Raw genomic sequence first — 140401 nt, 5'->3', positions numbered from 1 at the left:
ACAAGTAATAAATGCCAGAGAGGGCGTGGAGAAAAGGGAACCCTTGTGTACCATTGGTGGGAATGTAAATTGGTGCAGTCACTGTGGAAAACAGTATGGAGGTTCCTTAAAAAACTAAAAATAGAGTTACCATATGATCCAGCAATCTCACTCTGGGCATATATCCACAGAAATCTCTAATTTGAAAAGATACATGCACCCCAGTGTTCATAGCAGCACTATTTACAATAGCCAAGACATGGAAGCAACCTAAATGTCCAATGACAGATGAATGGATAAACAAGGTGTGGTACATATATATATGTGCGTATGTATATGTATATATATATATATACACACACACACACACACACACACAATGAAATATTAGCCATAAAAAAGAATGAAATAATGCCATTTGCAGCAACATGGATGGACATAAAGATTATCATACAAGTAAGTCAGAGAGAGACAAATATCATATGATACCACTTATACGTGGAATCTAAAATATGACACAAGTGAACTTACCTATGAAACAGAAACAGACAGACATAGAAAACAAAGTTATGGTTGCCAAAGGGGAAGGGCAGGAGGAGGGATAAATTAGGAGTTTGGGATTAGCAGACCCAAACTACTATATAAAAAACAGATAAACAACAAGGACCTACTGTATAGCACAGGGAAATATATTCAATATCCTGAAAAAAAGAAAAAAAAATCTTTGGGAAGGGAAGAATAGCCAACGTCATGTGAAAAATGAAGTGTCAGCCATTTAAAAATCTCAAACAAGTGCCGTTTTACAAGAAAAATAATAAATGTAGTATGTTAGGGTTCTCCACAGAAGCATAACCAATAATCAGTAGGGTAACAGGATGTGTGTGTGTGTGTGTGTCTGTGTATCTATATATCTATTGTATATTGAGAGAGAGGGAAATATTTATTTTAAGGAATTATTTTACACAATTATGGGGGCTGGTAAATCCAAAATCTGTAGGGCGGGCAGACTGGGGACTCAGGGAAGAGTTGCAGTTTGAGCCCAAAGTCCGTTTTTGGCAGAATTCCTTCTTCTTTGGGGGACGTCGGTCTGTTTTGTCTTCAGCTGATTGGATGAGACCACCCCCCCCAATACAGAGGGCAACCTGTTTTAGTCAAAGTCTACCGATTCAAAATTAATCTCACCTAAAAAGTTTCCTTCACAGAAACATCTAAAATCATGTTTGACCAAAATCTGGGTACTGCAGCCTAGCCAAGTTGACACATAAAATTAACCATCACATATGACTAATCTAGTTTTTAATTTAGTTTTATTTTTGAAAATGAGTTAAGTTTTTGTAAACATCCCAGTTAAAATGAACAATGCGAGAATGAGAATAGAGAAGCCTCACCACTGAAGAGAATGACACGTGGGTTTCTCAGACCTTGGACGCGATGTCTGTGCAGGACGGATGCGCGGCCGTAACTGTGCGTCATCAACAGACACTCCGGCTTCATTCCCTCCTATGTACAAATGATCAGGCATATATGCCACTCATGCCCTCTTCACTTACCTTTGCGTTTTCCGTTATTGCTTTTTTCCCTGATGAGGCTGAAAACACAATGGAATTAATGATAGTTAAGGATAACATGGCAATTCATAAGCATCGCAATGGCCTAGAGTACCACAAGTGTCAATGATGGGCCGGCACACTGGACACATCTGTCACAGGCTGGATGGATGCCTGACGGATGTGAATCAGGAAGTGCTGGGGGCCGTGGAATCATTCCTGGGCGCGGGAGACATCCTGTGAATTGTGAAAGGTTGAGCAGCGTCCCTGGCCCCGCACCCATGAGATGTCAGTAGCAACCCTCTTAGTTTTGACAACCGAAAGCATCTCCAGAATTTGCCCAATGTCCTCCAGCTGGAAGGGGCCCCAGAGCATCAGGCGTGGGCAGCAGGAGCCAGGCTGTGGTGGGGGGGGGGGAGAAGCCTGGGAGGTGGGTCACTGCAAGCTGAAGCTAAGAGGCCCCACAGACTGTGCACACGGAGGACAGTGACCTGGGCAGGAGCCCAGGAGCTCCAGGGCTTGACACTTTCATGCAGTGCTGGGCATGTGTCAATGCGTGGGACCCAGCTTGGGGATGGGGAGGCAGAGGACACAGAGACCCGTTGCCTGGCAACCACACCCCGCCCTTCCCCAACCCAGCCAGACCTGGTGGTACCTACTGTGACATAACTTTCCTCCGACCACCTGCAGGGTGGCTGCACTTTGTCATCGTAAGCCGTCCTGTGTGTGATGCTGGTGTGGAGGCTTCACCCTGCCCTATCCCTGGAGCCCCTTCCCTGCGATGGCTGATGACCCTGGAGGGACTTCTCCATCCCTGGAGGAACCAGCTCCCAATCCCAGGGTGCTAGAGCCTGACTCCTGCCTGCTTATCCCCAGGGCCCTAAATCCATCTGCCTGGTTGCCAGCCCGCTCTGCTGCACCCCTTTTGCAGGCCCTGGCTTGGTTCTCTGGTCCTCCGACTGCATCTTTCCTCAAACGCAAGTGGGTGCATCCACTGACATTGTCAGGTGAAGGCCTGTATCTACCATGCGAGGAAATCTACCTTGATTTCCCAGCATGCACACGACTTCATGCAGTCGCTCTCCACTTTAAAAAGTCACATTTCCCATGAGTTGCTGATTCGTGCGTTCAGAGTGCATCTCCTGGACTTCTGTGTGCTCTGGGAAGCTGCCCACCCAGACCATGGCCTTGCTCGTGCCTCCAGAATGGGTTTCAAAAGCACCATCAACAGATGACTAACCCCTTCTTAGCATATGTGTATGCGGCTCCAGAGGTCTGGGGCAGTCCATTCTGGGTCCAGCCATGCCCTTCCCGGCTAGAGCCTTAAGGTGGCCTTGCTACAGGGCTCCTGTGGCCTTCACTGCCAGAAGAACTTGGTTCAGACCAGCTGAAATCGGCCACCCCTGAGGGCCCAGCACCAGGCAGGCTTCAGGTTCAGGGGATTCTAAATGCAACAGCTGCATGGTCCACACTTTCTTTCCCACTCAGGAGAGCATGTGAACACAGAATTGGAGAGACACTTTACTGAACCATCCCTACAGCGTCCATGAGAGGACTTCATGTACTCACAAGTGATCCACGTGCCCAGGCACTGGGATCTTTACCCCGAGGAGCCTTCCCAGAGTGGCTGCATGTGTCCTACAGAACCTCAAGGATGCTCAGGGCATCCTAAAGGTGACCTGAAGGAAAATGATTAGAACTGACAGGTTGAGATGCCTCCCACCCCACCACTCATTAGCAGCCAGAATAAGAAAATGCAGCTTCCATTTCTAAAAATGGGCTGAGCAGACTCCAGTCAAGAGATACAGACCCCAAATGAACACGTGAAGAGGTGCTCAACATCATTAGGCATTAGGGAAACGAACATTAACATCATAATGAGACACCCTACACACCTATTGGAATGGGTAATATTTTTTTAATGAGAAAGAAGTAATTTATTATTCAAAGAAGCAATTTAAATCAAAACAGCAATGAGAGGCCATTTCAGATGTAAAATTGGCAAATATTTTTTAAAGTGAAAATGCCCAGTATGCTCAAACCTGTATTTACAGTAGGATAATCAACTGGTACAAACTTGTTTGTTGTGTGAGAATAGTGGGATTGTGCATATTTTAGATTTTCTTCTTTTTGATAATACCTGTTTTCTAAAATAAATATGTACTACTTTTATTACTCAGCCATAAAAAGGAACAAAATTGAGCTATTTGTAATGAGGTGGATAGACCTAGAGTCTGTCATACAGAGTGAAGTAAGTCAGAAAGAGAAAGACAAATACCATATGCTAACACATATATATGGGATTTAAGAAAAAAAATGTCATGAAGAACCTAGGGGTAAAACAGGAATAAAGACACAGACCTACTTGAGAATGGACTTGAGGATATGGGGAGGGGAAAGGGTAAGCTGTGACAAAGCGAGAGAGTGGCATGGACATATATACACTACCAAACGTAAAACAGATAGCTAGTGGGAAGCAGCCGCATAGCACAGGGAGATCAGCTCGGTGCTTTGTGACCGCCTGGAGGGGTGGGATAGGGAAGGTGGGAGGGAGGGAGACGTAAGAGGGAAGGGATATGGGAACAGATGTATATGTATAACTGATTCACTTTGTTATAAAGCAGAAACTAACACACCATTGTAAAGCAATTAGACTCCAATAAAGTTAAAAAAAATCTGATTTCAGAATGAAAATAGGAAAGATGAAAGAAGTTGGAGCTGGAGAGCATGGAGAAGAGAAGAATAAGAGAGAACTTTAAAATAGCAATATTTCAATTAAAAGGGAATGGGTAACATTTTAAAGGATGACAATATCAGGTGTCAGCAAGGCTGTGGGGGGACTGGGACTCCCACACAGAGGGTGGGAATGTGCAATGTTACAGCCCCTTTGGAAGACAGTTTGGCAGTTTCTTCTGCAGTTAAACATATGCTGTCCTCAGTGAGCCATCAGTGTCACTCCCAGGTGTTTACCCACTAGAGGAGAAAACATCTAGCAACTTTATCACCCAAACGGGAAACAACCCACATGGCCATCAGCTGGCACTTGGGTAAAGAAGTAGTGTCACATCCATACAATGGAACACTCCTCAGCAGTAAACAGTTACCAAGACAGGAACACGACGACCTCAAAAGCATTAGGCTACATGAAAGAAGCCAGACACTAAAAGCTACGTACTGTATGGTTCTCTTTATGTGACATTCTGGAAAAGGCAAAAACATAGGAACGTAAATCAGGAGTGCTGAGGCGGGGAGGTGATTGACAGGGACGGGACAGGAGGGAACTTCTTGGGGTGATGGGAAATCTCTATATCTTGACAGATAAGAGCTGTACCCCTGAAAATGATGAACGCTTTTATTGACATATAATTGATATATAACATCGTATTAGTTTCAGGTGTACCACATAATGATTTGATATAGGTATATATCACTAAATGAGTAAATTTTATCATATGTACATTTTACCTCGATAAATCCATCTTAAAGAGAAAAACATAAAGAATGCAAAACAAGCTCTCCTTCCAAAAGTGTGAAGACTCAAGTTCACAGGGTCCTGAAGTCTTTTGAAATCGTGCCGTTGAGGGGGGGCAGGATTTGCCACCCCAAAATATGCCACTTTCTCGTGATTATTTTGGGCTAAATGCAATCAAACCCCCAGCAGATTCAGGAAAATTTCTATACCTCCCCCTCTGCCTGCTTACATTGCAGAGGGGGAATGCACCAGGAAGAGAGCTCTCACCAGGGATGCCTTTTTACCTGAGAAACTTACCTGCATAACAGGGCAGGCTTTGTTTTCCAAACATCTCCTCTGCCTTCCTGTGAATGGCCCTCCTCCCCTTGGTGTCCCCAGACCCCACCCCTTTCCTTAGCTCAAGATGTTATACAAGCTTCAGTTACCTGGCTGCCTTTTGAGTCTTCATATCTTTCTGGGGCTCCCATACGTAAGTCATTTTCTTTGTTTGTTTCCCCTGTGAATCTCTCTTATATGGATTTAATGATCAGACCAGCCAAAGAACCTAGAAGGGCAGGAGGGAAAACTTTCTTGCCCTGGACTATACTCCCCTGAGAAGCCCAGAGGAAGACAGAGTTTCAGAGCAATCCCTCCTAGCTCTTTTCATTTCTGGGTTTTAGGTTTGGGGCATGAGCCCCCTGATCTGTTTAAACATAAGACGTAGGAAGGTTTTCTGGGACTGTGCTGGCGTCCGTCACGCAAGGATTCTTCCTCCGACTCTTTGCTGAACCTTCAGCACAGACACTTAATTTTTCCATAAACAAGGATGTTAGGAATGGATATTTTTGGCAAGCATTGCTTCGGGAGACTTGTGCTCTTTGGACATTTCTATACAAAGAAATGTGAATGGGGAGATCACTCGTTTGGGCGAATATTTTTGAACCGAAGAGTCAAAACCAATGCTATAGTGTTTATATACCTTGAAGGGAAACATGAGCTGGAAAACTGCATCTGTTGGGAGCCCACGTTCAACCCTGAACCTGAGAATGGGGAAAGCGAGATGGTGGTGATTGTGATGGGCGGGCCTCTGCCTTCCTCCGCCCAGCCCTTGTCCACTCGCTTCTGTCTGCCCCAGGCTGGCCGCACACGGGAAGAGCTGCCCATCCCTTGGTTCCCCAGCACGGCTTACGAGCGGGCCAAGCAGCGGGCCCTGAAGGTCAGCCTGGGAGCCTCGGGCCTGTTCTTGGTGGAGCTCAGGTTGTGGGCCTGCCCCCCTGTACTGGCCCAGACCCCGCTCCTGCCACCTTTGGGATTTTTCCTTGGGAGGTGCAGCCAGGCTGTCCTCCTGGGTCAGGTCAGGAGATGCTGTCCTGGGGCTGGTCGTCCCCTTCTCTCTGAGGGCTTGAGCAAGCCGAGTCCGGGCAGAAGTGGCAGGTCTCAGCCCGGCCTCCAGACCTCAGCTGTGGCCTCTGGACCAGCTTTCTCCAGACGCCTGCACGTGGGGACCCAAGCCAGTGGTGCCTTTCCTGGATGCGGATACAGTGATACGTGGCATCTGGCCACTGTTCCTTGTGCACAGTTCCCGCCTCTGTGGGCGTTCCTGGGTTCCTGTGCACACAGCCCCTCCATAGCCCACGGCCTCGCCCCGAGGGCCCCATGCTGGGGGAGGCCTGAGATGGAGAGTTTGTAGGGGAGACCTGGGCCTCTGAGAAGCTGATCTGCTGCTGCGGGTCCTTGAGAGCACACGGTCCTGGGCCACGGTCCATCCGGGGTTGCATGAAGGTGGGCTCTCCAGTTGTCAACTGGGTGTCCTACGGGTTCAGCTGCTGCTACTTTAAAAAAAATTTTTTTAAGACATTTGGGGAATTCCCTGGTGATCCAGTGGTTAGGGCTCCGTGCTTTCATTGATGAGGGCTCGGGTTCAATCCCTGGTTAGGGAACTGAGGTCCCACGAGCCACGTGGCATGGCCAAAAATAAATAAATAAATAAATAAATAAGAGATTTTTCTGGAATGGTGTTAAGCTCATAGCGATATTGAGAGATTTCCCGTATACCCCCTTTCCCCACACAGGCACTGCCTCCTCCATTACTGCCACCCTCCACCAGATAGTACATTTGTCACCACTGATGAGCCTGTATTGACACATCATTATCATCCGAAGTCCATGGTTTACGTTAGGGGTCCCTCAGCGTTGTACATTCTGTGGGGGAGGACACATGTGGGATGACATGTATCCACCCTCACAGCGTCGTACTGAGTAGTTTCACCACCCTGCACATCCTCTGAGCTCCCGCTGCTCATCCCTCTCTCCTCCCCAGCCCCTGGCAACTTCTGATCTCTTTCTTTTTTTTCTTTTTTTGCGGTACACCAGCCTCTCACTGCTGTGGCCTCTCCCGTTGCGGAGCACAGGCTCCGGACGCGCAGGCTCAGCGGCCATGACCCACGGGCACAGCCGCTCCACGGCATGTGGGATCTTCCCGGACCAGGGCACGAACCCGTGTCCCCTGCATCGGCAGGCGGACTCTCAACCACTGCGTCACTAGGGAAGCCCTCTGATCTCTTTTTAAAAGAGCACTTTAGCTGGAAATCACTTGAAATTTACAGAAAATTGCAAGTATGGGAAGAGTACAAAGAATGTCCATCTACCTTTGACCCCGTTTGCTTGAGCCTTTGCTCTCCCCCTTTACATACATACACAGATATGGAGCCAAGTCATGTGAGAGTAAGTTACATGCATCATGAGCCTTACTCCAGAATAGTCAGAATATGCCCTCATGTAAGCACCGGGTCAGATTCTCAGTGAGAGTTCGCTGGGAAGCTCTTATCCCACTGGAAGACATGCCCTCTCCTTCTCCATCCTGCCTTTCTTCCAGAAACCTTGTCCTACCCCCACCTACCTTTTCTGGCATCTGCTCGAGTGCCCTGTTCTGTGCCTCTGACATCTTACTCTCAGATGGCCCATCCTCAGCCTGTAGTCTTGCAGAACTGCCCTGTACAGTTGTGCAGTCTGTGTACTGCATAAAGGCTCCAGGTGAAGGGGGCCACCTTCACTCTGCTGATGGGCTGGATGCCCATGGAGTTGCATCTGCCCTGAGCAGTGGCTTTTTAAAATCCACACAAAGGCATCATATAGGCCAGGAGAGGTAGGTAAACAGAAGCGTTCTAGAAGGTGGGAGTGATCCAGTGTCCAATGCTGCTTGTAGAGTCAAGAAAGAGGCCAACTGGAAAACAGTATGGAGGTTTCTCAAAAAAACTGAAAATAGAACTATCATATGACCCAGCAATTCCACCCCTGGGTATATATCTGAAAAAAAAAAAAAAAAAACCCAAAACACTAATTCAAAAAGTACATGCACCTTGATGTTCATAGCATTATTTATAATTGCCAAGATATGGAAGCAACCTAAATGTCCATGGACAGATGAGTGGATAAAGAAGACGGAATACTACTCAGCCATAAAAAGGATGAGAATTTGCCATTTGGAGCAACATGGAGAGACTTGGAGGGCATTATGCTAAGTGAAATAAATCAGACACAGAAAGACAAATACTGTATGTTATCACTTACATGTGGAATCTAAAAAATTCAACACACTGGTGAATATAACAAAAAAGAAGCAGACTTACAGTGGTAGAGAACAAACAAGTGGTTACCAGTGGGGTGGAGAGGGAGGGACAAATTTGGAGTGTAAGACAGGCTCAAGGATGTAGTGTCCAACATGGGGAATAGAGCCAATGTTTTGTAGTGACTCTAAGTGGAAAGTAACCTTTAAAAATTGTATATAAAATTCTTTTAATTAAAAAAGAAAAAGAAAGAGGCCGATCGAGGATTGAGCTCTGCATCGAGCAAGTGTCATCACTGGTGACCTTGAGATTTGCTTGGGGGGAGTAGTAAAGGTGACAGCCTGATTAAAGTTGGTTCAAAAATGCAAGGCAAGGGCTTCCCTGGTGGCGCAGTGGTTGAGAGTCCGCCTGCCGATGCAGGGGACACGGGTTCGTGCCCCGGTCTGGGAGGATCCCACGTGCCGCGGAGCGGCTGGGCCCGTGAGCCATGGCTGCTGGGCCTGCGCTTCCGGAACCTGTGCTCCGCAACGGGGGAGGCCACAACAGTGAGAGGCCCGCGTACCACAAAAAAAAAAAAAAAAAAAAAAAAATGCAAGGCAAGGAATCAGGACAGCAAGAGAGAGAGTGTGTGTGTGTGTGTGTGTGTGTGTGTGTGTGTGTGTTGAGCGGGGCTGGGGAACAGAAAAAGCAGCATACTGTTCAGACAGCATGTGAAGGTCAAGGGTTCTGTGGTTTTACATATGGGAAAGAGTCTAATTGCTGGGTGATTATTTTTAAATGAAACAATACATGAGAAAGCACTTAGGACTGTGCTTGGCACATATAAAGGTTCAATCAGTGTGAGCTGTGATTGTGGTAACCGCACTGGCAGAAACGTTTGCGGCTTCCTCATTGCATCGGGGAACTCGGAGCCCTGAGCATCCCTCCTTCAACACCCATCTCTGCTCCCCAACAGCGGGAGGGATATCTCCCCTTCGCCCACAGCCGTGGATATGGCTTTTAGCCTTGAAGAGAGAAATCTCTGTCCTTCCATGGCTGGACTGGGACTGCGGGTGGGGGCAAAGTCCCAGAACCAGAGGCAGGTGAATGTCTGACAGGCAGGCTGAGATGCCGAATGGGGGCGTGATGTCTAGTCCTGACTCAGGGACAGAACAGTCTCCTGGCAAGACTAGGAGAAGAGACCATCCCCCAGGGACTCGTGTGGGTTTCGGTCAAGAGTCCAAGTATTTTGAGAAACTGCCCCCATAATCCTAGCTCATCAACTTCCTCCCCACCTCCACCCCACCCTCGTGTCATGAGTTCCTGGGTGTACGGGGCAACCATAAACTCCAAACACACGGTGACATCATCTCATACTCGTCCAGGTTGAAGATGCCCCTAACGACGTTCTCCATCCTCCAGGGTGCGCGATGGGTACCAGGGTGCGCGATGCACGACTACGGGCATTAATTTTGTCTCTTTTTTTCACCGTGAAACATCTTTTACCATTTTAACTGTACAGGCTTAAAAAATTTCTTTTTCATATAATAATTGTCTGAGCTCAGAAGAGCCAACAGTGTTACTCATTGTCACCAGAACCCAGATGGTATTTTTATTCTGTGCTCAAATTGGCTTCTGAGTTTCTTTCCAGGCCCTGTAAGCGCCTTAAAATTTCCATTTATCGGGTCAATCTGTTCTTTAATTAACCAGAAAGTGCAGGACACTCATATGACTTTGTCTCTTTCTAACTGAGACAAAGGAAGATTTTTTAAAAAGCATATATCTATGTGTATCTATTTTAAGAAGAGGAAAGAAATGAGTTTGCTTCTAATACAGGCATCCCTGGGTATCCTCAGGGGATTCGTTCCAGAACTTTCCTTTGATACCCAAATCCGAGGTGGCTCGAGTCCCTTACAGTTGGCACTGGGAATCCGTGGGTTCCACATCTGCGGAGGCAGAGGGCCAGCTGTACTTCCATCACAGCTCACGCTTAATAAAGAGCAGTTTGCAGATGGCTGAGGAAGACGGAAGGTAAGCCGAGTCGGGCTGAACCTATGTAGAGCGCGGGTCTCAGCCTTCCCTGTGGGCAGGGCAGGGACAGGGCCCTGAGGAACATGGCGGCTTTGGACTCCTGGATTAGAAAGACACAGTTGCATCCGCGAGGATGGTTCGCAAATCAGTTCCTTTTGGTTTCCAAGAAAAAGTCGTAGGACTCCGGAGATGGACAGGGGCCTGGGGGTCTCTAGGTCCACCTGCTCACCTTTTAGTTATTTATTTTTTTAAGATGTTGGGGGTAGGAGTTTATTAATTAACTTATTTATTTTTGCTGTGTTGGGTCTTTGTTTCTGTGCGAGGGCTTTCTCTAGTTGTAGCAAGCGGGGCCACTCTTCATCGCAGTGTGCAGGCCTCTCACTATCACGGCCTCTCTTGTGGCGGAGCACAGGATCCAGACACGCAGGCTCAGTAGTTGTGGCTCACGGGCCTAGTTGCTCTGCGGCATGTGGGATCTTCCCAGACCAGGGCTCGAACCCGTGTCCCCTGCATTAGCAGGCAGATTCTCAACCACTGCCCCACCAGGGAAGCCCCACCTGCGCACCTTTTAGGTGGGAGTCAAGCAGTCCAGCCCGGGGGCAGTGTCAGAACCAGAACTCAGACCTTTGACTCTAGGGCTCTGTCTCCAAGGGTAGGAAAGGCTGCAGAGAGCCACTGCCTGTCTGCAGCCTGCTGGGAAAAGTCCTCTTCCATCCTGCGATGAAACATCAGTGTCAGGTTCAAGCTGGGCCTCTCATGGGAAGGTGAACTTGATGGCGGAGGCCGCAGTGCTGGGGGTCCAGGACTGGGTGGACCTGGTCCTGCACTTGGCTTTCCCTTTCCCAGCTCTGGTTGTCTTTGCAGACACTGGTGGTGGTGCCACCTGGCCCCAAAGTCGTGGAGTGTGGGACGTTCTCCCTTACCCTGCAATACGGCTGCCATCCATTTCCTTCCCAGCATTCGCAGTGCATAGAACAGTGGCGTGATTCTGTTTCCCACCTTCGATTTCGGGTCTCCTGGGCCTGCACAGGTGAGCTGTGTTCCTATCCCTGTAAACTTGGAGTCCACCTACGGGACTGACTTTGCATTAAAAGCAAACAAACGAACAAACGGTCAAGATGCGGTCAAAGTGCAGCAGACCCAGGGCTCTGGCTGATCTGAGAGGCTTAAGTGGCCTCAAGAAACTGAAGATTAATACTTATTTCAGGATAAATGGTCCAAAATGAGAGCTCCTGCACTCACCTAGGAAAACGACAGAGTCCCTAAAATTAGTCCATTTGTTTTTCCGGAAACGCCAAAAGCCTGGTTGTGGAACACAATCAACTTTTGAGGCTTTGAAGCTCTGCTCGTTAGAGCTTCCAGGAACCAATCATCTGAAATAGATATTAATGTCTCTCTGCTCTGGTGAAACACAGATGAGTAGGAGAAATAGTCTGAGGAAATACTGAAGTGTAGTTCCACTAAATAATTAGCAGTGTCTTAAATAGAGAATGGTGACCGGAGTCCTGCTTTGAGGGATGTTATGGGCTGAATTGCGTCCCCTAAAAATTCATATGCTGAAAGTCTTTACCCCCAGTATCTCAGAATGTGACCTTACTGGAAATAAGGTATTTAAAGAGGTGATTAAGTTGAAATGAGGTCATCAGGGTGGGCCCTAATCCAATCTGACTGGTGTCCTTATAAGAAGAGGAGATTAGGACACAGACACGGACTGAGGGACAAGTATGTGAGGACACGGGGAGGTGATGATCATCTACCAGCCGAGGAGAGAGGCCTCAGGGGAACCAGCCCTGCTGGTATCTTGTTCTGGGATTTCCAACCTCCAGAAGCATGAGAGAATAAACTCCTCCTGTTGAAGTCATCCAGTCTGCAGTATTCTGCTGCAGCAGCCACAGCTGACGGATGGGGTGGGGAGGACAGTCAGAAACAGTGTCTGACTTCAGTTAAGACTCCCACCAATGCTGCAAACTCCAAGCCCAGGGTCACCTGCACAAAGTAATTGCTGATAAACACCTGGTCACTACTGATTGGTCAACAGATGGGGTCATGGATGCAGAAACTCCATCAGTGCAAAAAAAAAAAAAAAAGGTAGGTTAAATCTTGCCACGCCTCTCTCCATCTGCTCTAGCTTTTATCAACCTCCTTATACATCTATAGGAAAACTATGCCAGCATCATCTACAACTTTGATCCTCTTTACATGTTTACTATGGACGTAAAGGAGAGACTGGCAGTGACCATCATCTTTACATCTTTTCAACAGGTAACAAGCATCTGTGAGAGATTGCTGGTACCCACCCCCACATCCACCCTCCCTCCCCTTCCTTCTAAGTAATTTTACTTGAGGTGGCAATGTGCTTAGCTAAAGGACTGCCTTTTCCAGCCTCTTGGCCCTCATGTGATATTCTGCCAAAGAGATGTCCATAGAAAAGTGGGAATTCTGGTAAGTCTCCTCCAAAGGGAAGAGGCACTTCTCTCACATACCCCTGCTTCTTTCCACTCCCTGGAATGCGGATGCCACGGCTGGAGGTCCAGCAGCCATCTTGTTCCATGAGTTGACTCTGGCAAGGGAAGCCACGTGTGGCAGGACAGAAAAATAGAAGCAGCACAGGGGTCTGTTGACTTCATGAAGCTGCCGTATCTGCCCTGGAATGTTTGCTTTCAGACTTCTTTTACGGAAGAGTATTAAACCTTTGTGCGTTTAAGACACTGTCGTCAGGTCTTTGCTATATTCAACTGAACTGAATCCTAACATTTTCCATGGACCAAGGTCAAATGAAGACTCCTGGGTACACCAAGACATTTAAAAAGTACAGGAGCTTACATTTGGTGACTAGAAGTTCCGCCTTCTTTTCTGCTGCCCTGTGGGGCCTGAGAATCGTTGAGTTAAACGGGGCTGGTAAACTCAGGAAAATGGGGTGTCCCCCTGGTTCGCACATTTACCACTTCTCTTTCGGTCCACAATGGAAATGGAAGCCCCAGGAAACTGGTGCATCAGCAACTCTGAAGCCGCACTCGCCCCCCAGAGGAAGCCCTTTGGAACCCGGGCAGATGCGCCATGATGTAGGGAGTACTCAGAGCTGCCGCTGGGGAAGCCGTGAAGAGCTTTTTCCTTTCCTTTGTTTTCTTTTCTTGGCTTTCACTCGATCTGAATCCATGTTAGCATTTCCATGTGTTTTCTCTGTAAAATGAGTGACTTTGGAAGTCGGTTGGAGCTTTGCAGTTTGGAAAAATAAGTTGGGGGAAGGAAGGGTGAGACCTGGGTCAGACTAGTCCTGGGAGTGGCCCAGCTCCAGGGCCCTCGGTGCCCACTCCCTGTCCCCCAGGCAGGTGCAAGCTGGGCTGGTGGTGTGGGGTGTGGAAGAGACCCCAAAGGCATCCCAGAAGGTCAGCACAGGGGGCCAAGTTCCCTGTGGCCAAGGTGCAGGGGCTCACCCCGGGCAACAATGGGACTCTGGCCCAGCTATGAGTAGAGTGGCTACTAGGCCACAAATAAAGGCAGGGCCAGAGCCCAGTGGGCACTCAGCAACTGCTGCTGATTGATGGGAGGTATCTGTGGTTGAACGGGATGACTAATTTCAAAATAGCAACCGGACCAGGCGCAGCTGGGCTTTTCATACTCGAAGATGCTCTCCTTCCCCGTGTCTAAGGGGTTAGATTTCTTCCAGATGCTGTGAGCGCCTGGAGGCTGACTTAATCCAGAGGCTGCTCTCATCTAGCCACGCCCCAGGGGCAAGGATTTAAAAGGCGAGGGCCTAGGAGGTAATCCTTGGCCTCAGGCTTTCTTTCGGGGGTCCCTGCCCAGTTGAGGCTCAGCCCTGGGGGGCTGGCTACATCTCTGGCTGTCCCATCCACCCCGTAATAAGTTAGCTCCCACAGCATGTCCAAGCTGATCCAGGTGAGATGCTCTCTGGCTGTCTGGGGTTCGCAGGACTGGCCTAACCTGATAGGCAGGTGCTGTGCCTTCATGGGAGCGGCTCACCTTGAACCTGCCCCTCCAGGAGGGTGGCTTGAGGGCAGCCACCCTCACCCAGCCCCATCCTCGCTCCTGGCTGCTGACCCTCCCTGCTTGGCCTTTGGTTTGAAGCTCATTTTAAAACGTAGAGGGCTCCCCTGGTGGCGCAGTGGTTGAGAGTCCGCCTGCCGATGCAGGGGACACGGGTTCGTGCCCCGGTCCGGGAGGATCCCACATGCCGCAGAGCGGCTGGGCCCGTGAGCCATGGCCACTGAGCCTGTGCGTCCGGAGCCTGTGCCCCGCAATGGGAGAGGCCACAGCAGTGAGAGGCCCGCGTACCGCAAAAAACAAAACAAAAAACCCCAAAAAACCCCCCGTAGAGTCCCACGAATGACCAGACGGCACGGTTTGCAGACTTTAAACATTTTTACAATTGTGCATAGCTGGTGACTGGCCTGCTGGGCCGCCTTTAAAAGGAGGATGGAACCTCCCTTGCCCCAGCAGCAGTGTCCAGGCTTATCTCGGCAGTGATCAGACTCGCCCGGGGAGCTTTCCGAAAGCCTGATGCTAGGCTGCACCCCAGACCGATCTTCACTGCGGGCTGCGGACCCGGCTGGGCGGTGGTACAGGGCACAGCCGGGGGCACAGGTGGGCATTGGGGCAGCTTCCTTACTCTCAGTTCGCCAAGCCCTCCCCTCCAGGGCCCCGTCTGTGGGCCGGGGTCTGCAGCCAGGAGACCTGGGCTGATCTGGGTCCTGCGTGCAAGCTTGGGCAAGTCCTGGTCCTCACCTCCACTGGGGATGTCAGGAGTCCCCCTCTTCAGGTTTACTGTGAAGACCAAGTGTGAGGTCAGCTGGGCAGCCATGTGGAGTGCAGCAAAGATGCCGCTTCTGGGTGGAAAGCAGACGGCCCTGGAGGGTGATGTTCCCGGCCCGCCTCCTACTCCCTCCCCTGGTCTCAGTGTTTTCATAGATTCTCCAGGCTCCTGGCAGCACTTACTTTTTTCTTCTAAGGATTCTCCCTGTTTTCTCTCTCCGGGTCACTGTTCATTTCACATTAATTTCCCCACCGGCCACTCACCCACTGGAGATGCTGTAGCAGGTGTCTTCAGCTTTCTCCTTCCACGGCCTTGTTTTCCCCATGGACATTTCACATTCCCCCTAGTCTGTCCTGTTTAGGTGACATGCTGGTTCCTTTCAATTACCCTTGTTTTTTCCACTCATTCCTTCCAGGGTGTTCTATAGTCACCAGAACCTCTCTTCCCCAAGTTCCAAACCTCTGGCTACTTTGACTTCGGTGTTCTCCCCGCATGGTTCTCTCCGTGGGGCTGAAACACCCTCCATGTAGCCGTGCCTTAGTCAGATCAGTTCAGTGAATGGTCCTCTGGACCCACTGCCCACCGTCCCTTCCTTTCTTCGTAACCTGAGGGGACCTTTGGGGGCCCAGACAGACAAGTCAACACCACACGTGTGTGTGCATGTGCGTGCATGAATGCACAGGAGTGTGTCGGTAATTTGCACACAGTGAGCTGCTTCTCCCCTTTCGTCTGCCAGTGTTTTATTCCCAGTGGGCCAAGTATGGCACAGCTTTCAGTAAGATTCCCACCAATTTCCCAGGGAGAACAGAGGAAGTAATACGTCGATTTCAGTGGGATTTGATCCAGGTGAAGAAAGCACAGTGAGCAGTTTACATTACTCTGCAGGGAGAGGTTTTGCTCCAAGAATATTATAATGATAGTGTTTGGGTGTGGACACCAGCATACGTCATGATGTTTTGATCAGGGTTATGAAAACCGATTCTTGATTTACAGTTGCTAGCGCTCATGAATAGCCAAAGTCCAGGGCACGAGGCGACCGGAGCCCAACGATTGTGGTTTAGGTGAGACGGCCATGGCCCTGTGGAGGCCACTGTCCTCTCCCGAGCTTCCTGTGGGCCGCTGGGCTGGAGGTGGCAGCGAGTGGGCCGGATGGTCTCACCCCAGGGGCCCCAGGGTTCACGGTTAGGTCCCCCAGGAAGAGGGGACCTGCTGAAAATCCTTACACAGGGTTTGACCCCATGTACAGACCATCAGCGGCAGGAAGTGGGCTCTGCACATCCTCAGGCCATACAGTAAGCAAGGCAGTGCTGGTCATAAATTCCAAGAGATGATTGAAAGCCTTGGGGTGCTTCACAGGGAACTGGGGGGGTCCTCATGGCTCCTGCCTAGGGAGACAGAGAAGGGGCCCCAAAGGCACCAGCCTAGAGCTGGTGGGACAAAGCTGCCCTTGCTGCTGCAAACAAGCACAATTCTTCTGTGAGCAAGTAGAACTCAGCAAGCGGGGGCTGCAGCGTTCTTCACAACAGCCAGACGTGGAAACAACCCACATGCCCATCAACAGACGACTCGGGAAACAAGGGTGCTGTATCCATACGGTGGAGTATTATTCAGCCATAAAAAAGAACAAAGAACCAATACCTGCAACAGCATGGCTGAAACTTGAAAACATTCTGTTAAGTAAAAAAAAGCCAGGCATAAGAGGCCACGTTTTGTATTATCCTGTTTATATGAAATGTCTAGAATAGGCAAATCCACAGGCACAGAAATTAGATGAGTGGTTGCCTAGGGCTGGAGGGGGAGGGGGGTGCTGGGAGGACTGGGGAGGACTGGGGAGGTGACAGCTAATGGGTCCCTTCCTAGGGTGATGAAAAGTATTCTAAAAAGGACTGTGGTGATGATTGCACAACCCTGTGCGTATACTACAAATGACTGAATGTTACGCTCTACATGGGTGAATTCTATGGCCTATGAATTGTATCGCAATAAAGCTGTTACAAGAGAAAGGAGAAAAGAAACACAGGTGGGTCAGCAGCTGTGGACTGTCCAGGTGTCACCTACTACTTCTTGGATCTGCCACCACGGCCCTGTTCTGTTCTAGAAAACAGTACGTTGACCTTACCTGTTAAATTCTCGTGCCGTCATTTGGTCTCCAGAGATTCAGCCACGATGCCCGATTACAACAGCTCTCCCTAGTGGAAGTGGTGGGAAAAGAGGCCCGACTCACCGGGAGCAGATCAAAGGTCTGTGAGCAGAGCTGCTGACAGGGACTTGGGTGTTGCACAACCGAATGAATAAATGAACGACAGGAGCATAAGCAGATGCAACGTTTCGGCATCAAGGTTGGTCAGGAACACGAATCTACATGCCAGCAAGTCTCGTCTTGAGCTGACGTGAAGCTTTGTCGATCGCTGCAATTCTCGGCGTGGGTCTCATTCTTTCCATTTGGAGCCACGTGGTCTGGATCTCAGGGGGTGGAAACGGGCGTGATAGCTCGACCAGCTGGTGGGATTCTAAAGTCCTCCTCAAATGAGATACTACTCCTTTCACAGCAACATTTGGAGAGACGATGGCCAGTAGGATGAGATGACCTTGAAGAGTGTGCCTCCAGAATCCTGCCTCTATCCAAGGTGGAAAACCCAGGCTGCCTGCTGGCCAACCCACAGAGCCGTGTCTCAATTCTGCACGGCTCCCTCCTACCCTCCCCTTCCTTCGCTCGGGTCTGGGCTTCCCCCTCCTGGAAGCTCTGTGCTGGCTGTGATGACTCGTTTCCCCTTGGGTTCGTCCACCACGCCTCCTCTCATTCTCCAATATGGGAGCTGGGTGCAAGCTTCCCGCTGCTTTCTCTCTCCTACTCTCTTGAGGACAAGGACGCAGGGGCCCGTGTCCCAATCCTCAGAACCCGTGAATATATTTCCTTACACGGCAAAGGGGACTTGGCATGTGTGATTCAGTTAAGAATCTTCAGAGGGGAAGAGTATTCTGGATCATCCAGGTGGGTCCTACGTGTGATCACAAGGGCCTTAACAAGGGACAGAGGGAGGCGGGGGGGTCAGAGAAGATGTGACCGAGCAGAGATCAGGGAGGAGAGAAGATGCTGTGCCTCTGGCACAGATGGAAGGAGGGGTCAAGCCAAAGGTGCACGTGGACCCCAGAAGCTGGAAAAGGCAAGGGCATGAAGTTTCTCCTCCAGTTCTGGAAGGAATGCAGCCCCACCAATACCTTGGTTTTAAACTTCTGACCTCCAGATCTTGAAGGTCATACATTTGTGCTGTTCTCAACACCGTTTGTGGTCATTGTTATAGCAGCCACAGGAAGCTGATCCACGAGGTCTACTACTGGTCAAGGCAGGGAAACAGGCAAGCTGAACAAAAAAGGGAGTTGTCAGAGATCCTAAAAGTTACTGGTTGTGGTGGACGCAGGCCTTCCCCAGTAGGAACAGGCCCAGGTCCGTTTCTCCACGGCTTCTTCTCTGACTCTCCTGTTAAAGCTCATCCAGGAGTTTCCCAGTTCTTGCAGGGGGGTCACTCTTGCCCAACCCTGGCCAGATTGGAGCTTGGGCCAGGGGACCCAAACTTGACCCCTGTCCAGCTTGGATTGGGGTGGCCTCACCATCTCTTCGGAGCGGATTCTCAGACTTGTTCTCACCTGTCCTGAGCATGACGCTCCGGGCCCCATCCTGAGACTCTGGGTTCCCCCATGCCTTCCTGGGACATCACGGCTCTAGTCCCTGGGGACTCGCCTGGCTCTCTGGAATTTGTTACCTGTGTTTCTGGCTGGAAGTGTGCTCATCGGCTGGATAAGGAGGCCATTTCCTCAGCTAAGGCTCAGCTTTGCCATCTCTGTCCTAAGCTGATGTCTTGACAAAGCCTCCCTCCCTGGCCCGTGGGTGAGAGAGCGGGACCTAAGCTCTCGGGTCCAGCTGGCTGAGAGCTCCCTCTAGCCCCCACCTCCCCCAGCGGACTCCTGTCCATTCTTGCTTCAGACCTGACAATCTTAGTTCTTGTTTCCCCTTGATGGAGGCCCTGAGTTCTCAGCTGATTTGAACACCCCAGTCTCATGAGTGCTGGACGCAGCCCCTGGCTCAGAGGACTAGCCACATCGACCTCCTCAAATCCAGTTTGACGCTTTTGTACCATTCACCAGATATCGCGTTGTCTACCTCCTTGGCACTAGGGCTGGGGAGTCTGCGGTTATCTTGGCCTCCAGGGAGTTTACAGTCTTGGGGAGAAGATAGACGCTTACCAAATGTGAAATGCTACCATTTTTCAATTTTTTTTTTTTGGTCATGCCACTCAGCTTGCGGGATCTTAGTTCCCCGACTAGGGATGGAACACCGGCCCTTGGCAGTGAAAGCTGGAGTCCTAACCACTGGACTGCCGGGAATTGCCTGAAATTCTACAAATCTTGAATTCCGTTGTGATAAGGGGTATGATGAGAAAGTCCAGCTTGTTATAACTGGAGCTCCTCTGGCCTCAGAGCCAGATGAAGCATCTGTAAGTGACATTTAGGTCAAGAGTTGACACTTGCGAGGCAGCGATGGGCAGTGTGTGTGTGGGTGTGTTTGTGGGGGGCAGGTGTTGGATTCCAAACATGTCTGAAAGGAACAGCAGTCCTTTACTCCCTCGCTTATTCACTTGGGGACTTACTCTGGAGCACCTGGACCCCAGGCTGGAGGACAGAGGGTTTGGTGCCCGGAGCGGCCGTGTGCGGTGTGGACCACAGGGCAGTGGACGTTGGAAGTGGCCACTCGCATCCGGAGTGGAGGGACGGTAGTAGTCTGGGTCAGAGTGACAACAGGGGGAGCAGAGCCGGATGAGAAGAGGATTCGGGGGTCAATGTTCCCTGGACCGGAGGCTGATGGAGAGTGGGGGGTGAGGGCGGGGGGAGGGTCACGGTGACCCCGTCTCTGGCAGGAACGACCGGTGGGTTGTGGGGTCCTTTAAGGAGGAAGCAGGTGCAGAGAAGAGACGAGCTGTGGGGCTGGGACCGGGGCTCCGCCGTGGACACAGGTACAGCCAGCAGAGCCGGGATGAGGGCAGGAAGGGCGGGATGCGATCGACAGACAGCAGGAGGCAGCGGCCAGATTCTTCAAGCTCCCTCACAAACGAGAGTGCTACAGTTTGCAGAGGAGGGAACCAGGTATTGTCCCTCCAGCTGGAAGCTGTCGGCACCCCAGCCACTTTGCAGGGTCCCCTCCCCCAGAAAGCCCCAGCTGCCCCATGGGAACAGCATCGTGGCGTTCTCTGGCCTCAGGCGTGAGTCTGTCCTGCTCGTGGGACGGACTGAAGGACGGAGAGGCGAGGTCCGGGAGTGACCCCCAAGCAACAGGGATGGAAACTGGAGAAAAGCCTCAGCTCTCGCTTTCCTCATTGGGACAGTTCTGCCGTGTGTTCTGCCTGGTCTCTCCGCGCAGCCCCAGAGGGACCAGCTCTCCCATTCAGGTCCCCGACCTCCCTCACCCACCCCAACCTACCGCCACCCAAACCTACCACCACCCAAACCAACTACTTGCACGCCGATCCTCATCTTGGGGTTTGTTATGAGGGAAGTGAAATTCAGGCATTAATGAAAGTTCTTACGTACTATGGTCAATTATGTTCATTTACTTGGAAAATTGATAAGGGTGTGTTATGTCCATTTAACTGAAAAACAAATAAGGGCACAATTATGTTTTAGAAAGAGAAAATATTATTCTAGGAGTAGTGCTCTGTGATACATTTCATTCCGTTGTAACGAGGCCAATTTATTCATCGTGATCTTTGGATAATAACAAAACATCTGGAGCTAGGTTTTTCTGACATTTAGAAACTTGCTTCTAAATTAATTTGTCCTACAAAATCGATGCATAGCTGCCAACTGCCATCCTACTCTGATTAAGCATGAGGGGAAGGAGGAGTTCAGCCCAGCAGGGTGTATTTGGGACGAGGTGACCTTCCTAACCAGTCTGGAATCACACCGCGGAGGGTCCGCTGGGTCTGAGCCGGAAGTCAGCTCTGATCTTCCCGCCGCGAACACCACTCTTCCCTCAATTACACCCAGCTGGCCTCTCCTGCACGGTGAGATCTGAAACAGATAAAAACACAGCGGGAGCTTCCGATGTCAGGTGGCAGGTGTCTGCAAGCATCCTGTACTCTTGAGCCCGTGGCTGGGAATCCATATGTGACGGGCCTCAGAGATTTTTTAATTGACAGCAGCGGTGAATCAAGAAGGTAGATGCTTTGCTGGGACCCAAACCAGAGCCAAGGATGGACAGAGGCTCTAATCCTCGTCACCCTTCCTTCTAACACTCCCGGTTGTAAGGTAATGGCAGCCAAAAGCAGAACGAAGCGTAGCAGCTGGATGTGCGCTAGTTCAATGTATTTCTGCTGCTGTCGTTCACTGGTGCAGCCTCGCCCGGCCGGCCCTGGCCGTGGCAGCTGGGTCCCTGCCAGCCCCTCACAGCCATCTGTGTTGCCTGAGGATGAGGCAGGACCTCCCCCCACAAGGAGTCCCAGGTGGCCTGCGTGGGTTGGCAGTAAGGCCAGGAAACGACAGGTTCTAAAAAGCGACGTAATGTTTCAGAGCATCTGTTTACCCTTTTGTTAGGGACGTACTCTCTTGATCCTGACAAGGACTTGGGGGCCAGGCATTAGTCGCATCCTCATTTTACCCACGAGGAAGCAGAGACTCAGAGTAGATCGCTGTAGCCCACCGGGTGGTAAACAATGAAGCTGGGCCCCGTCAGACCTTTGAGCCTTAAGGCCTGGCTCAGCCTCTGTTGGTGACAGTGGCTCTTCTTGGGACCGTTGTGCGCGCACGGGAGGGTAGGTGCCCTGGCCGGCCCCGTAGTTTTATCCATGAGCTCTTGTCCTGTCCCTAAGAATGAAGAGCATCAATTGTCAGATGGCTGACAAAGGCCACGTGTAGCTTTGGGACCCCACTGCCATTTGGTTAAAAGCTCAGACATATAAGACCCATTTAACTCATTCCTCTAGGCAGGTACACCGGCCCATCTTTCGTATCCTGTTCCACTGCCCTCCCCACCCAGCCTGCCTCAGCTTGGGGGGCGGTTCTTCTGGGCATCTGATTCCAGCTTCGGCTCACCTCAGATAGCCCCTGTGCGGTGGCTTTGATCCCCAGAATAGGCTTTTCCAAAATCTGACAGTCCCCTGCATTGGAGGTGTCCATGAAGAAGCTGGACCTCCCAAATTTCATCATCACACGGATTCTGGGTACCCGCTGTGGTCTGAATGTCTGTGTCCCTGCCCCCCAAATTCATGTGTCAACATCTTAATGCCTGATGTGATGGTGTTAGGAGGTGGGGCCTTTTCGAGTTGATGAGGTCATGAGGGTGGAGCCCTCATGAATGGGATTAGTGCCCTTACAAAAGGGACCCCAGAGAGCTCCCTGCTCCTTCTACCATGTGAGGCCCCAGTAAGAAGCCACCATCTACGAACCAGGAAGAGAGACCTCACCAGACACAGAGTCTGCTGGTGCCTTGATCTTGGACTTCCAGCCTCCAGAACTGTGAGAGATGAACGTCTGTTTTTTATTAACTGCCCGGTCTCCGGTGTTTTGTTTTAGTAGCCTGAGCTGACTAAGACGGTACCTATCTGTATTTGCAACCTGGGCCCCTTCTTGGTGGGAAGAAGAGGAAAGAAGCTGATTTCACAAGCTGACAATCTATCGCATAAAATGGTGCTATTTTCTTATTTCCCTCTTTCTGACTCTCCGGGGCTCCTCTTGGTTACAAGGCCTGGAATTTGTGTAAATGCATCTGAGCCCAGCCTTTCTCTGGCTCAGCCGCTGGCAGTTCATTGCCCTCGTGGGCCACTGTCCCTGGCCTCAGCCCCACCTGGCGCCTCTGGTTCTGCTCAGTTCTGGTCTCTGTCTCGTCAGCCGGTGACCATGGGGCAGGAGGGCGCAGACGCCTCTCCTTTCCACATAGGGCAGTCTCCAGGCTTCCCTGGGCCCTCTGAGGTCTTGGCCATGCCTGTTTCATGGCTTGGGGGTGCACAGGCCCCCCTGGGGGCTGGGTGGGCAGGGGCAGTGGGAGGAGGCTGTGGGCGGAGGGAAGAAAATGCCCTGGAGGCAGAAATTCAGCCTAGACCCCTCAGTCCTCTAGGCCCTGGGACTGGCCAATCAGTCACATGCCAACTGCACTTAGACCCTGTAGCTAAATCTCATGAGGGAGATAAACACCTAAATGCTATGTGTCTGCGTGTGTGTGTGAGTGTGGCATTGCTATGAATTTTCCCACCTTAAGACTTTCAAGACCCACGGATCCCAAGTGTCCTTGTTTTCACCACCCTTCCCCTCCCCAAACCTTGCCCACCCCCCACTCCTACCTTGGTAAATTCCCCTTCCCTGCCCGTTTGTTTCAGGACAACCAAGTCCCCCTCGTCCCTGGAGTCCACTGACGAGTGCCAGTGTCTGTCAGGGTGCAGGATGAACCTTGGGCGCCTCATAGGAGCACAGACCCGAACAGGTGGAAGGACGGAGAATTCAAATCTGCTTTGTTGGTGCTGAAAATGGGATTCAAAGACACACAATTCCTTTTATTACTGGAATCCCTGGCAGACATGGTAGCACAAGTCTGCTTGAATGCAGACTTTCCCCCTGTGGTTCTGCATTTCTGCGTGTGACCTGGGCTAAGATAGCCCCTATCTCTCCTGGAACACCCCCAAAGGGAGGCACGCACGGGGGAGGTTGTCTGCTCAACGTGTGGTCCTGGACACGCAGGGCGGAGTAAGCAGGTGGGCGAGAGTCACCTCCAGCTGCTGTGAGTGAATGAATACAGGAATCACTGGTTTCCATGAGGATCAGAAGCGGCCCTTTCCACAAGGGGGGGAGGGAAGGTAATGGATAAATCAGCCGAAAAACATCAAGTAGAATTGGCAACGTTTGCTTTCTATGTAGAACTTGATTGTATTTAGGTAATGCTGCCCACCCCTGCCCTAGCTTCCCAGAGGGTTCAGAAGTGGCTTTGTTATCGCGGTCGCCAGACCTGTCAGGTGACTTTGGTAGGTGAGCGGACTGTTTTATTCCTACATGACCACGACGGTCTCCATCTCCACCTTTGCCTAAACGGCTCAGAGACCAGCCACCCAGCAGGTCTGGGAGCCTTGGGAGTTTCCTGTTGGCTCCCCTGAACCAAGGCTGGCCTCTGCTCAGCATCCGCCCTATCTGCCCTCCAGAGATGGGACGTGTGACTCAGGGAGAAACCTCTGCTTCCTCGATTCAGCCTCATTTTAGGACAAAGATCATCATCTGTGACTCGTCCTCTCTCTGTGCCCCAAAGTGCAAAAGAAAAAGCCGGGCCATTTCAGCAGACCCTGGTGCAGGACAGGGCCAGGGGATCATGGCTTTTGAAATTTGTGTTTAAAACAATAAGGCAGGATTTAGAAAGTGGTAACTGACTATTCCATGTTTCGTTGAAGCAGGATGGAATCTTTGATGGCAGTATTTATTCAAAACCTGTCTCAGTGGAAAAAAAGAGTCTGGTTTAACAGAGGCTGTGCTGGGGGGAAGTGGGGGGAGGAATTTCGGGAAACCAAAATTGAGTTTCAGCGTCTCTAGTCCAAACATCTGGGGAGCCGTTGGTTTCCACGTCTGTTGGGGAACCTGATGATCTCACTGTGCTGAATCCAGTGTGACCTGCAGCAGGATGGGCTGTGCACTGGGGGAGAAATGATTGCCGTTTCTTATCTATAAGGGAAGGTACCCACTGTGTATGTCAGAAGTTAGGAGGTGTTAACTAAAGCAACAGCAAGCTGTAACTTCTAGACCTTCAGAATTTTATTGTGGCCAAAAGGAATTTAAGATTCTGATGTCATCACCTCGGCACTTTATTTTCTGAGTAATGTGCCCTGTCTTGGAGATGAAGCCGCCTTGCTCCAGAGTTAGGCCATCAGCACCATGCCCAGAGGGAAGCCAGGTGTGAGCTCACTGGCTTGCTGCTGCAGATTTAGAGCCCAGCTGCAGACCACTGAGTGGAGGACCCTCCACCCCCGATGCTTTACTGCTCTTACTGATTCCAGCTGATACTTTCTGGCACACGAGGCACTGGGCTGTGAGGAGGTGAGGGCCAGGGCACGGCGCTGTACAAGCACACAGGGCGGTGGTGGCTGCTCCCATCCTGCGGGAGCTCAGGAAAACCACCTGAGCGTTTTCTTCCCTCCACGGTAACAAGGGGGCTGGGGTCAGGTTGCTCTGGCAACTTGCTTGAGGGCATCCAACTGACCTCGTCTGTAACTGCCCGTTAGCTGCTTGTCCGATGCCAGGGACAGGTCAGTGGGAAGCCGTGGGAGTCTGTGCCGGAACCTCGGCGTTCACACCTGCAGCTGAGTTCATTGCTCCTGGGCAGACGCCCTTGATTAAAACTCTGTCACCTTTTTTTCTTTCCTTTTTTCCCCAAAGCAAGCATCCTCTAAACCAGTTGCTTCTCAAATATTTATGCACCCACGAGTCACCTGGAGGGCTTCTAAAACTGCAGATTCTGATGTAGCTGTTCTGGGTCAGCCTGGGTCAGCGTGACTAATAAGCTCCCTGTAATGCCACTGCCACTGGTCTGGGGACCACGCTTTGAGTAGCCCAGCCCGAAATCTCCCTGGACCTCAGGAGACTTCTAGACCTGCTCCTGATACGGTTTCCTCTATAGCATATCGGGTGCTGGGAACCCACGGGTACTTCTCCACGATCCTGACAGGTCTGACAGGTCAGCATATAGACATAACCCCCCTGGCCCAGCTCAAGACGTGAATATGGGTGGACAGAGACTTCCTATTGGCGAGAAGTGAGGGAAAGGTGGACTTATCCATCAGCTAGGAGGGCATGGATGGGAGACCCTGAGGTCGGGAGAAGATAAAGCCATGGGGGGCCTGAGACTCAGAAGGCAGAGGAGCCCTTGCACGGAGGGTGGAGGACAGCAGGGTCCACCTCGAAAAGGAAGAGGATGGACTGCATAGGGGAGCTGAGTGGGGCCTGGACGCCTGCAAAGAGACCTGGGGGGCCCTGGGAGTGGGCGGCCAGGGACTCGCCTGTTGGAGCACCAAGTGTAGCCTGGTGATGGCTTCAGGCCGAACTCAAGGCTGGGCCCTCGAGAACCAGGCAGAGAGGACCCTGCTTCCTCAGAGTCCCGAGGAACCTCAGTTTGAACTATCACCACGGGACTCCAGGGCCTGGGACAGGCTGGTGGCACATGGCAGGTTCTCAGTCAATGCATCTTGAACGAATGGAGTGGAAACGGGGCAGGACTGTGAAAAGTGCGGGTCCCATCAGCTCAGGAAGCTGGCTCAGACCACCTGGGGGGGTGAGTGTGTGGCTCATGACTGGTTTTCCTCCTGCTGGCACTCTGTCCCCAAGCAGGGTCACTGTAGGACTGGCAGGGAGGAGATGCACACTCAGCGTCTGCACCTCCGGAGGAGAAATCAGGGGCTTGATGCAGCCCTTGGGGGTTATCAGCTGTGGGATCCAGGGGCCCTACCACGGCTTTGGGGCTCAGACTGTACTGGGCTCTGACCCAGGCAGTGGCCCAGCTGGGCATCCCTCTCCGCATACTTGGGTCAGAGCTGCTACTTGGATGGTCCAGGACACTGCCCCTTCCGGAGCCTTTGTTGACTTGGGGGCTGAGTGTCCCCATCACAGAGTGGGGTGGTCTGCTCTGGTGGAAGTGCATGGGGCTGGGAGCAAGGCCAGGCCTGAGGGCCCCAAGAGGGCCCTGGAGGAGGAACTCGTGTTGGGCCCCCGTCCCTTCGACCCTCCCTCCACTCCCTAGGTGCGTGGCCTGCACATCCCCACTCATCACGGTCACCGAGGTCCCTGCAAAGCCCAGCTGACAGCAATCCATGAAGCCTCATTCTAGGCTTTTGACTCAGTAAGTGCCCTTTGAACCCCCTCACACCTGCGAAGGTCAGGCAGCTGCCTTGGTTTTAGAGGAGTCCTCAAGACAGATGGCTCAGACAAGTCCTGCCTGGCGAGACACCGCCTTTCTGCTTTCCCAGTTCAACCCTAAGGGATCAAGGCAGTGCGTTGCCATCATAACGATTTATAAACTTCTCATTGTGATATATAACTTCAGCCTTAGGAAAAAGTTGCAAGAATAGGACAAGACATTCCTGTACTTTCAACTGATTCACCAGTTGGTAGAATTCTGCTCCATTCTCTCTAGTTTAATCTCTATGTATATATCTTTTCTTATATATATATAGTATAATCTCACCATATCTTTTCTTATGTATCATATAATGTCCATCTAGGCCTAGATATCTTTTCTTAGATATTTATAGTATAATCTGTCTCTATATATTTCTTTTTATATATATTGATACATACAGAATAGTCTGTTTATGTATATATTTTTCATATATATATATATATATAGTATAACCTGTCTATCTTTTTATATATATATGCATATATGTGCATTGATATATATGTTATAACCTCTGTGCTATAGTCTGAATGTTTTTTGTCCTCCCAAAATTCATCTGTTGAAATTTAATCACTAATGTGATAGTATTAGGAGGTGGGGCCTTTGGGAGGTCATGAGGTCATGAGGATGGAGCCCTCATGGATGGGATCAGTGCCCTCATAAAAGAGGCCCCACAGAGCTTCCTCACCCTCCACCATGTGAGGACACAGTGAGAGCATGACCCTTTACATACCAGAACGTAGTTCCTCATCAGACACTGAATCTGCCAGAGTCTTGATCTGGACTTCCCAGCTTCCAGAACTGTGAGAAACACATTTCTATGGTTTATAAGCCACGCACCCAGTCTATGATATTCTGTTGTAGCAACCTGAATGGACTAAGACACTCTGTCTACACATCTATCTTTTTGTACTTTTCATATATGTTATAATCTCTATGTATATGTCTTTTCATATATACATATATCTCTGTCTCTTATCTATGTTTGCATGTGTGTGTGTGTGTGTGTGTGTGTGTGTGTAATACACCCTCGTACATCACCACAGTACATTTATTAAAATCAGGAGACTTAACAACGCTACACCCTCGTCTCTAATCCATCATCCATACTCAAATATAATGTCCTTTTTATGTTAAAAAAATGTAGATCTGGTGAATAGCATGAATATCTGATACTGTTCAGTTACCACTGCTACCAGCAGTACATTAGAGCAAATTAAAATGACGGTGGATTGTTCCCGTGAGCAGGATGACGTGAAGTGGAACAGCTTTGTTGTGACCTCTTCCCGGTGGGTCAAAGCTGCTGGTTGGTTGAACCATTGTCATCGTCCTCACAAGTTCCTTCCCCAGGACGCATAAGGGAGGCTCTCTTTGCCTGTTTCTATTCCACTGAAAAGGTCTAGAGGGCTTGAAAAACTTTCAAATAACTACTTGTCCAGAGATTACCTCCTTTGGGGAACAGAGGGATACTTTTTTGGGGGGTAGATGTTGCCACTGATGATGAGTAAAAATAAAGAAATCCGGCAAATGAGCTAAACTTTTTTGTAGTTTATGAAATACAAAATTACAACACAGACATAGAGTCACAGATGTAGAAAACAAACTTACGGTTACTAAGGGGGAAGGGGGAGGGGTAAATTGGGAGATTGGGATTGACATACACACACTCCTATATATAAAGTAGATAACTAATAAGGACTTACTGTAGAGCACAGGGAACTCTACTTAATACTCTGTACTGACCTATATGGGAAAAGAATCTAAAAAAGAGTGGATATATGTATATGTATAAGTGATTCACTTTGCTGTTCAACAGAAACTAACACAACATTGTAAATCAACTGTACCCCAATAAAAATTAATTAAAAAAATATAATATATTTGCCCTGTGTGACTACTTTTTTGGGGTCCAGAACCCTCTCCAGAATCGCACACTATATTTAGTTGTCATGATCATAATGATATTGGGGGAAAGTATTATTTTCTCTTTCTTTAGTAAAGTATAAAACTAGAGCCAGTGACATAAACATTGCTTTTATTTAAAGACTTGGAATCCACAAACCCTTTCCATCAATTGGCAAACAAAATCCAAAAGACATCGACATGGGCAAACCTCACGTGATGGACATTGGGGAGCAGGGGGTACCAGAGCCTGGTTTCCGGTTTCAGTTTATGAAGCACCACCGTCCTGACCCCGGCCTGTCCTGAGTCTGTCATTTAGACGGCAGTGTCTGTTTCTCTGCATTTGAATATAGTTTTAGCCACTGCTCTTGTGTTAAAAGGCAGATTTCTGACCACGCTGTTTGATCATGAATTTGATTACAAATTTTCGCCAGCAGTGAAGGAATGAAAGCCTCCTAGCTAAATTAAAGCCACGAGTCACCAGGTTCCGGCTGGATCAGCCCGTCTTCCCATAACCGAATAATAATTCTTTGTCCAGAGTGATGTCGGTCACCCCAACCTCAAAGCCCTTTTGTGGGGTGGCATTATCACCAAGGGCCTGTGTGGTGCATATAAAGGACAAGGGTGGCGATGGTGGCCGTACTCTTCAGGCCCCGAGCCAGGGTGGGATCTAGACCAGAGCCTCTGGCCAACCTCATGCTTGGACCTCCTGCATCCCAGCCTCCAGCAGGTGAGACTGTGAAGGACCATCCACAAAATGAAGATATGTTTTTAGCCTGCCTTTTATCTAAAAAAAAATCTTTTTAACGTTTATTAAATGTTTTCCCTAACAGCAAAATGTCCAGGATGCTTTATGGGTGAAGAGAAGATACTTAGAAGGAAACTAAACCTGGTTTGGGTCACACGTTGGATTTACATGTGGGGTATTGAGGTGTTCTCATCTTCCCAAACGTGCTTTGACGGTAGTAATAAAACAGACATTTCTACGATGGGGCTCACAGTATACAGGAAGTTTGTCCAAGCGGACCCAGCCTGCGAGGGGCAGAGCCAGCCTGTTTCAGAGGCTAAAATTTTCAGAGGTCACCAGTTCAGAGGTCAATGCCTCAGAGGTTATTACCTTTGAGGTCACCACTTTTGAGGTTCCCAGCTCAGAGGTCACCACCTCAGAGATCAACATCCCAGAGGTCACCAGCTCAGAGGTGGCCACTGTACGACCTGGTTCCGGAGTCTGCGGGCGTGCTGCATGGGCCAGGAGCCAGTCACCTGGCGGGTGCTCTCGGGTAGCGGGGAGCGGGCACAGCCTTCGGCACCCCGTCAGCACTGCCTCCACCCGGATCTTCCAGGCGAGTCCTACTCTGGTCCCTTTGATGATGAACAGCTGACAGATTCCAAAACAACACTCCCTTCCGCCTACTTTTCTGTCAAAAGCACCCGATTCCCTGTTGAAGCAGGAAAGGGGGGTGGAATCAGATGATCTGAGTTTGAATCCTCATTTTCTGTCTGGAAACAAGTACATGAACACGTTTCCTCTCCACTTGCGCTGCGAGGTCCTGCACACAAAAGCAGCAATATCGTTGCCAGGGTCTTAACAACGCGATCAAATACACAGAAGAGACCTGGCCAGGCTTTTGCAAGCGCTGTCTATGCACCTTGTCAGGGATCGGGGGCAAGGGCTTCCTGGGAGCTGGCTTTTTTATCCTAAACATTTTATTATGAAAAATTTCAGGCATACAGAAAAGTTGGAACAAACTGTGATGGTGAGCACCCTCAATTCTACAGTTAACATTGGCTACACTCACCTTCTCACGTCTCCACCATCTATTCACCGCCAAGCCTGTGCTGTCTTGTTTGTGATACAAAGTGACTTGCAGACATTCAGGCAGGCCTTTAACCCTAAATACTTCACTATGGGTCACGTTAGAGTCCAACATTTGTTTACTGCTTTTTTGTTTTGTTAAAGTATTTTATTTATTTATTTTTAAAGTATCTATATTTGTTTTTTTTTTTTAATTTTTTGGAGTCTAGTTGATTTACAATGTTGTGTTAGTTTCAGGTGTACAGCAAAGTGAATCAGTTATACATATACATATAGCTACTCTTTTTTTTTTTGAGATTCTTTTCCCATAGAGGTCATTACAGAGTACTGAGTAGAGTTCCCTGTGCTATACAGTGGGTTCTTATTAGTTATCTATTTTATATATAGTAGTGTGTATTTTTTTTGAAATAAAATTTAGATAAATTGATATGTACAAACGTTACATGTACATCCACTGAATTTTGATGAATGTATAAACCTCCATCAAGGTATAGAACGTCATCAAGGTATAGAACATTACCACAACTCCAGAAATTTCCCTAACACTCCTTCCCAAGTGGTCCCCATGCTCACCCTTCAGAAGCAACCACTGCTCTGACATTTTCCACCAGAGCTTTGTTTAGCTTGGTCTAGAACTTCACATAAACGGAATCATGCACTGTGTGCTCAGTTGTTTCTGGTCCCTTCCGTTCAGCATCACGTTTGTTTGTGATGCTTCCATGTTGTTTGTGATACCTCAAAAGTTCACTTCTGGGGACTTCCCTGGCAGTCCAGTGATTAAGAATTTGCCTCCCAACACAGGGGTTGCAGGTTCGATCCCTGGTCAGGGAGCTGAGATCCCACGTGCCTCACGGCCAAAAAACCAAAACATAATACAGAAGCAATATTGTAACAAACTCAATAAAGACTTTAAAAATGGTCCACATCAAAAAAAATTTTTTTTAATTTCATTTCTTTTTATTACTGAGTAGTGTCCCGTGATACAAATACACTATCCATCTTCTTGTTAATGGACCCTTGGGTTGGCTATTTTGGCTATTTTGAATTCAGCTGCTAGGAACATGCAAGAACACACCTCTGTGTGGATATCTTGGTTTTTCATGTATCTTGGGTAAATGTCTAGTGTGAAATTGCTGGGTCTAGGGTAAGGGTGTTTAGTTTTATAGGAAACTTCCAGACCTTTTCCTAAGTGGTCTCACCATTTGGGGCTTCTACCAACCATGTTTGTGAGGCCCGGTCACTCCAGAGCCTTGTCAGCATTTTGTGTTGTGTTTTTAAACGTTTAGCCGCTCTGGAGGGCAACTTCAGTGACCTTTCAAAGCCCCCAACGTCATATTCTATTTTGTTTCCATCCATCTTTGAAGGCCTGTTCAATTTTATCCAGATCATTAGATCCGGAGCCGGTTCTCCAAAACTGTGTAGAGCCTAAAACTTGTCTTTTCTGCTTCCGAGACCCCCGGCTGGCCCTGCTCTGCTGCTGGGCACAGGGAATTGGGCTTGTCACCTCTCCCACAGTGTCCAGGAAAGGGGCAGGGCCCAGGGGGTCACATGGCCACGTGAATGAGTTTGTCATCAGCTTACCTCTCTCAGGAGGAGAGCGGCCAGTGCTTTGTTAATTCTCCGTTTGACACAGAAGGAAACTGAGGCCCAGATGGCAGAGCTGCTGGGCAGCCCCACAAAGGCTCCAGCTTAACTGATTTCAGATCCCAGCTTCTCCCGCAGGACAGTGCAGCCTCCACCAGCTATTCTTGTACGTCCTCTGGCCTTGAAGCCCCCTGGGTTGGGGTCTTTACAGAGAACTCCACCTCCCACTATCACTCAGCCCTCAACACCCCTCCAGGCAGAGTTGTAACATCCTGCAGAAGATGTCAGAGAGGTACCCAGGGCTACTCTTTTTTTGGGGGGGTGGGTACGCGGGCCTCTCACTGCTGTGGCCTGTCCCGTTGCGGAGCCCAGGCTCCGGACGCGCAGGCTCAGCGGCCGTGGCTCACGGGCCCAGCCGCTCCGCGGCATGTCGGATCTTCCCGGACTGGGGCACGAACCCGTGTTCCCTGCATCGGCAGGCAGACTCTCACACTGCGCCACCAGGGAAGCCCCTCAGGGCTACTCTTGACCTTGGTGAGCGAAGTCCAGGCAGAAGACCCCCGTGGCTGGTGTGTAGGCTGGTGACTTGGGTTCAGGGGAAGAACACGTGCTGTGTTGACTTTGGCCCCAGCTGGACCCGCGGTCCTTGTTGCATTCTTTGTGGCTCTGGCGTGAATGCGATGGTGCTATGGGGACAGAGTCTAGGAACATCTCAGCCCCCAGGGCTCACCCAGGCAGCAGTGCAGGCCGGGATGCCCAGCAGACATGGTCCCTTTCCCAGGCCCAGGGTGGAGCTCTCCTTCCCGAAAGCCAGAGTGGCCCCGAGGATGTCTTTGGCTTCTGGATGTTCTTAGGGGACCCAAGTTCATATTGTCATCCTGTTGCTGTTCTCTCTCCCCAAATCTCCCTCCTACTCGGTGACAAACCCACTTCTCCTTTCAGGGACTTTCCTGTGGATCAATGTCTAACACTGCTGCCCCGGGGCAAGGGCTCGGCCCATCCCAGCAGCACGGGGCCTGCCTGCAATGCTCCAGCTCGGAGGACCTCACATGGCCTGCAGTCTGCTTGAATACTCCCAGTATCGGGGAGCTCATTCCCATTCCAGGCAGCCGCCTGCCCAGCTCTAACCATGAGAAATCTCTGCCTGAACTGAGCCGAAACCCACCTGGAGATAACCTTCAGCTATTGTCCCTTGTCTTAATACTTGGCCTTCTACCAAACAAATACGTGCTGCTTGCCCATGACAGATTCCAAACATCTGACATTAGCCATCACGCCTGCTTTCGGCCTTTACTGGGGAACTATCTCCACACGTGGGCACCACATCTGTTCTGCCCACAGCTGACCCCCTCCCTCGCGAGTCCGTATTCCATCAGTCTTTTCTTCTCCTGCAGAGATGTCAGTTAATTAGTGGTGGGCCCTATGCATCCAGGAAGATCTGGATTCCAGCTGGTGCTGGCTAGAGGGGAGACAGGCCGGGACTGGGTGTCCAGGGTGAAGTGGGCCCGGCCTGGCCGTGCCCTTGCCCCGCAACACGTAGGTGGAATGATTGGCGGGGGGCTGGCGTTGTGAGCCTGGGCTGGCCGGAGGATGCCTGAGAGCTCAGAATGGGGGGAGGACCCCCAGGAAAGGGTAGAGTGAGACTTTAGTGCCTGCCTCACAGCCCTGCCCTGGGCATCCCAGAGCCGTCCTGGAACAGGATGGAACAACCCAGAATGCAGCTAGGGCAGGACGTCTCCCTGCTCGGGACCTTCTATCTGGGGAACGCAGGGAGCAGGGCCGAGGGTGCTGACACAGTGTGGAAGGGGCCTCTTTCCACACCACCACCTCTCCTTAGCCTCTGGGGTTTCGGGTCACTGGACTGTGGGGGGGTCTCACTCGGGTTCCTCCCCACCGACAGAGATAAGGCCCAAGGGCAAAGTCACAGGTGTCCCTGCTGGAGCTCCAAGCACATGACTGCAAGTCCAAGGCCAGGGCTGGAACTCACTAACCCAGGGCAGTAGGGGCAGCATGCGGGGAACAGAGCGAGGGTGGAGGAAGGTGGCCCTGACCCCGACGCCGCAGCTGTCCCTCTGGGACATTTTCCCCTCCTCCCTCCCTCCTCCCTCCCTTCCACTCTTCCTTCTTTCCTTCCATTCTTCTAAAAAAGAGTATTTCCAAGAGGATAAATCGGATGATCAAAAGGCCATTTTATTTCTAGTTTATAAAAATTGGGAAAAGGAGAATTCGAAATTATTGTGCATTGCTGGGTTTCAGCTCTGCAGGGCCCAGGGGCGTGTGGCAGGGCCCCTCAGTAGACAGATGGATGTGAGGTCCTGCATGGTTTTCGGTCTGGTTTAAACCCCTTTGCCTGTGCACGGCCAGACCTATCCCGGGGGGTGCTGCACCCCCTACCTGGCCACTCTGCCTTTCTCGGGCGCTTAGTGACACAATGCCGTTCTTCTCTTGGCTCGTAGGCCAGGGGAGAGGAGATACCTCAGCCTGGAAGCAGAGTCAGAGCTTGATTTCGGAATCCTTCCCTCCTTCCTCCGCTCCAACCACTGCCTGACCAAAGGTTTCTTTGTCTAATTTTCTCAGAATAGTTTGTGAGACCTTGAGGGCAAATCACTTAAAAATTCTGCACCAGTTCTGTGTCCAGAGGCATCATCTATTGTGAGCAAAGGTATCTCAGCAGGAAAATCATTCCCTTCCTCGTGGTTTGCCTCTGAGCAAGCAGTAAAACAGGCATCGACATGGACATATATACGCTACCAAATGTAAAACCAATAGCTGGTGGGAAGCAGCCGCGCAGCACAGGGAGATCAGCTCAGTGTTTTGTGACCACCTAGAGGGGTGGGATAGGGAGGGTGGGAGGGAGGGAGACGCAAGAGGGAGGGGATATGGGGATATATGTATATGTATAGCTGATTCACTTCGTTATAAAGCAGAAACTAACACGCCAGCAAGCAAAGGCGCAGCGTGGGACCTGCCCAAGTCCTGTGGGAGCCTTTAATCCCTTTCATTTGTAATAGTGTCCTGGGCTGCTGCAACAAATTAGCACAAAGTTTGTGGCTTAAAACAACAGAAATGTATTGTCTTGCAGCGTGGAGACCAAAAGTCTGAAATCAAGGTGTCAGCAGGGCTGCGCTCCCTCTGCAGGCTCGCGGGGAGAATCCACCTGCCTCTTCCAGTCCCCGCGTTGTTACCGTCCTTGGTGTTCCTGGGCCTGGAGACGTTTCGCTCCAATCTCTGTCTCCTTTGGGTGTCCTCTTCTGTCTCTTAGAAGGACAGGCTCATTGGATTCAGGGCCCACCCTGATCCAGCATGACCTCGTTCTCTGTCTCTACCTTAATTCCATCTGCAAAGACCCTATTTCCAAAGGAGTCACATTCTGAGGTTCTGAGTGGACATGAACTTTTTTTGGGGGGCCACTGTTCTACCCACTACATCTACCACCCTTGGTTGTCATCTTTGCCTTCTCAGGTGCCCCCCACTTGTTCTTTTCCCTTCCAACACTGTTGAGATCCAAGAGACGGTTGCCCCCCAGACATTGCACGTATCATTTCTCCCTGATTTGTTCAGCAGATTCCCTGGGTGTCGTGCTGGAAACGCTGCGTTGTCTGTTTCCTTCTGGGATGGAAAACTGCTCTTCACGGCCCCACCAGTCAGCGAGACATTCCAGGCCGGTCTTTCCATTTGGGCTTTCTCATCTGTCTGTCTCTTATTTATATAAGCCCCAAACCACCGAACGCTGTGGGGCAAACACTCATTCATTTACTCTGCAAATGCTGGGCTTGGAATTCCAGGCCCTCCCTCCCCCAGAAAAGCCTCAGCAAAGCACTGGGACACTGGTGGACTTTCTTCACATACTTTGAGGTTTTCAGAAAGGGTATGTTTTTCTTAACATCACTTCCAGTGTATCTCTTAACAACAACATGAAAACCTCCTAACTTTTGGAAAATAGAAAAGAAGTTACTCATCTGGAAGGAAGTTCCAGAACTTCCATTCCAGTTCCAGTTTGGTAATGGGTTCCAGTTTAAGAAACCGTTACCAAACCCTCAGGGTAATTGTGCTGGCCTGGCTGTCCAGCCCTTAGGAAGGCATCATCCAGCCTCAGGGCTGAGTGTCCAGCAGAGATTTCTGCGTTATGCTGTGTGTCTCTTCCAGGTTCAAATACTGGCCAAGATTTTCCAGAGGGTCTTCTTTGTCCTATGGTGCAATACTCAGAGTCTTTTCTTGGTCAGTGATTTGTGAAGTGGTCTGATTTAAAGGGAGCCTCCCCGCTATGAGAATTTTAAACACGTAATAATATTAAATTTAGATATATTTCGAAGGCCACACGCACGATTGGGCATCAGTTTCTCATCTGGGAAGGTCCTCCTCTCACTCTTGGACTCCTTCTCCAGGAAATAAGTGAAGAAAGCTGCCCAAAATGATCTTTCCCCATTTGTAATCCCCGTGGGAAAGGGGACCCAAGCAGCCCGAGCCCGATCACCAGACTGCAGCATTTTCCTGAAGGTCTGAACACCAGAGTGGTCTGGGTTACTCTGGGGGGCAAGGCTGTGGTTCTGTTAGAGTCTGTTGACCCGAAAATAAGGTGCCCTCAAGGCAGAGGGTGGGGTAAGCTGGCCATGGGGACTGCTGTTCCGTGTGCTTGTCTTGGTGATCCACTAATGTGCATGTGGACTAACTCAAGGCCATTCACTTAATAAGAACTATTGAGCACCTACTGTATGCCAGGCACTGGGCTGGGTACCAGGAGGAGGTGGTCTTAGCCATGATCCCTTCCGTCCATCAGGAGAGGAGACCTTTATTCACATGGATATAAGGGACAAAGGGGCCAACAACTTCAGAAGGAAGAGAAATGGCAGAGGGGGAGGGCAGGAGGTTACAAGGAGGAATTAGTATTTGAGCTGGTGCTGATTGGACCAATCTTTGTTTCCTTGTTGGTCCAACCCTGACCTGATGGCCCTGGTGTCCTTCCCCAGCATCAGCCCCTCAGGCCGGGCCCCAACTGTGATGTCTGACCTTGACCTCCAGCCCCAGGCTGGCTTGGACCCTGGACCCAGTTCCTGCTGGCTCAGCCTCTGTTTGTGCCTTGGTCCTGTGGTCTGTTCAGGGTCCCTCCCCATCCCAAGATGGCCCTGGGCATTGTCCTTTGGGGATCAGGCGTTTGTGGCCCAGGGCCAGTCCTGCTACCACTGGTGGACCTTCCTGAGGCCGGCCAGCTGACCCCTGCCCTGGCTCCCTGTCTGTGACACCCGTGTGCCCATGATCCATGCTGTCCTGGCTGCCACAGTGTCACCTGCTGGCCCTAATCCTGACCGGCTACTGACGTGGCCAGGCTGAGCACCCACACCTGCGCCACTAGTGGGGACAGCTTCCCCAGCACAGCCAGCTCCCATCGGGTCCGCCTCCAGGCCAGGCCTTCACTGCCTGCCTGTCTGTCCCCAGACCACCAGTGGCAAGGAGTCTATGTGTCCAGTGGGTCTCACGCATGGATATGACTGCAGCTGACATTGCACTGCCCTTTCCTGCCCAAGGTCACCTTTGTTCTCCACCTTCACGAGGGGCTAGCAGGGACAAGAGCCTTGATGAAACATTGGTCACATACTAGGGTCTCTAGCTCATAGGGCCACCCGTGAGGAGGTGCACTGTCCCTGTGCCTTCCAAGGCTGCTCAGAAAGTAGTGGTGACAGAGAGATGGAGCCAGATCCATGGGGCCCGAAAGCCCAGGGCAAGCTCTTCCTCCTCTTCCTCCCTGGTGGCCAGTGGGTCCCTCTCGCTCTGTATCAAGCTCCTCAGACCTGAGTGCCTGTTCACCCCCAGCTGAAGCCACGCGCTTGTGAAGGGAGCCTTGTCCTGCGGCTGTAATCTCAGACACAGAGGCTAGAGGCGTGCAGGTGGTGCTCCTGGGTGTGACCCTAGTGGGGTGGACGGGGTGTGGTGCTGGAGCCCCAGCTGCCTCTGCAGGTTCACCAGCGCCAGCGTTTCCTTGTCACAGTGCTCTAGATTCGGCATTCCAGGGCTTAACAGTCCTCATTATCTGACCCACATACCTCCTACTGAAACTGACGTCGACCTCCTGTGACTTGGCCCAGAGTGACACTGAGGCCCTGTCACATACCCCGTGGAGGTCAGCACCTTGCTCCCAGGTGGAGGTGACACCGGGATGCTTTCCCTGGCACCCTGCCTCAATACCCACTTCAAGAGAGGCATGGCCCTTGGATGCCACGCTGTCCTGGGCTGTGGCCTGAAAGATGGCATGATGTGATGGGCTGGGGCCGCATCTGGCCTCTCTGAGCCCCGGGGCCCTCCCCTCCACCAGTTCCTTGGAGGAATCGAGCTCCTGGACCCAGAGCGTCTGCAGGCAGTGCCTCAGCCTCCAGGTCTCAGCTTTCTCCACGGGCCCCGTTGTCAGGACATAATTAGTTGTGAAACTATATTTAATGTCAGACTCCTCCATTGTATTTTGTGTGATATCTAGGGCCACCGTAACAAAGCACCACAAACTGGGGGGCTTAAAGCAACAGAAATTTGTCCTCTCACAGCCCAGGAGCCAGAAGTCCAGAATCAAGGAGTTGGCAGGGCTGCGTCCCCTTCTGTGGTGGCCGGCGGTCCCCAGTGTCCCTTGACCTGCAGCTGCCCCCAACCTCGGTTTCCGTCATCACACGGACTCTGTGAGTCTGTATCCAAATTTCCCTCTCGGAAGACACCGAGCATATTGGATCTAGGGTCCACCCTAAGCCAGGATAACCTCATCATAACTAAATTACAACTGCAAAGACCTCTTTTCCCACGTACTTGGGGTAGGGCTTGAACATATCTTTTATGGGGACACGATTTAACCCTCAGCAGACTTGAGGGCTTTCTGGGTCCGGGTCAGTCCTGTCCACTGCTGAGTCCCCAGGTGACCCTGGAAGGCACCACTGAGATGTGTGTGGAATGAATGGGTGGACAGGCAGAGAGCTCATTGTAAACAGCTTGTGGATGAAAAGGACGGACATCCCAGAGGAGTCTGATTTGTGCAGGCAAGCTCTCTCTCTCTTCCTCTCCTTTCTTGTATGTTTGATTCTTCTCAAATGTGAATTCTCAGTATCAAAGCCTCCCCTCCTCCTTTCTCACTTCCTGTTTCCTGCCCCTCCTTGGAGCTGTTTCAGAATCACACCGTCAGGCCTGGACATGCCCATGGGAGCAAGATCTCCAACGGCGCTTTCTCCTGGGCTCTGGCCCCGCACTTGTCCCCAGCAGCTTCCTGTGTCACCTTGGAAACGGCTGGCTCTTGGTGGTGATGTGGACCCGCCTTGCTCCCTCGGAGGCCAGGCAACCCCTTCTCGTGTTCTCTTGTTTCCACTTGTCTGCAGGCAAAATCCCACCCAGGGTGCCTCGTGAGGCCCCTCAGGCTGTGATCTTGGGGGCTTTCTCTTCCCCGAAGAGGCTCTGAGCTCATCTCTGACCTCATCTCAGAAAACCAGCAAGACCCATAGTGCTGGGCAGCTACTGTCAACAACACTGTTGCTAGCTTCTTGATGCACTTAGTCAGCTAGGACCACAGACTGCATGACTTAAACAACAGACATTTACTTTCTCACAGTTCTGGAGGCCAGAAGTCCACCAGCAGGGTCCAGCAGGGTAGGTGTTTGGTGAGGGCTCTTCTTAGTTTGGAGACCGCTCCATTCTCACTGTGTCCTCACGTGGCAGAGAGAGAGAGAGGGAGAGGGCTCTGGGGTCTCCTCTGATAACGGCACTAACCCTATCAGATCAGGGCCCCATCCTTTTGACCTCATTTAACCTTAATTATATACTTCCTTCCTTCAGGTAGAACCACAGTGGGCTTCAACCTGTGAATTTTGAGGAGACAAACATTCAGTCCACAACATGCATGCCAGTTTTTTCAGGACGAATCTCCCTTTTCCTTGTGAAGCGCAAAGAGAAATGCTGTCGTGTACTACTGGCTGAGGCCATGACAGGCAGAGAGGCAGAGAGGGCTAGGTCTGGGCTGGGGCCCTGGATGCCCTGATGCTGGGCGCTGGGTGTTCTGACACAGCTCTTCTAAGGCCCTAGTGCTGAACCCCAGGACTATCCAGCAGGATAAAGGCCGCAGGATGAAAACAGCACTCTCTGAAAACCACTCACTGTAGGCAGTATGAGAAACAGACAATGTGAGAGAATTTCCAAGTGAAAGTGAGGGAAGGTTTGCAAAGAAACCAGGCAGGGCCAGTGCTGAGTGTGGACAACAAAGTGTGGGCCGCTAGTGAGTCGTCCCTGCAGGAGAATCACCAGATGTGGCTGAGACAATACAGCCCAAGCCCGTGCACAGCTCCCTTGCACCAGAGGATGGAAAAGGTGCTTTCCTCGTGGGATGAAGGCGTTATAGACCCATTTGATCACAGCTGGCAGAACAAGACTGTGGGCTGGGCTGTCAGTGGGAAATGCCCAGGAATGAGACTTATCAGTCACCTCTGGAGACATTTCCCAAAGCTGCAGAAAGCCCCCATGCCTGGAAGGCACAGAACCTGGCTGTGTTATTTTAGGTTGATGCCTACACTTCCTCAAAGAATGAATGTATCTGTCGCTCACAGATCCCACGTGTATCAAATGTCTCTCATTGTTCACCCCAAATAAACTCTGCTGGAAGAGGGGTGGGCCTCATGGGGGTGAGGAAGAGGGGAGGTGGGCAGCGGGCAGGGGCTGGAGGGAAGAGTGCCAGCTGAGGGTTCAAAGGAAAGGTGGGTGAGGTTACGCCGCTGGTGTGTGAGTGTCCTGGGGGGACTGGGGCACCCTAAAACAACCGAACATTATTTTCTCACAGTCCTGGAGGCCAGAAGTCTGAAGCCAAGGTGTCAGCTGCATGGTTCCTTCTGAAGGCTCTGACGGAGACTCCTTCCTTGTCTCTTCCAGGTTCTGGTGGAGCCGCCAACGCTTGGCATCCCTCAGCTTGTGGACGCATCACTCCAGTCTCTGTCTTGGTTACATCTGCAAAGACTCTATTTCCAACTGAAGTCAGATTCAGAGGGACCGGGGTGTAGGACTTGGACATATCTTTTGACATACCATTCAGCCCATTACATGTGGTCACCTTGTCCAAGGGCATCTCACTTCCGTTTCCTCATTGGCAAACCACGCTGGGCCTGGACTGGACAAGAGGTTGTCCACCTTCCTGCCCCTTGAACGCCCCCCCGACCCACCCCGCACCAGGTGCCTTAAAGAAAGAGGGTCCTGCCCCTCCCCCAGAGGTCCTAAGCTCTTTCCTCAGCTAGGGTGGGGACTGGTATTTCTTAATGAGATTCCCAGTAGTTGACAAACTCATCCTGGTTTTCATGGGACTTTCCTGGGGTTCTCAGTGAAAGTCCCACATCCTGAGAAGTACCTCAACCCTGGCAAACCAGGACGGTTCGTTACTCCATCCCTAGGGCAGGCAGGGGTGAAAGCCATCGGAATTGACCCCTCTGAGGAGGGGCAGTGAGGCAGCCACCGGGGATGTCACCCCACCTGCCACTTGCTTGCTCCTTCCCTCCACCTCAGTGGTGGCTTTGCCCAAAGCAGAGGGTGTAGCACACCTGCCTCCAGGTGCTGCAGTTAAAGCTGGATGTCCATTTAGGGGCAGCCGGCAGGAGCAGAACGTGCTCAAGCTTTTGCGAGCCCCTGGGGACCCACCCCGAACAGCCTGAGAAGTTTGGGGCGAGGCTAGCAGGTGCCTGCACTTCCATTAAGCCCGTCCACAGGATTCGGATGTGGGTGGTCCTCACTGCGCCCCGGGAAACATGGCTTTAGGTAATCGGTGTGACACAGCGCAGCCTGGACTGGGTCAGAAGCTGGGCCCGATTGCTTAGGGTGTCTTCCAAATATAACATTTTTACAACTTCATCACGGCCATCCATCATGGCTAGTGTCCCTGGAACTAACCCCTTAGAGACGTGGGCACCTCCCCACCTCCAGCATGGCCTCACCAACTGGCAACGAGCAGAGCAGTCTCCAGACTCCACGCTGCCCCCGTCCAGAGCCCCCCCAGTTCCCCTGTGCCCCACGGCAGTTCTCACCTCCATCCCCACACCTCCGTCACCCAAGTCTCTTTTGTGCAGCTTCCTCTGCCCCCCACCCCAGGCCAGGTAAGGCAGGCCCCTCCGGCCCGCCCCTCTTGGATGGTGGTCGCCAGGGCTGCGCATGGAACAGGATTCCAGGCAGCAGGCTGTGAGCAAAGCTGCCCATGCCGTCCCTGGCCAGACAATATCTGGAGCTCTGCCATGGCCCTGCACGTCTGTCCCTTGGGACACAATGCCACATCCCAGGATGGCGGTGGGCACGTATACATCTTGGCCTGCAGGGTAACGACAGATGTGATTCTGTAGTGGAGTCTGTTGAACCACTGTTCATAGGACCACAGAACTCAGAACCAGAGATGAGAAAGGCCCTTTGGAGGTCACCTAATTCAATCTCGTCCTCTTCCAGAGGAGGAAGTGGGCAGAGACTGGCCCAGACTCTGTCACCAACGGCAGAGAGCATAGGTCGGGTCCGCAGAGACACGGGTTCCAGGGTCGGGGAGCTCAACCGCATCCTGCGTGTTTGTGCGTGTGTGTGAGCGTGCAAAGGTGTGTGTCTGTACGTACACAGGCACATGTGAGCCTCTGATTGTGCAAGCCTGCAAGTGTTGTGAGTCTGTCTACACACACACGTGTGAGTTCACAGATACATTCACGTGTGCGTGTGAGAGTGTAGACGTGTGTGAGAGATTGTGCATAGGTGAGTGTGTGAGTGTGTGAATGTGCCTGTATGTGTATATACACATAAGTGTGAGTGTGAATGTGTCTGCACACATCAGCGTGAGTTTGTGAGTGTGAATGAGTGTGTGTGTATCTTTAGGTCTAGCCCGGCACCCTGCTGGCTTCCCCCAGTCCCCCAGTTCTTGGACACGGTATAGGCAAGATGCTGGATTTTCTGCCCCGAAAGAGGGACCTGGGGGCTCTTTGCTGGATGGACCCGTGACCAGACACACGCAGACATGACGTCCTGAAGGGACATCCTTCTCCCCGCTGGTTAGAGTGGACGGTTATTTCTCCTCAAAGCATTTGCATGGAAAAGTCAAATGTGGAAAATCCCTGTGGCCGTCATGCAGAAAAAATATGCTGGAGGGAAACACCTCGCTGTGGATGAAGTAGAAACAACCCGCACGCTTACCCTTTCTATGCCCGCAGGATATGAACGGGAGGGGGAGAGAAGACAGAGCTAGGAATCGGCTGCCAATTTCGAGGGTTTATTTTTTTTAATCATATGAGTTTCGATATAAAGAGAAAGCATGATGTGACAATATTTTATGGACACTTTCCAAATAGCAGGAAGCGCCCAGCTGGTAAAATGTCTTGACTTTGCTCCCCTCTCTTGGAGCTGTGGCCAGACAGGGAGTGGAGTGGACTGTGAAGAATGTGGGCTTTGGGGTTGAATCCCACTCATTGGCTGTGTGGCCCCTCAGACCCTCCGTTTCTTTATCTGTACAACGGGGATAAGGGACCTACTTCGTAGGGTGTTTCTGAAGATAAGAAAAAATGGTGCATGCACAGGGCGAATTTTGAGCTTTAAAATATAACAGTATCTTTGATTCCACCTTCGTATTTGATAAAAGTGCTCATATGTTATAGGAGCAAAAGCTCTAAGAGATGATGGCATATATACTGTAATACAGATTCATCTCACAGTTTAAATGTTCATATTTCCCTTAATTATAATACTTTTCCGATTTATTCTGTGGGAGCTAGTTAAATTTTATTTTTTTGAAAATTATACTATAGATTTCACATGCTTTCTTTTCTTATTATCACTTTTTTTTAACCTCCTTTACAGCAGCGGAGGTTATGAGTCAATCCTGTAGTACTGTTTTTCTATAAAGGGTACTGTCTCCCAGGAGACTTGCACTAAGCCCCTTAGCTGCGTGATTATTTCCAGCTCCTTTTTTCTGTCTTCTTGTCCTGGCATCTGTGATCTAGTCATTAACCAGGCAAACGCAGCAGTTAATCATCTCAGAAATTAATCTCCTGAGAATAAAAGACGTACTGCTGTCCTTTGGGAGTTAGGCTAGAAGGGCCCTTCTGGCAGAACTGTTTTGTATTTTGAACACAAGGGAATTATCCTTCTGAAACATGTAGCCAAGACGGATCTTTGTTACCCAACTTGAACGTTTTCTCAGTAGAACGAATGAGACCTTCATCTACTGTTAATAATTGTTCCTAGTCTAATGTTCAGAATTGTACCAAACAATGAAAGACAGCCCAACGGAGGAATAAGGACGTGTCAGCGACTAGGAAGTATTTGATACGAAATTTAAAAATGCAGTTCACACAACACACGATGGTTCTGGAAATAAAACATACATCAGCTATCATCCCTCACCGTGTTTTAGTGCTGTGGTCCTTTCTGGGTTGGGCCCAATTTTATAGACTCGTAGAGTTGGTATCTTTTTGGGGACAGAACTGTATGAGGTGCTGTTTTGATTTCACAAGATGAGGTGCCGTTTCCACGCCGCTGAACGTCTTCATGGGGAGCACATCTGGGTGACGCTACATCCAGATGCTCTGTAACAACTTACTCTCCCCTCCTCCCCCGAAGGCTCACTTCCACGCTTTGCCAGTTTGAATTCTGGCGAGTAATGAACATCTCTGAGACTGCAGCTTCATGGCCCTCAGACCAAGCCTCGGGAAGGGATCACTGGGTCACAGGAACATTTTTATGGCTTTTGATCTGTTTCGTCCAATTGTGTGAAGGATGCTTTTCTGAATCTGATGTACCACTTTGATTTGCTGCTGTTTTCTCCTGCCAGTTTGGAACGATAAGGTAAGAGAATACTTTGGACTTGATGGAGGGAGTCAGATTCGGGTCTGAAATGTGTTTTCTGCGTAACAACGAGATGGGACCCAGAGATGCAGCCTGGCAGTTGGGTACTCACCTTTCCTGAAAGATGCCATCTGCCTGGAGGGAGAATGGGCTGTGACACGCAGGTGCCCCGAGGGACACGGCTGCGGCAGTGGCGGCTGTTTACCAGCAAGCATAAGGGAACGCTCCCGGTGAGCGCACCCTCTGAAGCCACTGCCACTGTCGGTGGCGCAGGGAAGGGAAGGGCCCTTTCTCTGGGTCCAGGTGGCCCAGGCCCCTTTGTGCTGCCGCTCGGGAGAGGCCAGAGCCACTGCCACCGCCCGACCATGCTCAGGACCCTTGTGCTGGCGCTGCTGGCTCTGGTCACCGCCGTGGGCCCGAGCCAGGCCAGTGGCTTCACAGGTGAGGGGTCCGGGCTCTGTGCGGGGATGCCGGAGGGGCGATGGGCTCCCTGGGAGTGGGCCCCCTTGAAGACGGCAGCCCTGCAGAGAGCCGGGCAGGCAAAGATGCACCTGCTTTGAGAGGCAGGGTCTGTCTCTTCTTGGCCATACTTTTTCATAACCACAAAAGAGGTGGTGGGAATGCTTCCGAATCACCTGGGGCTTGGTGGGGTTCAAGTGTGGATTCTGAGTCAGTGGGTCTGGGAGGGGCCCGGAACTCTGCATTTCTGCCGGGGGTACAGATGTTACAGGCCTGCTGGCCACGCTGAGAGTAACACATTCCTGGAGAGTCAGAATCGAACCCTCTGGAACCACGGCCCGTTAGTCTTCAACTTACAGATCAGGAGAGGGAGACCCAGAGTGGCCAGGGCCACACAGCCGGCCGAGGGCAAGGTTTCCACCAGGGCTACCCCTGACTTTGACCCTGGCTCAGACCTCCTTTGCCCGCCAGAGAGGGGGGATCAAGAAGTGGGGCTTCCCGCTCATCTTGGGCTCTGCCAGCCCCGTTTCCTCAGCAAGTGAGGATGCGAGTGGCCCTTGGGGACATGAGGGACCAAGCACATGTCTAAGGCCCTTGAGAGACACATGTCAGCTGCTAAAAACACGTTGGATTTCTTTTTTTTTTTTTTTTTTTTTTTTTGCGGTATGCGGGCCTCTCACTGTTGTGGCCTCTCCCGTTGCGGAGCACAGGCTCCGGATGCGCAGGCTCAGCGGCCATGGCTCATGGGCCCAGCCGCTCCGCGGCATATGGGATCCTCCCGGACCGGGGCACGAACCCGTATCCCCTGCATCGGCAGGCGGACTCTCAACCACTGCGCCACCAGGGAGGCCCTACACGTTGGATTTCTGAAGCCCCAGATTTCAGAGAATTGAGATTGCAAACCTTTTACATCATTTTCCTCTAGAAATTCATCATATTCCGTTGGGAATTCAAACAGAGCCATTCTGTTTCTACCATCGACTTCAGTTTTGTACTAGTTTAAACATTTTCCACCCATGGGCAGGATTCTGTGATTTTTTTTTTAATGAATTGTGATTAAAAAAAAAAACGTGATATTTCCTTTGGAATGAGTATATGCAAACCATACAGCTCAGTGGCAGAACAAATGGGAATGTCTGGAGCCAGAGGAGGTCTTAGGAGGCATTTCATGTGCGGGAGGACCCCGGCAGGAGCACTAGGTGGTCCGTCAGGGCTGCACGTCTGTTTGCTCCCAGGTACCACATGCTCCGGTACAGGCGTGATTTCATTTAATTCTCCTACAACCTCAGGCACAGCTATGATTCTACAAATGACAAGGCTGGGGCACCGAGAGGGCATGAAACGTGCTCAGAATCACACGGCTGGTATTAGTGAAGCTAGTGTGAATGCAATTCTGACCCCAGAACCCAGCAGAGCATTAAGATTTTCTACCTCTGGGATTAGAACCCAGGACCCCTGCCTCCTGTGCTCCTGAAAGGATTTGTTGAACAGAAGGATCTGCTAAGAGGTTTCTATTGCGAGCTCTGCCAAGAAGCCAGGCCTGGGGAGGATTTGATGGCCTCTCATAGAATGTGAAAAACAAAACATGGAGATCCAAGTGCAGTTTCACTTGGAAGGAGGAGTGTATGCGCGTGCGTGCACGCACACGTGTGCATGTTCTCGTGAACACGTGCACGGCGCCATGGCTCAACTAGTGGCCACGTTTCACTTTGGCATCTTCTCCAGCCCCTCATCCCAGTCACCTCTAAGCTCTGGCCTCGGAAGCTGCCTTCTCCTGCCCTACCCCACCCAGCCAAGGGCCTCTTTTTCCCTCCCAAAGCTGCCTGGGACCCGCCCTTTGGTGAATACAGGTCGGGTCTACTCCCAGAGGCCCTGCCACCCCAGAGGAGGCCACCACGTGGCTTGGGAGTGGGCTTCAGCACCCTATTCTGCCCAGAGTAAGGCTTCAGGCTCTCCCAGCAGCCTGGGCGTGAGGGCTGGCTTGGCCCCATTTCTTCCTGGGGGTCACCGGTCCCCAAGTCTCGCTTTCTGCATGCTTGTGGGCGACCCTGAGGCCAAAGGTGGAAATCTTCAGGGGTGCTGTCCTGGGGGTGGGGATGAAGATGATTTCTCCTGCCCACTCTGAGTTTCGCCCCAGAAATCCACCTTCTCACTGAAGGGTTTACACTGCAACATGGAGCCCTTACCCAGCGGCTGTACAGTCTCGTAAAGCTTAGAGCTCAGAGCTTGAGTATCTGAAAACGTGAATTACATTCAAAGCATTCAGTCTTCTTTCACTGACAGCCCAGGAACGCAGCAAGTCCCACGCTGGCCGCAGACGTGGGAGGCACCCCACGGCCCTCCTGTCAGTTCCCTGGGGCTGCCTCGGCAAAGCCCCACAGACTGGGGGGGCTTAGTGGTAGAGATTCATTTCTTCACAGTCTGGAGGCCAGAGGTTCAAGGTCAAGGTGTTGGTAGGGTTGGTTCCTCCTGAGGCTGGGAGGGAGAATCTGTCCCCGACACACCTCTCCCCAGCTTCTGATGGTTTGGGCTGCTGCCGATTTTAGTGATCCCTGGCTTGTAGATGCATCACCTTGATCTCTGCCTTCGTCTCCTATTGCATCTCCCTGTGTGCATTCCTGTCTCTGTGTCCAAATTTTCCCTCTTATAAGGATGCCAGTCATACTGGATCAGGGGCCACCGTACACCAATATCCCCTCATCTTAGCTAATTATGTCTGCAAAAACCCTTTTCCCAAGGACAGTCAGATTCTGCGGTACTGGGGTTTAGAACTTCAACTTATGAATTTGGGGTGGGACATATGTCAGCCCTCACATGGTCCCTGCTCTATGAGGCAATAGAGGCTCGCCGGGCAGATGGGACACCCCAGGACCCCATGGCAGGTGGTCCACGACATAGGGGTCTGAGGCTGATGAAGGCAGTAGGTGATATGGGGTCTCAAGAACGAAGTGATAATGCTGATAAAGGCCATGGACATCTGTGCCCAGGAACCGGGCTCCAGGTGAGAGACACCTTTTCAGGCCAGCTGGATGTCCCACCTCAGGCACTGGGTCCTCATCTCCCACTGACCACAGCAACGGTCAGAGTAAACTTTACCATCTATGAAATTCTCACGTGTATTTGACTTGTGTGTTTATCTTTCATCTCATTCCAAAAAGGGGTGTCACTGCCAGCGTGCCCAGCACTTAGTGGGCCTTCACTATGTATTCACTGAGGGAACCGCTGTGTATTCACGTCGAACGTGACAGCCCCTTATTGTGGAGATACGAGGTGTGCGCGGGGCTCTCCAGCCCGCAGAGTCAGAGGACACGCAGCAGAGCCCAGGACACGAGCCCCGGAAGCTTGGTTTCTCTGTGTCCCCTTCAGTGTACCATCAGACCCCTGGGTGCGGGGAGCCGGGGTAGGGCTGGGGTAGCATCTCCTGCTCTGTGGAGGAGGATTGCTCGGTGAGCAGGTGTCATGCTGCATCCCTTGAGTCTATGCTGCTCTATCGCCTTCTCGGATACGGGCCGGTGGGCGGATCCCAGGGGGTCCACCGTGTGTGGGCGGAGGACTTGCAGAGAGCCCCTCACATTGGTTTGATTCTGGCATTTTCCCCTCGTGTTTCTCCATCCACCTCCCTCTCTCGTAGAAAAAGGCCTCTCCCTGCTGAGCTACCAGCTGTGCAACTACAGTGTGAGCCACAATGTCCAGAGCGTGGAGGCAGTGCGCACATCCCGCCTGACCTACGTGCCCTGCGGCTGGTGGGTCCCCTGGCGGCGCTGCCCCAAGACCGTCTACCGGACCCAGTACCTGGTGGTGGAGGTTCCTGAGTGGAGGAACGTGACTGACTGCTGCGAGGGCTACGAGCAGCTGGGCCTCTACTGCGTCCTGCGTGAGTCCTGCCCTGTCTTGGGATAGGCACTGTTCACGCCCCCTGGCCCTGAACTGACTAGAACACTGGTTCTCAGCCTCAAGTGTGCACCAGGGTCATCCAGAGGGCCAGTCTAAGCACCGGTCACTGGCCTCAGCCCGGATTTCAGGTCCAGTGGGGCAGGGGTGAAGTACAAGTTCCCAGGTGATGGTGATGCTACTGGCCTGAGCCCCACTCTGGGAACCTCTGTTTTGGGTGGTGGCTCTCAGACCTGGCTGCACACCGAAGTCCCCTTTAAAGCTGCTGGGGCAGCTTTAAAAACGATGACGCCTGGGTCCCCCTTCAGACACTCTGATGGATTCAGTCTGGGGCATAGCTTGGGCCCTGGGATATTTCTTAAAGCTCCCCCAGCAATTCTAACAGGCAGCTGAGTTTGAGAACCAGCACTGCGATCTCTTCTGTAATGGCAGCCAGCCTTTCCATTCTAAAGGCTGTGAAACCCTAGTCTGAACCCCAATCTGTGAAAGAGATGGAAAGGGTCCCCTGGGGCCCCCCTAACTGTCCAGAGGCCCCCAAGGCCTCTTACTTCCTCTGTGTGGTTCAAAAGACGCTTGGGGCGGTGATCAGCACTGCTGAGGCTGTCCCAGACTCGTCTGAGGCTGGGCGGACGGGGCTGTGTGGCGTTCAGGGCTCAGCCTGTCGACACGGAGGGAACTTTCCAGAAGGCCTCTTCCGGGGGCAAGGGTGCAGGCGTGTGCATGTGTGAATACGTGGGGGGCGGTGGTGATCGTTTGAATCAGTTTCAGAGCTGAGATGAGTTTCTGAACAGGCAGGAGGCCCGCCTACACCCACCGCCGTGGTGGAGGGGAAGTCGGAAGGCTGGCAGTAGGGCACCCTGAGACATAAGGCTGCCGCCTCCGAAATGCAAAGCACCAGCTTGCGGGGTGTGGGAGCGGCTCCCGTGACCCGTCCATCCTCGGGGTCCCGGGCAGCAGGACAGCCACAAGCTGGGGCGTGGACACTGCACACCGGGGGTGCCAGCCCCCCAGCCCTAGGGAATATCAGATGTAGAGTCCTGGGTCCCTCAGACCCTGCAGACGGGCTGGGCCTGCAGTTATCCTGAGCGCACCCTCCCTCAGCCTTCAAAGCCCGCAGAGGATGGGATGGCTGACATGTGCACTCAGGCAGCTCAGAGGGCCAGGCCCAGAGATGACCCGAAAGCTTGGGGTTGAGCAGGTCACAGGAACACACCTCTTCTGGGAGTGTTAAAACGACACCACGGCCACCAATGCCGCCACCACCAATAAAAACCAGGAAGGGCCAGCTGGCCTCAGGTCCGCGGCCGGGTGCCTGTTGTGTATTCCCGCTGGTTCCCTGAAGGGATACTTGCAGGGGCGGTGCTGGGTCTGAGGAGTCCCTTCCCATGGTGACCACGGCTCCCTGTCTGCCGTCCCTGTCTCCAAGGGCCCCATGCACAGCGGGAGCTGCCCCTGCCCTGGGAGCACGCTCTTCTGGGGCTGGGGGTCCTGGGTCGGGGAGGTCTCAGGCGGGGCGCACGGCACTTGGTTTGGAGCATCAGATCCTGGTAGAAGGAGGGGGCCGGCCTAGCCCACCCGCCTTCCCCCGCAGAGGCCACACCCTCCCCACCTGCTGTCGGTCTGTCGTGGGGCTGGGAGGTCACAGGTCCAGAGGGCCGGAGGGGCCCCCAGGAGAGGCTGAGCCCCCAGCCCCGCCCAGCCCGAGCGGCCACCTTTCTGTGCGGCCAGCTGCCCTCCCCCCAGGAGAGAAGGTGGGAGGCACCTGCCTTCTGGGAAGCAGGGACGCAGGGACGCAAAAGCTCATCTTGCTTCCCAACGAGCCAGCCTCCCGTGGGACTCAGCCCCACTTTTAAAGTGTTAGCGCCTTTAAATAGGGGCTCGCCAGGCAGGAGAGGCCCAGAACATTCTAGCTAGAGTCCCGTGGGCAGATCTGCTCTGGGGAAGCGCAGGTCATGGGGCGGCCGTTGTTGGGCGGGGGGATGGGGTGGGAGGCACTGGGGGTGAGGGGAGGAGGACTCACCCTGAAGGCCCCCAGGCCCGGCAGAGGGGGCTGAATTGGGGTGGGGTGGGGTCCACAGTCCCCCCACCTCGGGCCTTGGAAGGGTCACTCTGGAAGCAGCGTGGAGAGGATGCAGGCAGGATCCCAGAAGGAAGGAGAAGAGAGAGGAAAAGGGGCCTGTAAAGGCCAGCGGGAGATCCCTGGTTGCTACCGGACGGGAGCAGACGGGGACACAGACCTGGGGAGGCGGGTGACTTGACCAGGATGGCACAGACCTCGACCCCCGTCGGATTCAGTTAGTGACGTTTGAGAAAGAGGCTCTGGCACGCATGGGAGGGGCACAGTGGTGAGGAACGTCGAGGCCCATGGCCCACTGGACTCCTGCTTGGGGAGGTCCTGGCTTGCTGCCTGGGCCCTGCTTGGCACTGCAGTTGCTGCGGGGCTGCCCTGTGACCGAGGGGAGGGCATGGGGGGCTGCAGCGCTTGTTCCTGCGGCTTGGGAGGCCCCCAGTGAGCCTCGGTGTCCCCCCACATCTGAGCTCAGGGACACCACGTGGGCAGCTAGAAAGTGCCTGGTGGGAAGTATTTACACCACGGGCACTGGCAGCTCAGCTTTCTCCACACCAGCCTGGCTCCTCGGATCAAAGCTGGTGCAGAGGTGCCTCATGACGGCCTGGCTCTTTGGAACCAGAAGTGAGAGGTCCCTGTAAGTGACGCGCTGAGACCCACTGGTTGACTGGCACAGAGGAGCCTGGGGCCACAGCCTGGATGTGGCAGCCCGGGCACCTGGGGAGGAGAGGCAGCAGAGGGCACGCGCCTCCGGGCCGCCCGGGGGTGGGGTTTCTTAGGTCTCAGCAACCTCAGCTCAGCGGTCTCATCCCCGGCAGCAGTGAAACCTCAGCTTTCCTTTCTTCTCTCTCCTCCCACTCAACAGTCAAGAACCCAAAAAAGGGAAGAGCATTACGAGAACACGTGATTTTTTTTTTCAGTCTCGATGACTTTTTCAATTTTTTTAAGTCCCACATTTGGAAGGCCACGATAAGTCATATATGATTTTAGTTAAGTGTATTTTTACAATAAAACAACGGATACACAAGCAACGTAGAAAATTTGGAAACAAAGAAAAGGGAAATTGCCCATAAGTCTGCCCTCCCCCCGCCCTCCCCCGCCAAACAACCCCCCTCCCGCAACAATAACCTCTGTTAACATTTTCTTCTAGTTTCATTCAGGGCAGACCTTTTACAGAAGCGTGGTCACCCTGTTGGAGATGTTTTGTAGCACACTTGTACCCCTTGGCAATTTATCTGGAACATCTTCCGAGTCAATAAATCGTGTTCTCCAGCGTGATTTAACGCCCACAAGGCACTACTTCACACGGATGCATCAGCTCTAAGCAATCTGTTACCACTTAGCATCCAGTGGTTTCCAATTTTTTTTTTTGCGGTACGCGGGCCTCTCACTGCTGTGGCCTCTCCCGCTGCGGAGCACAGGCTCTGGACGCACAGGCTCAGCGGCCATGGCTCACGGGCCCAGCCGTGAGCTCCGCGCAGGCTCCGTGGCATGTGGGATCTTCCCGGACCGGGGCACGAACCCGTGTCCCCTGCATCGGCAGGCGAACTCTCAACCACTGCGCCACCAGGGAAGCCCAGGTTTCCAATGTTTGGTTCTTATAAATAACGCTGCGATGAGTATCATCTGGTGCAAACACTGCTGCACAAAAGTTGGAACATTTAGTCAGGATGGATTCCTCAGAGCAGAACTGAGCATCTCAGTGGACACTCACCACCTGCCGCGACGCCCCGGTTCCCGCACGGCCCATCTCGTCCGCACACTCATCTGCACGGCAAGCCCAGGACCCCGCTGGACCTGGAGCCTACCCCAAACTTCCCTTCTCCCAGGGTGCTGGCCAGGGCCCCTTTGAGGAAAGAGAATTCCGAGGAAGGATTATTATCTGATTATTCCAGAGCGGATCCGATTCCCCAGCCCTAGAGAGTCCTGGGCTGTGGCTCAGACAGAAATCTCCGCCTTATCTCATGAACCGTGACTCACCTGGGGTTGCCAGGCGCTGGGCAGTCCTGGGTCATTGTTTGTATCGAGTTAGGGCAGGAGAAGAGGATGTTTGACTTTCTACCAAGTTGGAACCGTTTACTGTTCTCTCTGGCTCTCCGTAAGCCACCAGCCCTGAGGGGTGGAGGGGGACTCCCAGCTGCCTCCACAGTAAGACGATCTTTAACTCGAAAGCACTTCTGTTGTGATCAGGTCACTGTTTTTGGAAGCCCGTTTCTCCTGGTGGCTATTTTCCTTTCATTTAGAGAAACCTCTTGGTTTAGAATGGTTTTCGATTTCCAGACAAAGGTTTGCAAAGAGTAGAGGGAGTCCCGCTTCACCCCTTGCCCAGGGTCCCTAATTTTAGCTCTTAAATTACCAGGGAGCATTTTCCCCAATAAGGACCAACGTGGGTGCATTACTGTTTAATTCTAGTCCACACTTTATTTGGATTTCCCTGGTTATCCCCTAATGTCACTTTTCAGTCCCAGGAGCCCATGATACACTTAGTCTTATGTTTCTTAAGCACCGAGGCGGTTGGTTTTCACGATGGGAGAGAAAGCAACGTGCTCCCGACCCTTGGCGGGTGGCCCTCCAGGGGTCTCGGCATTTCTATCCCAGCGCAGCCTCTCTCGGGCTGCACCACGTGCCTGTTCTTCATGACCCCAAAGCTGTCCCTGCATGGCCGCTTCTCCAGGGCGTCAGACAACGGAATAGCCACCGGGACAACTAGGAAGTGAGGAGGGGGCCAAGGACAGCATGGAGAGGAGAACGCTCTTGACAGTGACCGCCAAGCCCAGGCTCAGCTTCCGCGGGGAGAGAGCTGATGGGGACCCTGCGTTCATTTCAGCAGCTTTGTCTTTTCTCTTCTCCTCCTTGGCCAATGCAGCTGCCTTGGTGATGTGTTCCCAGCAGGAGGGGCCGCCACCTTCCTTCTGGCTGTGGAGCATCCTGCAGAGAGTCTGGAGAGCCCCAGAGGGCCACCCTCAGGGCACCGGCCCCTCGGCTCTTCCTTTCTACCTGGCGACCCCACGCATCCTCCCAAGGGGCTGGCCCTCCCCAGCTCTGAGGGTGTGTTTCCAGAGCATGGCTGTCACGCCTTCTCTGACTTTCCTGGAGTCTGGGGAGCCCAGAGCGGCACTTCTAAATGTCATGTAGGACACAGAGCTTTACATGGATCTGGGCAGGAGGCAGATGGGTTTGCGTGACACCCAGTCGGGCCTGGAGCCCTCCTCCCCGGGTGGGTGGCCGGAGCTCACGCCCTTCCTCGGACGCTGATGTTGGGGTCTTGCCTTCCTTGTGCTCCCTCCCTGCTGCCCTCAGCCCCCGGACGCTCACGGCTGCCCAGCTTCCTGCATCCCATGCTGCCCTGAGCTCCATCCACTGCTGGGCCTGCACAGACCCGGCAGGGGGGTCAGCCCTGCCGCCCCCAATGCCCAGCCACCGAGGGAGTGTCCGGCAGCATCAGCTGGCGCCCTGGCCACCTCCCTGCAGAGAGCAGCACAGCCGCTTCCCCCGGGTTCCCGTTCTTCTCTCCCTCTTCTGTGTTTTCCTGTCCCCTGAAGATCAGCACCCTGGCTCCCGGCTGGTCCCCCTTGGAGCCCCCGGATTCTCAGAGAGTTCCTGCCTTTCTCAGATCTCTGAAAGCTCTTTGCTTTAGAAGCCCATGCCTTCGCCAGCCCTCACTACATCTGGCTGGACATCCCCCATCGTCTTTGCCTCCTGCAGGCTCCTGTCTGCACGTCTGCATCGTCTGCCCGGAGCTGCGTCCCACCGAGCACGCTGTGAGGGCTGGCCCTGGAGGTGTGCAGCCCACAGCCCCACTGATTGACCTCAGCGGGCCTCCCAGGCATTGACCAGGGGAGGGGTCAGGGCCTCGCTGCCCCCCATCTCCATGAGCGCCTCTAGAAAGCATGCCAAACTTCACATCCGCACAACCAAATCCTGGCTCCACCCGAGGCCGTTCTTCCTGCAGCTTCTCCTGGAAATGGTGCCAAGTGGATGCCCAGGCCTGAAGCCTTGGAACCATCTTGAAGCTTCTCTTCCTTTTACACCCTGTCCTGTCTGTCAGCACGTCCTGCGGGCATTTCCAGCAAAGACACTCAGGATCTGAGGCTTCCCGCTTGTTTCTACCCATCACCCTGGTCCAGCCTCCACCAGCTCTCGCCTGGACCATCTGCCAAAGCACAGCAGGGATGAGCAAGTCAGGCCGCCCTCAGGGAAGCTGTGGACGCAGGACAGGGAAGGGAAGAGGCAGCGGAAGGGGACGATTTCACGGCATTGGCCACGGGGTCGGAAGGTGGTTTGTAAAACCCCAGGTACCTGGAGCTTTGCATACGGGGTGCGGCAGCTCCAGCCCCCAAGGGCCACCTGAGGGTCCTAGGAGGTGGGAACGCAGAGCTTGGCAGAGCAGTGTGAGAGTCTGGGCAGGGCACCACAGTGTCCCCTTCACCACGGACCTGTTCCAAACCCCCAGGGCACCCAACTCAACACCGCGGGGGTCTTTCCGTGGCCCAGCCCACCTGCTCACCCACTGCGCCCTCACCAGCCCTGGGGGCCTCCTTCTTACCTTTGGGGGGCCCAGCGTATTCCTACTTCCCGGGCCTCAAGCTACAGGCTGCCCCCCGAGTGCCCTGGACCCTGCAGAGACCCCTGTTCAGGGAGGCCTTCCCTGCCTACCTGCCCCTGGACCCTGCCTTCTTCCCCGCAGCTCTCATCCATCTGAGCTTTTGCAGGCCTATTGGCATATTGGTCTCTGTCCACCATCTAAGTATCCTGAGGCAGGGACTTTGCCTCGGGCCCACTGCTGGGTTCCGGGCACCTTGCTTTGTGTCTGGCACATAGTAGGTGCTCAATAAATATTGAATGAGTGAGTGAGTGAGCTGTCAGGACACAGAGCAGCAAGGGGGCCTCTACAGGGGTGGTAGAGAGCCCTGTACATGGACTCCTGAGGCCTAGAGGAACAGGTCACCCGGGCCCCCAGCTTCCTGGGAGAAGCTGCCCTCCTCCCAGGAAAGATGGTCAGGCTACATTAGAGTCAGAGCAAACGGCCTCGACGGCTGCTCTGCAGGACAGGGCGACGCCCTGCCCAGGCCTGGTGGTGGCCCTTGAGTGGGCTGCTCTGTGCGCCTCGGAACCGCAGACAGGTTCCAGTGCCAGGAAGCATCCAGACACAGCGCCACGCAGGCCATCCGGGATTCTACAGCCAACAGCACTAATCGCTGCTCGCTTGTCCCCCAGCCCTGAATCGGTCTGAGGAGTTCGCCTCCAGACCCGGGATCTGCCCGGCGGTGAGGCCAGAAGCGTCTGCCTCGCCGTGCGCCCTGGATGCGGACTGTCCTGGCCTTCAGAAGTGCTGCCCCTCGTCGGGGGGCCCCCGCTGCTCGGCCCCCGCTCCCCGAGGTAGGGCTGAGGCCTGATCTAGGAGAAGCTGGGGGGAGGAGCAGCCCGGGTTTTATGGGGAGCCTGCAGCCTGTGCGCGGGCCCATTTCACTCATAAAATCCGGCCACTGACCCCCCCAGGGGAGAAGTGTACTCACAGCTGCCCTGAGGGGGTTAGACGTTCCTGGAAAAGCAGGGGCCCCAGTTTCCCAAGATTGCCTGGGAAGGCCCTCAGAGCTCCCGGTGAGCTTGCTGGGAGCTGCACTGTGTCAGAGCTGGGAGGTTTAGGGCTGTCTGCTTGTGCAGCCCCACGGGGACCCGAAATCCTTCCCAGGCCCCTGTCTGGCAAGTCAGTGCAGGCCCCCAGGAAAAGAGGTGGTCAAGGTTCAGAGCCAGGGAATCATATATAAACTGTATATATATATATTATATATATAATATATATAATATATATATATATAACGTGCAATATACAATATATTATAAAACATGAAATGTTAGTATAATATATATCTTATTAGCATAGTATAAAGTAATAGTATACATAATGTAAATATTATGTTACATGTAATATATAATGATACTATTATACTGTATACATTATAGTATATATGTTATAAGTAATATACGTCATGTTATCTAGTATACCTTGTGTACAATAGTACATTCTACGGTATAAATAGGATCATATGTAATATAAGAGAAGCGGGGCAGGGGGTCGGGAGTGTGCCACCCCATTCCCCAGGGGCCTCCTGTGGCCCCAGCCTGTCCTGGGTCTGTGGCTCATCCCTGTGTGCTCGGGCAGCTCCAGAGAGGAAGCTGGCGCGTTTCTGGTACAACGTGACCGTCCTGGTGAAGATGGACTTCATGGAGCTCCAGCAGGTGGACCCCAGGCTGCTGGATCACATGAGGCTCCTGCACTCCATGGTAGGTGTCGGGGTGTCGGGAGGGGTTCCACAGGAGACCCCAACTGACTGACTCTGAGCCAAATGTGGATTCTTACTTAAAAACAGCTTGAAAGAGATATGATTTTTGTGCAATAAAATGCACTCTCGGAAGGGTGCAGTTTGGTGTGTTTTGAGGTACATGGTGTGCAAGCCCTACCCTATCACGACGTGAAGCAGGCAACTCTTCCTCTTTTCAGGGTCTGTTGCTTAAAGCCCGGGTGCAGCCTTCCCAGGCCCCAGAGCTGTGCCCTTGAGCACCTCCGTCACGGATCCCCGAGTTCTGGTTCCTGCTTTAGGGAAGTCCCAGGAGTTCTGGAAGGTGCTGAGATGGGGACCTCTAGACTGGGCTCATCTGCCTTGGCACTGTCGATGTTTGGGGCTGGATGGCTCTGTCATGGGGCTGCCTGTCCCCACAGGATTTCGCAGCAGGCCTGGCTCTACACAAAAGAGACCAGAAGTGTGCCCATCTGTGACAACCAAAACTGTCTCTAGATGTGGCCACAGGCCGTCTGAGGGGCAACGCCCGCACCCCACCCCCCGGGGGGAGCCCCAGCCTAGACACAGCTCATGCTTGCTGACGCCTCGGCAGCGCCTTCCAACCAGCAGGACGTCTTCACGCCGTGGGAGTCGCCCCGCCCCGCCCAGGTCCTGGGAGCCCAGCTGGGGGGCAGGCACTGCTCAGCACCACCTGACGGTGCCTGCCCAGGGTGGTGGTCTGACCTCAGGACCCGCTTCCCAAGTGAGTGACCTGCGGTCACCCCACGCTGGGAAGGGCCCTGCATTTGTATAATGCTCTGCTGTTGCCTCTTGAAATGCTTAATAATTTTTGAACAAGGGGTTGCACATTTCCTTCCGCACTGGACCCCTCACACTGTGTCTGGTCCTTCCTGACCATCAGGTCCCGTAGATGTGGCCCCTGGGTCATATGATATCAGACCCAGAATGGGCCGGGGTGAGCCCCAAACAGATGGCACACACCGTCACCTTGCTCTGGGCTGTCCAGTAAAATGGCTTGAGAGGGACTCCCGTATGTCCCCTTGACCCAGAAGCCTCTTTAACTGCCCCAGCTAGAAGAGATTTTTGTCTTTTCTTAGCTTGTTGGGGGGTTAGGGATGCCCAGTTGGCCAGTAAGAACATGGCTCTGGAGCCAGACTGCATGGATTCGAATCCCAACACTGTCACTCATCAGCTGTGTGACCTTGCGCAAGTTACTTAACCTCTCGGTGCCTTAGATACCTATTTCGTTAAACAGGAATAATCATAATCCTACCTGAGACAGTGGCTGTGAGGTTTAGACAGTACATTAAAAAGCTTAAAACGATGCTGATCCACATAGGTTCTGAGCTGCTGTGATTGTTGGTTTTTGAATGCTATCGTTCCCGTCACCCTTTGCCTCTTCATGTGTGTAGGTTTTGTTCCTCCCCTCAGGAGAGCCTGTCCACATGGGCTCCCGACTGCAGCAGGTGCTGGGCGCCCTAACGAAGGGGTTTGCAAGAGGCCAGTGTTGACTTCCTGATCTGCCTCCCCCTGTGAAGGGTTTCAAGTCTGCTGAGGAGGGCGCGGGCTCCAGGGCCCCCAAAACACCTTTCTGGTTCCCAGGGGAGACTTGTGGGTTTGTTGGCAAAGCCTGCTTCAGTGATGCCCTTGTGCCTGGTAGTCACGCTGTTTGCCTGGCTTCCTAAGGCAAACATTAATGCTACCTTGAGATTTCGGGATATTAGACTGGAACAAAAAGAATTCATATGAAATGAGAAAAGGGATCATTAAACTTCAGAAAATATCGGATGTGGTTTGACGTCCAGTTCCCTAATTCCAGACCTGATTCTCTGTTGTCAGGTGCAAGGGCGGGGACCGGTGGGGGGACCCTGGTTGACCGGTGTCTCTTCCTGGGGCTGCGGTAGCAGACCACACAGCAGAGGTCCGCTTCAGGCGTCTCCTTAGCTTCTCCTTGTGTCCTCACATTGTCTTCTCTGCCAGTGTCTGTGTCCAAACGTCTTCTTTGTGGAAGGACACCAGTCATCTTGGACCAAGGCCCACCCTAATGAGCTCATCTTAACTAACTACATCTGCAACGGCCCTATCTCCAAATAAGGTCACCTTCTGAGGTTCTGGGGGATTAGGACTCCAACATGGGGATTTATTTTTTGGGGGGGACACAATTCAACCCCAAAGTATTTATAATCTGGTTTGCGGGACTTTATTGGAATGACAACAGACATAAAAATATTGGAGAGGGTTTTTTGCTGCACAGGAGAATGGTGTGTGTGTGTGTGGTGTGTGTGTGTGTGCAGTTAATTTTAACGCCCCTAGGCCTCCGTCTCCCTGTCTGTCCGATGGGCGCGTCCTTCCACCGCCTGATGCTCTGACTCTGGTTTCACAGGTCACCAGTGCCCTGCAGCCACTGGACACCACTGTCCACCACTTGCACTCAGCCGGGGGGGACACCTCGATCACGGTGTCCCAGCTGCTGCTGGGTCTGCCGCAGCCGGAGCCTGTGGCCCGCATCTCCGCGGTGCTGGACGGCATGGTGAAACGCGTCTATGAAGTGATTGACATCCGGGTGCAAGGTGCGGCTTCCCTTTGTTGTCCCCTTGGGGGCGGGGGCCGCCCGAGTGGGAGAATCATCCAGTGGGTGAGGGGCGGTCAGAGCCACCTTTAGCTCATCCCAGCCCGGAGTTTAAACTCCAAGTTCCGGAGCCGAGATTTTGAGAACTCGTCCTGTGCTGTGTCCCCTTCCCCCTCCCTCCTCCCGGCCTCCTCCTAAGCCTCTCACACCCAGTTTCTCCTTGCATCCAGGTGGGGCTGGAGAACAAACCCCAGAACAGCACACAAATAACCCATTTCCTCAGTTCTTGGGTTCCCAAATTTCCCTCTGGCCTCTTTCCCACCCTCGCTAAGGACATCCTTACATCTCGAAGGCTCTTAAAGCAGAGTTTGCACAAATCTGAGTTTGGTACAGCAGGTAGATGTGTTTCTGGAAGAAATTACCTGGCTTTTTTTTTTTTTCTTTCTATCCATGTCAGGGTTCGGCAAACTTTCTGAAAAAGGTCAGATAGTAAATATTTTTGGCTGTGGGCCCCATGGCCTGTTTCAACAGCTCAGCTTTGCCAAGTGGCATGAAAGTAACCGTGGACAGTCCGTGAGCAGACGGCTGGGCTCCAATAGCACTTTCCTTCCCGCTACAGAAGGCAGCTGAAGTTTGCTGCACCCTTAGGAGGATGGCTGCTCTTGTGAGGCAGCTCTTTCTATGACGCTGAAGGTCACACGTAAAGATGCCAGGGTCTGGAGCCCAGGGAAAGCTCCGATGATGGCATTTAATTCCCTTCAACTCTACAAATGTTCTTGAAAACCAAACCAAGCAGCACCCATAAGCCAACTGCTTGTGTCGTCTGTCCTGACAGGTTTCCGTCTGGAGACCCTAGGAACGCCCCAGCAGGTGAACAAGGAGGGGTTATCTCAGGAGGTAGCGAGAGAGAAGGCATGAGGCAGGGACCGCGGGCGTGTCCGCGGGAGGGTGTCAGAGAGAATCCGTTATGGGGTGCAGCTCTGATTGGGTGGCTTGGGAGAGGGAGGGGTAAGGGGGTGGGGCTTGTTCTAGGTTGGATGCTGTCAGCAGGCAGAGGCAGTTCTGTGACTGGGTATTTCAATCAATCTCATCCACAGGGAGGGGTAACCAGCATGAAGGTGAGCTAGGATTCGTAAACAATGAATAGCCCCTCACTGCGGCCAAGAGAGGGGTTGGTACTTGGTGGGTGACGGTGGCCTTTTTTTTCCGTCTGGCTTAGATAAAACGGTGATATGGCCTTGCCTTGTCTTCCTCTGTCCTGGCGGCGGAGAAGCCTGGCTGCCTGTTCTGGGCAGGTACTCCCGGTCGACAGGAGAGGGCCAGGCCCCTTCTGCAGGTCAGGGGCTGCTCTGTCCTATTTCTCCATCGGATAGATGCTTGGGGAGGATGTCTGGACCTCATGATTTCAGACTCAACACAGCCCCAAAGTGATCTGCTCGGGCCACAGCGCCCACCCAAGCACATGGAGCTGTGCCTTGAGCCGTGGGCCAGCTGCTCCGGTGAAGAGGGCTGTGACCGACGGGACCTCTAAGACAGGGCATCAAGAGGCCCCTGGGGACTGCGGCCCAAACCACTTCCTCAGCTCGTGTGATACACGTTTGGAGGTTAGTGGGAAGGACCGATGATGGCCCTGATGAGCATCCTCACCTGTTCCCCTTTCCCACAGACGTAGATGAATGTTTCTATGACGAACTCAACGCCTGCCCTGGGAGGGGACAGTGTCTAAACATGGAGGGCTCGTACCAGTGCCTGGGTCACCTGGAGTCACCCACCTCGTCCCCCCAGAAGCTGGATGGCAGCTGTGAAGGTGAGTGACCGGGCTCTCCAGGTGGGGAAGGAAGGCCTTAAGGAAGCCTCCGTTGAGATGCAGACACACCTTATCCCCTTTGGCCTCTAGAATTCTCTCTTCTTTCTGGAACCTGATTTATGGCTTTAACAACATTGTTACAGGAGTGCAAGGATAAGTCGCCCCCAGTCTCAGCACCCTGGCAAATTGTTTTTTATTTTCTCCTGTTTCCTTCTAGTTTGTTTTTTTTTAACCTCATTTAAATCCTGCCACATATGCAATTTTGTATTTTGCTTTCTTCACTTCCCATTATGTCATGTAAAGGTTTCCAAGAAGCAACCTCGTCTTCATAATTACGATTTTCAATGCTTGAGTGACAGTGGTATGCTATAGCAGTGATGCAATGCTCTTAGCTATTTCCCTCGTGGGGGACTTGTATGTCACCTCCAACATTCCTCTCTGAAAGCTACAACTTTCGCTAGCATCGTGAAGTGGTTGGGGAAAATATTGTTATAACTGAGTTTGAATAAATTAGTGATTTAATCCTCATGTTCTTTTCCCTTTAAGGGGAGAGGGGTGATTGAGTGTTGGCTATTCCTAAGGTCTCTGGATTTTTTAAAATGCCCCTACCAGTCCCACCTCTGCAACCAGACTCGCCTGTCCTGTGCCTTGGGGGCTTTGTCTGATTAGAACTGTGCATCTCCTCTGTGCATGATGTGCCCACAAAGCTTTGCCCAGAATCCTAGCAGACCATCCCAGATCTCCTGCGCTGTGGCCTCAGGGGGGAGCATCCTGACCCGCAATGGGAACAGAAGTTTGGAATAGAGTTATTGACAATACCCTGCTCAGTTATCTGAAAAGACACCAGACTCTGTTCACAAGGAAGACTGTTGCCAAACTGCCACGCTGACAGCTGAACATAAACAGGGAAAGCGCACCACCCCGACCTCATTTCCAACAGGGCAGAAAAGACAAAGCCGGTGTCTCCCGATCAGAAAGTTAGAGTGAATTCCAATCGCATATGGCTAAGGGAAACAGCACATGTTTTAAATTTAGAAGCTAATATAATAAATGAGCTATCTGCTGGAACGGGTTAGAGGTACAGACCCGTGGAAAATACAGCGCAAATTTCAGATGCTTTTCTTGTGAAATTAGTCACCCAGTTAATGACACACAGGGCAGCTGGATTCTTGCACAGAAAAACCCCATAAGAAATATTGCCCGGTTTGCACTTCATGTTCCAGGAACACGTTCTGCTTTTAGGATGGAGTGGAATTGTCTTCAAGGGTCATCCTGACTCCCTCCGACATGGTCCCCTACCCAGCTGAAGCCTGATAGCTATTCAGCTCCATAAAGAACCATCTTCTGAGGTGGCTGCTTGGTGAGGGCAGGGCTGCGCTGGAGAGTCCACTAGGCTGCCAAGGATTGCCGCTCAAGTTCACAAACCTGATCTATAATCAGGTTTTCAACAACTGAACGCTCGGCATCTTGGCTCAAATGCCCAGTGTTTCTACCTTTACAAGGTTCAGGTGTCCAGCTGGCGGGTCCAGGGCTTAAAGAGGAGCAGAGACTGACACGGGAGATCACGGGAAAGGTCACTGCCCCAGCAGCACCCTTCCTGCCCCACCAGACACAGGTCAGGGCTTCCTAGAAGGAACAAAGGCCCAGACCCGTGGACACAGAGATTCTCATGCGCTTCTCTCAGATCAGTGTCGACTCCTGAATTCAGGTTCACAACTGTAGCCCGGGGAGGGTCACAGGGCAGTGGTACCCTGGGATCACGCACAGTCAAGAATTGGGTTTACCTTCTGGGGCCACATTTTCAGAGGGAGGGACGTTGCAAAGCCAAAGGGCAGTGACAGAAACTGTCCTGGCCAGTGAACTGAAATCCAAGTCAGAGGGAAGAAGGAAGGGTCAGGAAAGAAGTATTATTTCCAGTATAGAGTATCTCAATTCTGTCCTCCAGAAGAGGGCTTAGCCTTAGTATGTCAGCAGTTGGCTGATTTTGCAGCAACACAAAGAACTTTCCAACAAGTTGCACCGTCTCACCCATAGCTGCCTTGAAAACTACTTAAAGAAGCGTGGGTAGGTGGATTCATTTCCTGGGCCTGTGTAACAAAACAGCACAGACTTGGGGGTTTAAAACAACAGAAGTTTCTTCTCTCACAGTTCTGGAGGGCAGAAGCCCACCATCGTTATCACTGGGTTCAAGTCCAGGTGTCGGCAGGGCCAGGGTCCCTGCGGAGGCTCTAGGGGAGACCGCTTCTTTGCCTCACCCTTCTTCTGAGGGCTGCACGAATCCCTTGGCTTGTGGCCACATCACTCCCACCTTCAAGGCCAACCTCTTCCGTCCTCTCTTCTGTGTGTGTGTGTGTGTCCACTCTCCCGACTCTCTCTTGTGATCGCATTTAGGGCCCACCTGGATAATCCAGGACAATCTCTTCTTGAGATCCTTAACTTCATCACACCTGCAAAGACCCTTTTTCCAAATAAGGTCACATTTCCAGGTTCCAGGGATTAGGAGCTGCTATCTTTGGAGGTTATTACCCAGTCTATTGCCGGTGGTGGGATAGTTTAGGAGTACAGCGTGGGAACTTTGTCATTAGTGATTGGACAGCTTTGCCATTTACTCTCTACTTGACCTTTCTAGGCCTCAGTTTCGTCCTCTGTAAAATGGGATCAAAGTACAATAGAACCTATTACCTGGTATTGTTAGAAAGGCTGTGTGGAATGACATGCCCGCTGCCACAGCACTCAGCCGACGGCAGCTCGACAGCGTGATGCATGTAGTGGGAGGGGGTGCCCATAGCGCCGTGGGTGTCCCCACAGCCCCGTGTCCCCTCTGCTGCTATGACACTGGCCATGCTGGCTTGGACATCCCATGTGTGTGTCTGGCATCGCTGTGGACCTTAATCCAAACTTGTTTCCATCACTGTGCTGGATCATAGTAGGTGCTCAATAAATGTCAAATCATATGAAATTGCCACTGTGGCTGGTCAAACACGGTTGAATCCGGACAACTGTAAACGTCTCAAGGTAATAAATTGGAGAAAGAGCTACACAAATGTTCGGCTGTAGCATTCTCTGCAGGGAGGATTTATGTCTATGGATGAGAGGGCCACATGCCCGCAGTGCCTTAGCTGCAGGAACCTTGGGCGGACGGCAGCTTCTGCAGATGCTTCTGAGGGTTTCATAGCCATCGAAACGACCCTGTTGGTGGCTCCTTAGCCCAGTGTTCTAGGGACCCTCTGGCGTCTTAATTTAAGCAGTGACTATGTCTCCAGCCAGCCTGACACCCTCTCAGACTTCCTAAACGCCAGTCCCGGGGTTCTTCCCAACACCTAGGGGACCCTTTCTATTTTAATTCCCCTCAGCCTGGAGGCACTCGCTATAATATGTGCTTGTAAAGGGCCACACACAGGCCCATAATACGGATTCGTTTGCCGTTCCACATCGAGTGATGCCCGAATGTCAACCAGGACATGGGGGTGCAGCCCCGCTGTGAGCTGGTTGCTGCTGCCCGGGCCTCAGGCCTCGTTCTCAGCCCCACTGTCCTATTTGCCAGGCGTCGTGTGGTCACCTGCAGGGCTGAAAGAATGTTGGGTGTTGTGTGGTTTGTGTGAATCAGAACATTCAGTGCTTTTAGCAGATTTTTAGAAAAGCTGTAGCTTTTCCTTACTTTCTCAGTGACACGTTCCTGGGGACAGACCGAAAAGTGATGTGGTTATTAGACCCCCAGAAGGTGATCGTCTTGATTTCATGGTCCCAGTGGCCAGGAGGTGGGGATGAGACCCACGGTCTCAGGGCCTGAGCTGCTGGCCAGTCCTCAGCTGAAACAAAGGACAGTGTCGTGAAGAATGAAAACCATTTGTGAGACAAAGGCACAGAAAAATACTGGACAATTCAGTGAAAAGGACAAACGCGTCTTCTTCAAAGTACATGCTACCTCTGCACGGAAGGAGAGTTTTCAGGAAGCTGCAAGAATTTACATGGAGGCAGGGTTGGGCTCACCTGTCTCTCCAGCATCCGCCAGTTTATACCCGTGCTTTGCGGGGACCTGTAGGGGCTCACGGTAGGGGAGCACAGCCACAGGGCACTGCCATTTCTAAAGAGCAGCTTGGAGAGGACCCAGCAGGGCTGAATTGCAGGATGAGGGTGGGTCACCAATCTTGATCCTGAGCCTCCTGGCAGCCAAGGCAAAAAGGGAAATGGGTTGAATTGTGCCAATTTTAATTTTTACTGAAAGGAAGCATACACATTTGTCAGAAAGACAATTTTTTCGTAATATTAGAAAGCATATACCCTATGAATCCTTACAGAAAGGGCTTTGGAAACTTCACATCTATTTTAATTCTTTTTTCTCTACTGTGGTTTTGCAAAAGATTTTTTAAAAATCTTTTCTTATAGAAATCAAATTCTGCTGTAAAAATGATGGTGTCTAGACTGAGGGCCACCCTAGGCTTTGTATAATTCATATTGGCCAGGTGCCTGCTGTGAAGCCAGAATTTTTCTCCCCCCAAAAGACATTTAATTCCATCTGAGCATTAAAGTACATATGGGTTGTTATATTTGAGTATTCCTCCCTAAAGCATGAGTGTCTATGTGAAAACACAGGACACCTCAGCCTGACTCCGGACCCCTGCTTCCCCATGGGCCATTGTTTTGGCGATGAATTAGCCGAGCAGAAGACCTCGGGCCAATGTTCAAGTACTTGTGACTCAGAAGAGCAGGCCCTTTGAATCTGTGTTGAGATGGTATTTATAAACGTAGCCCAGAAACATCAGACCACGCGTTAATCTGCTCAGGCTGCCATGACACACACCACAGACTGGGGGCTTAAACGACAGGCAGTTACTCTCCCATAGTCCAGAGGCTGGAGTCCAAGGGCAAGGTGCTGGCAGGCTGGTGCCTTGAGAGGCCTCTTGGCGTGCAGACGGCCGTCTCGTCCCCGTGTCCTCACGTGGTCATCCCTCTGCCTGGTCGTGTCCTCATCTCTTCTATAAGGACACGAGTCAGGTTGGATTAGGGCCACCCTGATGACCTCACTTTAACTTAACAAGTTCTTCTCCAAATACGGCCACATTTTGAGGCATTGGGGGTTAGGACCCCACACACGAGTTTTAGGGGAACACAGTTCAGCCCATCACACAACGTAATGACCAAAGCTACAGAAACAATTTGGTGGTTTTCATGGCTTGGCTATAGTAAATAATGCTGTAATGAACATGGGGTGCAGGTATCTCTTTGAGTTAGTGATTTTGTTTCCTTCATATAAATAGGAAAGGAATTGCTGGATCATATGGTAGTTTTATTTTTCATTTCTTGAGGAACCTCCATACTGTTCTCCATAGTGGCTGCACCAATTTACATTCCCACCAGCCTTGCACGAGGGTTCCCTTTTCTCCACACCCTCTCCAGCATTTCTTATCTCTTGTCTTTTTGATAATAGCCATTCTAGCAGGTGTGAGATGATATCTCATTGTGGTTTTGATTTGCATTTCCCAGATGATGAGCGATGTTGAGCCTCTTTTCACGTGCCTGTTGGCCATCAGTATGTCTTCTCTGGAAAAATGTCTATTCAGATCCACTGTCCATTTTAAAATGGGATTATGATGATTGTTATTATTTTTGCTAATGCGTTGTATGATTTTCATATATTTTGGATATTACCCCTTATCAGATATATGATTCGCAGATTTTTCTCCCGGTTTGTAGGTTGCCTTCTCATTTTGTGGATGGCTTCAAGCTGGACAGAAGGTTTTCCCTTTGATGTCGGCCCACTTGTTGACTTTTGCTTCCGTTGCTTCTCTCTGACGTTCTCTGCGTCTTCCTCATTTTGCCCTTTTGTAGACTGCCCTCCCATCAGAGACCTTGTGGTCCTCAACGTCACCAGCAGCAGCTTTCAAGTGTCTTGGAGTTTAAATTCCACCCAGAACTGCACTTTCCAGGTGCAGGTTTACCAGGGTGAGAAGCTGCTCAGGAACGCCGGCACCCGGGGGACGAGCCTGGAGGTGGCGGGGCTGGAGGCCGGAGTGCTGTATGGGGTGAGGACCAGCTACCAGGCATGCCGGGCCAACGCCACCACCACGGTCACTGTCAGGACCGGTAAGGCCACATGTCTGAAATCCACATTACCTGTGAGTCTGTCTCTCTAGCCTAGTCTGCTGGCCCTGGTGATTCCAATCATGTGCTTCCTACGAGCAGGGCAGGGGCCGTCACTGACCTGGCCCCAACTCTCCTGGGGGGCAGTGAGCGCGCTCTGAGTCCTGGAGCAGTGCCACAGTGCTCGTGGTCAGCACAGGCTCCCCTCACTCCCCTGCGTCTCATCCTGACTGGGGGCTCTTCTTTTTTTTTTTTTTTTTTTGGTACGCGGGCCTCTCATTGTTGTGGCCTCTCCCGTTGCGGAGCACAGGCTCCGGTTGCGCAGGCTCAGCAGCCACGGCTCACGGGCCCAGCTGCTCCGCGGCATGTGGGATCTTCCCGGACCGGGGCACGCACCCGTGTCCACTGCATCGGCAGGCAGACGCTCAACCACTGCACCACCAGGGAAGCCCTGGGGGCTCTTCTGACACCTGGGGTGATGAGGGCTCTGTGAAGATCCCATCTTGCTGTGGTTTGAAGGACGCATAATGCAGTCACATAGAGTGAAGCCCAAAGTATAGTAAAGCAGAAGAGGGTAGCGATTCGCACGCATCGAAGGACATTTGGCCGCACTTAATTCCACACGGCTGAGTCTGTATAACTTCCCCAAACCCAAGAGCTGAGCATCTGTAAGATCTTCACTAAGTACGCCTCATTTCCCACGCCGTGCACTTGCAAAGCTAACACAATGCCCACTGCATCGGAGCCCTGAAGAAATTTTTGCCCCAAACAAACACGGCGTAGGCATGAATTGGGGATTCCAGTGTCCAGGAGGCAGCTGGCGTGACCCACATGACCCCGCAGGTGGCCGACACTGGCCCTGCCCTGTGATGCCACCTCCACTCTGCCTGGTCATGGTGCTACCCTGGTGGTATAGACCTTGGTCAGGTTTGGCCCAGGGAGTTCCCTCCTAGGCTGGCCTCTGGCAGCGGGACATGGAAGTGTGCGCAGGGACAGTGTGGCTCTGAGACATTCTGGTCTGGGGACCAGAGCAGGGGGGAGACCCAGCCTGGGGGTTCAGAGCAGGCAGAGGGCAGAAATCACTGTATGAAAGATGCTATGGTGGGGGGGGGAAGGGTTGGGGGGAGGGCTAGATTGGGAGTCTGGGATTGACATAAACACACTACTATATTTAAGATAGATAACCTACAAGGACCTGCTGTACAGCGTAGGGAACTCTGCTCAATACTCTGTAATAACCTATATGGGAAAAGAATCTGAAAAAGAATAGATACATGTATATGTATAACTAAGTCACTTTGCTGTACACCTGAAACTAACACGACATTGTTAGTCAACTATACTCCAATGTAAAATAAAAATTTTTTTAAAAGGACCCTGGGCTTCCCCGGTGGCTCAGTGGTTGAGAGTCTGCCTGCCGATGCGGGGAACACGGGTTCGTGTCCCGGTCCGGGAAGATCCCACATGCCGCAGAGCGGCTGGGCCCGTGAGCCATGGCCGCTGGGCCTGTGCGTCCGGAGCCTGTGCTCCGCAGTGAGAGAGGCCACAGCAGTGAGAGGCCCACGTACCGCAAAAAAAAAAAAAATAAAAATAAAATAAATTTAAAAAATAAATAAAAATAAATAAATAAATAAAGGACCCTCTGGGGGGTCTGTCTCACTGGTAGGGATAACGCCAGTGACAGTGATGGTGGCAGTGGGTGAGTGAGTGCTGGGAGGATCAGGGCTACACCCTTTATGCGCTGACTCGGGGCTGACCCATGCTAAATTGCAAACACACAGAACAGGCCCCCAGAGGGCCCCCAGAACCCCAGCCATGCAAAAACTCGAGCCCTTGACTTTGCACAAGCCTCGAATTTCCAAACTAGTGCCATCTCACCTTCTTGTTTTCTTTTCAAGTTGCTCCACGGAGAAAATGGGGGGAACACTCTTTTCCCTTTGAGGAAACTGGGACCGTGAGGGACTCCATCCCCACAGATCACTTCCTCCCTGTGTCCCCTCCCAACTCATCTCAGATGTGGAAATTCGTGGGACCAACATCCCAGCGTGAATTCATCTCAGTTGGGAGGTGCAGTTCCGCCCCAACCCCCGTGGACTCTGTGCCCTCAGGAAAAAATACCTACATTCCAATGCAGAGGAGATAATTTGGAAGATTCCCTAAGACTCCTGATTACCAGCTTATTCCTTCCCCAGCTGGATTCTCATTCCTTCTCTGTATTGTAAAAATGCCTTATGTTTGCAGAGCCCTATTTTTTTTTTAAGAAGCTCGATTCACTTCAAAGGCCTTAGCTAATTAATTTGACATTATTAAATGCTTGCTATGTTGGAGGCCATAGAGATTATCGTAGCAGTGGAGACCCAGGGCCTCACGGTAAGTCTGGATTCCCGAAGCACTGGTGGATACTGACCTCCCGAGAGGCTCTGTGATGTGGGCAGGACCGGCGCCTGGGAATCCCGGGCCCTAAGGGATACTTGTTCCTCTTGCTATGGTGGGAAAAGGTTCAGAGGAGGCCCCGTCTAGAAATGTACGCTATACAACGTTGGTGTCATTTCTGGGGCTGTGTGCGTGCAGCGGTGATAAACTCTGCCCCACCGGCCCAAAGCTCACTGGCTGGGGGAAACTGTGAGTGCCTTTAGATCATCAGAATTTAGATCATTGCTGCAGGGTCTGCCGTGGATGTGGGTTACATTCTTGGTAATGAAAGAGACATGCTCCCATGTCCCATCTTGAATCTTTTCCAGCTTCACTTATGTCCAAAGAAAAGGACACTTCCCTTACAGGCTGACCAACCCTATCATTTTGTCCAGGACAGAGTAGGTTCTTGAGAGGTGGGACTTCTGGTGGGAAAATTGGAAAGTGCCAGAGAAATCAGGATGAACTTGTCACCTGAGTGTCAGGGGCCTGGCTGGGGCGTGTGCCAAGGAAAGCAGCAGCCACACTGGGTGAGGAACTGCTGGAGGGGCCTTCGTACCCTACATGGCTGGTGGAACCCCAGTTCCCGCTGGTGTGAACCATGTGACATTTGTACCTTGTTCCCCTGCTTTGGCTCTAAAAGTGTGTGTTTATGTCTGAGTTTCCTTCACTCCAGCGTAGAGGCATATATTCCTTATGCTGATTTCCCCCAATTTGGCTACCAAGCCTAAGACTCATGCCTCAATCTGTTTTCTAAAAAATTCCCCTCCAAAGAGTAGGGGAAATTGGAAAACACTGACAGAAAACGTGTGACTCGTGCTCACCGGATTTCAGCTAATTTGTGTTACCGTCTGTCTCAGATGCCCGGGTGTTCGAAGTCACAGTCAGGATCCTAAACCGCAACGTGACAGAGGGGCTGCTGGACCGTGGGAGCCCCGAGTTCCAGAACTTCTCCCAGCAGCTGCTGCACGAGGTAAAGCCCGGCAGAGGAGCTTTCCGAGAGTCGGAGCCAGAAACCCGCCCTGTGCGGGTGTGAGACAAGTGCCCCTCACCAGGGCTAGGGAGGGACCAGACTGCTCGAAATGCCCCCTTTTATGCATGACTTAAAATAGGTTTGGGGACAAACCAACTTTGATTCAAATGGGCTGGACCACTTGATGGCTCGGCTGGGTTTTTTGTCAAGCCTTCTGTTTGGGGGACCTGGGACCTCTGTCTTCCTTCTTTGGGGCAGCTTCATTGAGTAAGCGTTTACCAGTGATCAAAGCATCTGCTCCTCCCTGGGGCTGAAGGCAGGCACCAGCATGAGGCTCGGGAGAACCAGGCCAGTAGCAGCTATCATCCATCCTGGGATGCCGAGTTGGAGAAAAAAGCGACTTGCCAAACTGTCAGTAACTGGGAAAGGTCTAGGATTTGGCCCTTCCTGAAAGCTAGTAAGTTAGCGTGTTGCATGGATGCTGGCAGAGGACACGAGATGCCTGGGTCAGAGGCAAAGGACTCCCTCACTCACAGCACAGCAGGCGGCACCAGCATCACGTTGTGCCAGGTCCCCTGATGTCCCCCAAGTCCCACGGGGGTGATGCAGAGGGAACCCCGTGGGTGACGTACATGCAGTGCATCTGCATCACAGCTGAGGACCCCCATGCAAACCTGCCTAAACCTTGCTCCAGAGAGAGACGTTATCTTTACCACATCAGACGGTGAACAGATCTGCTCTGTGCTCTGGACGGGGCCATCCTCTCTCTCTCCCAAGGCTGTTCATCATAGAAAAGTCTTGGAAAGATATCCTGGAACAAGAGGGCAGTTCAGGCTTCTACTTGCAGGAGGTGTGGACATGGGAGGGAGCAAAGGAGGGTCGCCTCTCAATGTCCACTTGCAGAGAGGAGTTGGTTTTTTAACTTTCCTGGAGAATTCTCCCTTGTTTCTAGCAGTAATTCGCCTGTGGGTGCAGGAGTGGTGTAGGAGGATTGTGGGCAAGGCTTGGGTCTCCTTGCTCGGGCACAGGTGGCCCCGATCACCTGGCTGTGCCTATGTTTCCTGGGGACACAGCCCAGTGGGAGGGGGGCAGCTCCGAAGAGCCACAGGATCGCTGCTCTCGGTCCATCCGTCCATCCAGCTGTCTCTCTCACACACACATTATCTTCGCACCGGTTTCCAGGGCACCCAGAGTGGGCCGTGCATCTAGGGCTGCAGGACAGAGATCCGATTGTCATGGTCTCTGAGTCCTTACCAAGACCGAGCAGGCCTGACCCACTGTCCCAGGGCTGCAGTGAGCTGGGGGGTAACTCTGCTGTCCCCAGAGGAGGGTGACTGGGCGCCTCCTCTTGGTCATGAAGAGGACACGTGGATTCCGTGCACCATCCGTGTGTCACGCCCGGGGCCCCGCTCACTGGTTTTGAAGACTTTGATGGAAAAGTCTGCTGCATCTGAGCATCTGTTGCCTCTTCTGGGCCAGGTTGCAACCTCCTTCCCGCCGGCGCTTTCTGACTTGTACCGAAGAGGGAAGCTGAAGATGCAGGTCGTGTCTCTCCGGGCCGGAAGCGTGGTGGCGAGGCTCAGGCTGACGGTGCAGGACCCTGAGTTCCCGGTGGACGTGTCCATGCTGTCCCCCATGCTCCCGCCTCTGTGGGCGAGCACCGTGTTCCAGGTGGACCAGAGGGAGACGCTTGTGCAAGGTGGGTCCTCCTCCCCGTGCCCAGGGTGTGCTGCCCCGATGCCCTCCAAAGTCCAGGCTGCGTTAGTTCTGATCAACATTCACTTTGTTCCAAAAGGTAAAGCAAATGAAATTTGAGTCCTTATTCTGTGTTCTTCCATGGGAACTGGGGCCTAGGGCTGCCGCCCTGCAACAGTGAGGCCACCTGTGTCCCACACCTCCTATTCCTGATGGGAGAAGCACCCCTCGGAGCTCAGGGACGTTTATTCCCTTGGATGGTGTTTCTCAGCTGCCACCAGAACCCAGGGTGGAACCAGGCTGGAGGGTCCACGAAGGGCACAGGAGGGGAGCTTACTGTGTCTGCATCGGGGCCCAGTACAGCCTGGCTGCTGTGGGCCTTGGTAACATGGAGACCTATTTCATTAGCCCAAAGGCTTGTAATTTTACTTGGTGATACAGGAAGTCACAGATTAGGGAAGAGGGGGGAGAGACGGAGAAACAGAGAGAGGCGGGGAGAGGGGGCTGGGGCCAGGGGGGCAGTGAGAGAGAGAGAGAGAGATGGGGAGAGAGGGAGAGACAGAGGCAGAGATAAGACAGAGACATCAAGAGACAGAGAGAGGGAGAGATGCAGGGGATGCAGAGGGGGCAGCGAGAGACAGAGAGAGAGAGACAGACAGAGAGAGACAGAGACAGCAAGGTGTCGCGTCAGGAAGGTTTTGCCGTCAGAGCAGGGATGAAGTTCCCTCGTGCGGTGAGGGCACCGCAGTCTCTACATCAAAGAGCCTGCTTGGGGCTCAGTCTATGGAATGCACGACCCCCCCAGTGGAGCAGGTCCCACAGCGAGCTCTGGCAACTCCCTTGAGCTCCGTCGCCTGCCAGCTTGCTGTCCCAAGCTCCCCCAACGCAGGAATGCAGAGAAGGGGCCGCGGGAGTGTCACACCTGAAGTCACGCCTGGGAAACACCTGCCTGCTGAGCCTGGGGTCCCTCTGTCCTTCACCCCCTCGGGGATGGAGATGACGGTGGCCCTCTGCACCTGGTGGGCCTGCCTGCCTGGGTTCAGGGGACGAGGGTCTTTGCAGATGAAATGAAGGATCTGAAATCATCCTGGATCAGGGTGGGCCCAAAGTCCAATGACAGTGCCCTTAGCAGAGACAGAAAAGGAGATGACCCAGGGACCGTGGAGGAGACCACGTGAAGATGCGGGCAGAGGCGGGAGTGATGCAGCCACAGGCCGAGGAGCCCAAAGGGCCACCAGAAGCCGGAAGAGGCAAGAAGGACCCTCTCCGAAAGCCCCAGAGGGCGCTCAGCCCTGCCAGCACCTTGATTTTAGACTTTGGCGTCTAGAACTGTGAGAGAATAGATTCTGTTTTAACCAGCTTGAACGCTTGTGAACGGTTTGTGACGGCAGCCTCAGCAAACTCATACAAAGGAAGAAGAGATGCCCTGCATTGCTAATATCCCAGGGTTCATCATTCTGAAGCCCCCCCTCCAACCCCTGCCACGAAGTTCTGGAAGTATCCTTGGAAGTTGGGAGCCCCAAGCAGGCTCTCACCTTGCAGCATCCCTGAAAAACAGTAGGCTATTTGCTTAACATTTCGGAGCTGAGGGCCACGGTGGGAGGGTCTCCCAGGGCCATGAGGAGGCCTCGGCTGTTTACTGGTGGATGAGATGGTTCTGCCCTGCACAGAGTCCCCGATCCAGAGCCCGAGGGGCAGCCTCCGGGCCGCAACCCTCACCCGGGGAAGCCCGAACCGAAGTCCCCCGCCTTCCCCACCGGCCCAGAGCCCCAGCCCTGCAGGCACAGCCGGGGAACTGGAGAAGCACATTCATTGTTATTCTGCAAAAATTCAACAAACCGCAGCACAGAAAGCTCCTTTCCTCAGCGACGCCCACAGAAATGGTGGTGTCGGCCCTGCTGAGTTTTCCCGGGTTCTCTGGGAGCTCTCACTTCTGTGAATCAACACGTCCCAGCAGCGTGGCGGTCATGTTGTCACAACCTCATCTTCTCCCCGAGGCCCATACCCACCCCACCCGGGTCACTGGGTGGCCACGTGTCCTGGTCTTCCTCCAGGGGGGCCGTGCCCCATGCGGGGAGGCTCAGGGCTGAGTTGCAACCTGGTCCCCCGGCCCTGCTCACACCGCCCGGCGCGAGGGGGCCTCACGGGCCAGGCTGGAATCCCAGCTCTGACACTCCCTCGCTGTGGGTCCATGTACAAGGCATGTCGCCTCCTGGGCCTCAGTGTGCTCAGCTGAGAGACAGGAAGGTTGACCCATCCCCCCCGGAGGGTAAATAAAGGGATCCTGCAGGTGTGGGGTTAGCGGGGTGCCCGACGCACGTCTGACAGCGCCACTGGCATTTCGGTTTAACTCTTCTCTAGGATGCCCTTTCGTGTCTCAGGTGAGTTCTCAGGCCCGGAAGGTCCTGCAGGGTCCCCGAGCCCTCACCCGTCCTCCGTCCCGCCCCCCTTCCCTTCGCTCCCCTTGGATCTCCCACCCTCGCCCCTCCCCTTCCTTAAAATCTGCTCAGGAGGGGCCGTCCTGTTCATTTGCGCCAAGGGCAGACAACCCACTGGGCCTCCACGTGCATCTACGTGGCCCCTTGTGCCTTAATGCTCTGTGCAGACGCCAGCCAAACGAGGCCTGGTGGCGGCGCTGTCCTGTGTGAGGGCTTCCCCTGGGGTCACTGCAGTACCGGGGGGCAGCGCCCTCTCTTGTGATCTCAGGACTGGCCTAGCCACGCTCCCCGAAGCTTCCAGTCGGCCTCACGCCCCTGACAGCGTCCTAAGCACAGTGGACCTTCCTGCGGCCTCTGTGGGTGGTGGGAGACGGAGGACGAGCGGGGGAGCCTGGCCCCAGGACTGTCACTGTCCACCTGGCCTGCCGGGGTGGGCTTGCTTCCTCCAGGCTCGGTGGCACCGCCTTTGATCCAGCTCTGTTCCTGCCGCTGTTAGAACCCAGGTCTCTGTGACCACCTTCCTCCTTGAGTGAGAATCTGACCGTGGCCCCCAGGAAGGGCTGAGGGCTCTGGCCAGGCTTCACTTCTGAAGGCCACCTGGGCCCCAAAGACAGTCTGGGGCCTCCCGAGGAGCCTGCCTTTGCAGGGATGGGGCGGCTTATCCTTGGGCCTCCCTGCCTCATTCCTGGGGGTTTACTTGTGCCAGGAGTCCCGGCTCTGTCGCAGCCGCCCCCTCCTCCGGGAGGTGGGCTACCTCCTCAGCCCAGCTGCAGGGCCGGCAGGCGCAGAGGGCAGGCCCTGCACCAGGAGCTTTTGCCCACATCCTCGTCTGGCCGCCTGGCAGCTCTCACGGCTCGCAGACCCGCCTCCCGCTCTGAACCCAAGAACTGCCAGGCCTCGGGCTTTTATACAAGACAAAGCAGAGTTGTCTGCATCTCACTCAGACTTACCCCTGAGCCACGCGCTGGCAGAGCGAAGCGCGTGGGGAATCACCTCCCCAAGATAACTTCCAGGGCTCTGCGGTTTGAGCTCAGGTCTCCACGGGGGCTTCCGCTCTCCTCGTGGCCCTGCTGCCTGGCGGGCCTGGCTCCAGCCCCGGCCTTAAGCCCCCCAGCACTTTCGAGCCACCTGGAGGTCAGGCTGCAGTCCAGGGGGAGCTGGGTCGGGGTGTAACTGTTGCATCAGCTGATGAGTCTGCTGGGCTCGGGGGAGCTGCTTTGGTGAAGATCACATGGAGCAAAACTGAAAGCCACAAAACGGGTCTCTGAGCACTCAGTGGCAGAGTTTTCTCTGCACAAAACTGGACTCATGCCTTACCTTGACTTGAAGCCCAGCCAAGTCCGGGCTTTGCTGGTGCCCTGAGCCTGGCTCAGGGACCCCGCCTGCAGTTCTAGGGAAGCCTGGTAGCCACCGCTCAAGGGTAAACCTCACCCCGTCGAGGCACCCAGCCTCCCCAGCTGGCAGGTGCAACTCTGTTAAGAGCCAACTGCTTTCCTGGGCAGGGATGGGACAGGCAGTGACCCGTAGAGCCAGACCTGGGCTGAAGGATGGATTCCTAGAGCTGTGGGAAGACTGCTTCCTGACCCCCGGCTCCTCCCAGCCTGAAATACAGCTCGAGTACCGATTCCTTAAGGGTTTATTTTTATTTATTTATTTTTGGAGTACAGTTGATGTACAATGCTGTGTTCGTGTCAGGTGTACAGCAAAGTGAGTCAGTTATACATATACATATACCCACTCTTTTATTAGATTCTTTTCCCATACAGGTCATTGCAGAGAATTGAGTAGAGTTCCCTGTGCTATACAGTAGGTCCTCATTGGTTATCTATTTTATATATAGTCGTGTGTATATATCAGCCCCAATCTCCCAATTTATCCCTCCCCTCTTTCCCCCCAGTAATCATAAGATTGTTTTCTACATCTGTGACTCTATTTCTGTTTTGTAAAGAAGTTCAAGTTCAGAGGCCGAGAAAGGACTGTGGCAGGGGAGGGTTTGGGGGGATTTATAGGGTTGGGGGGCTCACTGAGCCTTCCTTGCCCAGGTCAGAAGGGTCAGGGTTTCCCAGGGGCACGGGGCTTTGGGGTCTCTCACAGTCATTTCCCAGACTCGGGGAGGAGGTGTTTACAGCCGTCCTATCTGTGTCTTGGAAAGTTCATGTTATACTAACTGGACACCTCCTGGCTCATTTACTTTTCTGTTTCTTTCTTGAGACACTAAATATGAGGGGATGTTGGCTCATCAGAGGGAAGAGAAAGCACCTTATGGACAAAGAATAAACAAGAGGGGAATATATTCACACCTGTGGGTGCTAATACCTCCACAGGAATCCCAGCGTTCCCTAGTCTCTGCCCCCAGGTCAGCCAGCCAGCAGTGGCGGTGGGCAAGGGCGGGCTTTTGGTTCGTCGCCTTGGCCCAAATAGGAGCTTCAGGAAGGGCTCTGTGCAGGGAACCCCACCGCCAGCCCCGGGTGCTGGATGCCAAGGGCTTCACTGACACCCTGCTCCATCCCTCTGGTCGTTGGCTGCAAAGACTCTGGTCAGCAAGAAGTTGCCACCATTGCGCTCTGCTTGAGCAGCCTCTGGCTGTTTTCTCACCCGCTCATGTCCTGTCTCTTCCCCGCCCACAGACTGGGACGAGTGCGCAGACAGCCTGCAGCACGACTGCTCGCCGGCCGCCCAGTGCATCAACCTCGAGGGCTCGTACACCTGCCGGTGCCGGACGGCCAGGGATGCCCACCCCTCCAGACCGGGCCGGGCCTGTGACGGTGCGCCCCGTCCCCAAGCCCCCAGCTCTGGGCTGAGCCCCCTCCCTGAGGACCTGGGGTGGAGCAGGGTTGGCTTCCCTCAAGCAGGGTGGGCACAGTGCCCGGGGCCCACCATACTTTTAGGGACCATGAGAATGATTTAATTGCTTTTAAAATCAAAAGAAAAAAATAATCTAATAACAGTAAATATCAATTAGGAATCTAGTCTTTATACCAGTGCAGTTTTAAAGTATGATTTTAAATTATTTTTATGAATGAAAGGGTCAGAGAAAGTCATGGTGAAACCCCTGGGGGCAGGGGTCCCTCCCTGGGTGGACTGGAGCCCAAGATGGTGTAGGAGCCCCGGTGAGCATGGAGAAGGCCTTGATGTGGGATCTCTGAGCCCCATTCTTGGCATGTCTCTGCCCCAATGTTTCTGGGGGCCAGTTCTGATCAGCTTGTTGGGGCCACCTGGCGTGCTGGGTTCAGAAGCCGGAGGAGGTCATATACAGACTTAAAATGCTGTGATCGACTAGCAATGTCTGCTCTGGACACAGGGTGGGCAGCAGAGGTGCTCAGCTACCTGTTTGCCATCCCTGCAAAGGCTTTCTGGCTGGAAGAAGCAGCAGAGAATGGTTCCCTGGGAGAAAGCCTCTAGTCCTTAACTACTGTGTATATTGTCCCGCTTCCTAAGACCCACACAGCTTCTCTTCTCCCAACCTTTTTCTTATACCTGTGTCTCCCAGCAAGCTGATAAGAGTGACCAGTACCTAGCCCCACACTGAGCACACAGTTGGGGGAAATTATCCCAATTTCCCAAAGGCCCGTGGATCCATGATCCATCTGAGGCCTGCAAGAACCAAGCCTTGCATTTGTGTCCCGGTTCTACAGCCTCCCAGGTGGAGCCCCTAATCTCGGGGTCACGGCATCCTCACTGATCAAATGGAGAGGCTCCATGGCCTTCCGAGGGAGCCCTTGGGAGACCACAAACATGGGCCGTGTCAAACATTCTTAACCACCCGTGGGGATAGCCAGTGCCCCCTCTTAAGGTCACCTGGGGGGCTCTTGACCAGGGTAGACCAGATGCCCCATCTGAGAGAGGATGTGTCTCAGCAGGTGATGTGGTGAGCCCCACGGGGGGTACGCCATCTCCGGTGACAGACAAAACAGCCCCAGGTCCCAGCACAGAAACAACAGCCCTCGGCCTGGAGACCCCCGCCTTGTCCCCCAGCCCTGGATACCCGTGGCGCACCACTGCAGCAGGCCAGGCCTGGACCCCAGGGCTCCCACCCAGGAGAGGGGTCAGCGGCGTGCTCGGTCATGGCAGGAACAGCACTGGGCAAGCTGTGGAGGAGGAGGCCAGCGTGGCCCCAGGCCCGGCGACCAGCCAGTGGACAGCCAGCAGGGTGGCTGGCACCACCTTCTCCTCCCGGGCTCCTGGGCCAACCCACAGCCCCCCTCTTGGGGCCATGGACAGCCTACCAGACTCCCCTGGATGGTTGCCCCCAAACTCCACCACGGAGCCACTCTTCCGGCCCGCTCCTACCCAGGGCCCCATGGACCACGTTGAGTGGCACGCCAGCCTCTCCACGAGGGACACACCGCCAGTACCTCTGGACCCCGCGTGGACACAAAACTCAGACCCTGGACCCTCCGGCTCCCCAGACCTGCCCTCGGCCACCACGCCGGCATCTCTGAAGACCCCAGCCTGCGGTGAGTGGCAGGAAGGGTGCGTCCCAGGGGCCATGTGGAGCTGCTGGTGTGTGAGCTCCCTTTGGCAAAGGCTCACGCAGTCGTCCAGTCCAGGGCAGTCCAGCAGCACTGGGTAAGGCCAACCCAGTGCCATGCAGCTCTGTCCCCTGGTGGTCGGCTTCCGGTCTAGTAAGGGTGAGAACTTTGTCTCCCCACTTTCTCTCCAGCCTGGTCCTCCCCCTTCCTAAGACTCCCGGTTGCCGACAGCTGGAGCAGGAAGCTGGGCATGTGTTGCATTAAGTGCACTGAGCATGGGGCGCATCCCCCCAGCAGGGTTGGGCCCCCAACCTTTCTGTATGTCCCCAGAAGTTCTGCGTCCCCAAGCCTGCTGCAGCTCCCCCAGCAGCTCTGTACCCTCCCAGCCGTACTGACCCCCGGCAGCTCCACATTACCCATTACTTGTAGAGGCTTGAGCCATCACCAAGACCCCTGGGTGATACCCCAGGAGACAGGCAGCCACTCTGTGCAGGGAACGGGGCTGGCCCTGCGACTCCCACGGAGGGAGGTGGCCTTGGCATCCCTGTGTGAGCTCACTGAGCTCGCCTGGCCCTGGATTGCAGCCAACTGTTAAATGCAGCTCCGTTGATGCATTTCCTCTGCTGCACAGGGATAGATCCAACACTAAACTCTTAAGCCCACGTAAATCGCCCAAATCCCCTGTAGGAATGGTCTGTAGCCAGCAAAGCCCACCATGCTGATTCCTTGGGAAGTCTGCCCAGGGGTTGAGGGGGCCAGCCGCTCTGGAGGAGCCGCCCAGAACCTGCTCAAGAAAACTTTGTTTCCAGAGGGACCTCAGGGGTGGACACAGAGCAAACCTAAGGGGCAGGGGTGCCATCCCTGGGAGCCCAGGGCTCAGGGGCTGTCCAGGGACTCTGCATCCACATGTGCAGCTGGCAGCTGGGGGAATTGACTCCCCTGGGCTGGCCTCCCCTGAGGACTCTCATGTCCCTGTTGGGGTGGGGTTCGGTTCTCCTTCCTGTCTCCTGGGAACGTTGGACTGATTTTAATCAGGGCACTTATATTCCACTTCTCAGCTCCCATGCCCATCGGAAGGGTCACCGTCTCCAATGTGACCAGCACGGGCTTTCACGTGGCATGGGTAGCGGATCTCACCCTGCGGCCCACTTTCCAGCTCACCCTGATTTCTGCGCGGACCCCCACTGTGCACCTGGAGAGCCAGAACGCAAGCCTGACACTGTCTGGCCTAGAGCCTGGAGTTTTGTACCTGGTGGAGATCGTGGCCAAAGCATGTGGAAAAGAAAGTGCCAGAGCCCACCTGAAAGTGAGGACAGGTAACAGGCTTCAGAAACGCTTTTGCCATTGGTTCTTAAAAGGAGGAGAAAAGGCATGAAAAAGATTTTTGGTGGGTTAAGGTTTAAAATAGCTGCATGTACTTGTGGATGTTGGGATTCCGTTTTCCTCTCAGAGTAGGAATGTCTGGCTCACTTCATACTCAGCTGGTGTTCCAAGGCCACACAGGAGGGGGCTTATTTCAGGGACAGGTGGTGGACAAAGAGGCTGCTTTGCAAAGCACTCCAGACTCTGCAGAGGTTGCAGACACTCGCTCATCTGTGTCCTCATGGGTACGTGGCAGGGAAATGGGTGCAGTGCAGGTCTATCCATTTTCTGTGACCATCCTCACTCCTAACAGACCTGGACTTGGCTTTCAGGAAGAATGATGATGGACAGATCTGTGAGTGCCCCCCTCCCTGCCCACTGAGCCTGGGTTCACAGAGTAAAAGGGAGGGGAGTAGAATTGAGCAAGTCAAACGTAAGGTGGAGCTGGTCCTTGTCGATAGTTATATATTCAGATAAAATTCCTCTTTTCTCGGGCTTCCCTGGTGGCGCAGTGGTTGAGAGTCCGCCTGCCAATGCAGGGGACGCGGGTTCGTGCCCCGGTCCGGGAAGATCCCACATGCCGCGGAGCGGCTGGGCCCGTGAGCCATGGCCGCTGAGCTTGCGCGTCCGGAGCCTGTGCTCCGCAACGGGAGAGGCACAGCAGTGAGAGGCCCGCGTACCGCAAAAAAAAAAAAAAAAAAAAAAAAAAATTCTTCTTTTCTCCTCATTAGCATTTGTCATTCACATATCTTCTTGAATGTCCAGCTTACCTGAACAGCCAAGGGCAGACCTGATGTTGCAGATTAGTCCTCAAATCTTGGGCAACTGTCTAAGAGTTGATAACAGTGGTCTTCGAGATGGGGTGCACATCCCTTGGGAGATGACTAAGATGCCCCATTGGGGGATGCCTAAGTCATGAACGTTTAGAACTTCTTTTTATATGCTTGAAAATACGAAGTAGCTGTGAACTGGGAAATTAGAGAGGAGATGTGGGTGACGAAGGCAAGTGCAAGTTCATGGCAAGCTGGAGAAGTGGAGGTCGCTGCTGGCCGGACGGTCAGGCAGGGCAGCCCCGGAGGAGAGCTGGTGCTGGGCTTTCGTGTACATCTGCCATCTGAAGGTCTCACCCGTGCTTGGAGGGAGGAGTGGCCCGCGCGTCTGTGTGACCCCAGCCTGAGATGGGTCCACCTCTGCTCTCCCCTGTGCACCTTCCTGCTCCTGATGGCTTTTAGGTCAGGCCACACTCTCCAGCTGTTGCCATCCTCTCTGCAGGCAGGCAGGAGAGAGACGCAGGGGCTGAGCTGGTCCCGCGGCTCCCGGAAGGGTCTCCCTCTGGGCCCAGCCTCTGTCCGGCATCCTCTGGATCTGGGGGCTGTGTCTGTGCGTACCAGGTGCTGTTCCTTCTTTACAGAGTGCAAATCAGCCTCAGTTGGATGTTCTTCCTGGCCAACGTAAAAATACTATTATATATATTTTAAAATTATTTATTTATTTATTTTTGGCTGCATTGGGTCTTCATTGCTGCTTGCGGTCTTTCTCTAGTTGCAGAGAGCGGGGACTACTCTTCGTTGCGGTACGCAGGCTTCTCATTGCGGTGGCTTCTCTTGTTGCGGAGCATGGACTCTAGTAGTTGTGGCCCACGGGCTTAGTTGCTCCACGGCATGTGGGATCTTCCCGGACCAGGGATCGAACCTGTGTCCCCTGCCTTGGCAGGTGGATTCTTAACCACTGCACCACCAGGGAAGCCCTAAAAATACTATTATTAAGATAGAGATGATACTCTGCTACCTGATACCACTGCACACGTGTTTATTCTCCATCCTGCAGCGGCCCAGAAGCTCAGTGGAAAAGTCAGAATAGCAAACGTCAAGTATTTAGAATCCTTCCGCAACGCGAGCAGCGAGGAGTACCGGGCCTTCCTGGAGCTATTCTTTAGGGTGGTAAGTTGGTGGAGTCGGTCCTTATTTCCTCTTGGGATGTGAAGGCGGGAGGTGGTAACATCCTAGTGGCAGCCACACGGGACCCAGACCTGAAGGTGCCATAGACTTCTCGTTTCTCGAGGAAGCTGGGACTTCCAGCTCTGGTGCGGTGCCTCTGTGTCCTGGATCTGCCATGAAACAGACACATCAGCAGGTGGGAGACACACCTTTTCCTCTGCTGCATCCTTACTTCACAGTGTCTCCTGTTCAGTGAAACTTCTTTATTGATGCGGGACCCCGTAGAGCAGAAAGCCTCCCCCAGCCTTAAAAAGAAAAAAAAAAATGAAAAATTGAGATCTATTTCACATACCGTAAAACTCACGCTTTTAAAGTGCACGATTCAGTGGTTTAGACTGTATTTGCAGAATTGTGCCACCATCACCACCAGCGAATTCCAGAAGGTTTTCATCCTCTCAGAGAGAAAGCCATTAGCTCATCATCTGCCCTTGTCTCTGCCCCTGGAACCAGATATGTGCTTTCTGTCTCTGTGGATTTGCCTGTTCTGGGTATTTCATAGAAATGGCATCGTACAATATGTGACTTTTGTGTCTGGCTTATTTCACAGTATAATGTCTTCAAGGTTCATCCATGTTGTACCAACATGAGAACTTCATTCCTGTTTATGGCCGGATAGTATTCCACTGTATGGACAGACCACGTTCTCTTTATCCATGATCCATTGATGAACATTTGGGTTACTTCCATTTTTGGCTATTGTGAATAATGCCACTATGATCCGACCTTAAAAAAATTGTTTTTCCTATTCTTCCTTGCAGTGCCCTCCGCCAACCCACTGGCATTCTTTGGGATGGTATATTGTTACAATTTAGTTAGAGGAGCAATCTCAATATTCTTTTTGCTAGTGGTTAGATTACCCTCTGATGAATAGAGAATGCACTTGTCATGATCTCGTTTGCATAGAGGACGTCTCATACACTTTAGCTTTTCCTTGTTCTGGGGGTTTAAGACACAGGCTAGAGAGAGCTCGGCAGCGCCACCTATTGGTGGAGTCATAACACGGTGGCGCCTTAGCAATGCCGGTGGCCGCGCTGTTTGGTGATTCTGAAATCAGGTCACATAGCTCTGGTGGTCCCATGAGGCAGCTTCACTGCTACCCCAAGTTCCTTGATTAATCTCTCCTTTTAAAAACTTTTCATTTTTTGCCTATTTAGGGGGGCAGTTTTTGTCTGTCTAGAGTTTCAGGATAGCAAATAATTATGCAACTTAACACCTATGTAGGACATTAGGACACATTTTGGGAGGTTGTGGGTTAATGTGTCACTTTTTGTCAGTTCCTAGAAGGGGCCTGGAACTTCGCTCTGAGACTGGCTTGAGATGCAGATAAAAGTGATTTTAACCCAAGAGTCTGGCAGATCCCTCTCTGGAAATCCCGGAGAGAAGGAGAGACAGAGAGAGAGAAGAGACCAGCTCTTGCAATGATAAAGGTGGCAGCCACATGACTGCAGGTGGCTCTGGGGTCTCCTGGGCATCTGCACCCCCTGATGGGTGACGACAGACTTGTTCACACTGGCTGTCCCAAGGCTGGGAATCCACAAGCCTGTGCCTTGAACCTCATGCAGTTCAGATGCAGACCAGGTCTTCTCTGTGAGGGCAAACCGTGGAGGTGGGCTCTTCCACAGCACATTTGCATTATATGCACCACTTAAAGCTCATTACAAGATTGGGTAGCTTTCTGGGCATTTTGGCCATGATGGGCTAGAATGGACTAATATGGTGTGTGATGTAGGATTCTGTCCAAATTGATGGAATGAAGAACAAGGCTTTTAGAGGCAGGAGCTATCTGTCTCACTAGGATGCCCACGGGGAAGCAGTTTTCGGAAAGGCAGCGGGAAGAAAGGAAGGGGAAATGTTCTGCCGTATGCGGGTCACAAGGACTGTCCTGGAAAAAGTGGAGTCGGAGAGGTGGTGTGTCTCCCTAGAACCACTTGCTCAGCCCTGCCTTCTGGGGCTCTGAGCTAAGAGCAGCAGATCCTAAATGCCGCTGTGAGCCCCCTACCAAGTCACAAGCCCCGTAGGGTGGGGCTTTGGCACGTAGCCCCATGTTGACCGGCTGGCTCTGGTTGGGGGACAGGACTCCGTGTCTCAGACCCCACCGGCATTCGTGCTGGGCCTGGGGACTCAGCAGAACTGACCTGTGGCCTTGATATCTTTCCCAAGGCCAGCGCTGCTGCTGGCTGCAATCCCCAGAGGAGCCACCTTAGGACGAGGACCCCGTTTCCTCTCTCGGCACGCGGTCCTTCTCACCAGACCTGTTTCTCTAAAGGTGCGGAATTCCTTGCCAGCCTCCATGCTTCAGCACCTGGACACAGGTGGGGTGCAGGTGGAAGTGACCCGCATCTCCAGCGGCAGCGTCGTGGTGGAGTTCAACTTGCTGGTCATCGCAGACGTGGATGTCCGGGAGGTGTCTGCCACGTTCCTGGCCGCCTTTCAGAATGCCTCTCTGCTGGAGGTGGTCGGAGGTGACCCCTTCATAGTGGGTAAGCAGAGGCTGGACCCCGATGGAGGCTCGCTCTGCAAGGGGAGGCAGTGAAATCCTAGCCACTGGCTTTGTTTCTGAAAGATGCGCCTCCTCTTGAGGGCTTCCCTGCATTAGATGAAAATGCGAAACAGATAGGACCCTCATCTCTCTTATTGCTCCTATGTTGTTGTTTTTTTTAAAAGGTTTAAGGGTTGAAAAATCTTCGGGTGAACCTGCAAAGTTTCCCGGGGATGCTGCATCCTTTCTGCAGGCTGTATCCTGCCCCTCCCTCCTTTGCTGCTCTTCCATGGGCTGAGGGCAGACAGGTCCCTCTCTGCTGTCAGACTTCCTCCCAAGCACAGTTTCCAAGGAAACTGTGGAAAATCGTAGGAAAAATAATTGAAAAGAAAAGCAGGGAGAAAAGGCAATTTAGAGTCTCTTCTCATATTGTATTAGTCAGCTGGAGTTATAACAAAATACCACGGATGGAAACAACAGACATTTATTTTCTCACAGTTCTAGAGGCTGGGAGTCCAAAGGTCAAGGTGCCGGCTGATTGTGGTGAGGGCCCGCTCCTGACGTGTAGGCGGCCACCCTCCTGCTGTGTCCTCACATGGCCTTTCCTCTGTGTGTGTAGAGGAGGAGCGCTCTGCTGTCTTTTTTTTTAAGAAGATGTTGGGGGTAGGAGTTCATTAATTAATTAATTAATTTTTGCTGTGTTGGGTCTTAGTTTCTGTGCGAGGGCTTTCTCTAATTTTGGCAAGCGGGGGCCACTCTTCATCGCGGTACGCGGGCCTCTCACTGTGGCGGCCTCTCCCGTTGCGGAGCACAGGCTCCAGACGCGCAGGCTCAGTAGTTGTGGCTCACGGGCCCAGTTGCTCCGCGGCATGTGGGATCTTCCCAGACCGGGGCACGAACCCGTGTCCCCTGCATTAGCAGGCAGACTCTCAACCACTGCGCCACCAGGGAAGCCCTGCTGTCTTTTTTTATAAGGACATCAGTCCTGTCAGATCAGGGCCCCTCCCTAACGACCTCAGTTAGCTTTAATTATCTCCTAAAGGGCCCACCTGCAAATGCAGTCACACTTGGGGTCAAGGCCTCAACACACAGATTTTGAGGACACACAGTTCAGACCCTAGCACATAGCATGCCTGAGAATAAACGATAAAAGGCTTATAATTATATGTATGGATAAAATCAAAGACAATACAGATGAATATTTTTCTGATCTTTGGAATGAGAAGGGTTAAGCCTGCAGAGGAAAAGCCTGGACTATTTGACTCTATAAAAAGTTAAAGCTCTCATGTCAAACAAAACAGTCACCATTGTAAAGCAAGCAGTGAACCAAAAAGTAATTTCAACAATCTGATGAAGAATTATATCCTAAATAAAGAGCAATCACACACACTGGTAATAAAATACTAAGAACCCAATAGACACAGGCACAAAAGACCCAAACAGACCATATGTGAAAGATGACTCCCACGCGACTAACAAAGATGGAAGAATCAAAGGAATTCCCATTAAAATGAGTTACTCTTTTTGCCCATCTACAAGGAATTTTTTTTTTTTTTTAAGGATAATCCTGGTAGTGAAGCAGCCCCTGCACACAGCACTGGGAGAATAGGATTTGCTCACACTTCCTGGCATTTGTCAAGAGCTTTAAAAATGTTTCATCCACTTTGTTTTTGGGGTTTTTTTTTACTTTGTGTTTTTGTTTTTGTTTTTTTAATTTTTAGTGGAGTATAGTTGATGTACAATGTTGCGTTAGTTTCTGCTGTACAGCAAAGTGAATCAGTTATACATATATACCTATCCACTCTTTTTTAGATTCTTTTCCCATATAGGTCATTACAGAGTATTGAATAGAGTTCCCTGTGCTATACAGCAGGTCCTTATTAGTTACCTATTTTATATTTAGTAGTGTGTATATGTCAATCCCAATCTCCCAATTTATCCCTTCCTCACCCCCTGGGAAACCATAAGTTTGTTTTTTATATCTGTGACTCTATTTCTGTTTTGTAAATAAGTTCACTTGTACCAATTTTTTAGATTCCACCGATAAGCTATATCATATGATATTTGTCTTTCTTCCTTAATGTTTTATCCTGCTTATTGCATGTAACACATGTATCATAGCACTTATAGGACTCCATCCTAAGGAAACAGAACTCAGTGTGGCCTATTGTTTACATGCAAAGACATTCATCTCAGTGTTACTTTAAAAGCAGAAGATTGGAAATAACCCAGAGTCCCGTAATAGGGAAGATAGTAAGTCAGTTTTGGTAATCCATGCCATGGACTGTCAGGCAATTATTAAAAATGAGGTTTGCTGAGATAGAAAATATTCCTGACCCAAAGAAGTGGGATGGAAGCTGGACTCACATTTGTGTATAAAACGTGATCTTAGCTGCATTGCAGTCTGCCTTTCAAAAGGCTGGAAAGGAATACACCAACATGCAAACACTTACATCTGGGAGGTGGCCTCACGGGGGGATTTTATGTTCTTTGCTAAGCTGTCCTGGTTTTTATCCATTTTCTGCAGTAAAGCCGCATTATGGTTCATAAGGTAAGTAATTGAGCTTAGAGATGAAAGCAAGTGTGTGCCGGGGTCCCTCTGCCTGATACCAGGGTCCAGGTGGGGCCCATTGGTCTCCTGGTCTCCAGGGAGCTGAGGGGTTGCTGAGCTGCCTGCACCCTCCTCCCCACCCCCCATCCGCCCCCATCATCCTCCTTCCAGAACAGCCCCTGCAGACTTCCTGCCACCCGCTTCCCACCCCCATCCCCGGCAGAAAATCGGGGTACCGCCCTGTCTCCCGAATCCTGCAGAACTGGCCATCTTTGCTATCATTTGATAATTTTAACCTTGGTTCCCGAGATGCAGGCTGCCTGTAAACAGTGGGCAGAGCCGCGATGCTCAAGCCTCCTGTGAGGTTTCCTGTCTTGTTTCCTAAACGCTGCAGATTACGATGAGTGTGACAGCGGGGAGGACGACTGCGCCCCGGGCTCCTCCTGCCGCAACAGCCTGGGGTCCTTCACCTGCAGCTGCGAGGGAGGCACCCCCGACCTCCCCGTGGAATATTCTGGAAGACCCTGCGAAGGTAATAGTCTCAGGATCCCTTGTCTGGAATACGCTCAGATAGTCTGTTCTTTGAAGGACATTCATCTCCAAAGTGCGTCTTTTCTAAACGAGATTGGCATAATTTTATGTCTTGGGCAAGTTTCCGTGTGTGTGCACATGTGCAAGCATGCGCATGTGCACACATGCATGTGTGTACACGTGTGTGCAGTGTGCGCAATACATGTGTGTACACACGCGCAATGCATACGTACCCACGTGCATGTGTGCGCACGGGTGCAATGCCTATGTGCACAATGCATGTGTGTACACACGAGTGCACCGTGCATGTGTGCACACATGTGTGTGTGTGTACACGTGTGCACATGCCTGTGCCTCCACATCCCTCCAGCCTTCTGGGTGGCGCCTCATCTCCGAGTGCTTCTTCTGATGCCCTTGATGAGAAAATACACACATCAACTCAGGTGCGTCCTCTCAGATGCTAAAAGATGATCTTGCAAAACATACAGCCTGTGTGACAAATGACACATGACATGGAAGCGTTTCTACTCAGACCCACTGTCCACGCAGCACTTTTCCCATTAAATGGGGCCTTCGTGGATTCACTGTTGACCCTGAGATGGCCCCTGCCATCCAGAGATCTGCGGTCAAGTAGAGGAGACATGTTTATAGGAGTGAACACAGTGTCTGAAGGAATATAGAATATGCTCTACTTGAGGCAGAAGCAGGAGGCCCCGAGGAGACTAAGTTGTTTCAGTCCTGTGAGTGTAGTCAGGAAGGCTTCCTGGAAGAGGTGTCTTCGAGCTAGTCTTAAAGGATGGCTCAGACGGCACCAGCAGAGGGGGCTGCGGCGGGGCAGGGTGTGGTGGGTGGGTGCAACAGTAAGAACAGAGCTGTTGAAGGCGGGCGTGGTCCAGGCACGCAGCGTGGGCTGGCTGCAGCGTGGTGCCTACAGGAGATGGGTGGGGGGGGGAGCACCCCGCCCAGCGAGGCCGGGTGAGGCCAGCTGAGAAGGCTGTGAACGCCATGAGCAGGGCTTTGGACTGCAGCCTGGGGCCGGGGAGCCAGGTGAGCAGCACCTTGAGATGAGAGGGCAGGTGCCAGGGCAGCAGGCGGCAGAGCCGGGCTATAGAGGAAGCTCCGGGAGGGCTGAGGCATGTTCTGGGTCTGCCCTCCGAGGATGGTGGATGCTCGTACAGAGCCTCGTGTTCTTCTAGAGGTCGAAACCCAGCGTGCTTTAGGGAAGCAGGAAGCTGGAGTAGGAACAAGGGATGCAAGGATCCAGAGAGTAAACTTCATTAGCCCACATTAGAGATAAGACTCAGGGGCCCCCAGGGGGATGGCTGATCCCAAGCCCATGGGTTCAGCACATGCCCAGTGTCAGCCTGGGAGAGTCTGGGAGGGCAGGGGTCCCCTCAGTTCCCCAGTCACGGGGGCCACGGTGAACCAGGGCAGGCCCAGCTGCCTGGCCTGGCAGGAACAGGCAACACGCACGTGTGTGGCTCTGCTGGCATGTGCGACCCCGGGGTGCACTGCTGCAGGGTGCGGAGTGGTCCGTCTGATGTCTGCCCCCTGCCCCGCCCCCACCCTGTACCACATCGCTGGCCATGGCTGTCCCGAAGCACAGACCCACACTATGCCTTTGTCTCCTCGTGTCTTGCAGGCGACTCTCCTGGCAACACACCCCAGGCCCCCCGCCCAGAGCAGCCCCCTACCCCAGCAGGACCTGGGGCTGCCTCTGTGCAGGGTGCCCGCCCAGCCCCCCAGGGCCTGTCCCCGCGGCTGAACCTGACCGGGGCCGTCAGGGTGCTCTGTGAGATCGAGAAGGTGGCCATCGCCATCCAGAAGCGCTTCCTGCAGCAGGAGTCCATCCCTGAATCCTCCCTGTACCTGGGACACCCGTCCTGCAATGTCAGCGACCACAACAGCACACACGTGATCCTGGTGGCCGCGTGGGGCGAGTGCGGAACCGTCGTGCAGAGCGTGAGGCCGGGCTCAGACCCACCATGAGGCGCGGGGAGGGGGCTCCGGGAGTCTGGATCTCAATCTGGGGAGGGTCCGCATGTGGCCTGCGGGGCCGGGAAGACCCTCCACCCTGAGGCCTCCGACTCTAAGTACAGGAGGACCCAGCCAAGGGTTAGAATAGGACAGAGCTCTCACCAGGGACAAGGCTGCACCCTGGTGCAGGGATTCTGGTGGAAAGTCAGGGTTTACAAAAGCCTCCCAGTGATTTTGATGCCCAGGCGGGATGGAGAGCCAGTGGGGGAGGAGAAAGGGCAGGAAAGCCGGGAGCCTGTGAGTGAACGTGTGTGCCTGTGTACACGTGTGCATGTGTATGAAAACATGTTCGTGTGCATGTGCGTAGGTGAGTGAGCGTGTGTGTGTGTGTGTGTGTTTGTGCAGAATGTGTGAATGGTTGTGTGTGTCTGTGCATTGGTGGGGATGCCTCCCCGAGTGCTGGGGTGAGTCTGGGCTGGGGGTCCTGGGTCCATGTCAGCATCTCTGGTTTGCAGCGTCCATCACGTGGTGGGTGGATGGCTCCAGGTCCTGCGTCTTCAAATGCTGCCTCTAGGCCACAGTGACGCTCCTGCACCCCTCACCCCCCACCCTTCCCGCTCCCCACGCTTGGCCACTGCTTTCAAGGCCACGCCAGGCAGACGGGCAGCACCTTCCATGGGTTCAGCCAGCGCCGGGCACGGGGGGAGAGGAAGCAGCATCGGGCGGTGTCATCCCTGGAGAGACGCGAGGTCCTGGCACAGGAGGTGCCATCACCCAGTAGAGCATGGTGGGGCTGGGCTTCCTGGGCCCGGGGGTGGTGGGAGGGGCCTTCTGGAAGGAGGCTAAAGTGGTCCCAAGGGGTGTACGGGGTGTGCACCACGACCCCAGGGGGCAAGTGCAGATAGCTGGAAGAGGGAGGCCAGACATGGGGGAGGATTTACAAGGTGGAGGGTGTGTCAGTGGCTCTGGCCAGTGGGACGGCTGGGCCCTGGGTGGGACGGCGGCCCGAAGGGGAACGGTCTCCTGTGGGAGGTGGGCTGGGGGAGGGTCTCAGCAGGGGCCCGGCCATGGCACTGTGGGGAAGGTGGTCCTCAGGGATGCTGTGCTGCTGGGCTGGGCGGGGGTGGGGCTGAGGGTCTTCGGCTTTGCTTCCTAGCACAGGGGTGGAGAGGGAACCGGGCCTTGAGGACCCCAAGGACCTGCTGGCTGGGTGTCTAGCCCCCCCAGGCCAGGTGTTGTCACCCACGTTTAACCAGTGGGACCTGGAGGCTCACCAAGGTCTATGGGGGTGGCGGTCAAGGTCAAGGTCTCCTGGCCTCCGAGGACCAGCCCTGAGGCCTCTGTGACTCTGCCTCTCCAGGGACCTCGATGGCACGGGGTGGGCAAGGGACCCTCACCCTCACAGGCTCCGGCTGGAGCCCTGGGAGAGCTCCCTCATGGGGCAGGTGAGCCCAGGCACTGGATGGGCTAGGCTTGCTGATGACCCCAGGTCAAGGGCACAGGGAGGCGACATCGTGGGCTGAAAGGCTCAGAGTTGGCGTGGGCTTCAGTAGGAAGGGCCCTGGGGAGGGGAGGCAGGGGACACAGGGCATGGGGGCAAAGGCAGCTCCAAGGTACCAGCCTGCCTGGAGGCCAGACCCAGGGCGAGGGCTGGCCAGGCAGCTGGAAGACCACGCGCACCTGTGGGCCCGGCTGGCCGCCCTCAGGCATGATTCCACCTTCCCCTTGACGGGAGTGGAGTGGCCCTCAGACCCACACACAGGGCCGCTGGGTTGATGGACGAACTGGGATGTTTCCAGTGACCACAGCCTTCGTCAGTCCCCCTCCAACCCCTCCAGCCAGCACAGCTGAAAAATAACCAGGGTTTGACTTCTCTTTCTTAAAGATTCCTAAGACTCTCACCTGGAGGTGAGCGCACGGAGAGGGGGCAAGCAGCCATGGTGGGGGGTGCGGAGTGCGGGGGGGCCGCAGCTTCTGGGCGACTTCAGTTCTGAGCCAGAGTCTGCACACAGGCTGGTGGGGGGCGGGCTCAGGTGTGAGCAGAGCTGCCGCTGTGGTTCTCAAGGCCACGTTGGTGCAGGACCTACAGACCTCAAGTGAAAGATGCTAGAAAATAAGACACTCTTGCCCGCAGTGCTCAGGTGCGATGGGCTGGCCAGGCTGCCCTCGGGGGAGTCAGCACCTCCTACACGGAGGCACAGACACAAGGCTGCAGGCGTCGGCTCTCCCACTTGCTTGTTTTTCCGAGCTAGACAAACACCTGGTTTAGCAATTAAATTCAGTAAAATTCAGGGTCCTTTCAGAGCAGAGGGCAATTCATCTCTTATGAGTCATCCAGGCCCTGGAAACCACAGGAGCTCTTCTGTGTTTTGAAATTTGTCAAAAACTAAGATTCCCCCTGGAGACTTACTTATACAAATACAACAGATTCTGTACGGTCAGCGGGTTCTTCCTCCTTTTGGCGGGGAAGGGGGTTAAATTTTATTGACCTCCTTGTTTTTTAAAAAAGTTAAATTTAAGGTCTCATCTCTCAGTTTAATGTACTATATACATCAAACTATGTTTCATGCTATCTATATTTACGTTAAATTTAAGGTCTCACCTCTCAGTTTGATATACCATATTCAGATGGTTTAGAGTATGACTAGCAAGAGAGAAATTAGCCCGTGCCCCAGAGATTCACGAAGTACATAATCATCTTCATAAATACGTGTAAAATTCTTGTGAAGATAGCAGGGGACTGTCCGGGTTTTCTGAGGCATTTTTCAAAGTGAGTCAAGGCACCTAATGTCCACCACTGTGAGGGCACATGTTCTAAACTTGGTGCCTCTGATGCAGCCCATCCGAGATGTGGCTTCATGGCTATTGTAAAACTAAATGTGCTGAATGAGGGTCTGCTTCTGAGCTGAAGAAACCACAGGACCTATAAACATCATGCAGATAATTAAAAATATGAGCTACGAACACATGCACTTTATTTTAAAAAGCAAACAAAAATAGTGTCAATTCAAAAGTGTTTAAAGGTTTCCATTTTGGATCGTTCAATTAAGAACCTATACACCTTTGTTCCCAGAAGCTAATGCATCAGGAGTCTCTACCAAGGAAAATGAATTCTAAAAATTATCATGACTTTCAATCATTCTAATTTCAGCATTTGTATAAAAACTTAGAGAGACTAATAATATCCAAGAGCTAAAGATTCTTTTTTAAAAAGTTTTTATTCCAGTTTTATTGAGATGTAATTGACATACAGACTGTGTAAGTTTCAGGTGTACAGCATGATGATTTGACTTACATACATCATGAAATGATTATTACAGTTTAAATGAACATCGTCGTCTCATATAGATACAAAACTAAAGAAATAGAAAAAAAATTTTTCCTTGGGGTAAGAACTCTGAGGATTTACCCTCTTCACCACTTTCATATATAAAGTACAGCAGTGCTAATTATATTTATCATGTTGTACATGACATCCCTAGAACTTCTTTATCTTATAACTGGAAGTTTGTACCTTTTGACCACCTTCATCTAATTGCCCTCCCTCACTCCCTCCTCTGGTGACCACAAATCTGACCTCTTTTTCTGTGGGTTTGTTTGTTTGTTTCTGAAGTATAATTGACCTGCAACACTGTGTTAGTTCCTGTTACACAACATAGTGATTCATGTTTCTATGCATTTCGAAATGATCACCATGATAAGTCTAGCTCCGATATATCACCATACAAAGATATTACATGATTATTGACTATATTCCCCACACTGTACATTTCATACCCATGACTCATTTATTTTGTAACTAGAAGGTTTTACCTCTTAATCTCCCTCACCTATTTCTCTCATCCTCCCCCCCTTCCCTCTGGCAACCACCTGTTCTCTGTATCTATAACTGTTTCAGTTTTGTTATGTTTGTTCATTTGTTTTGTTTTTTTAGATTCCACATATAAGGGGTAACATACAGTATTTGTCTTTTTCTGTCTGACTTATTTCACTTAGCATAATACCCTCTAGGTCCATCCATGTTGCTACAAATGGCAAGATTTCATTCTTTTTTATGGCTGAGTAGTATTCCATTATATATATATGTATAAATATGTATATATATATGTATAAATATGTATATATTTCAGATGCTTTGCCCATTTTTTAATTGGGTTGTTTGTTTTTTGATGTTGAGTTATATGTGTTCTTTGTATGTTTTGGATATTAATCCCTTATCAGGTATATTATTTGCAAATATCTTCTCCCATTCAGTAGGTGGCCTTTTTGTTTTGTTGATAGTTTCCTTCATTGTGCAAGTTTTAGTTTATGTAGTACCATTTGTTTATTTTTGCTTTTGTTTCCCTTGCCTGAGGAGACATATCAAAAAAATATTACTAAGACTGATGTCAAAGAGCATACTGCCTATATTTTCTTCTAGATGTTTTATGGTTTCAGGTCTTACATTTAAGTCTTTAATCCATTTTGAATTTATTTTTGTGCATGGTGTGAGAGAGAAGTCCAGTTTGATTCTTTTGCATGTAGCTGTCCAGTTTTCCCAACACCATTAATTGGAGAAGCTGACTTTTCCCTATTGTATATTTTTGCCTCCTTTCTTGTAGATTAATTGTCCATATAAGTGTAGGTTGATTCCTGGGCTCTCTGTTCTGTTCCATTGATCTGTGTGTCTGTTTTGTGCCAGTACCATGCCATTTTGATTACTGTAGCTTTGTAGTATAGTCTAAAGCCAGGAAGTGTGATACTTCCAGCTTTGTTCTTCTTTCTAAAGATTGTTTTGGCTATTTGGGGTCTTTTGTGTTTCCATACCAATTTTAGAATTTTTTTGTTCTAGTTCTGTGGAAAATGCCATTGGTATTTTGATAAGGATTGCACTGAATCTGTAGATTGCCCTGGGTAGCATGGTCATTTTAACTATATTAATTCTTCCAATCCATTAATACAGAATATCTGTCCATCTATTTGTGTTGTCTTCAGTTTCTTTCATCAGTGTTTTACAATTTTCTGAGTACAAGTCTTTTTACCTCTTTAGTTAGATTTATTCCTAGGTATTTTATTTTTTTGATATGATTGTAAATGAGATTCTTTTCTCTTTCTGATAGTTGGTTGTTACTGTACAGAAATGCAACAGATTTCTATATATTAATTTTGTTTCTGCAACTTTACCAAATTCATTGATGAGTTTTTTTGGTGGTGTCTTTAGGATTTTCTATGTATGGTATCATGTCATCTTCAAACAGTGACAGTTTTTTTGTTTTTTTGTTTTAATGAGAGCCCTGGGTCACACAGCTGTCTTCTTGCTATAACCTCACATGGCAGAAGGGACAAGGGAGTTCTCTGGGGTCTCTTTTGTAAGGGCACTAATCACCCCCAAAGGCCCTACCTCCAAATACTATCACACTGGGGCTTAGGTTTCAACAGACAGGTTTTATGGGGACACAAACATTGGGTCAACCCAGCAGGAAGCTCGCAGGACAAAACAGCCATTCCTTTATATGTCCTCATCCTTTTAGCCCTGAAGCAGGCTGCCCTGGGAAGGGCATGATCTCAGGTGAGGCTGACCTTGAAGAAGCTGACAGTTGGAGACCATCTGCTGACCGCATTGCTCACAGCTGGGCAGCAAGTCTTTCCTTGAACAGGGATCTGAATGGGATATCTCTGTGTCTACCAGAGTCTACCTCTCGAACAGTGACAGTTTTACTTCTTTCTTTCCAATTTGGATTCCTTTTATTTCTTTTTCTTTTCTGATTGCCGTGGCTGGGACTTCTAATACTATGTTGAATAAGAGTGGTGACAGTGAGCATCCTTGTCTTATTCCTGACCTTAGAGGAAATGCTTTTAGCTTTTCACCATTGAGTAAGATGTTCAAGAGCCATGGACTCTTTGATGTAAACAACTTTATCAGTTTGTCCAGGTCTGTTTAATATGCACACAAGGAAAATGCACTTGTTCTATAATTTCTTAAAAAACAGCAAGTAAGGAGTAGATGCAGTAGCTGTAGAAGGAAAGAGAATCAGAAAGTCCTTCTGCTCAGGGACTTTCAGATCATTGGAGAGCAGACAGTTCCCTTCCTGCTCCTCCAAGCTTTGCCCTACAGACAACGTTTTGTTCTCAGACCCACTCATGTCAAGGCTTATTTGGCCATTAGATTTCTCATCTGTCAGATGCACAGGTTCCATTAGCATTGTTAGTGTCAAAGTGTCTATTTTCAACAAATGCTCTACTGGCAACCTTATCAGGATTAGACCCTTTGTCATATAGCTCATACTCTGCTTTGCTCTTTCATCCTCCAAGAAGTCCAGTAACTTCTACTTCACTTGGCTGTGTATTTCTACAAACTCCAATCCACACTTCTTTACTGGCATAATTTTCAACCATGCCTCTTGTTTCCTCTTCATTCAATGGCTCTGATTTACCTATTTCACACAAAACTCCCCTTGTCTAGTTCTAAACTGTTAAGGCCAGCGACTTCAGCAGAAGCAGGGCAATGCCCACTACCAGTCGTTATGCATAGTAAGCATTACAACCGCAGGTCATCTAGGCTGTCCTTGACTGGCCCTGTGCCCTGTTCTTCTAGTGACACTTTTGGAGATGTCAGTAAGGGGTGTTGATCTTGGAGAGGCCACCACCATGACAATCAAACTCCAAGCCACTAGCAAGTAAAGCACTTCAAATGGATAGTTACAACTTCAGGCATTTTGTCAAACAAAATGTTTAGCTTCAGTATAATGGTGGCAATTTTCACAGACATTTTAATCTCTTCCTACAATGCTCTCCGCTGAATCAAATGACGAAATTGCCCATCCCAGGGTCTTCATCACTATTTTTGGCTCTGGAGACATTTTGGAGCTCTCTTTGATGTTGGCAAGCCCATCTTCTTGTACTGGTATACAACTTCCTGAAAATCTTCTCTTTTTCCTGATAAGCGTTCACATTCTGAGTAACCGGTCCTGCATACCAGCTGACCTTGGCACCATCTCTCTATCATGAAACTGATTAGCTCTGCACTTGTTTTTAATGGCCTTGACCTCATTAACACTAACGGGCATCCCAATTCTCCCTGGAGACTTGTGTCCACAGGCATGAGCTGTGTTATCATTTCACACCCCTGAGTCCTCTTCCAGACCACATTCATTTTCTTTAGGTTGCCCTCTGGACCCTTGGTTCTGTGTTAGTCTCCCTAGAATTAGAAAGAACGCAGTTTGATTAGTCGCAGACTTTAACCAATTTATTTTAACTCGATTTCTTTGGTGAGGGCTTGCTCTCTAATTTTCAGAAGTGTACTTGGGGATTATTTGGGGAAGAATCTAATCTATTGTTTGGGGTATCATCTGATCTAGTTTGTCTCTGGTTCTCTTTTAATGAAGAAAGCGGGTACGGGAAATAGGCTAAACCAGATGTCACGATGTTATGTTCTCTTTTGCAATTTATACTGGGAAAAAGTTGTCAAGGTTTTCATATTTGGGGGGATAAGCTTTAAACAACCCCTGCACCCAGAACTGTGGTCCGTAGACATTTTGGGGGCCTGCTGGGGCCCGAGAGCTCACTCATTTCCTGTCTGTGTTCAGAACATGACCACTACGGTGGTGAGGACCACACTGAGGAATGACCTGTCCCCAGAGGGCATCATCCATCACCTGAAGATCCTGAGCCCCATCCACTGTGCCTTCCAGAATGACCTCCTGACGTCATCAGGCTACACCCCGGAGTGGGGGTAAGTGCAGAGGTCTCTCCCCAATTCCCTGCAGCTCACGTTCCTCCCAGCACCATCACTTGGGGGTTTCTTTAGGGTTTTAATCACTTGAGGACCTTTCTGAGAGACTGAACATACACAAGGCAGTGGCCAAGACTTGATTAATAACTGCCAGCTTCCCTAGATTTGTCCCCATTTCCAGTTTAGAACCAACCAGGGAAAGCCAGATCTGTTCCCCTAGCCAGTCACATAGGACGCCCCCTTCAGGGCACACCTCTCTCCCCCTTTCCCCAGTGAAGCTCACCCCTCCTCTGCCTGCCTTTGAGTCTCCACCAAACTCTAGTGACGGGGGCTGACCCCAGCTCTAGCCAGCTCAAAAAAAAATAGCCTTTCTTTTCTTGTTCTCATTTGGGTGGTCTTCTTTTAATTCCATCTTTCTTTGGAGTATTTTGGGGAGAAATGGGAACAGGAGGGTCCCAGAAGCAGACCCCACACACACAAATGGTCCCTCTTGCAGGGTTTACACCGTCATCGAGGACCTCCATGGTGCTGGAAGTTTTGTCACTGAAATGCAGTTATTTATTGGAGACTCTCCTATTCCTCAAAATTATACGGTGTCTGCCAGTGATGACGTCAAGATTGAAGTAGGGCTCTATAAACAGAAAAGCAACCTCAAGGTGGTCCTGACAGAGTGCTGGGCAACACCATCCAGCAATGCCAGGGACCCGGTCATGTTTGGCTTCATTAACAACAGGTAGGGGCTCAGGGGGCACTGGGCACCCACCCTCTCTGTGTAGCCTTCTTTGGACCCTCTGAATTTCCAGACATGCATGCTTGCAGACGCGGGTTTTAGGTGGTGCCCTCAGGAGACCCTCCCCTTGGGAAATGGAGACCTAGCCATCCTTGCCTTCTTGGAGCCTAGTGGGGATGCTCCGTGTGCACTCAGGTGCACGGTAAGGAAACTCACCTGGGAACAAGGACAGGAGGGCCAGTTTAGAACTAATGAGTCACTTTCTCTCTTCCCAGCTGCCCTATCCCCAATACACACACGAATGTGATTGAGAACGGGAACTCCAACAAGGCCCAGTTCAAGCTGAAAATCTTTTCCTTCATCAACAACTCCATAGTCTATCTGCACTGCAAACTCCGCATCTGCATGGAATCCCCTGGAACCACGTGCAAAATAGTAGGTGTTTTGCTGTTCTAAACCTCTGGACTCGTCCTCTTTGTTATGAGGAGGGTTGCTCTGTGATCAGAAGCCCAGGGCCTGGACATTTCTGGGGCCAGACTTCGGGGAGGAGGTGCTGGGCCCTGCAGACTTGGCCCTTAAAAGATATGAAATGAGGTTTTAATGGTGGGCAGTCCTGGGTGGAGGACCAGTGTCGCTGGGTGGCTAACTTGAGTTCTTCCTTAGACCATACCATTCCACTGGCCATCACATCAGACCTTCCTTGTCATGGTGCTGTAATGCTTCTCCTTCCAGGTGATCGAATGCATATTTAGGTGTACAAATGTTACTTTAATTTGAAATTACTTTTAGCAAGTCGGTGGCACACTGCTGAATCCTAGCCACTAGGTTATTTAATCAGGTTTTTGTTCCTTCCCGTTCAGCACTTATGCTGGGATTATGAATAATTTTACAGTCTCCTTTCCTCAGAACTTTGAATTTGAAATGTGCTTTGCAGTTCTGGGTTGGAGAGTTATTCTTCATCCACAGACGAGTATGTGAAGTGACTGTCATGTGTCACCTGTGGCTGGGGAAGGCATGGAGGGCTCTGTTGGCCTTTGGTTCAGCAACTGCATATTTCTTTCTCCTCTGGGGACACGTTTGTTCCTGTGTTCCTTACAAAACTTGGGCAATTTTCCTGGGTGATCAAGGCCAAACATCAGCCAGAATGCACAGCAGAAGAAATCCAGTGAGCCCTGATTTTGCTGTCACTTTTTCTCAAACAGTAGGTCTTCTGGAACAACAGCAGGAAAGGAACACAGACTCCTGGTGCCTGCCCGCTGAGGGGCTCCGAGCCTGTAGCAGCCCCTTAGAAACCCTAGGGTGTTAACGACCACGACAGCTTTGACAAGGAGCTGCTGGTTCTCAAATTCTCTACACTACGAGCTTCACGTATTTCTTTCCAAGCTCCTCTAGGATGAGTGCTGTATTGGTTTCCTGGAGCTGCTGTAACGACGTACCACAGGCTGGGCAGCTTAAATAACATAAATCTATCCTTGCACAGTCTGGAGGCTGGAAGTCCGAGATCGAAGTGTCGTCGGCTGGGCCGTTCCTTGTGAGGCTGTGGGAGAATCTGTTCCAGGTCCAGCTCCCTGACTGATCGAGGTCACCTTCTCCCTGTGTCTTCACATGTCTTCCCTCTGTGCACATCCGTGTCTGTGTTCAAATGTCCTCTTTTTGCAAGAACACAGTCATACTGGACCAGGGCCCACCCTACTGACCCCATCTGATCATAACGTCATCACCTGCAAAGACCCTATTTCCAAATAAGGTCACGTCCACAGGTGCTGAGGTTAGGATTGCAACATCTTTTGGGGGACACAATGCACCCCATAGCAGGTGTATGGTAGACAGATTCTATCATGTCGTTGAAACTTTTCATCAGGCCCAGGTGTTAAAAGGAGCAGGTGTCTGCCTCAGGCTGTGGAGAACAAAGGGCGACTCTGAGATGATGCCCCCAGGGGCCAAGGGGCCAGAGCTAGAAACTGGAGACAGCACAGGGGGCTACATCTTGCTTCCTCCAACCCTCCTGCTGCCCAGCCCTCCCCCATCCAGTTGGGCACCCCGCCTGCACAGCCCCGAGGCCCAGGCAGTCCAGCCTCCCCCTTCCTCCTTCTCCCCTGACCGAGCTCATCCACATGACTTGACGCTTCCAGCAGGAAAGAACATGTATGAGTCACAGTCTCAACCCTGAGAGTGCGTACATTTCTCATAAACATTGTTCAACTGATTTGTACTTGTTCTTTTAAAATTACAGAACTGCGATGACTTCCGGTCGCTGAGAAATGGTGAACCCTCTGCAACGCACCAGATGTCCTGGGGACCCCTGATTCGGTCCGAAGGTGCGTTGGTGACTCGGTTTAGACAACGAAACTTGGGTATTGATTCAGAAACTGCCAGCTGTCCCCAGATATCTGTCCTCTTCTCCTTCCATGGTAATGGAACCCCCAGTTTTTAGGGGACAGGTGGCTGCCAGGAATAAAAACTATAATTCCCAACTGACCTCACAGCAAGAGTGGCCGTATGAGTGAGCTCTGGCTAATGAGATGCAAAAGAGAGTGTCAAGTGACAACTTTTTTTTTTACACATCTTTATTGGAGTCTAATTGCTTTACAATGGAGTGTTAGTTTCTGCTGTATAACAAAGTGAATCAGCTATACATATACATATATCCTCATATCCCCTCCCTCTTGCGTCTCCCTCCCTCGCACCCTCCCTATCCCACCCCTCTAGGTGGTCACAAAGCACCGTGTGCCTGCCTTATAAACATCCGGTACCCACCCAGCTGCCTGACATTCAGGGGAGGCGGCTGCAGGCAGCCGCCATCTGGGACCATGAGCACCATGGAGGCGGGAGCCGGGCGCCCCAGGACACCATGGAGCAAAGCTGCAGGGCCAGGCCTGGGCTCTGACCTCCAATGTTTATGCCAGAAAGAAATAAGCTTCCATTTTCTTTGTCGCTGCTATTTTGGGTTTTTCTCTTCCTTACAGCTAAAGCTAATCCTAGTTGACTTTGCTTTTTTATTGTTTTTCTTCCTAATTTGGATGGCCTTCCTTACCTCTCTATTTTCCCATACAGGATCTTCTGGGTTTTGGATGCAGGGTGTAAACCGGGATGGGTGTGCTAACCAGGGCTTGGGAAGGGAGGTCTTCTTGGCCAGTGATATTCAACTGCTGGTTCTCATCCAAAGGATTTTTGAAATTTAAAAAAAGTCACAGGTCCCAGGCCATGCCCCAGGCCAACCAATTCAATGTCTCTGGAGCTGGATGCCAGGCCCTGGTGTTTGCACGGGTCCTCGGACGATCACTGGCCTGGGTCCTGGGACAATGTGCTTTTCCTATCCTCTTCATTGTCTTAAATGGCTGAGAACTGATTGATCTAATATGAAAGAGAATGTATGCATTCTTGCATTCTTATTTATAGAAACAGAACTTCTATTTATTCGTAGATATTACAGATAATGTCAAAACCAGAGTGGAAAAAGCACTGGGTTTGGGGTCAGGAGGGCTGTGTTTAAATATAGGCTCTCTTACTTCTGAGCTGTGTGGGCTTAGGAATATTCCTGAGTCTTCTGAGTCCCATGCATCCACCCATCATTCCTCCATCCATCCACTCATCTACCCACTTATTCATTATCTCCTCTAACTGCTGTATGTCAGGCACTGTGCTTTTTCTCTACATCATAGGAGTTATTACAACAGTCCTACATACCTGGCCAATAAGATTACAGTAAATAAAAATCCTCTGTGAGGCTAAAATTTGTGATGCTGGAGCTAGGTTGCCTGGAGACAAAACTTGGGTCTGACTTTGGGCATATGCTGCACTTGCCTCATTTCCCTCATCTACAAAATGGGGACAACAATAATGATGATGGTAATTCCTAATTCATACAGTGCCTTGTCCATAGAAATTACTGGTAAGTGTTATTTATTATCCTTCCTAACCGGTAGTGCACTTTACTAACACAACCATTGCAGAGAACACCAAACACAATAAGGGTACAGACGGCCAAGCTCAATAACAAGGATTATAATTACTCATTTTGTTCATCATTCTTTCTCATTGTATTATTAGCTTTTTGGCTTCATAACTGTGTCATACAAATATACAGAAAAATCATTTAGAAACATGGAATCTCTCAGCTGGTAGGCGGGTGATTACATTTTAATAGTGTGTAGTAACAGAAACACTGCTGGAGACACAGAGTGAGAAGAGGCTGGCAGGCAAGTAGCTCCGGGATTTTATCTCTGCCCCTCCCACCGGGCACCCATGACCCGTCCCTTGCTATTACATCACTTCCGCTCTGGGGATGAATGAGAACACTGGGAGACCTCAGGGAACACGTCCAAGCTCACACAGCTGTCACCTGGACACGCTGGGCCTCTCCCAGCAGTTCCAGGCTTTTCCTAACCCACCCACCCTTGGTCTCCAGGGGCCGCACTGGCTTCCTTTCCAGGAGTCAGTCCACCCCAACCGTCACACCACGGGTGTTAGTTTTCTGGGGCTAGTGACACAGGAAGCTAAGAACCACAAACTAGGTGGCTTGAAATAACAGAAACTACTCTCTCACAGTCTGGAGACCCAAGTCCAAGGTCATGGCGTGGGCGGGGCTGGTTCCTTCCAAAGTCCCTGAGGGAGAATCTGTACTAGGCCTCTCTCCCATCTTCTGGTGGTTCTGCTCTGGCAGCCTTGGCTTGTGGCTGCATCCCTCCAGCCTCTGCCTCTGTATCACATGGCTTGTCCTGAAGGTCTCTGTCTTCTTACAAGGACACCAGTCATTGAATTAGGGGCCTCTTCTGCTTCAGCATAACTTAACTAAAGGTGTCTGCAATGACCCTATTTCCAGATAAGGTCACATTCTCAGGCACTGGGGGTTAGGACCCAACATCCGTGTTTTGGAGGTATACACTTCAACACACAGCACTGTGTGCTGGCAATTTTAAGGCAGCATCCAACTGGTAATCGTTCCTGAATCTGTCCTGCCAACAGATCATACATCGGCACTGTAATCTTTGCACTTAATTTTTGGAAATCATCCATAGCCGTTTGCTTTATAGAGAACATCATTTCTCACTCACTAGAGTTTTTTGTGTGAAGAGGTAGAGAATGTTTGAGATTAATGTCCGTGGGAATCCTGAAATGTCCCAGTGGGAAGGGTCTGGAATAATTATTGAGGCAGCTCAGAAGTGAGGGGCCTGGGTGTCCCCAGAGAACAGCTGAGCTGGACCTCAGACCTCTGGAAGGACCTGGACCCTCTGGAAGGGGCCGGGGTTATATGTACCCTGCTCCTGGGTTCTTTGCGTGCCGGGAGGTCCTCCATCACTTTCCCTCACCGAGATGTGTCCCCTTCACAAAAGCAGCGATAAGTTAGTGTCTTTGCAAAAAGATTGATCATGTGCATCACCACTGTGATATCACAACAGCCCTGTGCGTGGTGCCGGCTGCACTTGCTATCCTGGGGGAGGACCGGTGTCTTTTATTTAAGCATCTCGTCCATCATGGACTGACAGGTGGTTACTATGTTTAAGGAAATACCCCCACTGATGGCGTAGGTCACGTTGCGACACAGGCTCCCTCTCTATTTGTAAGCATCTCTCCTGGACCAGTAACCGTTCCTAGACCATGGTAACCAGTGGACGGCACCGGCCTGTGGACCCTACTCAGAGCAGCTCTGAGTCAGTGGCCAGTTAAGAGTGCTTGGCTGCAGGGAACAGAAACCCAGCTAGAGAGGCAGCGACCAAACAGGTTCGGTTGTCTCTGTAGCTGCCAGTCTGGGGCTGGGGCTGGGCTTCACGGCGCCAACAAGGGGGCCTCTTCTACTTTTCTGCTCCAGCATCCCCAGGGCAGACAGCCCCCCTTGTGCTCACAAGTTGGTCCCCTACATGGGGCACAGGAGGATGGGGAAGGGTCCACTGTAGCACCCACTGGAGGATGGATTTAAGATCCATCCATGAAGGAGTTGTCAGGAAGCTGGTGCCCCAGAGTCTGGAGGCCTCAGGTTCCTTGGGAGGTTGCAGCTGCTCCAGCAACTGTTCCCAGTATCCCTATCCCAGTGTGGTCCTCCCTCTGGAGGAGGGGGTTGCCTGGTTCCAGCTGGCCCACCATCCAGGCAGTCGGGTGGGAGCCTCTTCTAGGCCATTGTTGAATCACTTTGGTGTCTGCACTCGTCTGAGCCATGACTGGGAGACCCGGAGCAGTGGCCACTTCCGGAAACAGCCCCAGAAATGGAAAACAGGATCTCGAGTGTCCCTTATCGTCCAGGAATGCTTTCCTACCCAGACCTTTCTGATAAGCTCCTGTGGCAAAATTGAGATAAAATTCACCTTATATAAAGTTAACTGTTTTAAAATAAATAATTGGGCGGAATTTAGCACATTCACCACCTTCTCTAGTTTCAAAACATTTTCATCACCCAAAGCAGCTCTGTGCCCACAGGAGGGAGTGACTCCCAGCCCTTCCCCTGTCCCTGAAACTACCTAGGTTGGCTTCCTGTCTCTGGTTTCCCTAGAAACAGGGTCACACGACGACGTGTGGTCCTTGGAGACTGTTGCCTGTCACTCAGCACAATGGGTGTTTTCAAGGCTCATCCATGTCGTAACCTGTGGCCGAATCTCATTCCTTTTATAGCCAAATATTATTCCACTGGGTGGATGGACCACATGTCGTTTATTCATTCATCCTTTGATGGATTTGGGGGCTGTTTCCCCCTTTCGGCTGTTCTGGATATGCTGCTATGTGGCCGCATATATGAGTATTTATTGAGTCCCTGTTTTCGGCAATTTGGGGTCCAGGCTCTCCTGTGCTTTCTTGCCCCCGAGTCCGGGCAAGGCCGGCTTCCCGGTGCTGTGCGGTGTGTGGGCCCAGTGTGTCTCTGTGCGGGACATGCTGAGCGCTCTGCCCGACCTGGAGAGCCTGTGGCTCCCGCGCGGCCTCCTCCTCTCGGCCAGTGATTATCCAGAACGTGGGCAGGCAGACCTGTCCTGACTGCTGTGCTCCCCTGGGCTTGGGACGGGCACACGGGCGCGCTGAACGTCTGACCCGTGAGAGCTTGCTCCATCGCAGGTCCGTCCCGTGCCGAGCCCTCCATCCAGGGGCGATGCTGGGGCCCCGCTGGGACCAGGCCGAGCTGCTTTGGACAGACCACCCACCTGTGCCTGTTTCATCCCTGCAGGAGAACCTGCAGCTGCAAAGCCGGGCCTGGGAGTCAGTTACCTGGTCCTCATCCTGGTGGCCGCCTTTGCCCTGGTGGCGGGGCCAGCCGCCCTCCTCATCACGCGCTACCAGAGAGGGACCGGAAAATACAACTTCAAAACCCAGTCCGACAACTTCAGCTACCAGGTGTTCCACGAATAAGGAGCCCGGCTGCCCGCAGGTGGGTGAGGAGCGAGGTCCATCTCCTCTGATGCACCAGTCTTGCCCTTGCCACCGAGGGTGCCTGCACAGCGCGTCCTGCGGGGTTTGGCAGAGGGTAGATTTGTGGGTTTCGGCGGCTCGTGCCTGTGTTACTGTGATTTATCATCAGAAATATATACTTGGTCTTCACCCACTGCTCCTGGCACAGAGCTCCTGAAGCCCTTGGAATTTCCTAAGTGTTGAGGGCGGTAAAGGTGTTTTTGTTATGTTAGTGAGGTGACCTTTGGCCTGTGCCTTAGGATGGGGGCCGGTTGCTGGGAGAGACTGCCGCGTGATTAGAGGGCTAGATGTGCTCTGCTGAGGCTCCAGATAGGGGACGAACAGAGGTAACTTCAGGTCAACGTTCCTCTAATAATAAAGATAACAGCTGCCTTGGCGGGGTGCCTTCCAGTCTGGTTGGGGGCCCGCAAGGTTTGGTCACGAAGACACTTCCACTTCCCCATCCTATTCCACCCTGCCCCCGTCAGGGGTCCCGTCACGTGGACATGCCCCCGCAGTGGCCGGCCCAGGTCCCTGTTTCCTGCCTGGGTCAGCAGCGTGCCCAGCTGGGCCACCTTCCCCACGTTCAGCTCTTCATTCTCTCGAGATAACGGACCTTTGATACAACTCCTCAAAGTGTGGCAGTTCCTGGCCTCATCCCTTAAATGAGGAAAGGGGGCTCAGAGAGCTCAAGTGAATCACCCCCATCACACAGCAGAGGCGGGGTTACAGTGCACTTCCCCACAAGGCAACGTCCCTTTCTGGGTGACTTCAGCGTCGTCAGACAAAATGTCACCTCCTTGAGGGGCTGGTCCTGCAGACACTGGAAACGTGATGTCTTCACCCTGTCTCAGCCCCCTTTGCTCCGAGGACCCAAGAGCTCATGTGATTCCAGGGCCCCGGAGCCCTTACAGCCTGGATGGGAAGGCTTGGACCAGGGCCAATCACCTCCCCGCATAGAATCGCAAGAGAATTTCAGCAACTTTTACTTAATATTTAGAAAATGAATTCCAACATGGAGGCCAACACTTGTCCTGGAGAATTTCTAAGGAAATCTTGTGTGTCGGTGCCTCAGCCGTGCTGGATGGCCCCTTCCTCGAAATTAAAACACTAGAGGGACAATTGGCCCCTTTTCTTTTCTTATTCTCCTGGGACTTCTGTCTTCCAAAGTAAAAAACATCTATATCTGGTTCTCAAGTTCCTGAAAAAATCTGCTTTTTGAAAATCTCAAGCAAATAAACAGCCCCAAGGTTGGCAGTGGGTACAGCCCCACTCGGTGATGAGCCCCATGTCCGGGCGGGTGGTCCGCAAATAATGCAAAGGCACAAAGCCCCGAGGGTGTGGCCGTCTGGCTCAGGTGTGTACCTGTCTCACCTGACTGCTGACCTGCGGGAGCTGCACTCACCGGAGACCGGGGTTCCTGTGCCTCCTGGGATTCACTGCCCTTTTATTTGGGCTCAATCTCTCACTATTCGGCAAGCACAGATGTCGTGTCCTGGGGGTTGGTGGTAGCCTCCGCGACCCACTCTGGGCTTTCCAGCATCAACCCCACCTTTCCTGCTGCAGACTGACGCAGGTGATCTCCTTCCCCACACAGGTAGCCGTGAATCAAGTTCCAGTCTTCACTCAAGCGTTGATGGCAGCCTGCTCTGTCCTTCATCCAGAGCCAGGATGAGCTCCAGAAGTGGTGAAAACACAGCCTCTGCCTGCCCCCCGGAGGCCCGTCCTCTGCCTGGGTCCCAGACAAGGCAGCACCAGGTGGGCGAGCGGAGCTGGTGGAGAGGCAGGCCAGGAGCTGGATGCCCAGAGCCTCAGACACAGGGATCTTCAAACCAAGCTCGAACGCAGCTCTGCCATCACGCGATCGCCTCCACCACACAGAGCTCCCAGGCCCCTTACCACCCTAAGTGGTCCAGGCGGCCCCTCCTGGCTTTGCTCACCATTGACATTTATCACCTACCACCCAACCACCCACCCACCCACCCACCCATCCATCCATCCATTTGACCCTCTGTCAAATACATAACATTTCACATTTTCGAAACTATTTGATAGTGCAGTTGAAGTTCTTTTAAAAATAGGTGAGTCATTGAAATTGGGTCATTTGTAGAGACGTGGATGGACCTAGAGACTGTCATACAGAGTAAGTCAGAAAGAGAAAAACAAATATTGCAAATTACCGCATATATGTGGACTCTAGAAAAATGGTACAGATGAACCGGTTTGCAAGGCAGAAATAGAGACACAGATGTAGAGAATAAACATATGGACACCAAGGGGGGAAAGCGGGGGTGGGCCGGTGGTGGTGGGATGAACTGGGAGATTGGGATTGAACATGTATACACTAATATGTATAAAATAGATAACTAATAAGAACCTGCTGTATAAAAAAATACAATTAGATAAAAAAATAAAAATAGGTGGTCATAAAAATACTGCCAATGTGATTTTTAGTAGACATTTATACTCTTTAACTTTTGTCCTGCATTACTAGGATGTTGTTTTTATTTACAGAGCAGTGACTCAAAAGGCACTCTATTAATATGAAAATTTTTATAGCAAGTAGAAATAACATTATATATATCCTTATTTTATATTGTTCCAAGCACTTTCACAGATATTAAAATAAATAATTTTACCAGGGGTGAGGCACTATTTACCCACTGCATAATGGGAAACCAGAGAAGTAATGGGTGAGGTATTTACTTAAGTTTACAAAATGAGTTCGTGAGGAAATAGGTCTAGAATCTAAGTATTTTAGTCTAGAATTTTCTTCATTACACCATGCTAACTGATAATGCTTTTCACTTTATTTAAAGCAAAAGGAATTGTATTTGATACCTAACGAGAGGATAGTGTTTTTCCATGATGAACTTAGACAGAATTATATATAACAGGGTTTTAGTATTCTTTTCATTTCTCAAGCTTTTATTTTATTAAAAAAATTTTTTTTAGTAGATCTTTGTTGGAATATAATTGTTTCACAATACTGTGTTAGTTTCTGTTGCACAACAAAGAGAATCAGCCATATGCATACACATGTCCCCATATCCCCTCCCACTTGAGCCTCCCTCCCACCCTCCCTCTCCCACCCCTCTAGGTGGTCGCAAAGCACCGAGCTGATCTCCCTGTGCTATGTGGCTGCTTCCCACTAGCTATCCATTTTAAATTCCGTAGTGTATGTATGTCGATGCTACTCTCACTTTGCCCCAGCTTCCCCCTCCAATCCAATGTCCTCAAGTCCATTCTCTATGTCTATCTCTTTATTCCTGCCCTGCAACTAGGTTCATCAGCACTTTTTTTTTTTTTAGATTCCATATACATGTGTTAGCATAAGGTATTTGTTTTTCTCTTTCTGACTTACTTCACTCTGTATGACAGACTCTAGGTCCATCCACCTCACTACAAATAACTCAGTTTCTTTTCTTTTTATGTCTGAGTAATATTCCATTGTATACATGTGCCACATCTTCTTTATCCATTCATCTATTGATGGACATTTAGGTTGGTTCCATGTCCTGGCTATTGTAAGTAGTGCTGCAATGAACATTGTGGTACATGTCTCTTTTTGAATTATGGTTTTCTCAGGGTATATGCCCAGTAGTGAGATTGCTAGGTCATATGGTAGTTCTATTTTTAGTTTTTTAAAGACCCTCCATACTGTTTTCCATAGTGGTTGTATCAATTTACATTCCCACCAACAGTGCAGGAGGGTTCCCTTTTCACCACACTCTTTCCAGCATTTACTGTTTCTAGATTTTTTGATAATGGCCGTTCTGACCAGTGTCAGGTGATACCTCATTGTAGTTTTGATTTGCATTTCTCTAATAATTTGTGATGTTGAGCATCTTTTCATGTGCTTCTTGGCCATCTGTATGTCTTCCTTGGTGAAATGTCTATTTAGGTCTTCTGCCCATTTTTTAACTGGATTGGTTGCTTTATTGATATTGAGCTGCATAAGCTGTTTGCATATTTTGGAGATTAATCCTTTGTCTGTTGTTTCATTTGCAAATATTTTCTCCCATTCTGAGGGTTGTCTTTTGGTCTTGTTTATGGTTTCCTTTGGTGTGCAAAAGCTTTAAGTTTAATTAAGTCCCATTTGTTTATTTTTGTTTTTATTTCTGTTACTCTAGGAGGTGGGTCAAAAAAGATCTTGCTGTGGTTTATGTCAAAGAGTGTTTTTTCTATGTTTTCCTCTAAGAGCTTTATAGTGTCTTGTCTTACATATAAGTCATTAATCTATTTGGAGTTTATTTTTGTGTATGGTGTTAGGTAATGTTCTAATTTCATTCTTTTACATGTAGCTGTCCAGTTTTCCTAGCACCACTTATTGAAGAGGCTGTCTTTTCTCCATTGTTCTTGCCTCTTTTGTCATAAATTAGGTGCCCATATGTGCGTGGGTTTATCTCTGGGCTTTCTATCCTGTACCATTGATCTATATTTCTGTTTTTGTGCCAGTACCATACTGTCTTGATTACTGTAGCTTTGTGGTATAGTTTGAAGTCGGGGAGCCTGATTCCTCCAACTCTGTTTTCCTTTCTCAAGATTGCTTTGGCTATTCGGGGTCTTTTGTGTTTCCATACAAATTGTGAAATTTTTTGTTCTAGTTCTGTGAAAAATGCCATTGGTAGTTTGATAGGGATTGCATTGAATCAGTAGATTGCTTTGGGTAATGTAGTGATTGTCACAATATTGATTCTTCCAATCCAAGAACATGGTATATTTCTCCATCTGTTTATGTCATCTTTGATTTCTTTCATCAGTGTTTTATAGTTTTCTGAGTAGAAGTCTTTCACCTCCTTAGGCAGGTTTATTCCTAGGTACATTATTCTTTTTATTGCAGTGGTAAATGGGAGTGTTTCCTTAATTTCTCCTGATTTTTTGTTGTTGGTGTATAGGAATGCCAGAGATTTCTGTGCATTAATTTTGTATCCTGCAACCTTACCAAATTCATTGATTAGTTCTAGTAGTTTTCTGGTGGCATCTTTAGGATTTTCTACGTATAATATCATGTCATTGGCAAACAGTGACAGTTTTAATTCTTTTCCAATTTGTATTCCTTTTATTTCTTTTTCTTCTCTGACTGCTATGGCTAGGACTTCCAAAACTATGTTGAATAAGAGTGGCAAGAGTGGACATCCTTGTCTTGTTCCTGATCTTAGTGGAAATGTTTTCAGTTTTTCACCATTGAGTATGATGCTTGTTGTGGATTTGTCATATATGGCCTTTATTATGTTGAGCTAGGTTCCCTCTATGCTCATTTTCTGGAGAGTTTTTACTATAAATGGGTGTTGAATTTTGTCAAAAGCTTTTTCTGCATCTATATGGCTTTTATTCCTTAATTTGTTAATGTGGTGTATCATGTTGATTGATTTGCATATATTGAAGAACCCTTGAATCCCTGGGATACATCTCACTTGATCACGGTGTATGATCCTTTTAATGTGCTGTTGGATTCTGTTTGCTAGTATTTTGTTCAGGATTTTTACATCTATGTTCATCAGTGATATTGGTTTATAATTTTCTTTTTTTGTGATATCTTTTGCTGGTTTTGGTATCAGGGTGATTTTGGCTTCATAGAATGAATTTGGGAATATATCTCACTCTGCAATTTTTTGGAAGAGTCTGAGAAGGATTGGTGTTAGCTCTTCTCTAAATGTTTGATAGAATTTGCCTGTGAAGCCACCTGGTCCTGGACTTTTGCCTGTTGGAAGATTTTTAATTACAGTTTCAGTTTCATTACTTGTGATAGGTCTGTTTATATTGTCTAATTCTTCCTGGTTCATTCTTGGAAAATTGTACCTTTCCAATAATTTGTCCATTTCTTTGTGGTTGTCCATTTTATTGGCATATAGTTGTTTGTAGTAGTCTCTTATAATCCTTTGTATTTCTGCAGTGTCAGTTGTGATTTCTCCTTTTTCATTTCTAATTTTATTGATTTGCATCCTCTCCCTTTTTTTCTTGATGAGTCGGGCTAAGGGTTTATCAATTTTGTTTATCTTCTCAAAGAACCAGCTTTTAGTTTTATTGATCCTTGCTACTGTTTCCTTGATTTCTATTTCATTTATTTCTGATCTGATCTTTATGATTTCTTTCCTTCTACTGACTTTGGGTTTTCTTTATTCTTCTTTCTCTAGTTGTTTTAAGTGTAGGGTTAGATTGTTTATTTGAGATTTTTCTTGTTTCTTGAGGTGAGATTGAATTGCTATAAACTTCCCTCTTATAACTGCTTTTGCTGTGTCCCATAGATTTTGGGTCGTCATGTTTTCGTTGTCATTTGTTTCTATGTATTTTTTAAATTTCTTCTTTGATTTCTTCAGTGATCTCTTGGTTATTTAGTAGCACACTGTTTAGCCTCCATGTATTTGTGTTTTACAGTTTTGTTCCTGTAACTGATTTCCAATCTCATAACGTTGTGGTCAGAAAAGATGCTTCATATGATTTCAATTTTCTTAAATTTTCCAAGGCTTGATTTGTGACCCAAGATGTGATCTATCCTGGAGAATGTTCCATGTGCACATGAGAAGAAAGTGTAGTCTGCCACTTTTGAGTGGAATGCTCTATAAATATCAATTAAATCTTTCTGGTCTACTGTGTCATTTAAAGCTTGTGTTTCCTCATTTAATTTTTGTTTGGATGATCTGTCCATTGGTGTAAGTGGGGTGTTAAAGTCCCCTACTATTATTGTGTTACTGTTGATTTCTCCTTTCATGGTTGTTAGCATTTACCTTATGTATTGAGGTGCTCCTATGTTGAGTGCATAAACATTTATAATTGTTACATCTTCTTCTTGCATTGATCCTTTGATCATTATGTAGTGTCCCTCCTTATCTCTTGTAACAGCCTTTATTTTAAAGTCTCTTTTATCTGATATGAGCATTGCTACTCCAGCTTTCTTTTGATTTCCACCTGCATGGAATATCTTTTTCTATCCCTTCACTTTCAATCTGTATGTGTCCCTAGGTCTGAAGTGGGTCTCTTGTAGACAGCACATATATGGGTCTTGTTTTTGTATCCATTCAGCCTGTCTGAGTCTTTCGGTTGGGGCACTTAATCCGTTTACATTCAAGGTTATTATTGATAGGTATGTTCCTATTACCATTTTCTTAATTGTTTGGGGTTTGTTTTTGTGGGTCTCTTTCTTCTCTTGTGTTTCCTACCAAGAGAAGTTTCTTTAGCATTTGTTGTAAAGCTGGTTTGGTGGTGCTGAATTCTCTTAGCTTTTGCTTGTCTGAAAATCTTTTGACTTCTCCATCAAATCTGAATGAGATCCTTGCTGGGTAGAGTAATCTTGGTTGTAGGTTTTTCTCCTTCATCACTTTAAGTATATCCTTCCACTCCCTTCTGGCCTGCAGAGTTTCTGTGGAAAAATCAGCTGATAACCTTATGGGGATTCCTTTTTATGTTATTTTTTGTTTTTCCCTTGCTGCTTTTAATATTTTTTCTTTGAATTTAATTTTTGTTAGTTTGATTAATATGTGTCTTGGTGTGTTTTTCCTAGGGTTTATCCTGTATAGAACTCTCTGTGCTTCCTGGACTTGGGTGACTATTTCCTTTTCCATGTTAGGGAAGTTTTCGACTATAATCTCTTCAAATATTTTCTCAGACCCTTTCTTTTTCTCTTCTTCTTCTGGGACCCCTATAGTTCGAATGCTGATACGTTTAGTGTTGTCCCAGGGGTCTCTGAGATTGTCTTCAATTCTTTTCATTCTTTTTTCTTTATTCTGCTCCTCAGCAGTTATTTCCACCATTTTGCCTTCCAGCTCATTTATTTGTTCTTCTGCCTCCGTTATTCTGTTATTGATTCCTTCTAGTGTATTTTTCATTTCAGTTATCGTGTTGTTCCTCTCTGTTTGTTTGTTCTTTAGTTCTTCTAGATCTTTGTTAAACATTTCTTATATATTCTCAATCCATGTCTCCATTCTATTTCCGAGATTCTGGATCATCTTTACTATCATTCATCTGAATTTTTTTTCAGGTAGATTGCCTATTTCCTCTTCATTTATTTGGTCTTGGAGGTTTTTACCTTGCTGCTTCATCTGTGACATAATTTTTTGCAGTCTTTTTTTTTTTTTTTTTATGAGTGGGATTGTGTTCCTGTCTTACTGGTTGTTTGGCCTGAGGCTTCCAACACTGGAGTTTGTAGGCTATTGGGTAGAGCTGGGTCTTGGTGCTGAGATGAGGAACTCCATGAGAACTCACTCTAATGAATATCCCCTGGGGTCTGAGTTTCCCTGTTAGTCCAGTGGTTTGGACTTGGAGCTCCCACCACTGGAGCTTTGGCCCAACCCCGGGCTCATGAACCAAGATCCCGCAAGCCACGTGGGGTGGCCAAAAAAAAAAAAAGAACAATAACAAAGTAAAAAATAAAATTAGACTAGGAAACTAACAGATATGTTAGAAAGAATATGAAAATAAAAGTATAGATGAATCAACAACAAGAAGGTACATCAGTACCACAATAGTAAAAAAGAGAAGGAGGGAAAAGAAAAAAAAGGGGGGGAAAGGTCTTGGCTGTGGGGGTGGGGCCTAAGCAAGGGTGAGGTTTTGGGTGGTGGGCGAGGCCAATGCTCAGGACCCACAGGGCTGGAAAAGGTTCTGGGGGGCTGTGGGGGGTGGGGCTTAGGCTCAAGGAACAGACGGGGCCCTGGCGTGCCCCCTGGTCTCAGAGGGTGGGGACCTCACCTGGGAGCTCAGCAGTCTCCCCGCCCCAGTGGGCCAGGCAATCACCCTCTGCTCCTCTCCTGCTCCTGCTGGATGGTCCCTCCCGCCTGTCTCTCCTGATCTCGGGGCCTCAGGGGCACCAATCCTATCTGGCCTCCACTTCTCCTTCCCCCTCTGTCCCCCCACATCCTACGGGTTCACTTGGGGGTTCCTCCCATCTCCTTGGGCATCAGATACCACCACCAGCAGCTGGCAGGCGCCCTAGTTGTGGGGAGACGCCAACTCCGCATCTTTCCTCACTGCCTTCTTGACTCGGCCTCCACCTGGTCTTAGTTTTTAATTGATGAGATTAATTTTGTCAAATGTAATTAACTGCCATTAATACAGAACATTTGGGAAATGTGACTATTTTGATTTACTGGATAATCTCACAGTCAGTACAGAATTACAATATGTAATACCGTGGATACCAATTCTGAACAAGTGGAATAAATTGTTGTGACACTGACAAGTAACCGTGCTGACTGCTCTGTCTGGCTCCATCCACATCACGTGCTCACCCAGCATCCAAGAGGGCGGACTCTGTGCTGTGTGTTTCAGGGAGACCAAAAGCCCATCTCTGGCTCTTCCTGAGCTGCATCCACTTGTTCTGACATCAGCTTGGTACCTCTCACTTACCTTTCTTGAGGAAGAGACAATAATTATTCAGTAAACCCAGGCTTGAGCCCCATCACCGTGTGGCTCTTTGGATCTCAGGTAAAGTAGTTGATGTGCATTTAAAAACTCCATCTACAGTGTTCATGTAATCTCAGTAACTACTGTGTCCATTCATTTGTGTTTCCTGTAATTATGAAAATTTGGTCTCCCCCCCATCCCCTTTTCCCTCCACTGCCCCAGTCTCTTTTTCAACAAATATTTCCTGAGCACACACCATGCACCAGGCCCTGGGCTCAGTGCTACAGAGGACTGTGAGAGAAGCAGGCTTGGTTCTGCCCTCACGGAGCACGTGGTCTTGTGGGGGAGAGAGAGCTACTCAGATCAACAGGTGATGGGGGTCATGTGCTGAGAGGGACAAGTGCATGTGTGCTGTGAGGTACTCTGAACTGGTCCACCCCTCCACTCATCTAAGCATCCACCATTCTCCTCTCTACCCATCCCCCCATCTGCCCATCCATCCATCTACTCATCCATCCATCCTCCATCCATCCACCCATCCACACACCCATCCATCCATCCATTCACCCACCCACCCATCCATCCATCCGTCCACCTACTCATCTGTCCTTCCATCCATTCATCCATCCATCCATCCACTCATCTGTCTTTCCATCCATCCATCCATCCACTCATCTGTCCTTCCATCCATCCACCCATCCAACCATTATCCATCCATCTACCCATCCACCCACCCACCCACCCATCCATCCATCCATCCATCCATCCATCTGTCCTTCCTTCCATTCATCCATCCAACCAAGGAATGTTGTTGAGTTCCAGTTCTTAGGCTGACATTAGGAAGACAAAAAGAATGAGGTAGGGTGCTTGCCCTGGGGAACTGAAAATCCAGCTAAAGAAAAGCCCCTGTGAATACTACATGCAGTAAAGTCAGGGAGGCCAAGAAGGGAGGGAGGGAGGGAGACAGACTTCTACAGGAGGGCTCTGGGATGCTGCTGTGTCAAGGCTGCTGTGTAGGAATAGACTCAGTCTGCATATTGCTTGTAGTTTAATGCCTCTGATCTCAGACTCTTTCTGCTGGCATGGCTCCGGAGTTAGACTGAAAGCATATTGAAACAGAAGAAGGAAGGGAGGGATCCAGGGTGGCCCTGGACGTCTGTAGAGGTTGTTCACGGCTCTCCAGTGCAGAGGTCACCTCCAGCGCTGTGCAAGGCACAACCTGTGAGGCCAGACCTGGGAGCCGTGGAGACCCTCCAGAAGATCCCTTCACGGACTGAGTGGGCTCTCCCGCCAGTGAGGGGCGGGGATTGTGTGCGCGCTGTGCCTTTACCTTGCAGATATTAATTACGCGCCTTCTCACTTTAAAATGGAGTAAATGGGGACGTTATGCAACTTTCCCAAAGTCAAAGAGCTTAGAAGTGGAGGAGATGGAATTGAAACCAGGCCTGCCTGCTTGTAAAGCCCTGTGATCTGCTCTGTGGCGGAGGGTCTGATGGAAACGGAGGGTCGATGGAGACCCACCGGCGCCCGCCTCTCACTCTCCGGCCCAGGCTGCACTACCCATGGGACACCACGAGATGGCGCCGCAGACCAGGGCGGGAGTCCTGTTGTTTCCACAGCAACCAGAGCCCTGCTTCTCCGGTTTGTTCTTTTTCGCCCGATTTGAGCCTCTTGCCTGCAAGCGAAGGGAATCCGAAATCATTCCACAGAGCTTCCCAGCGCACGTGTATGCTGGCGTAAGGCTCAGATAACCACGCTGGTGGTAACAAGAAAAAGTAATCAACAGTCATTCTAAGAAATAAATGAAATAAATGAAAACTTTTATTCCAGCCAACCTGAGGATTATAACCCAGGAGACAGCCCTTCAGGAGCTCTGGGGACTGTTCCGAGGAGGTGGCAGGGGGGTCAGCATATGTGTGATTTGGGGGAAGGGGTACGTGCAACCAAGCACACACGTCGGTAGAAGGCTGCCGCTGGTCACCAGGAACAGACATGTCAGTTAATGGTTTGGGTGCTTTTCTAAGTATGGAAAGAGGCAAGAATCCAGCATCATAAAAATTTTCTCCTGAAGATATCATCTGAGGGCCGGTTCTGCCAGTTTTCCCAGAGCCCAGAGGGCCTCACCCTGATCTTCACCCTGAATTCCTTGTAGGTCAGCGACTGCAGTGGCTGAGGGCTTGATTCTCGTAGAACTGCAGGGTGGGCAAAGTTCTTTATTTTATAATTCCCTCCCTTTGGGTCTTAATTTTAACCAAAGTGTGGGAGGCATTTCCGGACCAATTTATCCCACAGCACTAGGAACGCTCATTCCCAGGTCAGGCGAGGACTTTGTTGATCGGCCCCTCAACGTGCTCTCCCTGTACTAGGCCCTGTTAACAGGGGCTGAAAGCCTCTGGACCACCTGTCTTACTGGTCTGTTATGGTCCCTCTTGTCACTTCTTCCCACATCTAGAGCTACACTATTACAATCATTGATCTTATAGGACTATATGTTTGGTCAATCATTTTAGGTCACCTAGTCATCATTAATTTTATCTGAGGCTCAGTCACACATTTGGTGATGCAAGAAACAATAGTCTTATAAAATAGACAGAATACAAGTAATACAGCTAGTAACATTAATAAGGTCATGAGTAAGTATTTAAGCTCAGAACTTCCATGAAGTGCGGCCCAGTATCTCCCCAGGTCGTCTGAGCTGTCTATTCTAATCGCTATCTTTAAGGGAAATGATATATTGGCATTTTACATAAAGGTCACCGAAGATGTCTGTGTGTACAAGGTGAGTGGTGAGTCATCGTGACCCCTTACAGGATTAAGAAAGGAATGCTGTCTTCTAAGGAGTTACGCGGCTGGTGTCAGGAGAAGAAAATTTGGTCTTTATGGTTGAGCAGGTATTTCCGCTCTGCGGAGGTCTGGTTAACACACCATGCACATTGGAGGGAAGGGAGGGAACAGGCCAAACAGCAGAGAAAAATGTTTATATTTAAAGTTCACTTGTCTCGCCTCAAAAGTGGAATTTTTTATTTCATCACTGGTCTTTCAGGGTGGACAGACCCAGTGCCTTCAGAGCAGGGGCACTAGAGGTGCTGGTCTGGGCAACTGTAGGGGCCGAGCCCGCGTGGACTCTGCTTTCCTGCCTGGACTTCCCGAGGGAGGGGACGCCTTCTTGCTCATCTGTCTTTGTCTCTGGGAAGAAAAGGGCAGCCACAGCAGGAAACGGTGTCTCTGTGCCGTGGAACCGGGGGTGAGTGAGTGAGCTTCCTTGGACCAGGACTGGGGTGTGGTGGGGAAAGCAGGTTCTCGGGCCGCCAGCAAAGCTGGGGATCCAGCCGGCGTGAGGAGGAAAGCGTTTGTATCCAAGTGGAAGTGCTTCTGGCCTGGACATTGCGCCCTTGTGGGTAGGGAAAGGTCATTCCATCATCAGGGACTGTGGGTTCTTGCTTGTCGAAATCCTGGACACCAAAGCGATTCTGGTGGAAAGAAATGGACAGTAAGGACTTGGCTTGGGGTTCCTCAGCCCAGGTAATAGAGTTTGCACCTCACAAGGTAGCAGGGACTATGGGAGTCAGGGTGCTGTTGAGGCTGAAGGCACCTGCTCTGCCTTGCAGGGCCTGTCACCTGATCTCTCTGAGCCTCAGTTTTCTCACCTGTGAAATGGGGATGGTACTAGCATTAATCAGGGAGTTTGGGGCTACAAGTAATAGAAGCATCGCCTCGAACGGGCTTTAATGATAACGATAATTTACGACCTCTTGCAAGTGAAAAGTTCAGGGCAGGGTGGACTTGAGGCGCGGTTCTCTCCTGCAGCAATCAAGGACCAGGCTTTGTTCCTCCTTTTGCTCTTCTTCCACAGCTCCAGCTTCAACCAGAAGTTCCTTCTTAGTTCCCAAATACCTGTAAGCAGTAACCAGAGCAAAATTCTCATTTGTGTCCAGCAGAAGAAAGACAGTGTCTCCTCAACTATTGACCAAAGGGGCTGGGATTATCTCTTGATTGAAACATCCTGTATCCTGTCCCAACCCTGAGCCAATCGCTCTGGCCAGAAGGACGTCCTGTGCTGACCACTGAGGCCTGGGCCTCGGAGCCATTTCCATGAGAGGTGGAGGGGTGACATCATGCTGGTCGGTTTCGGCCAATCCGAGGCCACAGGAAATCAACACACGCATTCCTGATTCACGCAGCTCAGGCCTGGCACCAGTGAAGAGGAGAGGACTGGAGATGGTTGAGATCAGTTTGTGTGGACGTCTGCCTCTCTCCCTTGGGTTCCATGGATTCCATCTCCCAGGATGTTTTCTGGGAGCCAAGGAAGAATAACCCAGCCTTGTCAAATCGTTCTTCCAGAATGTTCTTTGTGGGCAAGCAAAGGCTTCTGACTGGATAGTTCCCACAGGAAGGGCCCGGTTCCCACTTAGGCTCCCTCCCCAGGAGGAAGGTGGGGGCCCCGACAGTGGTGAGGGGGGTGCGCCCAGGGGCCCTGGGGGAGCCTGGGTGGGCCTGAGTGAGTTCTCTTTTGAGTCTGCCTGTGGCAGCTGAGGGAGATGCCGAGAAACCACTTACCCTCTAGAGTCAGGGCCCTGGTACTCAACCTCTGAGTGTGTCTGGTGGTGACGATGCTTCCAGAACACTCACCGCGAGCCCTGAGGTCTTGGGAGGCAAGTGTCAGACCATAGGAAGAAAACAGAGGCCCTGAGACATTCTAAGTGCCTCTGATTAAGCAGTAAGTGCAGGCACTGGACGTCAGCCCAGGGCTGTCCTCGGCCGCGGCCATTACTCCACTTCCCAAAGTGTGGACCACGCAGAGAAGAGGGTTTGTATTCAGACAAATGTGAGAACGGCTGGCTCAGCAAGGCCACGCGGATTTTTTTTTTTTTTTTGCACAGGCTCCGGACGCGCAGGCCCAGCGGCCATGGCTCACGGGCCCGGCCGCTCCACGGCACGCAGGATCCTCCCGGACCGGGGCACAAATCCGTGTCCCCTGCATCGGCAGGCGGACTCCCAACCACTGCGCCACCAGGGAAGCCCCACATGGATGTTTTTATGATGGGACGTCTCCACTGCTTGACTGCATGGTGGACTGGGCCTCCAACCCAGGCCTGGCCAAGCTATAACCTTGACCTTCACTGTCCTGGACAAAATCCCAGCGGGATGGCTTCCAATGGCCCGCTCAGAGAGAGACCTGGTATTGCTGTCGGGGGCTCCGCCCCATAGTCCCCACCCCTGGAGCATCATCCCAGGTGGCAACCCCTCCCCCAGGCCCACCGTGGGGACGAGGGTCCTGGAGCCGGGCAGGCGTGGGCTAAGCTTCACCCAGCCCCACAAAGACCAAGTAAGTAGTGGGCGTGTTCCTGGTTTCCTAGGTGAGGAACTTGATGCTAAGACACAGTAGGGGGCTGATCAAAGTCACTTGACTAGTGCCCCCCTAGAACTCGGATAACGACAGCTGGCTTTTATTGGAGACGCACTTCGTCTCAGGTGTGTGTCAGAGTTCATGGCCCCCAACAGCAGCGCTGTGCAGGAGTTGTTACCGTCCCCGTCTCGCAGGTGGCACAGAAGCTGGTGGAAGCTGAGTAACCTGGGAGCGTGTGACAGCTGCTAGCCTTGCTGATTGGGGTTCAGGGCTGAGACTGTACCCCTGACACCATTTCCAACGCTAACACTGACATGCCGGGCAGTGAACCATGTGCTTCACATAGGTCGTACGGTTTCATCTACCTTTTGAGGCAGGAACCCTGCCGCTCATTCTTCAGGTGGAGAAACTGAGCCCAGAGAGAGGAAGGACCTCGCACAAGGTCCATGGGTGGTGGTGATGTCAGGCTTCCGCGTGGCCGACCACTATGGGTGGCTTCAGTGTAGGAACCCAGCTTGAGAGCAAGACCGAGGCTGTTAAAAGGACGGGTGCCGCACTGCCCTGACTGTCCTAGAACCCGGGACAAGAGGCCAAACACCCTCCCTTGGGATTCACGCTGGGGACTAGGGCTGGGCCGGATCTGCTGGACCTCAAGTCTTAGTGGCAGCAAAAGGAGGTGATGTCATTTTCCTCCCCTTCACAGCTGTCCATCCATCCTCCTGTTATGAGAATATTAGAAGGTCCCTTTGTCCCCTAAAGGGCAGGAATCATCTTCATCTTGCTCTGATGGAGGCTCCAGTGGGGGACATTTCTGGGGAGAAGGATGTGCCGGGGTCCCCAAGACCACCTGTAAGTCTGATGACCTTCTAGAAAGACTCACAAGACACAGAGGTTACGGTTTATTATAGTGAAAGGATGCAGATGAGAATCTACAAGGGAGAGGAGTGCGGGGAGGAGGCCAGGAGGCCGCAGGTTGAGCTCGCCCTGTCTCTCCCGGTGGAGCCTTGCGGACGCTGCTAATTCTCTGGCAACGACGTGTGACAACCTGTGTAGGGCATTGCCAACCAGGGAGGCTCGTGGGCCTTGGCGTCCAGGGTTTTACTGGAGGTCAGTTGCGTAGGTGTGAGGCACCCACGTGGGCGACCTGATCTACTCAGACTGCAGCTTCCTCCTGCCACCAGGTCAAACTTATGTGCTCAGGGGCTTCCCTGGTGGCGCAGTGGTTAAGAATCCACCTGCCGATGCAGGGGACAGGGGTTCGAGCCCTGGTCCGGAAAGATCCCACATGCTGCGGAGCAACTAAGCCCGTGCGCCAAAACTACCGAGCCTGAGCTCTAGAGCCCATGAGCCACAACTACTGAGCCTGTGTGCCACAACTACTGAGCCCCCGAGCCACAACTACTGAATCCCGCACACCTAGAGCCCATGCTCCGCAACAAGAGAAGCCACTGCAATGAGAAGCCCGCGCACCGCAACGAAGAGTAGCCCCTGCTCGCCACCACCAGAGAAAGCCCGCGCACAACAACAAAGACCCAATGCAGCCAAAAATAAATAAATAAATAAATTTATTTAAAAAAAGAAAAAAACTGATGTGCTCAGCCCCCCCCCCCCATCAATCGTACCGTTAGCACAAATACCAGGCAGGGTCCCAGGCCCCAGGTGCACAGATATTCTCTTAGCAGGCTGGACATTCCCAGGACCCAGCAGAAACGGGCCCTTTTGGGGAAGGTGCACGGTTTAACACCCCACCTCCGCTGAGCTAACCCTCTACTGCACAGGGACCTGGAGTGCCAAAGGGCGTAGATGTCCGAGGGCACCCGTGGGTCCCTCTGAGGGCTGAGTCCTCCTAAAGAGGTGCCCAGGCTACTGGGAGGCCGGCCCCTCCCTGCCTCCAGCTCTGATTTCCTTACAGAGCAGGGAAATCACCGCAGGACCCAGGCAGCTCTGGGCTAAGGGGGTCAGGGGCCTCAGCTCAAGAGGCCCCTGACCCCGGCCATGTGTCACAGCTAGCACCGACCAGTGAAGGCAGCAAGAGTGTGCAGGGGAAGTTCTCTCCGTCGTTTGGGGCTGCATCGCAGTTTACACATCTCACAAAGTGTTTACAAATACGCTTTTCAGCGTAGCCGAAACTGCCATCAACCCAGCAAAATAAACATGTCGGTAACCATGGGGACTTGGGTGTTTCAGCGCAGGGTAGAAACCCCCTCAGGCGGACCCAGGATTTAATATGTTTATCCTGGGGTTTGATTCCCGGTGGAATCGATCGGATTGAAACTTTCACAGTATTTCTCATCTTCCTGCAGGGTGTCTGTCCCGTTTCACAACCTTTGAAGCCCCACGCTGGTCCCCCGAGGCCACACCCGGCTCTCTGGGCACCAGCTTTGCCTACCTGGGGCCAGAGTCCTGCACGCAGCACAGCCAGGCTTCCTTCCCTGTGGCCCAAACCGATGATCTGTTTGTGTTTCTTTTTCACAAGGTTGTTGCCGGGAAGCCCAAGTATTGCAAAGTTGACCAGCTCACTCCAGTATTCTCTCTGTGGATTTTGTGATGAAAGAAAAAAGAGAGAATGAGAGAAAGAACAACAAAACCCCAAGGAACCAAGAGGGAGAGAAAAATATAATGAGCATGCAGAATTTTCATTGGTAAATGACCCCCAAATCATCGACAACACACATCTCCACAAATTGTGGAGCTCTAATTACAACCGTCTGTAAAAGTTCTAACTAGCCCTCAGCTCATCACATTCACGCCGGCTGAGGTAAGAGAGACGATGCCCCTGCAGGGTGACTGAGTCTGGACGCCGTGTCTGTATTAAGATGCAGTGGTGTATCCTCTGCACCCGGTAATGAGAGACAGATGCAGGAGAGCCTTAAACAACGGTGGGGCAGAGAAGCCAGGGGACAGGGAACACAACAGAGGCCGGGGAGGGAGGAGAGAGGGGCCAGGGCACAGCCAGCGGCCGGTCCGAGGGTTCAGGGCCGGGCACACACGCACTGTTGGCGTGAGCTCACCTGGAGCTGGCAGCCTTAGAAGAAATGTGTTGTGAAAACTATCTCAGAATACTTAGAAAATACAGACAACAAGGCCCACAGTCTCCTTCCTATGGCTTTGCCCTCTCCTTCCAATGCAGTCTAGAAAGTTCTGTGGCCTCAAATGAGCAAAAGGCTGGGCGTCAGGAGGGCACAGCCACGGAGGCCAAGCTGAGGGAGGGCCAGCCTGCTGGCTGCTCAGCATCAGCGACCCTTGGTGGTCCCTGGGGCCCAAGGGGGCACTGGCAGCCCCTCCCGCCGTGAAGCCCTCTCACAGGCACTGGGGAGAGCGTGAACTCGAACCAGAGCGCAGGGCAGGGAGCCTGGCTGGACTGGAGGTGAGGGCGGGCAGCCCTCGGTGGAGTGAGCCTTTCCTGGGGGTGGGTCTGGGGGTGGCGGCATGCAGGCAGCACCCGAGCGGGGCTCCTCTCGGAAGGGTCTGGCCAGGATTCACCTGTAAACGGGCTGGGACCTGGGACACGCCATAACGCGGGAGCGCTCTGCAAGCGAATCCATCTGAGAAGGGTCTTCCCAAACTTTCACAGGCACTGGAACCAGCCCCTCCCCGGGTGGGGATTGTATTACAGGTTCCCGGGGCCCCATCCGCAGGGTTTCTGGTTCGGTAAATGGGAGGAGGCCACATCTGTATCCTGGTTTCTCAGAAGCTTCGGCCCTTCCGTGCAAGGTGCTCCAAGCACAGCTGGAATCTGCAGATTTCCGAGCCCCAGGCGGAGCCTCAGCGCTCCAGGGGGCTCCGGTGAGGCGTAGCTGGAGATGCTGCCGAGGCCTGGAATCCATCCCCTCCCCAAGGCCCTGAGCCTCAGACAGACTTTATAGGGCACTGTAGGGTCAGTCGTGGAACCGCTGATCAAGTGAGTCCTGGCTGAGCCCCTACTATGCAGAAGCGAAGACAGACGTTTGGGGAGGGAAAGACGGCGGAGACCCAGGCCCGCCCCTGAGGTCTTCTCACTGAGCAAGAGACGCCAGAACTCAGGTCAGAAGCAGAAAACTGCCAAGGGCGGGGCTGGGGGCAGAGAGGGCGGATGGGCCTGCGGGCGGGGGTGGGGTGGGGGGTTGTGCTCCCTGCCCAGCCGAGGGCCCGTCCCCTAAGCTGGTGGGAGCCGATGTCCCGGCCCGGCCGCGCCTGCCCGAGTCTCACCTGAGGTCCTGCGAGCCTCTGGACGTTCTCTCTCCCTGGACCCCCATGTGCGCGCAGGGCCCCGTGAGGACTGGACAGGAGGGCCCTCCCCGGGCTGCCCTGTGACTAGGGTCCAGGGCAGCGCGGCCGCCTTCCTCATGGCCGAGGAGTGGCATGGGTCTCCCCTCTTCCTGGCAGCCAGCATGTCGCCCTCGGCAGGGCTGAAGAAATGGGAGGCCAAGGGGGTCCCTGTGGTTGCGGGGGACACGGACACTGGGCCTGGGGTCCCTGAGCACACCTCAGACCCTGTCCAAGTGTCAGACGGTCCCGAAGCCCTGGCGGCGCTGCCAGGATCTGACTGCCAGGATCCCTCGGCTGCCGGGATCTGACCTCAGCACAGGGACCGTCCCGATGCCTTGCCAAGCGGAGCCTCATCTTCTCCCGAGGCGCAAGCGTCCCCTGAGGAAAGCGGTTGTGGGGGCGGAGGGGGCGGAGGCAGCCCAGGCCCCAGCCCCCCACGCTCAGGGTCGAGGGTCTTGCCTCGCCTCCCCCATCCGTCGCGATGCCCCTCAGCCTGGAGAGGGAGAGGCAACAGATGGAGACCCCCGAGCAGGCGGGAGGGGGAGCCTCGCGCCCCAGAACTCTCTCCCCCACCTCCCTACTTTGCCTTAAGTTGGCCCTGCAGCAGCAGGTCCATTCTGTGGATTTTTCCAGACTCGGAGGCCTGTATCTTTTTTTTTTTTAATTGAAGTGCAGTCGACTTACAACGGTGTGCCAGTCTCTGCGGTAAAGCCAAGTGGCTCCGTTATACACATATATCCATTCTTTTGTCAATATTCTTTTCCATTAGGGTTTATCCCAGGAGACTGGAGAGAGGTCCCTGCGCTCTACAGCAGGACCTCGTTGTGTATCCATCCTGTATCTAAGCGTTTGCATCTACCAACCCCAAACTCCCACTCCATCCCTCCCTCTCCCCCGCTTCCCCCTTGGCCTGTATCTTTGAACCCGGAGGGCCTCTGACTTGGCCAGGACTAGAGTCTGTTGAGGTGTGGTGTAGCGGGAACCTCGGAAACCTGAGGCAGCCGTCCTGGTTTTTGATCTTTACCCCTCGTTCCCTCAGCAGGTGCTCTGGTGGCCATGTGACGTGCTCATTCACGTCCCAGCCTTACACCTGCCCTGCCTACCCAGCCTGCTCTCAGGTGAGGCCACACACAGGGCTGGAGGTGGGCACCTCCACATGAGCCCTGGGCACCCAAGATGTGGGCTCGGAGGCTGGGGGGAAGGCCTGATACCCGCCACCCCACCCCTGCGTCACCCAGCTGTGGCCGAGAAAAGGAGCATTTTCTGCTCTGCGGATCTGTCTGAAGGACGTGTTGCCTGATGATGGCTTTCTCCCAAGTCATTAAAGCACTAAGGCAAACACACACTTCACTGGCCTTGCTGGCCTGGGGCCAAGCCGCCGTCAGAATTAGGCAGATTCAGCAGTCACATCTGTTGGGAAACAATGAACAGCCGGAGGACTGGCTTTCAACTGCTGCTGTTTCTGGCCGAAGAGGAGCAGCTTGCCCAGAGGGTCTGGCTTAATAAAGACCGGCCCCTTCCTGCCTCCGGTTTCTGCAGCCGCACCGTGAAGATAATCAAGGACCACAGGCCCTCGGAGCTTCACCAGGCATGAACTTCCTTAATCCTCATAACAGCCCAACCAGATCAAGACTGCTGTCCTTAGTCCTCTTTCAGAAGCTAAGTCCCACCCAAGGTCCTGGTGGGTCAGCCCAGACCCCCACCTGTTGCCCCACCAGGCCGTTCACAGAGATCACAGAACAGGAGTTAGAAATACGGAAGGTTGTGTGCTGGTTTCCTGTGGCTATAACACATCAGCACAAACTTAGCGGTTTAACACTACACCAATCGATCATCTTACATGTGTGGGCATTAAAAGTCTGACACGAGTCTCACTGGGCTCAAATCAAGGTGTCGGCAGGGCTGGTCCCTCCTGCAGGCTCCGGGGGGGACACCGTCTCCTGCTTATTCCAGCTGGAGGGGCGCCGTCGGTTCTTGGCTTGGCGTGGCTCTTACTCTGTCTGCGAGGGCAGACGGGCAGGTCACGTCTTCCTCACATCACATCGCTCTGAGCCCCTCTGCTACCTTCCTCTGCCAGGTTTAAGGATGCTGGCGATGACTCTGGGCCCACCCCGATAATCCAGAATAATCTCCTTATTTTAAGGCCAGCTGATTACCGACTTCATTTCCATCTGCTACCTTTAATCCCTTTTGCCATGTAAGATAATACATTTACAGGTTCCAGGATCAGGACCTGGAGAGGCTTCAGAGGGAGGGTGACACATTCAGATCTGTGCCCTCCGTGGCCACCTTCCACTCCGTGCTTGGACTGGCCGTCCCTCCAAGTCCCATCTCTACATGCAGGGGGTGCTGGGCTGGCTTATACTGGCTTTTGAGAACTGAGTGTTAAACAGTTGTTACTACTCATGTAGATAAACGTGCAATGGAATATATTAAAACAGAGGTAACAAATGCTCAAAAGTCATCACTTCCTAATTCTATTACTGTACGCCACCATCATCTCTGCTTTTTCAGTGATTTGCCTCTATTGCATCTGAGGGGCGGAAGTCCTAGCCGACACCTCCACTACACAATCCTTCCTAACTTTGTGTGGCAACAGCTTGAAATCAGCCGTTTACACCACAGGATTCAGCAAATGCTACAAATCAGAGCTTGAGATATTTTTGTTGATGGTTTAGTTTTTAGAAAGTGGTGGAGAAACTATCAGTAATGCAGACTGACCTAAGAGGCTGTGGTGTTTGTCACTGTTACCTCGTGCATAGCACAAAAAATTGTCCCATCAGGATTGAAATGCAACCATAGGTTGGCTACAAATGCAAGAGTTTGGCAAAGATCAACCAAAGCATTCCGTGTGACTCAATTGGCCATGGGGACTTCACAATAAAAAGTACTGTCTGTTTTATTATTATCTGTAAACTGCATACTATACTTCCTTTATCTCAATAAAATGGAGAATAAACTGATATACGTATGTGTGCTCATGCTTCTCTTTGCAGGCAGCTGGATGTTCATCACGTATCAGCACACCACCACCTACCCCTCCCTCCCCGAGCCCCACCCGCCAGCCCCTGTGCTCTGTGCCCCTGCCCTCTGAACCTCTTAACATCTTCCAGAATCCTCCCTGCTGTACACATGCTGTTTGCACAGTGTGGCATGGCCCCTGCCCGCTCCACCCGCCCCATTGCCCGGCTGATCCTGCTGGCCCGTCAGGCACCACGCAGGAGCCACCTTGCCCAGGAGGCTGTCCTGGCCCTGGCCTGGGTGGAGTGCCCGTCCTGTGGGCTCCTATCGCCCCCCCATCCCCCCACCCAGAACCGGGCTTGCTTCTCTCTCTCTGCCCCTGGCCCTGGCTGTGCAGAGCCCAACACCAGCCCTACGTAGTAAGTGCTCCACAGACATCCATGGAAGGAGCTGGGGTTGCTCTTGACGTGGTAAGGCCTTTGAGTTTCTCCCGGGACACAGGAGGAAGCCTTGATGTAGACACAGTTGTGGAGGGAGCCGGTCCCTAGGGGATGGGGTCTCCTGGGCACAATGGGGGGAATGAGAGAACGGAGCCCCACCCCGTCCGTCCCCTTGTGTCTGGAGGGAGCCCCACCTTCTGCTTCCATGCCTGCCCCCCCGTGCCCCCCCCAAAGGGCTTCTTTATGCGAATCCACAGGGGTTGGGGATCCCAGGGCTTAGGGCAGATTAGTGGCCTCCCCAGGGGATCCTGGGAGCTGAGATCCTGGGCCAGGTGTGCTCAGGAGCAAAGGGAGGCAGTTAATGGGGAGACAGCTCCTGGGAGCCCCCAGCGCAGACGGGGAGGTCATCCGTCGGGTCCGGGTGGGCCCCTCCCCTACCCCCCTCCCCTCCCCTCCCCTCCTCAACCGGGGCAGCTGGTGGGAAGCTCTGATGAAAGCAGCAGGGCTTCACCTGCTTCACGAGGTTGTGTAGTTCCTGGTGGGCGCGGTGATGGGTGGAGGTGAAGGAGGAACCAGATGGGATCCCAGGAGAGACGCCAAGTCAGGTGGCAGTGACTCGGCTGCACTGGCTGGCACCCTGCCATGCCAGGTGCTGGGCCGGGCCCTTTCCTTGTACACAAGCCCACGTGGGCGACCCTCAGGATCACTCATTTTACAGATGGGAGCCTGAGGTCTGTCTCTGGTGAATGTCAGCACCAGGACAGCCTCGTAGACCCATCCTCTGAGACCGCCGCCAAATACTTCCTGACCACGGTGCCGTTTGCAAGTTACTGGCCTGGCTTGAGGCTGCAGAGCTCCCAAGGGACGCCTGGAACCTCCTCTGTCCTTGGCGTTCACTGGGGCTCCTCTACTGTCCCTGCCCGACACCCACCTGGAAAGGGCGGGGGGCGGGGAGCAGGACCACTGGGTCCCTGAGGACCCACGTCCTAGCTGTGGGTCTCCCTGCCATCTGTCCATCCTCCCATCAGGACGGACCCATGAAATGCCGGCCCAGCAGCGAGGCAGGTGGTAATTCAGGTAACTGACGAGGAGCAGGTCTCTCGGCTTCTTCCTGGACTTGGGAAGCGGCGGGCAAGCAGTTCTCCTTAGGCCAGGAAAACCTGCTGACCCGGGGCAGTCAGGAAGGAGAGATGGGGAGAAACACAGATGGGGAGAGAGCAGGGGGACAGGCCTGCCAGTCGTGGGCACAGCAGCCTCAGCACCAGCGCTCGGCGTGGCTGCAGGATTCTCCCAGACGCCCTCACGCGTCTCCGGGGTGTGACCAGATTCCTGTGGCCACAAGAGCTGCATTCTCTTACAATCCACAGAAATTCAGGGTAGTCAGTAGGGGCAAGAAGTATTCTTGGAGCAGCTCTGGCTGGGAACGGCGCCAGATTTTTCCATGACTGCAGATGTAATTCGAATTGCTTCCAGTCAGAGACGTGATGGGCTTGAGGTATAGCACAAACTCCTGGGCAGAGGTTACCCGGGTTGTGTGTTTATTCAGCAGGGTACTTCTCACACACACAGACACACACAGGCACACACACCACCCCCAGTGGCCGTGACAGTTGGACTGCCACCCTGCTCACAAGGCTGCTCCTATTTGCATAAACACTACCAAACATAACCCCTTTGAGTTTTCAAAATACTTGCGGTTATAATCCCCTCACTCCAACGGTCTCTGGAGGAAGCCTCTATTATTCCCATTTGTTTTTCATATGAAAAAATGAAGACTCAGGACACCCCTGTGGGGAGGGGACAGGGTAGGAAGAAGAGATGGAGGGAGGGGCAGGGAGGAGTTCAGAGAGGAGGGGGAGGGGAGGGGAGGACGGGAGGGGAGGGAGGAGGGGAGGGGAGAGAGAGAGGGAGGAGGTGGCGGGGAGGCTGCCCTGCAGGTGGAACAGAAGGGCAGCTGGGACTCTGCAAGCGGCCTTGAACTGAGGGGGCGGGTTCAGGTGGCTGGGTTAGATCGAGGGTCGAGGCAGGGGGATTGCTTCTTAGGGAGTCTGGCCTTGAAAGACAAAGGAAAAACCAGCTGCTAGAAATGTTCTTACTTTTTTTTTTGCGGTACGCGGGCCTCTCACTGTTGTGGCCTCTCCCGTTGCAGAGCACAGGCTCCGGACGCGCAAGCTCAGCGGCTCCGCGACATGTGGGATCTTCCCGGACCGGGGCACGAACCCGCGTCCCCTGCATCGGCAGGCGGACTCTCAACCACTGCGCCACCAGGGAAGCCCCAAGATGGTCTTAGTTTAAAGTAAGGTTTTGTTTTAGCCTGCGGGGCAAGGAGCAGGCTTGCCAGCGGGAAGGGGGGAGCGGGGAGGGGCGCTGAGGGGGTAGTGGGGGCAACTCCTGGGCAGTAGCAAGAACAAGGGGGCGCTGCCAGCTTGTGAACTGAGAAGGGGGGCGGGGAGGGGGGAGGGAGGAAGAGGCTTCAGGGGAGTGTGGCTGGAAGCTGGGCTTGCAGCCCGAGCCCCCGGCCCGCTGCCCAGCGCAGTAAAGGTGAGACCACAGCTCAGAGCGGGGCTGGGCAGCATGGTGGGCAGTTAGTGATGGAGGGCGATGACCTTCTGTCATTTAAAAAATTTTTCGTTTGAGGTAACTGTAGATGCACTCGCAGTTATGAGAAGTAACTCAGAAAGATCTCACACGTGCCCACCCATTTTCCCTAAAGCTGGCATCTAGTACTCTCCGCCAGCCCCCTTGCCGCCCCGCCCTCCTGCCCTTGGTGTCTAAGCCATCTTTAACCCAGCAGGAAACCCAGCCACCATCTGCAGACTCGCCCAGGAGGACACCTAATGTCCGGCCCTGGTGTTTGTTGTGCACCTCTGGGAACAAGGACGGACCTAGCGATCAGCCAGGCTGGTCAGGACACAGGGACTCACAGAACTGGTGGAACAGCCAAAGAATAAAGTTTAGAAGGGGCAGTTTCCAGGCGGCCCCAGGGGTCCAGACCACTGCCCCTGGGAGGAATTGTGCCCACCCCTCCATCACCCTGGTCAGGGTCCCAGGCTTGCAAGTTCCACTGGCCAGCTTGTGTCCAAGCCCCACCCTGGCCAGGGACCAGAGCTCTTTGACGGATGGCCCCTTATTCCTGCCCACAGCGGTCAGTGGTCAAGGGCATCCAGTCGAGGAGCTGTGACCAGAGGAAGGGGAAAGAAACTGACTAGTTTGACTCCCCAGACCTTGGTTTAGTGTGGGCAGAATTACAGGGGAAACCAGAGGCCACAGGTCACAAGGCTGATGAGAACCTTGGGAGAAGAGGTGGTGGACATATGTGTTTTCGAGAATGTCCTGGATGGACACTATGTGGTGTTGGGTAGACAAGCAGGAAACATGTACAAATTGTGAACAAAACGAACTGTAGCTCTGTGAGGTCGTACTTAAAACTAAATCTACTTTTAGTCTGTGTCTTGCTGTCGTTAAACTGAGTCACTAGAGCAAGAAGCTTCCTTGTGAAATGCTGTTTAAACTACGATGGTTTATTTTATCTCACTCTTAACTCGGAGACTATGATGTTTGTTTTACTTATTTGTGCTGAGAAATTATATTTACTTGTATTTTGTTCATTATCAAAAGTTGGATGACTCACTAACCTTATCATATTTAACCTACAGACCATCCTGTTTTAATAACCCAAGCAGCAATACGAAAAAGTGATTTTAGATTTTCTCAGAATAAGGAAACACTGTCTTTCTTCTTAGCTAAAAAAAATTTTTAAATGCAATGAAAATGTAAATGGTGATTAGAGCTCATACACTTTCGAAATGCACCGCCAGACTTCCGGCTTAAAAAAGGTGGCCCGAGGGACTTCCCTGGTGGCGCAGTGGTTAAGAATCCGCCTGCCAATGCAGGGGACACGGGTTCGAGCCCTGGTCTGGGAAGATCCCACATGCCTCGGAGCAACTAAGCCTGTGCGCTGCAACTACTGAGCCCGCGTGCTGCAACAACTGAAGCCTGCGCGCCTCGAGCCCGTGCTCTGCGACAAGAGAAGCCACCGCAATGAGAAGGCTGCGCAGGCAACCAAGAGTAGCCCCGCTCACTGCAACTAGAGACCACGCACAGCAATGAAGACCCAAAGCAGCCAAAAATAAATAAATAAATAAATTTACAAAAAAAAAAATTAGTGGCCCAAGTCAGCAACCCTCCCACGCCCCCCCTTGCTGTCCAGACAGAGCCACAAAGGACAAGAGAAAAGAGGGCAAAAGTACAAACTCCATCTCTAAGGAGACGAGGCTGCACATGAGGCCTCAGGCCATGACAGGTGGAAGGGATGTTGAAAGCAATGATGCAGGAGAAACAAGAGGGGCTCCAGTGGCTGCAAGTCTTCGAAGAGGCTGGGGAAGCACACGTGGCAGAGGCAAGGCCTCTCGCAGGGGCAGGGAGAGGAAGTCTGTGCGCTGGCAGGGGAGCTGCCCCAAACCCACTGTGGTTCCGAGAAGCAGAGTGAGCGGGGCTGAGTGAGGAATCACCTGGCAACCCACACCATGAGGAATCTCTGCGTGGGTGTCCCTGTGTGTAGGCTATGTAGAAAGCATAACCTACACACATACGAGAGAACTAGGAGCCAACGCATGTCGGGTCGTTAAATATAAACGGAATAAACTTAACCATTAAGGACCCAGTTCTGTGCCTTATCCAGGAGACTCTCCTAAACCCAGAGGATGGGTGTGAAGGGACAAGTAGGTTACACCAGGCCAGGCTGAGTTTAGGCAGAAAAGCATTAAGTAAGACCAAGAAGGGCTCTAGAATAATAAAGAATGCAATTCACAACCAACATGTCCCAGGCAAGAAAACATATGACAGGTTTCAACATGTACAGAGTAAGAATTACAGGAGATAACGGTGACATATATACAGGATCTCAGCGCTAATACTCTTAAGAAAATACATGTTGTGGTTTATTTTTTACCTTTTTTTTTGTATTTTCCCCAACATTTTACTATGCAAAAGTTCCAAATATACAGAAAAGTTGAAAGAATTATACAATGAACGCTCATATACACACCCCTTAGATCAGGGGTCAGCCACCTACCGTCTGGGGGCCCAACCTCACCACTGCCTGTTTTTGTGGGACCTGCAAGCTAAGAATAGCTTTATGTTTTTAAAAGCCTGAAAAGCGGGGCTTCCCTGGTGGTGCAGTGGTTGAGAGTCCGCCTGCCGATGCAGGGGACGCAGGTTCGTGCCCCAGTCTGGGAAGATCCCATGTGCTGCAGAGCGGCTGGGCCCGTGACCCATGGCCACTGAGCCTGCGCGTCCGGAGCCTGTGCTCTGCAACGGGAGAGGCCACAGCAGTGAGAGGCCCGCGTACCGCAAAAAAAAAAAAAAAAAAAAAAAGCCTGAAAAGCAATCAAAAGAAGAAAAATATCAATTATCTTGTGACACATGAAAATTATGTGAAATTCAAATTTCAGCATCTCAATAAAATTGTATGGAAACACAAGCTCATGCATTCATTTACCTATAGTCTATGGCGGGTTTCTTTCACCAATGAATGAGTTGAGTAGATGGATCAGATACTGTATGGCCCATAAAGTCTAAAATATTTACTATCTGGCCCTTTACAGAAAAAGTTTACCAACCCTTGCCCTAGATTCTAAAATTAACATTTTTCTGTAATTGCTTTATCACACATCTGTCCATCCCTCTATCCATCTATTAATCCAGACTGTTTTGGGATCATTTTAAAGTGGTAGATATCAGTACATTTCACTAGTTAAGTGCTTCAGCATGTATATCATTAATTAGAGTTCATTATTAGTTTATGGGTTTTTTAAGATAAAATTTATAAACAGCAAAATGTATCAAATTTAAGCCTAATCCAAACCTCTATCAAAATAAAGTTCCAGTCTTGTGGTTGCCAATGGGGAGGGGGGTGGGGAAGGGATGGATTGGGAGTTTGGGGCTAATAGATGTAAACTATTACATATAGGATGGATAAACAGCCAGGTCCTACTGTATAGCACAGGGAACTCTGTTCAGTATCCTGTGATAAACCATCATGGAAAAGAATATGAAAAAGAATGTATATAGATGTATAACTGAATCACTTTGCTCTACAGTAGAAATGAACACAACTTTGTAAATCAACTTGAATAAAATAAAAAAGTTTTAAATCCCTATATCTAAAAAAATAAATAGAGAACGTTTCCTCATGGTCTTTCCCAGGCCCATCCCCCCAACTGAGGCAACCCAGTTCTGATTTTTTCCACTATAGATAGTTTTGCCAGTTCTAGACCGTCATGTAAACAGAACTGCATGGTGTGTGCTCTTGTGTGTAAGGGTTCTTTCCTCCTACATCATATTCTGAGAGCCACTTTGTTGTATGTACTAGTGATGCAGACCTTTGTCCTGAAGAGCATTATTCCATTGTATGAAGGTACCACCGTTTGTTTGTGCATGGGCCTGATGATGGGCTCCCAAGCTGATTCCAGCATTAGGACAAACCCACTGTTTCTTATATAATCCTTTTGATGCCTTTGCTTCTTATGGGTAAATATCTAAGAGTGGGAGTTTGGCTCACGGGGTGGATGTACTTTTAATTTTATAAGACACTGTTGGGCATCTTCCCAAAGCGGTTATATTGTTTTACCTCCCAATGTATGAGAGCTCCAGTGGTCCCACATCTTTACCGACAACTGGTGTTGCCATCCTTTTAAATTTTAGCCGTTCTGGTGGGCGTGCAGTGATCTCTTGTGATTTATTTGGATTTTCCCAATGACTCATGCTAATGACTAATGACATTTTTTCATGTGCATTTTATTATTTGTTTGTTTGTTTGTTTGCGGTATGTGGGCCTCTCACTGTTGTGGCCTCTCCCGTTGTGGAGCACAGGCGCCAGACACACAGGCTCAGCGGCCATGGCTCATGGTCCTAGCCGCTCCGCGGCATGTGTGATCCTCCTGGACTGGGGCGCGAACCCGTGTCCCCTGCATCGGCAGGCGGACCCTCAACCACTGCGCCACCCGGGAAGCCCCCATGTGCATTTTAGACCCTTGTATATCTTCCTATATCAACTAAAAAAATAAGATGGATTTTTTTGCCAGGTAAATATTTGCGTATCAACATTTATTTGTTTAGTTCGTAAGACTAAGGATTCAATAGGGTGGATATTTTTTAATCCTGACACCATCAGTTACAAATAAACAGCTCTTTAAACACTTAACTTTACTGAGGTATAGTGTACATAGCCAACAGTACACCTGATACACATGATTCAAGGTAAGGTTTGAGGTTCATTTTTTTCCCCTCATATGGATATCTTGTCCCATCATCACTTGCTGGAAAGACTATCCCATCCCCCATTGAATTTCCTTGGCATCTTTGTTGAAAATTAATTGACTGAATATGTGAGGGTACATTATAGGCTCTGCATTCTGCTCCATAAGTCTACGCCTGTCCTCATATCAACACAACTACAGTGTCCTGGTCACAGTGGCTTTTTAGTGAGGTTTACAATCAAGTAGTCTAAGTCCTCTGCTTTCATTCATTTAAAAAAGTTTTTTGGCTGTTCTAGGTGCTTTGCATTTCCTTATGACATTTTATAATCAGCTTGCCAATTTCTTCAAAAAAGACAGCTAGTAATTTTTGAAAGAGTTTATACATAATTAATATTATTTCTTCCTAAAATGTTTAGTAGATTTCACTAATGAAGCCATCTGGAATTAGAGTTTTCTTTAAGGAAAGTTTTTTCACTACAAATTCAAGTTCTTTAATAGATATGAGAATATTCAGGTTATTTATTTACTTTGATAATTTGTATTTTTCAAGAAATCTGTTAAAGTAACTTATCAGTTGGGTTGGCATAAGTTGTTCATAACATTCCTATATTATTGTTTTAGTGTTTGTAGTATTTATACTGATGTTCTCTTTATAATTCCTCATATTGGTGATTTATGTCTTTTCTCCTGTTTTATTTCTGATTTTTCTGGCTAGAGATTTATCAATTACACTGATGTCTTCAAAAAACTTACTTTTGCTCTCACTGAACTTTCTATTCTTCTTCTATTTGTGTTTCATTGATTTCCACCTATTATTTCCTTTCTTCTTAATTTGGGTTTAATTCACTGTTGTCTTTCTAGTGTCTTGACTTGCAAACTTAGATCAATTATTTGAGACCTTTATTCTTTTCTTATAAAAGCCTTGAAAACTATAAATTTCCTTTTAGGCACTAATTAGGCTGCATCCTACAAATTTTGATATGCTATAATTTTATTTCCATTCTACTTAAAATATTTTCTAATTTTCTCTGTGAGGTTTTCTTTGGCCCATGGGCTGTTTAGGAATGCATTATTCATTTCCAAGTATCTAGGAGAGTTTCTTTTTTTATTAGGAGAGTTTCTACATAGTTTTCTGTTATCGATTTCTAGTTTAATTCTTTTATGGTCAAAGAATGGACATTACCTAATTTGAACCACTACATTTATTATGACTTATGGCCTGGCACATGGTCTCTCTGGGTGAATGTTCCATGCGTACTTGAAAAGAATGTATATTGCAATTGTTGGGTGGAGTGTCTGAAACTGTAAATTAGGGAAGTGCATTGTTACTGTGCTCTAGAGCAAAGGTGATATTGTTGCTAATTTTCTCTCTACTTGTTCTATCAATTATTGACAGAGAAATATTTAAATGTCCAGCTATAATTGTTGGTTTGTCTGTGTTTCCTTTTAGGTCTGTCAGCTTTTCCTTTATGTATTTTTGAAGCTCTGTAATGAGGTATGTACACATTTAGAATTGTTATATCCTCATGATGAACTTATTCCATTATCATTCTGAAATTTACCCTTCATGTCTGGTGATAGTCCTTGTTCTGAAGTCTAGTTTGTTTCTATGAATATGGCTAGTTCAGCTAATTCATGTATAGCATATGCACGGTATATCTTTTTCTATTCCTTTACATTTAATCTATCTATGTCGTTATATTTAAAATGGGTTTCTTGTAGAAGCATATATTCAGGTTCTGCTTTTTGATTCACTTTGACAATATCTGCCTTTTTAAGTGGGAATGTTTTGCCCACTTACAGCTGAGATAATTTAGGATATGGTTGGGTTTAAACCTATCATCTTTTTCCTTTTTCTTTTTTTTTTCCCTACCTTATTTGATCAGCTGAGCATTGGGTATTTTTTAAAAATTGTAGTAAATTATACATAACATTTTAAACTGAGTACTATTTAGAATTCCATTTGCTCTCCACTGTTGGCTTTTTAGTTGTGCTCCCCTGGTTGTTCACACTACTGTTTTTAGTGTTACACTCTCTTGTATCTCTAATCTGTCACTGTCTAACCTTCAGATAACATTACACCACTTTGCCCAGAGTGTGAGAACCTACAACTGTGTGCTTTCCTTTCCACGCCCCTTACTCTGCAATAATACTGGTTTCATACCTTTAACTTGTATATATATTAGGAATTCCACAATAAGTGGTCATCATTTTTTAAAGCAGATCTTTTAAAATCACAATTTAAAGAAAAAAATACATTTCAAATAAAAATATCATTCATGCAAAATGTCAAAATAACACAAGTGCATTGCTTCTTTTCTTGCTTCCAGAAGGTACAGTTTGTGCTGTGATTGCAGGGTTTTTACACTGTTATTATTTATTTGTCCTTCTGCCAACTTAGGCAATAAAGTCCTTGAGAGCCAAAACAGTATCTGTTCATCTGGTAACCTTAGCACAGTGTCTGCGGCTCCGGAGGAGTTCAACAAATGTTCTACCACTAGTTAATTTCCCAACTGACTTGCTGGATGAAGGAACGACAAGATGGCTGACATACAGATACTGAACAGAGATTGAGCACACTTGAGCAGGCAGACAGGTGTGCACACCACCTTCTAACTACTTATACAGATACCTTCTCCCCGCTATCCTCAGTCTCACCATCAGCCTCCCATTCAAAATTTGACAGGCGGGAAGAGGAAAACATGGATTTCCAAAGCTCGCTTCGAAAAGACATGACCTCCCAAACTCCCAATCTAGGAGTTTGTGATTGACATGCACACACTGCTATATTTTAAGTGGATAACCAGCAAGGACCTACTGTATAGCACAGGGAACTATGCTCAATATTCTGTAATAACCTAAATGGGAAAAGAATTTGAAAAAGAATAGATACATGCATACGTATAACAGGAAAAAAAATAAAACAACAAAGAAAGTCTTCCCTTTACTTTTATTGTTTGGAAGAGATTATGGAGAGTCAGCATTCTTTCTTCCTTAAATATTTTGTAGAATTCACCAATAAAACCATTTGGGCTTGGTTAAAAAAAACCAAAAAACAAAAACGACAAAAAACAAAGAGACATGACCTTAACAGGTCTCAAGTCAGGACTCAGGGTGGAATCAGGCTTTGGCTACCTTCCAGGACCCCCTTGGATACGTCATTGTGTCTGGAGGCCTCAGATGTGTTTGTATTGTGAGCAAAGGTGCCTGTGGGTGGGTATGGGAAGGGAGAGCGGGTCACTTTGCGATGAGCTCTAGTTGGCCTGGGAAGTGGCCTGGAGGCCATGCCTGCTGCTCAAGGCTCTGTGGCCCTGAATGCTCCCAACTTCATTGGGGAAACTGAGGCCCAGAGCAGCTTCATCAATGCAGAGAGTTCTCTGTAGCTGAGCTAGAGCAGAGGCTGCTTAACAGTGTGGATTGTATAGTGGTCTGGGATGTGGAATCATGTCTGCCGATTTGAAGTTGTATCCTGAGCACTTGCCGAAGTGGCTGGGTGACCCAGGAACAGACAAAGCTGGCTTACAGGGAATTCTTCCAAAAATGAGGGGGTAGAAATATTTCTCTGCTCACATTTTGAATTTAGAACAATCAGAGCA

The 140401-nt window shown here is 51.1% G+C and overlaps 1 protein-coding gene across 1 annotated transcript; it reads left to right on the top strand.

The window, feature by feature from the left end:
- Window positions 1-45703: 45703 nt before the first annotated feature.
- Window positions 45704-107172, top strand: UMODL1 (uromodulin like 1; the record flags this gene model as incomplete). The annotated part of the gene is made up of 23 exons (XM_081234730.1): window positions 45704-45779; window positions 49429-49671; window positions 56974-57135; window positions 57920-58041; window positions 60442-60628; window positions 61463-61524; window positions 62164-62434; window positions 67279-67392; window positions 68264-68518; window positions 71788-71957; window positions 73380-73599; window positions 78661-78798; window positions 79939-80490; window positions 81564-81821; window positions 83695-83807; window positions 86131-86344; window positions 89289-89426; window positions 91068-91387; window positions 98968-99113; window positions 99610-99846; window positions 100119-100278; window positions 102077-102161; window positions 106991-107172. The coding sequence occupies 23 exons, from the start codon at window positions 45704-45706 to the stop codon at window positions 107170-107172; spliced, it is 4425 nt and encodes a 1474-aa protein (XP_081090856.1).
- Between the last annotated feature and the right edge of the window lie 33229 nt (window positions 107173-140401).

The sequence above is a fragment of the Mesoplodon bidens genome (genome assembly GCF_964165515.1).
Source record: "Mesoplodon bidens genome assembly, chromosome: 5".
In the NCBI taxonomy this organism is placed as follows: domain Eukaryota; kingdom Metazoa; phylum Chordata; class Mammalia; order Artiodactyla; family Ziphiidae; genus Mesoplodon; species Mesoplodon bidens.
The sequence above is the reverse complement of the archived record's forward strand: the minus strand, read 5'-3'. Positions and strand labels throughout refer to the sequence as shown.